This window comes from Dendrobates tinctorius, unplaced genomic scaffold (assembly GCF_039654945.1).
Source record: "Dendrobates tinctorius isolate UK_male_01 unplaced genomic scaffold, ASM3965494v1 ptg000145l, whole genome shotgun sequence".
Taxonomy (NCBI): Eukaryota; Metazoa; Chordata; class Amphibia; order Anura; family Dendrobatidae; genus Dendrobates; species Dendrobates tinctorius.
This window is the reverse complement of record NW_027361812.1, coordinates 12,982,553-13,126,731: the sequence shown is the minus strand read 5'-3', so window position 1 is coordinate 13,126,731 and position 144,179 is coordinate 12,982,553. Positions and strand designations below refer to the sequence as shown.

Here is a 144,179-nt window from a genome sequence, read left to right as displayed (position 1 = left end):
GGACATGGCAACCGCTAAATATTCTAGCATATTTTCCATTCAAAAAGTCAAATGGCGCTCCTTCCCTTCTGAGCCCTGTCATGCGCCCAAACAGTGGTTTATGACCACATATGAGGTATCGGTGTACTCAGGAGAAATTGCCCAGCAAATTTTAGGATCCATTTTATCCTGTTGCCCATGTGAAAATGAAAAAATTGATGCTAAAAGAAAATTTTTGTTGGAAAAATTAAAATGTCCATTTTTTCTTTCCACGTTGCTTTAGTTCCTGTGAAACACCTGAAGGGTTAATAATCTTCTTAAATGTAGTTTTGAGTAGCTTGAGGGGTTCAGTTTTTAGAATGGTGTCCCTTTTGGGTATTTTCTGCCATATAGACCCCTCAAAGTGACTTCAAATGTGAGGTGGTCCCTAAAAAAAATGGTTTTGTAAATTTTGTTGTAAAAATGAGAAATCGCTGGTCAACGTTTAACCCTTATAACTTCCTAACAAAAAATATTTTGTTTCCAAAATTGTGCTGATGTAAAGTAGACATGTGGGAAATGTTATTTATTAACTATTTTGTGTCACCTAACTCTCTGGTTTAACAGAATAAAAATTCAAAATTTGAAAATTGCGAAATTTTCTAAATTTTCGCTAAATTTCTGATTTTTTCACAAATAAATGCAAAAATTACCGACCTAAATTTGCCACTCACATGAAGCCCAATATGTCACGAAAAAATAATCTCAGAATCACTAGGATCCGTTGAAGGGTTCCTGAGTTATTACCTCATAAAGGGACACTGGTCAGAATTGCAAAAAATGGCCTGGTCATTAAGGTTAAAATAGGCTGGGTCATGAAGGGGTTAAGGTTGTCTTGGAAAAAAGTTTTTGACTTTTTCTATATTATAGTTAATAGGATTCAAAAAAAGCTCTCTGATTTTTCTTCATTGGTTACATAGTATAATGTGCCCCACACTGCTCTCCACATATTATAATGTGCCCCACACTGCTCTTCACGCAGTATAATGTACTCCACACTGCTCTTCACGCATTATAAAGTGCCCCACACTGCTCTCCACATATTATAATGTTTGATTTATTCAGCATTGAGTTTGAGTGCCACATACAGAAATCCCCACACTTATCTCTCATTGGCTGCTATCGGTGAGTTTAGTAATGGTTGTCTGAGTAATGTTCTGCCACGCTGAATGCACTTGGGCAAACCAAGATCTGCTACTGGGAGCTCCCTTTGCCATTTGTCGACCAAAGGATGTCCCAGATGTGCTCGCTGGAGAACAAGTCCGGAGACGCTGCAGGCCATAGCAGCACACTTAGGGTGTGTGCACACGTTGCGGATTTATTGCGGATCCGCTATAAATTCGCAAGTGTGTATCAAAACCATGTTAACCTATGGAAAAAAAATCGCTGTGCACATGCTGTGGAAAAAAAGCGCAGATTCGCAGCGGGGTTTTTTTCCGCAGCATGTCAATTCTTTGTGAGGATCTGCAGTGTTTCTGCACCCATTGACTTGCATTGAGTCTGGCAAAACTGCAGATGTAAAAAAGATCTGCGGTTTTGCTACGGATTAGGGTGTCAAAAATGCTGCAGAGGGAAGTGATGTCAAGTGTGTGGGCGGAGTGTGTGTGCAGGAAGAGAAGGAAGTCACCATCTTGAAAGGAGCCGAAATGGAGGTCTATCGTCACATGGGGACTGATGTCAGGCGTCTGGTCTGGTATGTATGTGTGGTGTATCTGTCTGTGTGCGTCTGTCTGTCCCCGTGCAACGATAGTGTTACAGGGATTGTACTCAGTCATCGTATGGGACTACTGCTCCCATCCGGCTATTATGATGGGAGAGTAGTCCCATTGTCCGGCGACTTAGTACAATTGTTAAACACAAAACACATAATGACATACAATACACATACAGTACATATAACATACAATACTGACAGTACATACAACATAGAGTACATACCATATACACATAATTGCCCGAAGACCTCGTTCCCCTGGGAAAAAAATCCCCCCTAAAAAAAACAATAATATACTTCCTGGTCCGCTGTAATCCAATAAAACGAGTGGCCCACGCCGATCTGTCACGTCCCTCCGGCAATACACTACCAGGAGCTATGCTCCTGTCAGTGTATTGCTAAGTTTGCCGGAGCTTTGCAGCTCCGTGCTGTCACTTACAGCACTAGAGCTGCATGAGAATTTTCCCACGCAGCTGTGCCATAAAGTGAAAGTACCGGAGTGAATGAACTCCGGTAAACTCTCGCGCATGCACAGTGATACACTGCAGGAGCCTTAGCTCCTGTCAGTGTGTTGCTGGAGCCGTGGAGAGCAGTCAGATCTCCTGATGTGACTGTTCTCCATGGGAAATCATCGTGGGACACTCATTTTTAATGGACTGCGTCGGACCAGGGAGTATACTAATCTTTTTTTTATTTTTTACAGGAGAACGAGGGCTTCGCTTGGATTGCGAGTGAAATAAAATATTGTCAAAAAGTGTGTGTAATTATTTCATTAAAATTCTTTTTTCTAATGTCTCTGTGTTTTATTAACCCTTTCAGACTAGTGGATTAATAATGGATAATTGTCTTATTAACACCTCTCCATTATTTACTGGGCTTAATGTCATCTTATAATGGCAAGGTGACATTAACCCCCTATTACCCCATATGCCACTGCTATAGGGCAGTGGGAAGAGAGAGGATAAGTGCCAGAATTGGCACATCTTATAGATGTGCCTTTTCTGGGGTGGTTGCGGGCTGGTGTTTGTAGCCAGGGGAGGGCCAATATCCATGGCCCCTTCCTAGACTATGAATATCAGCCCACAGCTATCTGCCTAGCCTTTCTGGCTATTAATTACAGGGGGAACCCACATCATTTTTTTGAGGGGTCCCCCTATTTTAATAGCCAGTAAAGGCTATGCAGACAGCTACGGGCTGATATTCATAGCCTAAGAAGGGGCCATGGATATTACCCCCTTACTAGGCTATAAACATTTGCTCCCAGTTGCCAGCTTTCCCTCTCTGGTGCATAAAATTGTGCGTGAGCTCACGCAATTTTTTTCCCCCCTTTTGTTAACGCCATAAAAAAGGAAAAAAAGATATAAAAACCCGCTATAAAATAGTAAATCAAAACCCCCTTTTATCACCCTCTTAGTTATGGCAAAATAATAAAAAAAATAAAATTTATTTCCATTTTCACATTAGGGTTGGGATTAGGGTTAGGGGTGTGTTGGGGTTAGGGTTCTGGTTAGGCCTGGGGTTAGGTCTGTGATTAGGTTTAGGGTTGGGGTTAGGGGTGTGTTGGGGTTAGGGTTTAAGTTAGAATTGGGGGGTTGCCACTGTTTAGGCACATCAGGGGCTCTCCAAACGCGACATGGTGTCTGATGTCAATTCCCGCCAATTTTGCATTTAACATTCAAATCGTGCTCCTTCCCTTCCGAGCTCTGCTGTGCACCCAAACAGTGATTTACCCCCATATATAGGGTATTTGCGTACTCAGGACAAATTGTTAAACAACTTTTGGGGTCCAATTTCTCCTGTTACCCTTGGTAAAATATAACTAGCTGAAGAGCCAGGCGTTGCCTGGGCATAGTAACCAACTGTGGTTAGTTATAACAAATTATAATGATTATATTGCACATAAAAACATTTCACATCATATATTCAACACTACAGATTTGCAACACAAAGCTAGCTATTACTAGAGAAAAGAGAGAGAAGATTCAAAAAGATAGAAATAAACTGGATCAGTGGGCAGCAACTAACAATGGTTTTTAACAGGGAAAAATGCAAAGTACTACATCTGGGCAATAAAAATGAAAAAAGCATATACAGAATGGGAGGAATAGGGCTAAGCAACAGCACATGTGAAAAAGACTTGGGTATACTAATAGATCACAGACTGAATATGAGTCAACAGTGTGATGCAGCAGCAAAAAAGGCAAATGCAATTCTAGGATGTATTAACAGAAGCATACAGTCTAGATCACGTGAAGTCGTTATTGCCCTCTACTCCTCTTTGGTCAGACCTCATCTGGAATACTGTGTCCAGTTTTGGTCGCCACATTTTAAAAAAGACATCAACAAACTAGAGCAAGTTCAGAACCGAGCGACCACAATGGTGACTGGTCTGCAAACCCTGTCTTAGGAAAGGTTGCAGGATTTGGGAATAATAATAATAATCTTTATTTATATAAAGTGGGAAATTCCCACACAGCAATGGCATAAAGTGAGACTAGGGACTTTTTTTTTTTTTAAGTGGCGGAGGAATACAGTGCGGAAGGATACCTACCTTCCGTCATTGGATTCCTGCAGCCCGTAGAGAACGGCAGCATCATCTGATGCTGCAGTTCTCTACCCAAGATCGTCGTGGGACACACTCGTGGACTGCTTCGGATCGTGGGTGAGTATTTTTGTGGTTTGTTATGTTAATATTTATTCCGGAAAAGACAATGGCTTCGGGGAACAATGTGACAAGTATTGGTAAGTATGTTACTCTATGTTATATGTACTGTATGTCTATGTATGTATTGTATGAATGTATTGTATGTATGTAGTATATATGTGGTATGTATGTAGCATGTAGTATGTATGTAGCATGCATGTAGCATGCATGTAGTATGTATGTAGCATGCATGTAGTATGTATGTATGTAGTATGTATGTAGCATGCATGTAGTATGTATGTAGTATGTATGTAGCATGCATGTAGCATGCAGTATGTATGTAGCATGCATGTAGTATATATATAGTATGTATGTAGCATGCATGTAGTATATATGTAGTATGTATGTAGCATGTATGTAGTATGTATGTGGTATGTATGTAGCATGTAGTATGTATGTAGCATGCATGTAGTATATATGTAGTATGTATGTAGCATGTATGTAGTATGTATGTAGTATGTATGTAGCATGTAGTATGTATGTAGCATGCATGTAGTATATATGTAGTATGTATGTAGCATGTAGTATGTATGTAGCATGCATGTAGCATGCATGTAGTATGTATGTAGCATGCATGTAGTATGTATGTATGTAGTATGTATGTAGCATGCATGTAGTATGTATGTAGTATGTATGTAGCATGCATGTAGCATGCAGTATGTATGTAGCATGCATGTAGTATATATGTAGTATGTATGTAGCATGCATGTAGTATATATGTAGTATGTATGTAGCATGTATGTAGTATGTATGTGGTATGTATGTAGCATGTAGTATGTATGTAGCATGCATGTAGTATGTATGTAGCATGTAGCATGTATGTAGTATGTATGTAGTATGTATGTAGCATGTAGTATGTATGTAGCATGCATGTAGTATATATGTAGTATGTATGTAGCATGTAGTATGTATGTAGTATGTATGTAGTATGTATGTGGTATGTATGTAGCATGTAGTATGTATGTAGCATGCATGTAGCATGCATGTAGTATGTATGTAGCATGCATGTAGTATGTATGTAGCATGCATGTACTATGTATGTAGCATGTAGTATGTATGTAGCATGCATGTAGTATGTATGTAGTATGTATGTAGTATTTTTTTTTTTTTTTTTAACATTTAACACATTAGCCGGATGATGGGACTACTACTGTCCCATCATTGGCTAATGTGTCAATCACTGTCATGGTAGCAGGCATCGCCCGATGGGACTTGTAGTCCCATCGGACGATGCCTGCACAGACCCCCGAAGCCTGCACAGACCACCGGCAGGCCGGCACAGCCCCCCGGCAGGCCGGCACAGCCCCCCGGAGCCTGCACAGACCACCGGCAGGCCGGCACAGCCCCCCGGCAGGCCGGCACAGCCCACCGGAGCCTGCACAGACCACCGGCAGGCCGGCACAGCCCCCCGGCAGGCCGGCACAGACCACCGGAGCCTGCACAGACCCCCTGGCAGGCCGGCACAGCCCCCCGAAAGGCCCGTACAGACCCCAGAGAGGCTGTACAAGGCAAAAACAGGGTTTTTCTTATTCCGATACCGGAAGTCCCATAGACTTGAATGGGACTTCCGGTATCGGAATCGGCGATACCAATACTTTTTTTAAAGATCGGCCGATCCATTCCGATCCGATACTTTGAAGTATCGGACGGTATCGCTCAACTCTAACGGGGAGGCCAATTAATAGAGCATTGCAGTAATCCAGGCGGGAGTGGATCAATGCAACAGTGAGGGTTTTTGTTTCCATAGTGAGAAAAGGGCGGATTCTAGAGATGTTCTTTAGGTGTAAGGCCATGTGCACACGATGCAGATTTGCAGCGTTTCCGCAGCGGATTTTACCGCGCAGAAACGTTGCATATCCGCATTGTGATGTACAGTACCTTTAAAATGAATGAAAAAAAAAAAACGCTGTGCAGACGCTGCGGATTTTTCCGCGCGGTTTTCCTGCGGTACAAAATCCGCAGCATGTTACTTCTTTTGTGCGGTTTTCTATCTCCCCTGTCACCAAATCCGCAGGGGGAAGACCGCAATGGAAAACCGCACAAAAACCGCATGAAAACCGCGTGAAAAATGGAAGAAATCCGCAGGAAAAATGCAGGTCATTTGACCTGCGGTTTTCTTCCATTCTGCACGGAAAAATCCGCAGGGCTCAAAACTCCGTCTGCACTCAGCCTAAGCGGCAAGAGCGGGCCAGAGATTGTATATGGGATGTGAAGGAGAGATTGGTGTCAAACAAAACACCCAGACAGCGTGCCTGTATACTATGATTTATTTTTAATGGTTTCAACACTCCAATTAATTAATACCAACTATTGATATAGTTTCAATCAGTTATACTATATTCAGCTCTTTGAACCTTCCTAGAAGGTCATTGAAACTTGTTTCAACCAGATGGTCAAATTGTCCAAGCAGAACACATAACTGGCTTACACTTATCTACCAACAAAGGACCTTCATTGCCATAATTAGATTGGGTGTGTTAACTTTGCCCATGGATTGTCAACTGGTGAAATCTCATTTTTGGCCTCAGGGGGTCATCTCACTGGCATCCAAGGATAGATACTGTTTAAGTCTCACATTTACTTTGGGACATCAAAGGCTTTAGAGAAGTTTTTACATAGTCATATGTGAAAGTTTGGGCACCCCTATTAATGTTAACCTTTTTTCTTTATAACAATTTTGGTTTTTGCAACAGCTATTTCAGTTTCATAAATCTAATAACTGATGGACTCAGTTATATTTCTGGATTCAAATGAGGTTTATTGTACTAACAGAAAATGTGCAATCTGCATTTAAACAAAATTTGACCGGTGCAAAAGTATGGGCACCCTTATCATTTTCTTGATTTGAACACTCCTAACTACATTTTACTGACTTCCTGAAGCACTAAATTGGTTTTGTAACCTCATTGAGCTTTGAACTTCATAGCCAGGTGTATCAAATCATGAGAAAAGGTATTTAAGGTGGCCACTTGCAAGTAGTTCTCCTAATTGATTATCCTATGAAGAGTGGCATCATGGGCTCCTCAAAACAACTCTCAAATGATCTGAAAACAAAGATTATTCAACATAACTTTTCAGGGGAAGGATAAAAAAAGTTGTCTCAGAGATTTAACCTGTCAGTTTCCACTGTGAGGAACATAGTAAGGAAATGGAAGAACCCAGGTACAGTTCTTGTTAAGCCCAGAAGTGGCAGGCCAAGAAAATTATCAGAAAGGCAGAGAAGAATGGTGAGAACAGTCATGGACAATCCACAGACCACCTCCAAAGACCTGCAGCATCATCTTGCTGCAGATGGTGTCACTGTGCATCGGTCAACAATACAGCGCACTTTGCACAAGGAGAAGCTGTATGGGAGAGTGATGCGAAAGAAGCCGTTTCTGCAAGCTCGCCACAAACAGAGTGGCCTGAGGTATGCAAAAGCACATTTGGACAAGCCAGTTACATTTTGGAAGAAGGTCCTGTGGACTGATGAAACAAAGATTGACTTGTTTGGTCATACAAAAAGGCGTTATGCATGGAGGCTAAAAAAACAGCATTCCAAGAAAAACACTTGCTACCCACAGTAAAATTTGGTGGAGGTTCCATCATGCTTTGGGGCTGTGTGGCCAATGCCGGCATCGGGAATCTTGTTAAAGTTGAGGGTCACATGGAATCAACTCAGTATCAGCAGATTCTTGACAATAATGTGCAAGAATCAGTGACGAAGTTGAAGTTACGCAGGGGATGGATATTTCAGCAAGACAATGATCCAAAACACCGCTCCAAATCTACTCAGGCATTCATGCAGAGGAACAATTACAATGTTCTGGAATGGCTATCCCAGTCCCCAGACCTGAATATCATTGAACATCTGTGGGATGATTTGAAGCGGGCTGTCCATGCTCGGCGACCATCAAACTTAACTGAACTGGAATTGTTTTGTAAACAGGAATGGTCACAAATACCTTCATCCAGGATCCAGGAACTCATTAATAGCTACAGGAAGCGACTGAGGTTGTTATTTTTGCAAAAGGAGGATCTACAAAATATTAATGTCACTTTTATGTTGAGGTGCCCATACTTTTGCACCAGTCAAATTTTGTTAAAATGCAGATTGCACATTTTCTGTTAGTACAATAAACCTCATTTGAATCCAGAAACATAACTGAGTCCATCAGTTATTAGATATATGAAACTGAAATAGCTGTTGCAAAAACCAAAATTGTTATAAAGAAAAAAGGTTAACATTAATAGGGGTGCCCAAATTTTAACATATGACTGTATAAAAGGAGGGTACTGATTAGCAGAAGGGGAGAGACACAGAAGAAGGAGATGTGACAGACCAGAGAGGAGACGAGGACATGGAGATGAGACTGAATAATGTAATGTATGAATAATGCCTGTTTCTGATTAATGCATATATATTTATAGTTTTATATTTTAATCTTATAATTTATATAGTAAATCAATTTAGTAAATTCAATTCTTGTGTGAGCATTTTCTTATTCATCACAATCCATTGGAACCCTTACAATACAAATTGGTGTCAGAAGTGGGATTGTTTTGAATAAAAATGTTTGCAAAATTGAATAAGTTTGTGAAGAGTAGGAAAGCAGTTGAGAGTAGTGTCAGATCTTTGCCAGAATGGGTGTTACCAGGAAATTGGACTGAAATGGCACAGGAATGTAACAAGTATATGGAGGGACAGCGGTTATCAAATCCCCAGGAAGTGGCTGCAAAATTTGATCTCTCAAGGTATGATGCAAAAGAGCAGAAAGCTGCAGCAGCCGTTGGATGGATTTTTGTGCAAGTGTCTCAAAGCTTACAGATGGAGATAGATCATGTGCGTTTAGAGCTGCATACAGCTATAGAGCAAAGGATTAGCTTGCAATCAGCCTTGAGAGACCAAATGAAACAGCATGGCAATATGCAAAGGAATTTTGAAGCTTATGTAATGAAAAATGTGAATAAGAATAGTCGCAGGAGGAGACAGCGGCCAGTGTCAGATATTTGTACTGCACAGATTAGAACCATGATTGCACATGAGAAATGGTCAGATTTGCTAGAATGTGATTTCTGTAACAGTGAGACAGATGAGGAAGAAAAGCAAGCCAGACCGATTGTGACTACTAAAACTAGGAGAGAAGTCACACAGCGTAGTGGAGATAGGATGGATGCAGGAAACGCAGCTACAGGAGCAGAAGCTTCAATGACCGAAGTAACTAGGAATTATACAGCTGGAGAATTAACAGAATTAGCTACGAGGTACAGGCAGCAAGCAGGAGAACCTTTGTTAGCATGGATTCTCAGATTATGGGATCAGGGAGCCGATACTATAGAATCATAGAATCGTAGAGTTGGAAGGGACCTCCTGGGCCATCTGGTCCAACCCCCTGCTCAAAGCAGGATTCGCTAAATCATCCCAGTTAGATGTCTGTCCAGCCTCTGTTTGAAGACTTCCATTGAAGGAGAACTCACCACTTCTCGTGGCAGCCTGTTCCACTCATTGATCACTCTAACTGTCAAAAAGTTTTTTCTAATATCTAATCTGTGTCTCCTCCCATTCAGCTTCATCCCATTGCTTCTAGTCTTTCCTTGTGCAAATGAGAATAAAGTTGATCCTTCTACAATGTGACAGCCCTTTATAATTTTGAACCGTCTTGAGGCAATAGGACTTTGTAGTATTTGTACTGATCCTATGGTACGTCTAAAAATGAGACGTGCAAGGGACACTACAGAGACTATCTCTTTGCTGCATTTGGTGAGGGATTCTGTGGCACAAGTGTATGACTCTCCCATGGAATTAATACCACAGACACGATGGGAGTCTCTTGCAGATGGAGTTCAGAGATTGAGGGAAATTGCATGCATAGGAGGTATAACTCGCAATCCTTTGCCTGATCTGAATGATCACTTTGCTGTTGTTGAGGATTGGAAGGGACCAGATGCTGCAATATTGACAGTATTGATGAAGAATAAGTTCATAGAAGGTGCCGCAGCTGCTTACAAAGCCCCATTATTCACTATGTTCAGTGCACTTATGGGAAATTCCACTACTGTCTACACAGCATGCAATTTAATCTCCCAGCTATCTGCTCTAGAGAGAGCAAAAGTATTAAAAAATAGTACAGGAAAGAGAGTAGATCAATAAAGGAGAAAAGAGGATGATACTCAAATTAGAAAAAGCAGGACAGAGTTGTTTTGTGACCTGATAGCTAGTGGAGTTCCATTCCAGGAGATGGATGGGATCTCTACAAGTGACCTGTTGAAGAGATGGCAAGATCTGAGGAGGAGAAGTAAATTGCAACTCGCCAGACCCAAGAGGGTGGCGACAAATGAGATAGGGGGTTGGAAAGATAGAGGTGGGACACCTGATGGAGGCATGCAAAGCCCCCACTGTAACCACCCCTTGCACTCTTCCAATACCATGGCATACATTTGATCAAGGGGTGGAAAACAAGCCACCAGGACTGAGTTATTTTGGACTGTTGCTTTGGACTGAGTTAGCTCTGTGTATTGTAAGGGTTCCAATGGATTGTGATGAATAAGAAAATGCTCACACAAGAATTGAATTTACTAAATTGATTTACTATATAAAGTGATAAGATCAAATAATAAACAATATAAAACTATAAATACATATGCATTAATCAGAAACAAGCATTATTCATACATTACATTACTCAGATAGACGTCGACCAGTCATCCTCCATGAGCCAAGAGAGTCCGAGAACAATGTGTCCTAGTTCTTTTAAAATGTCCAACTAAAAGGTGTGTCCCGCCCCACCATATGGGGAATGATGTCACAAGTCTATTGTCCATTGGCTATAAACACATCCCCTCAATACCTGTTTTAACCAGTATATAATACAAGAAGCTAGAGGAGGGGAGATCCTGTGTGCCACATAGACAGCAAACTGGAGGAGGGGCTTCGGAGCAGAAGATAACCTAATTATGGCAATGAAGGTCCTTTGTTGGTAGATAAGTGTAAGCCAGTTATTCTCTGCTTGGACAATTTGACCATCTGGTTGAAACAAGCTTCAATGACCTTCTTGGAAGGTTCAAAGAGCTGATTGAAACTATATCAATAGTTGGTATTAATTAATTGGAGTGTTGAAACCATTAAAAATAAATCATAGTATACATTCCACCCCTTGGTTTCAATCACTTTAATTAATTAACCTGTCACTAAACTATACCATTTTTCATTATTTGCATTGCTCATTTATATATATATTTTATTTATTTGCTACCAATAGAAAACCGCTTTGGTAAAAAATAACATCCTGGGCTTAAAACGGAAAAAATCAAAACAAAAACAACATTGGACCAACAGGTAATGAAATATCAAATGTCTGTAGAAATCTTCTTTCTTCGGATCTTCTTGACCGCAATTTTTAAATGGGTCTCTGTTGCAGGGAAAGCACGGGGATTATTATGCCCTCATCACTTTGGGGTGACTTCACTACTTTCCCTGGTTAGCAAAAGAACAGACTCGAAAGAGCAATCTGTCCCTGCCCTTCATGACATTAACCCATCGTTTCTCCAAAGCAATGGGTGAGGGAAGTGCAGGTGTCCATGGCTGAGCATAAGAGTACCTTTCATCTTCTATTGCTGCAGCTGTTCAGGGCCTCACTTTATATGCCATTTGCATCAGCTGGCAGTCATGAGGATTCACCCTGGTTGACGGTTCAGCATCATCTGGGCTCAGTCTCAGCACTCAATTGGACATCTTCAGTCTACACACAAGACACAGCCTGCACTGAGGGAAAGTGAGGTTCACAACAATCATACTTGAAAGTTCCAAAGTCTTGGCAGAGCTAACTCAGTCCAAAGCAACAGTCCAAAATAACTCAGTCCTGGTGGCTTGTTTTCCACCCCTCGATCAAATGAATCAAACAAAATTACCGTAGGTTTGTTGGTCCAAATTGTGCCCAGAATGACCTTTGAAATTTTCTACTGTAGCAAATATTTCTACTCTAGATAATACTACATAAAATATATATATCATATGTGTATGGACTTATACACTGATCAAACACATCAAATTCATGTCAATCACATTTGCATAAGAACGATGATCATAATTAGCAGTACAATCATGTTCATGGAGATCACAAAATAATGTTACTACTAATCAGAATCAGTACAATTACATGTTAAGGAAAACCGAACCAAAACCAATTTGTGATTAACCCAATTCTAGCAAATTATTATTTTTACATAATATACACATTACATCAACACACACTCTGGCTTAACCTAATGTATTCATTCAGTAAGCAGGAGAGATTCTCATTTATATATAGACACACACACACTTTGGGTGCCCACACATTTGCATTGCATGACTCAGGTGTAGGTGAACAAAGCTACCGTATTTTTCGCTTTATAAGACGCTCCGGATTATAAGACGCACCCCAAATTTTGAGGAGAAAAATAGGAAAAAAACTTTATTTTTAATAAAATGGTGGTGCATCTTATAATCCATGCGTCTTATTGCTTTCCAGGGGTGGTGATGGAGGAGGCCGGAGTGGAACATTGCTGCTGGGATGAGGGGGTGTTTTGATGTGCAGCGTGCCGCTGCCGGTGTCTGTTACTGCCGCCGCCCTCTGTCCCCTGATGCTTGCCACCACCGCCACGCTCTGTCCCCCGGTGCCTGCTTGCCACCACCGCCGCACTCTGTCCCCCAGTGCTTGCCACCACCGCCACGCTGTCCCCCGGTGCCTGCTTGCCACCACTGCCGCGCTCTCCCCCGGTTCTTACCGCCACCACCATGCTCTGTCCCCCGGTTCTTACCGCCACGCTCCTATCCCCCGGTGTTTGCCGCCATCGCCGCGCTCTGTCCCGTTCTGAGGGTACTTGCCGCGGCACTCTGTGCCCTGATGCTGCCGCTGCGCTGTCCGCCACCGCCGCGCTCCAGTACCCCGGTGGTTTCTTCCGCCCCACCGCCGCCGCCGCGCTCTGTCCCGTTCAGCGTGGGGGGTCTCTGTCGCTCCATGCCTGCTTTCTTCCTGGAAAATGGCCGCCGCGCATGCGCAGACGGACATCTCGGCACTGAAATCTCGCCTCAATTTTGGGGGAAAAAAAGTGCGTCTTACAAAGCGGAAAATACGGTATATCAAGACATTAACAAACTAGCATTCATTGAAATCATTTAACATATATATATTCTTCAAAACCCAATTTGCACGGGAGCTCCCAAAAAATAAAAAATGTTAAAACTCAAAAATAAGTCATAAAATATAATCTTATATTAAATGGACTCCTTTTTCACTACTGCAGGAATGAACTATTTACTGTGCACTGTATTTACATGTTAATTAAATGGCCAAGGTTTCTTCTTTCACTCCTGCAAACAAAAGGTTAATTACACACCCCACCCCCCAATCCAACATGTATGGACTGAAAAGAGAAAAAACAATTCCTTTAAAAACCAAGAATGCTAAACACAGTACAATTAAAATTCAGAAAATGAGCTCATAAAAAATACAAATATACCAAATAAAAAGTAAAACTAAAAATACCACGTGGATTTTTTTCTTTGGCTGTGAACCAATTTTAATCAAGGGATATCCATGACAAATACACAAAGCACATACAATGACAAAGACAAACACTTAGTTCAAATAAGTCATCTATTTATCTTGTCAACCCCCCAGTATATTATCAGTCATCTAACTTTAGGTCAGTCTTAAATTCATTGTCTGTACGGTCACTCCCTCTTTGCCTTGTATATTTCTCTCACAATGGCTCCCACATACAGAATCATCTTATATCTGCTGTGGTCTTTTGCCTTTTAAAACATCAAGGTCTATTACAAACCCTCAGGTGAGGAATGCACATTTATGCATCACCAAGACCAAACCCAATTCATAGATCAGCCAGCGCATACGTCACAGTATGCTCACAGGAGTATTTCTCTAAGAAACTCTAGAATGAAAACAAACATCATTAGACATCAAAAAAATGGCAAAACTGTTCAAACAACAATTTTCAGGGATATTCAAGAACTTTTATAATTAGTCCATGAGGGAATCTTGGCAGGGGGTGTAGTATGCCATGGTATTGGAAGAGTGCAAGGGGCGGTTACAGTGGGGGCTTTGCATGCCTCAATCAGGTGTCCCACCTCTATCTTTCCAACCCCCGATCTCATTTGTCGCCACCCTCTTGGGTCTGGCAAGTTGCAATTTACCTTTTCTCCTCAGATCTTGCCATCTCCTCAACAGGTCACTTGTAGAGATCCCATCTATCTCCTGGAATGGAACTCCACTAGCTATCAGGTCACAAAACAACTCCTTCCTGCTCTTTCTAATTTGAGTATCATCCTCTTTTCTCCTTTCTTGATCTACTCTCTTTACTGTACTATTTTTTGATACTTTTGCTCTCTCTAGAGCAGATAGCTGGGAGATCAGATTGCATGCTGTGTAGACAGTAGTGGAATTTCCCATAAGTGCACTGAACATAGTGAATAATGGGGCTTTGTAAGCAGCTGGGGCACCTTCTATGAACTTATTCTTCATCAATACTGTCAATATTGCAGCATCTGGTCCCTTTCAATCCTCAACAACAGCAAAGTGATCATTCAGATCAGGCAAAGGATTGCGAGTTATACCTCCTATGCATGCAATTTCTCTCAATCTCTGAACTCCATCTGCAAGAGAATCCCATCGTGTCTGTGGTATTATTTCCATGGGAGAGTCATACACTTGTGCCACAGAATCCCTCACCAAATGCAGCAAAGAGAAAGTCTCTGTAGTGTCCCTTGCACGTCTCATTTTTAGACGTACCATAGGATCAGTACAAATACTACAAAGTCCTATTGCCTCAAGACGGTTCAAAATTATAGTATCGGCTCCCTGATCCCATAATCTGAGAATCCATGCTAACAAAGGTTCTCCTGCTTGCTGCCTGTACCTGGTAGCTAATTCTGTTAATTCTACAGCTGTATAATTCCTAGTTACTTCGGTCATTGAAGCTTCTGCTCCTGTAGCTGTATTTCCTGCATCCATCCTATCTCCACTACGCTGTGTGACTTCTCTCCTAGTTTTAGTAGTCACAATCGGTCTGGCTTGCTTTTCTTCCTCATCTGTCTCACTGTTACAGAAATCACATTCTAGCAAATCTGACCATTTCTCATGTGCAATCATGGTTCTAATCTGTGCAGTACAAATATCTGACACTGGCCGCTGTCTCCTCCTGCGCCTATTCTTATTCACATTTTTCATTACAAAAGCTTCAAAATTCCTTTGCATATTGTCATGCTGTTTCAATTGGTCTCTCAAGGCTGATTGCAAGCTAATCCTTTGCTCTATAGCTGTATGCAGCTCTAAACGCAATTCATCTATCTCCATCTGTAAGCTTTGACACACTTGCACAAAAATCCATCCAACAGCTGCTGCAGCTTTCTGCTCTTTTGCATCATACCTTGAGAGATCAAATTTTGCAGCCACTTCCTGGGGATTTGATAACTGCTGTCCCTCCATATACTTGTTACATTCCTGTGCCATTGGGGTCCACTTTCCTGGTATCACCCATTCTGGCAAAGATCTGACACTACTCTCAACTGCTTTCCTACTCTTCACAAACTTATTCAATTTTGCAAACATTTTTATTCAAAACAATCCCGCTTCTGACACCAATTTGTATTGTAAGGGTTCCAATGGATTGTGATGAATAAGAAAATGCTCACACAAGAAGTGAAATTACTAAATTGATTTACTATATAAAGTGATAAGATCAAATAATAAACAATATAAAACTATAAATACATATGCATTAATCAGAAACAAGCATTATTCATACATTACATTACTCAGATAGACGTCGACCAGTCATCCTCCATGAGCCAAGAGAGTCCGAGAACAATGTGTCCTAGTTCTTTTAAAATGTCCAACTAAAAGGTGTGTCCCGCCCCACCATATGGGGAATGATGTCACAAGTCTATTGTCCATTGGCTATAAACACATCCCCTCAATACCTGTTTTAACCAGTATATAATACAAGAAGCTAGAGGAGGGGGCATCCTGTGTGCCACATAGACAGCAAGCTGGAGGAGGGGCTTCGGAGCAGAAGATAACCTAATTATGGCAATGAAGGTCCTTTGTTGGTAGATAAGTGTAAGCCAGTTATTCTCTGCTTGGACAATTTGACCATCTGGTTGAAACAAGCTTCAATGACCTTCTTGGAAGGTTCAAAGAGCTGATTGAAACTATATCAATAGTTGGTATTAATTAATTGGAGTGTTGAAACCATTAAAAATAAATCATAGTATACATTCTGCCAAGACTTTGGAACTTTCAAGTATGATGTGAACTTCACTTTCCCTCAGTGCAGGCTGTGTCTTGTGTGTAGACTGAAGATGTCCAATTGAGCGCTGAGACTGAGCCCAGATGATGCTGAACCGTCAACCAGGGTGAATCCTCATGACTGCCAGCTGATGCAAATGGCATATAAAGTGAGGCCCTGAACAGCTGCAGCAATAGAAGATGAAAGGTACTCTTATGCTCAGCCATGGACACCTGCACTTCCCTCACCCATTGCTTTGGAGAAACGATGGATTAATGTCATGAAGGGCAGGGACAGATTGCTCTTTCGAGTCTGTTCTTTTGCTAACCAGGGAAAGTAGTGAAGTCACCCCAAAGTGATGAGGGCATAATAATCCCCGTGCTTTCCCTGCAACAGAGACCCATTTAAAAATTGCAGTCAAGAAGATCCGAAGAAAGAAGATTTCTACAGACATTTGATATTTCATTACATGTTGGTCCAATGTTGTTTTTGTTCCGTTTTAAGCCCAGGATGTTATTTTTTACCAAAGCGGTTTTCTATTGGTAGCAAATATATACACTCACTGGCCACTTTATTAGGTACACCATGCTAGTAAGGGGTTGGACCCCCTTTTGCCTTCAGAACTGCCTCAATTCTTCGTGGCAGAGATTCAACAAGGTGCTGGAAGCATTCCTCAGAGATTTTGGACCATATTGACATGATGGCATCACACAGTTGGCGCAGATTTGTCGGCTGCACATCCCTGATGCGAATCTCCCGTTCCACCACATCCCAAAGATGCTCTATTGGATTGAGATCTGGTGACTGAGGAGGCCATTTGAGTACAGTGAACTCATTGTCATGTTCAAGAAACCAATCTGAGATGATTCGAGCTTTATGACATGGCGCATTATCCTGCTGAAAGTAGCCATCAGATGTTGGGTACATTGTGGTCATAAAGGGATGGACATGGTCAGCAACAATACTCAGGTAGGCTGTGGCGCTGCAACGATGCTCAATTGGTACCAAGGGGCCCAAAGAGTGCCCAGAAAAAATTCCCCACACCATGACACCACCACCACCAGCCTGAACCGTTGATACAAGGCAGGATGGATCCATGCTTTCATGTTGTTTACGCCAAATTCTGACCCTACCATCCGAATGTCGCAGCAGAAATCGAGACTCATCAGACCAGGCAACGTTTTTCCAATCTTCTACTGTCCAATTTCGATGAGCTTGTGCAAATTGTAGCCTCAGTTTCCTGTTCTTAGCTGAGAGGAGTGGTACCCAGTGTGGTCTTCTGCTGCTGTAGCCCATCTGCCTCAAAGTTCGACGCACTGTGCGTTCAGAGATGCTCTTCTGCCTACCTTGGTTGTAACGGGTGGCAATTTGAGTCACTGTTGCCTTTCTATCAGCTCGAACCAGTCTGCCCATTCTCCTCTGACCTCTGGCATCAACATGGCATTTCCGGCCACAGAACTGCCGCTCACTGGATTTTTTTTCTTTTTCGGACCATTCTCTGTAAACCCTAGAGATGGTTGTGCGTGAAAATCCCAGTAGATCAGCAGTTTCTGAAATTCTCAGACCAGCCCTTCTGGCACCAACAATCATGCCACGTTCAAAGGCACTCAAATCACCTTTCTTCCCCATACTGATGCTCGGTTTGAACTGCAGGAGATTGTCTTGACCATGTCTACATGCCTAAATGCACTGAGTTGCCGCCATGTGATTGGCTGATTAGAAATTAAGTCTTAACACACAGTTGGACAGGTGTACCTAATAAAGTGGCCAGTGAGTGTATATGAGCAATGCAAATAATGATAAATGGTATAGTTTAGTGACAGGTTAATTAATTAAAGTGATTGAAACCAAGGGGTGGAATGTATACTATGATTTATTTTTAATGGTTTCAACACTCCAATTAATTAATACCAACTATTGATATAGTTTCAATCAGTTATACTATATTCAGCTCTTTGAACCTTCCTAGAAGGTCATTGAAACTTGTTTCAACCAGATGGTCAAATTGTCCAAGCAGAACAAATAACTGGCTTACACTTATCTACCAACAAAGGACCTTCATTGCCATAATTAGATTGGGTGTGTTAACTTTGCCCATGGATTGTCAACTGGTGAAATCTCATTTTTGGCCTCAGGGGGTCGTCTCACTGGCATCCAAGAATAGATACTGTTTAAGTCTCACATTTACTTTGGGACATCAAAGGCTTTAGAGAAGTTTTTACATATAAAAGGAGGGTACTGATTAGCAGAGGGGGAGAGACACAGAAGGAGATGTGACAGACCAGAGAGGACACGAGGACATGGAGATGAGACTATCTGAATAATGTAATGTATGAATAATGCCTGTTTCTGATTAATGCATATGTATTTATAGTTTTATATTTTAATCTTATAATTTATATAGTAAATCAATTTAGTAAATTCAATTCTTGTGTGAGCATTTTCTTATTCATTACAATCCATTGGAACCCTTACAATACATCCACGGAGAGGGAAATGTCAGATTTAGGGAGGTTAGTAGACGGCGGGAGCAGAAGAAGTTCAGTTTTAGAGAGGTTGAGTTTCTGATAGAGAGTGGACATGATATTGGAGACTGCGGACAGACAGTCACTGGCGTTCTGTAGTACAGCGGGGGTGAGGTCGGGGGAAGATGTGTATAGTTGTGCGTCATCAGCATAAAGATGGTACTGAAAGCCAAATCTGCTGATGGTCTGTCCAATTGGGGCCGTGTAGAGAGAGAAAAGAAGGGGACCAAGGACTGAGCCCTGAGGTACCCCAACAGCAAGAGGAAGAGGAGATGACGTGGAGCCAGAGAACAAAACACTGATGGAGCGTTCAGAGAGATAGGAAGAGAACCAGGAGAGAGCAGTGTACTTAATGCCTAGTGACTGGAGCCTAGAGAGTAGGAGATGGTGGTCAACAGTATCGAAAGCTGCAGATAGGTCAAGAAGAATGAGCAGAGTGGTCACCGTTACGTTTTGCTGTCAGAAGGTCATTGGTCACTTTGATGAGTGCAGTTTCCGTCGAATGTAAGGGGCGGAAGCCAGACTGTGAAGGGTCTAGAAGGGAGTGAGTGGAGAGGTAACAGGTAAGGCGGGAGTAAACTAGGCGTTCCAAAAGTTTAGAGATGAAGGGGAGATTGGAGACTGGTCTGTAGTTGTTTGTGCAGGATGGGTCGAGAGCAGGTTTCTTTAGTAATGGAGTAACAATGGCGTTTTTGAAGGAGGATGGGAAAATGCCCGAGGAGAGGGAGAGATTAAAGATTGTAGTTAGGTGGGTTGTGACGACTGGAGAGAGAGACTGGAGAAGATGTGAGGGCATGGGGTCGGTAGTGCATGTAGTCGGACGAGAAGAAGAGAGGAGTCTGGAGACTTCTTTTTCTGTGATGGGATCAAATGTGGAAAGTGAGCCAGGGGAGATGCAGGAAGGGATGGGAGTCACAGCACTTGGTGGTTGGGAGCAGATTTCATAACGGATATTATCTATTTTTTCTGTAAAGTGGGAGGCCAGGTCATCAGCACAAATGTCTGTGATAGGGGCTTGTGCTTTTGGCCTGAGAAGGGAGTGAAAAGTGTCAAAAAGTTTCTTGGGGTTGTTGACTAGTGAGGAGATCAGGGTGGTGAAGTAGGTCTGTTTGGCGAGGTGAAGGGCAGCGTTATAGGTTCTTAACATAAATTTGAAGTGGATGAAGTCTTCTGGTGTGCGGGTTTTTCTCCATAGGCGTTCAGCACTCCTGGAGCATCGCTGGAGAAGTTGAGTTTGCGATGTGAGCCGAGGCTGTTTTACTCTGTGTTTGGAGGTTCTGAGGGTGAGGGGAGCTACTTGGTCAAGGGTGCTTCTAAGAGTATCATTGTAGTGATGAACAGCCAGATTAGGACAGGAAAGAGAGGAGATTGGGGACAGTGATGAGTGTAGGGAATCTGAAAGTGTCTGAGGGTTAATGGCTTGTAGATTTCTGAATGTGTGATAGGTAGGTTTGTGCTGGGGTGGGTGAGGATTTGTGAGCGTGAAGGAGAGAATGTTGTGGTCAGAGAGTGGAAGCGGTGAGTTATTTAGGTGGGAGATTGAACAGAGCCGGCAGAAGACCAGATCAAGGGTGTTACCGTCCTTATGTGTCTCAGAGATTGAGAGCTGTGAGAGGCCTAGAGAGGTGGTTAGTGATAGAAGCTGGGATGCATGTTATGAAAGAGTCACCATAGGAGGCAAAAGCAGAAATACAAGCTAAGTCCAGAAAACCAGAGAAGTTGGCAACTATCTGATTGCAGACCCCTGAACCTATCAACACAACTAGCAGTAGCCGTGGGGGGTTCCTACGATGCCCTAGACCCCTCGATCACAGCCGGAGAAATACATAGGCCTAAAGAAAGAAAGGGGAAATCTAAACTGCCCCAGAGCAGACCCCAAAGCAATAGGCAGCCCCCAACATATAATGACGGTGAAGCAAGATGAAAATACTTACACAGACAGAAAGATAGACTGAGCAAAGACGGGGCTCCAAAACTACCTAGATAGGAAAGGACAGGAAGGCTGCTGTCTGCAATCTGCCAAAACCCTATCAAAGACATAAGCCAACCAGCTGATATGAAAAAGGCCCTGAAGCAGCTAGGCTTCAAAAACTGAATCAGCACTCAGGTATTTTCAGAAGACAGAGCTAAATGAATTCAGCACACCCCAGCAGGGAATGGCAGAAATCCAGAAAAACAAAGCAAAAACAAAGTCAAAGCACAAAAGCAAAAGGCCGAGCAGAAAACTTAGCTTTGGAGGAGCAGGAATTCAGACTGGTCTCCAAGGATCCCACAGAGAAATCACCCGCAGGGCAGAAGGGCGTGGGCAGCATTATATCCAGTCCGTAACTCCACTCAGCCAGTCACAATCATCAGCCTCAGGTGTTTGACAATCAGGCTCACTACCTTTCTTTACCAGAAGAGGGAGTTCCTCGGGCCTCAGCAATGAAGGGGAAAATGAACTCACAACAGATGCAGATGTGGAAGTAGGGCTGTTAATGGGGATGTTGAAGTCTCCCAGGATGAGGGTTGGTAGTTCTGAGGACATGAAGTGCGGCAGCCAGGCTGAAAAGTGGTCAAGGAAGTGGGTGGGTGAGCCTAGGGGCCGGTATATGACCGCTACCCTGAGTGAGAGGGGACGGAAGAGCTTGATGGAGTGGACCTCAAAAGAAGGGAATAAGAGTGATGGAACTGGGGGATGACCTGGAAAGTGCATTGTGGGGACAGGAGTATGCCGACTCCACCACCATGTCTGTTTGTGGGTCTCGGGGAGAGAATTGTAAGCCACCGTAGGAAATGGCAGCAGGAGAGACAGTGTCAGAATCCTGAATCCAGGTTTCAGTGAGGGCCAACAGATTAAGAGAGTTGTTCAGAAAGTAGTTGTGTAGGAAAGGAAGCTTGTTACAAGCAGACCGTGGATTCCAGAGGGCACAATTAAAAGATGGAGATGAGGGAGTGCAAGTAATATTAATAAGATTATTATGGTTTCGATATGAGGTAGGGTAGGGGTTGAGGTTGGGGGATGGTGGACCAGGGTTGGGGGAAATGTCCCCTGAAATCAGTAGGAGTAGGAAGATAAAGAGCAAATAGTTGTTGGAATTGTAAGTAGTTTTTTTCTGTGATGTGTTTGGGCAAGATGGGCTGAGGTTTCTCAGGAAGGTGAGGAGTGCGTGGGAGCTGTACATGGGAAAGGGAAGTATAGAGGGGCTGATGTGTATGAGTCGTGATGGAGGGGGGATGGGGTGGTGAATGTGGAGGGCAAGGGAACACAGGAGGATAAAAATAAAGCACATGGTTAAAGGGGAGAGCAAAGTGTTGGTTACCTGACTCTTGCCCTGACTAACTGCCATGTATAACTGCCGTTTTGCTGGACGCTTAGCTTCTGTGATGCTTTGCTTATGGGATGCCTGCGTGCACCCCACACTGCGTGCTTCCCCTTATGAACTACTACATATATAGGCCACACTACAGGGTCAGGAGAGAGGGATTGTGGGAGCTGGTTGGGTATAATTTGGCAGCTGGGGCCAGCACACCAGGGGATGGTTAGATGATCAAAGGCACTAAACCAACCACTAAACCAAAAATGTTTAGCTTGCAAAAGAGAAGACTGAGAGGAGACTTAATAACGGTCTACAAATATCTCAAGGGCTGTCACATTGCAGAAGGATCATCTTTATTCTCATTTGCACAAGGAAAGACTAGAAGCAATGGGATGAAACTGAATGGGAGGAGACACAGTTTAAATATTAGAAAAAACTTTTTGACAGAGTGATCAATGAGTGGAACAGGCTGCCATGAGAAGTGGTGAGTTCTCCTTCAATGGAATCCTTCAAACAGAGGCTGGACAGATATCTGTCTGGGATGATTTAGCGAATCCTGCTTTGAGCAGGGGGTTGGACCAGATGGCCCAGGAGGTCCCTTCCAACTCTACGATTCTATGAATCTAAACAATTACCCAAGTATTGATAGTATTTTATTTTCAACTCATTCAAGAGCCTTTTGATAAACAACATGTGTATCTGTGTATCTAACCCTATCCTGTGTGATAATGTCTGCTGAGCTGTGTACCTAATCCTCTCCTGTGTGATACTTTCTGCTGAGCTGTGTATCTAATCCTATCGTGTGTTACTGACTGCTCAGCCGTATATCTAATCCTATCCTGTGTGATACTGACTGCTGAGCAGTGTATCTAATCCTATCCAGTGTGATACCATCTGCTGAGCCGTGTATCTAACCCTATCCTGTGTGATACTGACTGCTGAGCCGTGTACCTAATCCTTTCATGTGTGTTACTGACTGCTCAGCCTTGTATCTAATCCTATCCTGTGTGATACTGACTGCTGAGCCGTGTATCTAATCCTATCCTGTGTGATACTGACTGCAGAGCCGTGTATCTAATCCTGTTCTGTGTGATACTGTCTGCTGAGCCGTGTATCTAATACTATTCTGTGTGCTGAGCTGTGTATCTAATCCTATCCTGTGTGATACTGTCTGCTGAGCCGTGTAGCTATTCCTATCCTGTGTGATACTGACTGCTGAGCTGTGTATCTAATCCTATCCTGTGTCATATTGACTGCTGATCTGTGTATCTAATCCTATCCTGTTTGATACTGATTGCTGAGCCATGTGTCTAATCCTCTCCTGTGTGATATGGACTGCTGAGCTGTGTATCTAATCCTATCCTATGTGATACTGACTGCTGAGCCGTGTATCTAATCTTATCCTGTGTGATACTGGGCTCCCCTGCAGTCTGTGTCAGAGGGTGGTCTGTGTTGGCACGGTAATAAATTGTGTTATTTCCAGCTTTACAGAAGGTCAATAACACCATAGAAATGATAAGAATAATAGGCAGAATTGTTTGGTGAATTGGAACGTGCGGGGTTAAAATTTCGCCTCACAACATAGCCTATGACGCTCTCGAGGTCCAGACGTGTGACTGTGCAAAATTTTGTGGCTGTAGCTGCGACGGTGCAGATGCCAATCCCGGACATACACACATACATACACACACACATTCAGCTTTATATACTAGATTGGATATGATGTGTTTTTTTGTCTAAAAAGTTAAATGTTCATTTTTTTAAACATTCCAAAAATTCCTGTGAAGCACCTGAAGGGTTAATAAACTTCTTAAATGTGGTTTTGAGCGCCTTGAGGAGTGCAGTTTTTATAATGGTGTCACTTTTGGCTATTTTCTGTCATATAGACCCCTCAAAGTGACTTCAAATTTGATGTGGTCCCTTAAAAAAATGATGTTGTAAAAATGAGAAATCGCTGGTCAATTTTAACCCTAGAACTACATAATAAAAAAAAACATGTGGGCAACGTAACTTATTAAGTATTTTGTGCGACATATCTCTGTGTTAGATAGGTATATATATTTTTTTCCTTTTTTTTATATTATTTGTGTCTTGAATATCGTATCTAATGACATTATTGTATACATTGTAGGTACAGGATTTTCCAGCTATCTGGGACCAGGACATTTGTTGGACCAAAATTTACAGGAACCTATATCATGAATGGGATGCATGCCCAAATTCAAAGCAGTTGCAAATTGGTAATTATAACCGTTATTTAATAATATTATATTATTTTAAAAATGGACTGAGACTGATAATAGTGGGGTTTTTTTTTTTTTTAGCAAAAGATATTAAACAGAGGTTGGGGTCCGTCAGGGACAGGTTCCACAAATTCATCACCAGTTGCAGCAAGAGTGGCTCCTCGCCAACGAAGAAACATTTCCCTTTGTTTGAAGAAATGCAATTTCTTTTGACAAGCAGGACATTGTGGAGGTAAGTTTTTAAAAATAGTGAGAGATTAGTAATTAAAGATATATATAGTCTTAAGGGTTTTCCACGTGGCGTAATACATCAGGATTTGCTGCGGATTGGACGCTGCTTACAGCCGCAGCGTTCAATCCACAGCATTCAGATGTTACAGCATAGTGGAGGGGATTTTATGAAATCCCGACTCCACTATGCGTGCCAGATCGCGGGTGACACACCTGAAATTACGGACATGCGGCCCGTCTTTATAGACCGCAGCATGTCTATTTATCTTGCGGAGACGCGAGCTTTCCACTGCGTCCAAAGCGCTGCTCCTACGCAGCGTGGAAACATATCCTAATAATGAAGACTTGTTTTCTTTTATTTATATATATAAAAAAAGGTACAAGACCTTAGCCAGCTCACCAAATCGACCCGCAGGTGCACGTAACTCCATCTTGACTAGATGTCATGTTTCCAATAGAGAAGGAAAAAAAAAATGTTCCAGCTCCTTAAAAAATCTAGAAATGTTATTGGTGCTTTTCAAAAAATATTTCAGTGCGGTAAAAACTCCATTAACAGTGTGAATGCAATGGTACAAGCGACGCGTTTCGATCTAATACAGATCTTTTCAAAGAAAAAGATCTGTATAAAATCAAAATGCGTCGCTTGTACCATTGCATGCATACTGTTAATGGAGTTTTTACCGCACTAAAATACTTTTTGAAAAGCACCAATAACATTTCTAAATTTTTTTAAGGAGCTGGAACATTTTCTTTCCTTTTCTTTTATTTACACAGAACTGAAGGGAACATCTCTCCTTCTGGGAATGAAGAAAACAAGGCAGCAGGAACATCCTTTTCTGCATCTGGTGCCACATGTCCTGAGCTGCTGGAACATCCACTGTTGCTGCTGGCACATCTACTTCTACAACTGCTGTTACATCAGTTTCAGCAGAAGCAGATGTAGGAGCGAGCAGAGAAAGAGCTGCTTCTCCGGTGGCAGTAGAGCCCACCAAAAAGTAAAAAAAAATGATGCTACAGCAAAGATGGTAAATGATACTCTTTAGCTGATTAAAGAATCAACTACACAGGATCATTTTGATTTTTTTCGCCTTGACAATTGCCAGCAAGGCTCGATCAATCCCACCAGATAGGCAGTCGATCTTTATGAGCACTGTCCATACAACATTAGCATGTTTTGAGGACCCTGCTCCAATTGCCCCTATGAATAAGATTTTAATCGGGGTAATTAACAGTGTACACCTGAAAAAAGAACCCGACTACAGATACTCCAAACAACCAAGCAGGTATCCACAATATTCAGAGTCAAGCAGCGCCCAAAGGCCGGGCCCCTCACCGACTTCAAGTTTCACTACTGATTCATATAATAGTTATGGGTATTGCCCAGAATACCAATTTTTAAAATTTAAAATGGGTGCAAACCATCGTTATCATGCACAATACATTCACATGTTGAACGTTCAGTTGATTCCTGCCAAGTATCGCAGACCATCAAGCAGTTCCAAGATGTTTAAGTCTGCCACATCGACTTGTACGTTGCCATCACAAGACCAGCTTCACCACCAAGAGACCAATCAACTTCTTGGAAGCAAGGCAACATTCTTGTTCTGTGGTCAAAGAATTTACTTATTTGGCCAAAAGTTAAAAAAAAAAAAGTTTTCATATTGAAAAAAATATGACAATGTTTGTCATGATGGTTTTATTGGTTTTAAAATAAAGTTATCTTTGAAAATTTTTGGTTCTATTTTATCAACTTTAACATAAGGGGTATATACAAGGGCTCTTTTACTGAATATGCAGCTGAACGCTCCGGTCCGAGTGCCAGCGGCAGTGCCAGGTATTGAGATGCGAGACTCGTGCGAGTTTCTTGCAAATGTGAGCCCGGCATAACGCAGATTTTTTTCTACCTATCTATCGATATATCTATCTATATAGATAGATATATCTATAGATAGATTTATCTATCAGGGCTGTGGAGTCGGATTCGGAGTCAGTGTCATGGAAATTGAGGAGTCAGAGTTGGAGTCGGAGGTTTGGCTTACTGAATCCACAGCCCTGTTTTTTATACATAGATAGATATATCTATAGGTGGATAGATATGGGATAGATAGGTCTATAGAGATCTAGATCTATAGATAGATAGATGGATAGATATATCCATAGATATATCTATCCATCTATCTATAGGTATGTCTATCCATCTACCTATCTTTAGATAGATATATCTATAGATAGATGGATAGATCTATAGATAGATAAATGGATAGATCTATAGATAGATGGATAGATATATCCATCTATCTATAGATCTATCATTTATCTATCTATCTATCCATCCATCCATCTATCCCATATCTATCTATGTATCCCATATCTATCCATCTATTCTATACCATATCTATCTATCATTATTCTTCAATGGAGTATGCAAGAGGTTGGACAAGGAAATGACATCACAATCCTTTTTTTTGTTGTTGTTAATAATAGATCTTTATTTAGCTTTAAAAAACGCATACAAATCATACAAATCCGCAAGAAAAAAAGCATCAAATCCACATAAAAAACACACCTGCGTTTTCTGCAAAGAGGTGCGGATTCTGTGCGGAAAATTCTGCAGCCTAATCCGTAACGTGTGCACATACCCATAGGCTGATCACAGTATATTGAACAACATATGGCCTGGCATTGTCATGTTGAAAAACATCTCCTAGGACACTTAAGAGAAATGACCGTACCGCTGGTTCTACAGCCAAATCAATGATAACACCAAGTTGACAGTGTACCTGGAATGAAGACTAGAGGGGTCCAGCTACCATACATTATGCCACCCCACGTCATAATCTCTGGTGTTTTATTGGTGTTACTTTGCCTTATGTAGACCTCTTCATGGTGTTGCCCACATCATTTTGCCCAAGATATAAGCGGGCCTCCATTACTGAAGAGGATAGACCTCTCTACCAGCCTGCATTGCCGTAGTGTCTTGGATGTTTATTTGTGGATTTTGATTTTTGCGTATTATGCTTTTGTGCCCAGGAAGGAAGACCTGCAGCTGTTCTGAAGATTATGCTCCGTATTTGAACTATGATACACAAGATGTCTGAATTCAACCTTTGGGAATACATGCTGCTGTGGGGCTGTAATGTGAAATTTCCACAATTAATTTTTTTGAATTGAGAGTCCTCAGTGGTTGATACCTTTTAATGGCTAACTTTTAGATGGTAACAAATTGCAAGCTTTCGAGACTACTCAGGTACTACTCGAAAGCTTGCAATTTGTTATCAACTTTTCAGTTAGCCATCGAGGGATCAACCACTGAGGACTCTCAATTCAAAAAAAAAAAATTCATTCTACTGGCTAACACAGTACAAAGATATATATCTTTCCTGTTTCCAAAATCAGTGATGGTTTGGTGAGCTATGTCATTTGCTGGTATAGGTACACTGTATTTTATGCAGTAATTGATGCCAAGGGAGCCACAACCAAGAATTGAGTGCATTTACTGAACACACATTTCAGTAGGCCAACATTTCAGATTTTAAAAACATTTTTCAAACTGGCGTTATAAAGTATTCTATTTTACTGAAATAATGACTTTTGGGTTTTCATTGGCTGTAAGCCATAATCATCAACACTAACAGAAATAAACACTTGAAATAGATCACTCTGTGTGTAATAACTATCTGAGTTTTACTTTTTGTATTGAAGAACTGAAATACATTAACTTTTTTGATGAAATTCTAATTTTGTGAGGTGCACCTGTATCTTGGAACAAGGTACTAATCGGCACTACTCAGGGTAAAGAAGGTCATGTGAAAAAAAGGAGAGGACAAACAAAAAACAGTAACAGTCCAGAGTGTGGCCAGGTACAGCCACATAGACAAGTATGATAGAATGATCCACCAATGTTGTATGTTTATGGTTGCCTGGACTTGTAGTCTGCATATAATTAAGAAGGCTGTGAATTAATGGAACTTACCATTCGGAACAAGCTCTAGTGCAGGTGCGTTTCCTTTTAACTGGTCAATTACAACTGGTGTGGTTAACTGCACCAGAAATGACCAACAAAGCATTTTATTGGTGCCGTAGATGTGGTGCTTGACTCCATTGAACAACTGTACATTTATTTATGCCCAACTTGCTGTTAAGAGTTCGTCACCCATATGCAATCACTGATCACATGCTTAGCAATTTCAATAGCAGTTGACGAGGTCTGAATTGGATATATTATAATACCGAGACAGTACAGACCTGCATTCATATTCTCTATGTTCTTCACCCTGTGGTGGCTGATACACTGCCCAGTATAAATGAGTACCCTCCAGTTGAAAAGTAAGATTTTAATCAATATCTCACTTAACACTAGAACAATTTCCAAAATTTTGACAAGGCCAAGTTTCAGCTAACATTTTTTTAAGAAGAATCACCTCAGGACATAGTGTAGGGAAATTATACCTGTACCCTTGTCTGCCTTTTTTGGACCTCCCTAATTTTTAAATCACAATATTTTTTGTGGTTTTTCTTTCCCTATAAGTTTAATATTTAACAAATACATATTTTATAGGGTCTTTTCTAGTTGTTTGGTAACTCCATCTCCACCATTCTCGTGATGCCGGAAGACCAAGCGCTCTCCCAGGGCCGATGTTGGGGGAAGGCAGACCAGGCAGCGGCCTAGGGCAACCGCTCCTCCAGGGGTCCCCAGCCAGTGGCGTGCCGCTAATAGTGGCACACCACACAGCTGCTATGGGGCCCTTGAGTAAGAGGGGCCCGGCGCTGCGCCCCCCCCCCACAATTGAGCATTCAACTTATCAGGATGATAGATGCCGATACAGTTGAAAGCAGTGATGGAGGAGAGAGCATCATGTGACGCTCCCTCTCCCATCACTCTGCCTCTGACTCAGCATGTGCCAGGAGTGGAACTGATGAGAGGCTGAGATGCTCTGCAGAAGTCAGAGCAGCGGGGGAACGATGAGGAGAGGTAACTATTGTGTGTGTCTGTCTGCTGCACGATACTGTGGGGGGGACTGCACTATACTGTGTTGTGTGTGTGTCTGCAGCACTATACTGTGTGTAGGGGGGCTGCATTATGCTGTGTGTGGGGGCTGCACTATGCTGTGTGTGTGTGTGGGGACTGCACTATACTGTGTGTGGGGGCTCTGCATTATACTGTGAGTGTTTGTGGGGGCTGATTTATACTGTGTGTGAGGGGGCTGATTTATACTGTGTGTGAGGGGGCTGCATTATACTGTGAGGGGGCAGCATTGTACTGTGTATGGGTGTAACGAATGGAAGCGGAGGCAGAGATGGGGAAGTTTACATTTGTTTTTATTTTTAAAGTGGAACCTCGGGACCACGGTTTGGGGGGCTCCGAAGGGGGCGTGACTAGTGAGCCCCGGGCACCCGTAGTAAAGCCCCTCAGACAGGGCCAGAATGGAATACCCGGGGGACACAGGTTCTACCTCCAGTTAGACCCCGAACACGTGGCAGCTGTCCCAGCGGAACCAAAAGGGATAACAGTAGTTACAGCAGAGCCCGTAATGAACCGGGTCCTGGATCCGGGTAGATGGTAAGGAGTCTGTTCCAATGACCTTCTCACAGTCCTCAGACACGGATGGCTGTTGGCGGAACAGGATGGCTTTCGCCCAGATGGATGCAGATATAACCAGGAAGCACAGGATACAGATATGCTGTGCAGACAGAGAGCATTAGGAAATGCACAGAGACTGCTGATGTAGCGCAGACAGGTTAGCATGAGAACCGGATGTAGCAATGATAGATACTTGTTGCTTCGGCACTCTCCCTATGGAGGAGAGGCCAGAAATAGCAGCCAGTGCGCTGCCATTGGTTAATTGCATTTTTTGAATAATGCACGCCGTCCCTTTAAGAAGGCAGGAGAGCCTTCGGGCGTGCCCTAATAGCCTTAGCTACAGATTTCCACACAGGACGCCAGGAGGTGGAGGCAGGAGGGAGACCTGAACGCTGAGCAGCAGCATGAGATCCAGAGGAGGCCGGCTGCCGCCCAAGGACAGCATGTAAGGCTCGAGGTGAGTGCCCAGAATGAAGGGCAGCGGCAGATCTGGACGCAGCGCCAGGACGGGGACCAGGTGAAACAGTGGCAGACCTGGGCGCCGCACCAGGACAGGGACCGAGTGTAACAGTATCCCCCTCTTTACACCCCCTCTTCTTCAAGCCTGCGTCGAACCGTATAAGGAGAAGAGGAGCCTGGATGTTCTCCCTAGGCTCCCAAGATCTCTCCTCAGGACCAAAACCCTTCCAGTCCACCAGGTAGTAGGTCTTACCCCTTACTCTTTTTACGGTCAGGATATATTTTACCTCAAAAAATCATCCTCCGAGACAGGGTCAGGAGTGGTACCCGGATCCTTAAAGAAGGGGCTCAAGACTACTGGTTTGAGGAGAGAGACATGAAAGGAGTTAGGCACACGTAGGGAAGTAGGCAACTTCAGCTTGTACGAGACTGGATTGATCTGTCTCAAGATCTCAAATGGTCCTATGAACCAGGGACCCAATTTGTAGGATGGCATCTTTAAACGGATATACTTCGAAGAGAGCCATACCTTGTCTCCGGGGCGAAAGATAGGCGCATCCAAACGTCTCTTGTCCGCATGCCTTTTCATACGCTGGGAGGCTTTCTCCAGAGCAGTTTTGGTGTCCCTCCAGACCTTACAAAAATCTTCGGAGAAAGTATCGGCAGCCGGAACGCCAGATGATCCGGAGATGGGAAGAGGTATTCCGGGTTGCAGTTCGAAGACAATCTGAAAGGGAGACTTTCCAGAAGATTCATTTACTTGGTTGTTGTAGAAAAATTCGGCCCAGGACAATAAGTCTACCCAGTCGTCATGATGCGCGTTGACAAAGTGGCGCAGGGATCCAGCCAGGATTTGATTTGTCCTCTCCACTTGTCCATTGGACTGGGGATGGTATGCTGAGGAAAAATCCAGTTCAATTCTTACCAATTTACAAACTGCTCTCCAGAATCTTGAGGTGAACTGGACTCCTCTGTCGGAAACGATGTGGAGAGGGAAACCATGGAGACCGAAGATGTGACGGATAAACAGATGCGCCAACTCAGGAGCAGTTGGAAGACCGGGTAGCGGAACGAAGTGGGCCATTTTAGAGAAGCGGTCCACCACTACCCACACCACAGAACAGCCAGATGAGATTGGAAGATCTGTGATGAAGTCCATCGCGATATGTTGCCAGGGAGCAGACGGAAATGGTAGGGGCTGGAGCCTACCTGCGGGTAGATGCTTGGCTGTCTTGTTACGGGCACAAGAAGGGCAGGCTGTGACGTACTCCTGAATGTCCTTAGCCATAGCAGGCCACCAATAGTACCGGGAGATGAGTTGCAGAGTCTTTCTCTGACCGGCGTGACCAGCCAACTTGGATGAGTGACCCCACCGAAGGACACGAGTACGTTCAGAAGCTGACACGAAAGTCTTCCCAGGGGGAAGCCGGGTAAGGTCAGAAGAAGCGACAGCGACTAACCTTGAGGGTTCAATGATGTGCTGCAGTTCTTCCTCCTGATCAGGAGGTAGAAAGGCTCTGGAAAGTGTGTCTGTTTTGACATTTTTCTCAGCTGGGCAAAAATGAAGAACAAAATTAAAGCGAGCAAAAAACAAAGCCCAGCGAGCTTGACGAGAATTCAGCCTTTGCGCAGTTTGGAGGTAAGCAAGGTTTTTGTGATCGGTGTATATGACTACCTGATGAAGAGCTCTTTCTAGAAGATGCCTTCACTCCTGCAGAGCCAACTTGATAGCCAACAATTCCCGATCTCCAACGGAATAATTTCTCTCTGCGGAAGAAAAAACCTTGAAAAAAAAAACCACAGGAGAGCATTCGCCCGGTGGACGATTTCTGGGTTAGTACGGCTCCCGCACCTACTGAAGAGGCATCGACCTCAAGAAAAAATTGTTCATTAGAGTCAGGACGATGAAGAACAGATGCGATAGCAAAGGCCTTTTTTTTAGAGAAACAAAAGCCTCCTCCGCATCAGGGGGCCAATCCTTGGGATTTGTAGCTTTCCGGGTCAGAGCCGAGATGGGCGCCACTCGGGTGGGAAGTTAGGAATGAATTGTCTGTAGTAGTTGGCGAAGCCCAGAAATCGCTGTATGACCTTCAGCCCAGACGGACGAGGCCACTTGAGTTCAGCCGATAACTTCTCTGGATCCATTTTTAATCCTGTGGAGGAAACAATGTAACCGAGGAAAGGCAAAGAGGATTGTTCAAAAAGGCACTTTTCAAACTTGGCATACAGTCTGTTCTCCCTGAGCCTCTGTAAGACTAGGCGTACTTGCCTCCGGTGCGAGACCAAGTCAGTGGAAAAAATCAGAATGTCGTCCAGGTAGACAACAACACAGGTGTAAAGCAGATCCCTGAAAATGTCATTGACGAACTCTTGGAAAACAGCGGGTGCATTGCTTAACCAAACGGCATTACCAGGTACTCGTAGTGACCATAACGGGTGTGGAAGGCTGTTTTCCATTCGTCACCATCAATGATTCGGATCAAGTTGTAGGCACCTCTGAGATCCAGATTGGTGAAGGTCTTGGCCCCTCAGAGACAGTCAAACAGTTCTGAAATTAGAGGTAAAGGGTACCTGTTTTTTACCGTGATCTGGTTCAGTCCCTGGTAGTCGATACAGGGCCGCAAGGATCCGTCCTTTTTCTTCACGAAGAAGAAGCCTGCTCCTGCCGGTGATGATGATTTTTGTATAAACCCTCTGGCCAAATTCTCCTGGATGTAGTCCGACATAGCCTGAGTCTCTTCCTGGGAAAGAGGGTAAACTCTCCCACGGGGAGATGTTCCAGGAAGAAGATCTATCGGACAGTCATACGACCTGTGAGGGGGAAATTTTTCAGCTTCCTTTTTTCCAAAACCATCCGAGAAGGACCAGTAAGCGGATGGTAATCCAGGCACGGTAGCAGGTTGGACCGGGGGTGAAACTGGTTCAATCCGCGTTAAGCAACGGTCCGAGCAGGAATCTCCCCAACGTAGAATTTTGCCTGTTCTCCAATTAAGAACTGGTTCGTGTTTCTGAAACCAAGGCAAACCTAGAAGCAAGGGGTGAGACAAACCAGGGTACATATAAAAATGGATTCTTTCAGAATGCATAAGACCTACCCGGAGTTCCAGTGGCACAGTCTGCAACTGGATGGGTTCAGTCAGTGGCTGGCCATCAACAGTGGTCACCCGCAGCGGATTGGGTAGAGCCTGAACTGGTAAGTGGTAGCAGTCCACAAGGGTCTGCTGGATAAAACTCCCGGTGGCTCAGGAATCCAACAGACAGTCCAGAAAATTGTACTGCTCCGCAGGTCGCGGAGACTGAGATCTGCAATGAAGTAGAGGAATGTTCTCTACCTAGGGTGGCCTCTCCTACTGAACCTAGGCACAGGAGTTTCCCAACTTCTTTGGACAGGAGCGGATCAGGTGTTCGGAACTACCACAATATAGACAGTTTCCGTCTTTGCGACGCGCCTCCTGGCGGCTGGCCAGACTTACTCGATCTACCTCCATAGCTTCGGGAGAAGATGAGGTAGCCAATTTGGAAGAACTAGAGTCCAGGTGGTAGAACCTCTTGTCTCGCTTTATCTCCATGGAGCGCTTCTGAAAACGCAGGTCAGTCTGGGTTGCCAAGGAAATCAGGTCATCCAAGATGGTAGACCTGTCCCGTCCCGCCAGCTCATTCTTAATTTTTCCAGATAGGCCCTCCCAGAAGGTAGCCAGCAAGGCCTCATTGTTCCAGAACAGCTCAGACGAGAGGGTGCGGAACGCAACAGCATACTGAGCCACTGTGAGGGTTCCTTGGTGTAAGCGAAGCAGGGCAGAAGTGGTCGACGTAACCCGGCCAGGTTCATCGAAGGTCCTGCGAAAAGTCTCTAGGAAAGATTGAAGATCATTAACCAGCGGGTCTCCTCTCTCCCATAACGGGTTTAGCCAGGTGAGAGCCTCTCCGGCTAGATGTGACATAATGAAGCCCACTTTGGCACGGTCAGAAGCAAACATGTTCCCCAAGATCTCGAAGTGTAGGGTTCACTGATTGAGAAAACCCTTACACTGAGTGGGGTCACCATGGAAGCGGGGAGGAGCAGCCAGGCGAGGACCCTTGCTTGCCGTGACAGCAGGTACCAGGGTGTTGCTAGGTGAATCAGGAGCAGCCGGGTTCAGCAGAGAATCCATGCAGGTGGACAGGTTACGTAGGTAAGACGTGATCTTGTCCTGTTGATCTTTTAAGCAGGTCACCTCTTGGCACAGTTCCATAGTCGAGGCCTCTGGGGTCCAGCGGATTCCATGGCCGGAGCAATCAGTAACGAATGGAAGCGGAGGCAGAGATGGTGAAGTTCACATTCGTTTTTATTTTTAAAGTGGAACCTCGGGACCACGGTTCGGGGGGCTCCGAGGGGGGCGTGACTAGTGAGCCCCAGGCACCCATAGTAAAGCCCCTCAGACAGGGCCAGAATGGAATACCCGGGGGACACAGGTGCTACCTCCAGTTAGACCCCGAACACGTGGCAGCTGTCCCAGCGGGACCAAAAGGGATAACAGTAGTTACAGCAGAGTCCGTAATGAACCGGGTCCTGGATCCGGGTAGATGGTAAGGAGTCGGTTCCAGTGACCTCACAGTCCTCAGACACGGATGGCTGTTGGCGGAATGGGATGGCTTTCGCCCAGATGGTTGCAGATATAACCAGGAAGCACAGGATACAGATATGCTGTGGAGACAAAGATCATTAGGAAATGCACAGAGACTGCTGATGCAGCGCAGACAGGTTAGCATGAAAACCGGATGTAGCAATGATAGATACTCGTTGCTCCGGCGCTCTCCCTATGGAGGAGAGGCCAGAAATAGCAGCCAGTGTGCTGCAATAGGTTAATTGCAGTTTTTGAATAATGCACGCCGTCCCTTTAAGAAGGCAGAAGAGCGGGCGGGCGGTCCCCTAATAGCCTTAGCTACAGATCTCCCCCACAGGACACCAGGAGGTGGAGGCAGGAGGGAGACCTGAACTCTGAGCAGCAGCATGAGATCCAGAGGCCGGCTGCTGCCCAAGGACAGCACGTAAGGCTCGAGGTGAGTGTCCAGAACGAGGGGCAGTGGCAGATCTGGACACAGCGCCAGGACGGGGACCAGGTGTAACAGTGGCAGACCTGGGCGCCGCTCCAGGACAGGGACCGAGTGTAACAATGGGGGGCTGCATTATATTCTTTGGGGGCTGCATTTTACTTTGAGAGTGCTGCATTATACTCGGAGGGTGCTGCATTATACTCGGAGGGTGCTGCATTATACTGTGTGGGGGGCTGCATTATACTGTGTGGGGGGCTGCATTATACTGTGTGTGGAGGGGGGCTGAATTATATTTTGTGTGTGGAGGGGCTGCATTATACTGTGTGTGTTTGTGGGGGGTTGAATTATACTGTGTGGGGACTGCATTATACTGTGCGTGTGGGGCTGCATTATACTGTGAGGGGGGCTGCTTTATACTCTGGGGGGCTGCATTTTTCCTCAGCCGGAGTAAAGGTAGGTGCACACGGTTAGTAAACAATGCGGGTTGGATGCTGCTTACTTGTGCAAAATCCAGATGTTACAGCATAGTGGATGGGATTTCAAGAAATCCCATGCCCACTATTTGTGTGTAAAGAGGAGAGGTCCGTTGGATGCAGTGAATAGCCGGAGACAGAGAAGGGGTTAACAAGGGTTTACTGAACAGGAAATTAACAGGTAATACTCCACGCAGGAAGGCAAGACCAGTAAAGTGCAGAGGAAATCACATACAAACACAATGCTCAGGAATAAGAGATAAAGAAACACGGTAACTTATCGCTTCCAGTTCTTGCAGGGAAAAGGCTAGAAAATCTCCCGTCGGCATTGCAAATCGTGGACAAAGTCTCTGGCTCTGCTACTGAGATATGAGAAGCACTGTCTCCCGACGGTGCTGATGGATGTGGTCCTTTTTGACTAGAGTGCGTCGGAATGTGGAAACAGTCTTTTAGGCGGATTCATCAGCAATGGCGCTGGACACGACACATGGGCACGCTTACAGTCCACAGCAACTGGCGGTCTTTCAGAGTACTCTTTAGGCAGCAGTGGCGTAACTACAAAGTTATGGGCCCCGATGCAAACTTTCAAATGGGGCCCCCCCATGCCAAAATACACTCACATCTCCGCTCCGTACACCTTGTATACACGCAGCTCCGCTCCATCCACCTCGTACACACACGGCTCCGCTCCATCCACCTCGTGCACACGCGGCTCCGCTCCGTACACCTCGTACACACGCGGCTCCGCTCCGTACACCTCGTACACACGCGGCTCCGCTCCGTACAATTCGTACACACGTGGCTCCGCTCTGTACACCTCGTGCACATACAGCTCCTCTCTGCACACCCCATACACACACGGCTCCGCTCCATACACCTCGTGCACACACAGCTCCACTCTGCACACCCCATACACACACGACTCCGCTCCGTACACCTCATACACACACGGCTCTGCTACATCCCTCTGCAAACCCCTCCTGACCCCACACAGAAACTTTATCTCATCCAGCATCATGACAACCAGCACAGCAGAGTCCTGCAGACAACGAGGCTCCTGATCATGTGACCCCTGACTCCTCCCCTCCTGTGACCTTATCACAGGTCCTGTGCGCACAGAAAAGGACTTCATTGCAGGCTGCGGTGGGTCTATCTGCGAGGGCAAGGATGGGGTGCATGAGGGGGCGTGCGGCTCAATGCGGGACGCGGGGGGGGTCAAAAACGGGACTATCCCGCGACAATCGTCACGCTTGGGAGATATCATAGTATGACCTGCCGGGCCCCTGACTCCCCCCGGGTCCAGTCGCAGTGGCGACCGCTGCGACCCTGGTAGTTACGCCCCTGCTAGGCAGTTTATCCTCTATCACAGTCACAAAAGGGATATCCAAAAGCACGGGTCCAGACGGTAAATTAATAGCATCAAAGGAAGTCTTTAGGTCAGAACGCCGAGCAGGGCCGGTTTTAGACAAAGTGGGGCCCTAGGCAAAAGTTTAAAGTGGGGCCCCAAATGGTAACATTGTAAAAACACACATTTAGGTTACAATACATGAGCAGGATGCGGATACAGGTGGCAGAGGGGCCTGGAGCCAGTGCTGGCACTGTGGTCCCCATATTCAGGGGCTTTATATCAGCCAATGGGTCTTCCACTAATAGCATTACACAGGAGCATTGCTAGGGTCAGAAAAGATTGGGGGGCCCAACCCCAAGACAAAGCGTTGTCCCCCAACCCCCTCTTAAAGGGAATCTGCCACCTACTTTTGGCGGGCTATTTAAATGAGGTCGGTCCGGTCCAGTGATTGGTCCGGTCCAATGGGCGGTGTTTCCGATCTTTGCTGCCTCCCCATCCTTTGCCGCCGGCCGCAGTTTTTTCATGAATAGGATTAGGTGTCCGCCATATTTCGCGTGTGCGCTAAGCATTCTTGGCTCGTGCACGCGCAGTAAACTTTGCCCAACTGCGGGCAAAAATGAAAAGCCTGACTGCGCATGCGCCAGTTAACTAAGCCCCAGAAGTATTTTGCTGTGTTCCTGGGCCCAATTTACCGGCACATGCGCAGTCAGGCTTTTCGGCTTTGCCCGCAGTTGGGCAAAGCATACTGCGCATGCGCGAGCCAAGAATGCTTAGCACATGCACGAAAAATGGTGGACACCTACTCCTATTCATGAAAAAACTGCGGACGGCTGCCAAGGATGGGGAGGCGGCAAGATCGGAACACCACCCATCGGACCGGACCGACCTCATTTAAATAGCCCTCCAAAAGTAGGTGACAGATTCCCTTTAATTTGTTTTTTAACACTGCAGATAACACAGCAGGGCTCCCAACTGTCCTGGATCCAGCGGGACAGTCCAATTTTGACACTCCCACCCGCTATCCCGGCCGGGATTGCAGTTTTCCCGCGCTACGAATCAGCCACCATGCCCACCTGTCGTTTCAGAAGGGGCTGTGTACCGATCGCCATATAATTCCCTCTATGCACAACACACTCCAGAACAGAAGCCCTCCCTGGCTCACGTGACCAGTCATATGACTGTGACCTCATCCTATGTAACACCAGAGATAGCAGAGATAACTCTCGGAGAACAGATAATATAGTAGATGTCACCTGTAGTCCTATGTAACACCACAGATAATCTTACTCTGAAACGCTATGGCTAGGTTCACATGCATTTTTTTCAGTAGCCAAAACATGTTCTATTGGCAGTAAAAATGTTGCATTCAAAACACCTGTTTTTCAGCTTGTTTCTGGTGTTCTTTACACTTTTTTCAGCTTTTTTTAAAGTGTGAATGTTTGCTTTGTCTACAGTATGTTAATGGCCACGTTCACACGTTCAGTATATGCAAGTCAAAACCAGGCGGGTGAGAAATCCAGAAGTGGTGACCTGTTTCTGTTATACTTTTCCTCTGATTGCTCCACTGCTGTTTCTGCATTACAAATCCTGATGTGAAATCCTGACCAAATACTGAACGTCTAAATGAGACTTAATAGTTTAATTCACCAAAAACACTTAAAAAATTGCAGCGAAAAATGCCGTTGAAATATCTGCAGTTTTTTTTTTTATTCTTTCATTGCTTTCTACGGGTGAAAACACACTGAATGAAGTGACAAGCTGCAGATTTAAGCGCATGCAGGAGAATTTGGAAATCTCATATGTTTCGCTGGCACTTTATAAAGCAGCTTTTGACCGTGTTCATATGCAGAATTTCTGCAGCTTTTTCTTCTGCAAATAAGAAGTTTACGGCATTTTATAGCACAAGCAAAGACTGAGATTTTCCGAGATCTCCTCACACCCTTTTATTTTCTCCTGACTGAATTTCACAACTGCAGCGTTTTTAAATCCGCAGCGTGTCTCTTCTTTCAGCAATTTTTTTCACCCGTAGAAAGCAATGAAAAAGTTTAAGAAAAGCTGCAAATGTCGCAACGTTGTTTTCGCTGCGTTTTTGATGAATAAAACAAACTTTATTAAACATGTACTGTAGACAAAATGAACATTGTAAAATAAAAAACAGCAAAGCTCTTAGGGTCTGTGTCCACAATCAGTAAACTCTGGATGCTGCGTACATCTGCAGCATCCAACGCGCAGCATCCAGATGTTACAGCATAGTGGGGGGGATTTCTAGAAATTCCATGTCCACTATGCGTGCACATACTCCCGCACCTCACCCGCAGAGACGGACATGCAGCACGACTCTCCAGACCGCAGCATGTCAATTTATCTAACATAGATGCGAGTCTCTGCAAGAGAAATCTCACCCCTACGATGTATTGGGTGCAGTGATTCTGCACGGTTCAGTGACCACTCGTGGAATCACCTGCGTTCAACAGATGGAGCACATGTCCGCTGCGTCCAAAGTGCTGCCATTTCCGGATCGTCTGCAAATACCCTAAAAAATGGGCATTTTGAAAGCAGTGTTTTTACTGCCAAGAGAGCCGGCTTTGGCTGCAAAAAAAATGCACCAAAAACGCTGATTCCTATGCACACCTGTACTATACTGTATATACGTATGGTTTACCCTTATCTCACATGGCAATTCATTTATTTCTATATTATAAATCCCCTGATTCAGCAGACAATATCCCTGTCTTGTGTCATTCGGACAGCAGTGACAGGAGGTCGCCCTGTCACATTACAAGCAGTGATTAGTGACTGTGGTCAGAGCTGATGCTGATCGCTGCTGTATGTGGCTGTGAATCCTGATCCTACAGCGATCAGCACAGAGCTACAGACCACAGTGAGAAAATCACTGCACTCTAATGTGTTATTGCTGCTCTTACCAGGTTCTGCGGCTTCACTTTGGCATATCCATTCTCAGGACAGTGCTAGGAGCAGCCATGATCAGGACTATGGAGGAGACATACAGAGCTGCAGGCATCTCCTGACTGTCATTGTGCTGTAATCGACCCCTCCCCCTCACTCTCAACTTTTAACCTGACTGCAGGGAGAAAGAGACAGGGGGGGGCTCAAGGGGATTTGCGAGAGACGCTCCAAGACTTCAGAGCAATGCACAACATTATTCACTGTTGTACATCCTCTGGGCACTTCATAAATGGGCAGCAGATGCAGGGGGCCCCCTTTGTAGGTGGGGGCCCCAGGCATCTGCCTGGTCTGCCTGGTGGGAACGCCGGCCCTGACACCGAGGGTTGGGTGGTGTGAAGTTATCAGCGCAAGCAGCGGAGGAGTCAACTATCCCCTGTCGTCTTCCTGCCAAGTCTGACCCGTTCCCGCGCTCAGGTCTCCTTATATACCCGGTGCCCCCTGCTGTCTGACAGAAAGGTCTCCCTTCTAGAAGAAACCTCTTCCGCCAACGGTGATGACAGTCCCGATAGTTCCGGTCTTAAAGGGCACCAAACACCTCTGACCCTGTCTCGGCTCCTCTTCTTACATGTGCACAGACGCCTACGGATCACCGGCGGAGACGGACATTTGGAGCTTCTTTCCAGACCGTAGTATGTCTATTTATCGTTCGGAGACGCGAGTCTCCGCAAGATAAATTTCGCCCGTACAATGTATTGGAGGTAGTGATTCCGCACGGTTCAATGAACACATGCAGAATCACCTGTATTCAATAGCTGGCTGCGCTTTGGATGCAGAGGACATGTGCTGCATCCAAAGCGCTGCCAATTACTGAACATGTGCATATACCCTAATGAGGCCGGGAAACAAGAGCCTGAACTCAGCGCAGGTTAATACAACAGAAAAGTTTCTGTGTGATGGTACAATATGCAGGGCTTTTTTTGTAAAAAAATATTTGCCAGTACGCATTTCTGATTAATTTCTCATTATTCAGTAGTATAGTCTGTACGCTAATTTCAATCAAAAACTATATAATTCAGATTGCAAAAGAAAAATAAAAAATGACTAATACTGTATAAACTTTTTTTCACTTGCAAAATATGGTTTTTGTGTTCCTTAACCGATTTACCTAGGCCGTATTCTATAAGAAACGCCAAATTTCAACCAAATTTTCATCAGCCACGACGTCTCGAATTCGTTCTTTACGGTTTCTGTCAATGGCTGATCGCCGACCTCGGAGTATCCAAGAGTCAACGGACTTTGTTGGATCAAACAGCTTCAAAGGTTGCCCAACTAGCCTGACAAAAAGCAGCGAAGAAATAGTCTTTGTCAGCAACGATGCACGGGATGGTGTCGCGATCAGGTTCATTTGCGAAAATCCCCGTTCGCATTCACTGGAGGAAATAGGAATGGTACAGAGTGCGTGTTGCAGTGGCACCATTTTATCAGAGCACTTTCTCTCGATCAGGTATTCACGAAATCCGCAAATGACTTCTCTTTCTGCAAGCTGAAATTTTCTACACAAGTTTCTAGCTTCCTGCTCGCCGAATGTTAATTGTTCCTGGACATCATCTGGCCACTGTCTGGTCAAGCACACGTGCCCATTGTGCCAAATTTGCATCCTCGCAATCAAGCAGACGATTTTCCATCGATTCGTGAAGCTTCGTGTAAAACACTGACGGATTAATTGGAGGATCAGTTGCACACCCTTTCTGGTGGAGGACAGCGTTCCCAAACCGCAAATTTTCAACAGCTTTCTCGGCCTTTTCATAATATGAACCTGGTCTCGTTTGCCTTTCTTTAAACACCTGAACAGTTGTTTTTATCTTTTGGTTGGCAGTGTAGTCCAGCTTACGATCTTGAAGATCCAGACTTAATTCTGATAGTTCCTGCAGCGCTTCGCACATCAAAGCGAGATCCAGAACGAACACTGTGGAGGTTATCTTTCGCCACAAACCCTCATAAGTGCATTTTTCGTTTTGGTCCTTCGACGGACACGAACTCGTCGAAATTTTCCCATTACTGCGGAAACGGAACGGAAACTTGATGCCACCCATCTGGTGCTGAGTTTTCGGCCAATCTTAAGCAGCTGAACGTCTAATAATTTTGCAGACTGTTGTAGCTCTCTGCTGTTCTTCGGTGATGCGTGATACAATACATATAACTTATCGAGGAAAGCCTTAAATCTGTTGATTCCAGATACTTCTTTGACGGTGTCACCAACAGCTAGCTCAAGTTGATGGTTGGCGCAGTGCCAAAAAATTACGGATGGAAACCTGTCTGTTAGTAGCTTCTTCAAACCGCTGTTGCACCCTATCATGACAGCAGCACCATCACATGCAACACAAAGGAGTTTACTCCTCAAATAATCATCTGTCATGCCGTGTGAATGAAGGCAAACCAACAAAGAATCAAGAATTCTTGTTGCATTCACTGAAGGAAGTTCAATTAAGTCTAAAAACAAGTTAACTGCAGAGTTCATTGCAGTGTCATCAGTAACATATGTACAAACAAACAATCAGCGCAGAAATATTGCTTGTAGTAGTGGACTCGTCAATTATTAATGACAGTTTGCGATCTGAATGTACGATTTCTAGACATTGGGGGATACTTCTGAGCGAACCAAGATTAAAGCCTCATATCTCTATCTCACCAAGTCTGGTAGCTAGGAGGGCCAGAAATCTTAAAGACTGTCTGAGCCACAGTCATTTTAGACGCCCTGTCACCAGGCTCAATAGGGGCACGCGGTTAAGGGGTACTTTTCCTTGTGGAAATTGTAACATCTGTCCCTACATGGCTAATGATAACCTTGTGACTCTCCCTTTTTCTCCTTTCCAGATTAGGTCTGCATTTTATTTCAATTGCAAAGCAAGGTTTGTTATCTATGCTCTTGTATGCCCTTTTCCAAAGGTATATGTGGGACAGACCTCTCAGGAACTGAGAAGGCGGATGCAGCAACATTTTTCAAATATCACTACGGCTAAAAAGGACAAAGAAAAGGGCAATACTCTCACGTCAGTCGCCTCACACTATCTTGCGGTACACAACTCACAGTGGCATGGAACAAGGATTTTGGGATTGGAATCCGTGCAACCGGACATCAGGGGAGGTGACATTACATTGGAGCTCCTCAGAAGAGAATCCAAATGGATTTTTAATCTTAACTCTCTAGCCCCTGTTGGTCTGAACGAGGATCTACTATTTACGGGGTTCTACAAACAGAACTGACTTTTTTTCCGACCCTGAAACCTTGAAGACTGCTTCATTATTCAAATATGGGGTAGTACTGCATTATGGGGGTGTATATAAACAGCATACCAGCTTTCTCTATTTCTTGAATGGGTTTATTTTGTGGTTTAGATTTAGCCCTTATGATGCATCCTTTTTGGAAATGCTCAGTGTTTAGGACTATTGAACCATATCTATTGACCAGCCCTCGTTCTAGTATACACCTTCATTGACAAGGGGGCGAAACAATATAATTATAAATGTGCAGTTTGGGACTGCCTTTAAACAACATTGTTACCTTGAATGGAATTCCTGTTCTTTATGACATTCTATATTTACCTAAACATATGTCTTTGAGACTTTGTACATTTTGGTTCCATTGAATGCTGTCATTTTTTGGTTTGTACTTTTGGTGCGCACTTTTCAATTGTATTGGCTTCTTGGTGCATGTGTATTGTGGGGCATTCCAGCCATGCCCGATGGCCTATTTGAGCGTTATACTTATACATATCTGGTCAATGTCTGTTCACAATTATATGCTGTTCGTACAAGATGTTCAAGCATGCGCATAGGTGTCAATTAAATTACGGCAATTTCTGATGCGATTACCCGTTCTCTGCTATGCACAGTGACCCTATGCATGGGTTGACACGATAACTGATGTTCATTTCCTGTTAATATGAGCTGGCGCTATATACATGTGTAGTTATTGTTTTTTTTCAAATAAAGATATTCCTTTCTATTAGCTGCTTATATAGGTGCATAATTGCCAATGTAGATTAATCGAATCTGTTATTCTATATACGCCGCTGTTTGGCCATTTATGCGACTGTATGGCCTGAGACATGCGCAGTGAACCTGTGTATGGGTTGACACGGCAACTGTGATCTGTGACTCACTTCCTGCTATTGTATGCCAGCAATGAACTATTGCTCATTTCCTGTGGGTCTGGATAGGCATTATATATATATGCGCAGTGTCCCTGTGTATGGGTCGACATGGCAACTGGGATCAGTGATTTATTTCCTGTTATCGTACACCGGCGCATGCGCAGTGATCAAACATACCGGCAATGAACTATTGCTCATTTCCTGTGGGTCTGGATAGGCATTATATATACATATAGTTATTGTGTGTTTTTTTCAAATAAAACTATGCTGGTTGTTTATGTATGCGCATAATTGTTAATTTAGATTAATGGAATTTACTATCTCACATCCGCCGCTCTTTGGTTATTGATGCGATTATATGTCTTGAGACATGTGCAGTGTCCCTGTGTATGGGTCGACATGGCAACTGGGATCAGTGATTTACTTCCTGTTATCGTACGCCGGCGCATGCGCAGTGATCAAACATACCGGCTCACATGGCACTCAGGTGTTGTGACGGACTTCCGGTTGCTACATGCTGGCGCTTGTGCAGGGCTTTTTTATTACGGCTGATCACCGACGCCTGTGTCCACAAGATGCCTATCTCCTTCTATGTTAGCCTGGTAAGCGACGCAGCTGTGCGTCACTAATCATTAAACTTCATGTATTTAATGACGTGCTATAGCTGCACTCAGTACCCCTGACGAAGCCACTGCGGGTGGCGACACGCGTCGGGTATCTTCTCTCCCCAGGTCACTCCACATGGGCTGTGTATTTTATGCTATTTGATATATCAACATCCATGGGGCTTTTGTCTCCACCTATCATTGGTGTTGTGCCTTGTCGTCCCCTATATGGGGTTTAGAATATACTTATTCATTTATGGGCATATGCATACATATTTCTTTGATGGGTATTGTGGATTACGGTGATGTGTCATATATATGGAACCTATTTTAGGGAGTACATTGTTATCTGTTTAACGGTGATTTTCTTCTTTTCAGATAGACGGGCAATATTGTAAGCCCACTTATTCCATCTCAAATCACCATATCCATCCACCAACTGGTATGCTGTTTATATATAGACAGGTCTCTTGTGGAGGGTACCTATAGGGTTTGGGTTCTATTGTGAGCCAGTTTGTCTTTGTCAAGTCACATGTGTGACTTTTTTATGTTTTTAACTTATGTGTGGTCTATACATGTTCAATAAAACTGTCTACCTAAAAGCCGAATTATTGTCTGTGGTGATCCCCCGTATATAGCCCATCCCTGTCTCTTTGGTCTTGAATGTACGATTTCCTTAACCAATTTTTTTTCTCATTTTGTCGCTGATATGATTGATAATGTTGATGCACGCGTTAGTTGAGTGAAGAATGCGACCCATATCAACACCATTAAGTTCTTGCAAATCAATTTCAGTTTCGAAATTATGAAAACTTTGATTTTCTTTTGCTACTTTATACGCTGTATGGAAAACTTTATGTCATGATCTGACAGTTTTAAATTGCACTGGGTGAACTTTTTTTACTTTGGAAAGTTCCAAGGTGTCTTGACTGTCCCCGGTGGTGGTTAGTGGTATCGCACTTTAGGTTTTTGTGCACGTAATTATGGATCAGGTGTGACACCCTATAAAGGTGTGCTAGGGGTGTGCAATCACTGCCTGTGATATTGTGAGATTGACTTCATTCTGAGTTTGAGAGCCTGGTGGAAGGATGGAGCTGAGGAGGAGTCCTGCGCAGCTTAGCCAGGGGGGACGTGTGTCAGCTATGGTGTCTGGACGAAGGGCTGGCATGGCGTGGTGGGGTCGCAGTGATGGTGTCGGCAGGAAGTGTCTGCATGGACTGGTGGAGTGGCGACTATGGAGAGTGGCACTCACCATGTGGGACTTGGCTGCTGAGCTGGACTCAAGCATGCTTGTCTTCGTGGCAGAAGCTGAACTCATCCTTGGGACTCTGGTTCTAAGCAGCAGCAACTGGTGGCGGACTCTTCTCCAAGGCTGCACTAAGGTGAAGGATCCTGTTATGGTGATGGATCCAGGTGGAGGAGAAGATGCACGCAGGTGGTGGGCTCTGTTGCTAGGAGCGTACGCAACAGAGCAAAGCTAAGTGGTGTTCCCCCTGTATTGTCTTTTTCCTCATGTGTGTTATTAGTGCAGTGGTGGGATTAGTCTCCGCACCGACCCATTCCCTAATGAGGGTTTAGGGTCAGGGCGAGCAAGGGGTTAAGGTTCGCGTGCGGCGACAGGCGTGGAGCCTGTATAGGGAATGTTAGGAGTGCAGGGACACTGGCTCAGGGGAGCTTAGGTGGTCTCCATCTCCCCATTCCCTATCGCAGGGCCCACCATTGTTAATGTTTCCCAGGTTCCCCCTTATTATTTAAATTCGCCTTACTGGAGGCGGGGTTTCCAGAATTATTATATAACGTGTAATACCTAAATTCGCCAGGTGGAGGCGGCGTATCCACCTGCACGTTTTATTATTTAAATGCGCCCCACTGGAGGCGGTGTTTCCAGGGTCACGTGTGTTATGGGTTCGCCTTGCGGTAACCGCTGTGTGCCCAGAGACACGTGACCATGACACTTTAACTGTTGTTTATTTTTCTTGAGTTTGTGCACTGGAGTGATTCTCTGTCCGCCTCTGCAAGCAGCCTAACTGCAGCTTTGTGGCTGGCAGTGTCTTTGTGATCAAATATTTTCTTTCGCAGAGATGTTAGCTGCTGTTGCCGACTTTCGCCGAAGAATGTTATGCTACAGTTGGCCCAAGCATTTGAAATTTTCATCCCAATGTTTGACTCCACACCCAGATATCCAACTTTCCTGCACGACGAACAACCGAGCTTCTGTTCACAAACTTACAGCCAATTGTACTTACTGCAGAAATTATTCTTCTGGTCTAGAGTCAGCATGTTGGCCAGTCGGGAGCCTTTGAATCACCAGACGACAGCAGCTTTACGTTATCAGGATCATTAACACTAGCTGATGCAGGTTTGATAGTTGAAAAAACGGTGGCCACGTTCTGCTCTATCATCTGATTTGATTCTGTCTCCACGTCTGTTCGGGGTCTTTTGCGTGCCAGAGCCGCACCGCCCGAGAAATAGTGCATTATTTTATCCATCTAAGACAAGTTTCACGAAACAAAACTCAATGAACTCGTACAAAACTTCATAAAACACTAATATAAACGACGATTTAAACGAATCAAACCAAAAAAGACCGGCTCCCCATCAGTGGTATACAGCCCCCCCATCAGTGGTATATAGCCCCCCATCACAGGTTACACCCCCCCCATGCTGCCGCACACCTTATAATAATGAACCATTCATTCTTACCCTCCGCCACCGCTGCCTGTCCCTGCTTCTTCCTGCTTTCGCCGGTGTCATGTGACAGGCGCAGCAGCGATGACGTCATTGCTGCAGCGCCAGTTATAGCCGGGTACAACCAGGAAGAAGCAGGGACTGGAGGACAGCAGCGGTGACAGAGCGACGGAGGGTAAGAATGAATGCTTTATTATTTTAAGGTGTGCGGCAGCACCTTCAGATTTTCCGGTACGCCGTACCGTCGTGTACCGACGCAAAAAAAGCACTGACAATATGTGAGCATTTGGGGCCCCACTTTAAACTTTTGCCCAGGGCCCCACTTTGTCTAAAATCGGCCCCGCCCGCTCCATGGTACGTGACCCGAGCCACAGTCTCTAGACGATGTTGGATTATCCATCAGGGATCTACATTCGGCTGCCCATTGCCCTGAACATTTGGCCCATGCTGCTCCTACCAACCAACCCCACCTGAATTTGAACACACTTCACTGGCTGACACTGAACTCCCTCTAACCTGGACAGGCCCCCCTTCTTATCATCACTAGTGTCTTCCACTGGGCTAATCATAGCCATAACCATTTCCTATCTGAGTGCCAAAAAATAAGTTAAAAACATGTAAAACATACACACATTAAAAATTCACAAAATAGGCAGACACAGTAAGGAATAATATCCTATAAATAGCAGTTAGTAATAACTATAGGTAAACCACAAATCGGATGTGACAAGTAAATAATAATAAAGAGGTCATGCAGGAGGTTATAATACAATAATAGAGCTTTACTCAACCGACTCAAGATTCAAAGCAGCAGCCGCTGCATGTAATAAAGGAGACAAAGTGCATGCGCCATTCGGTGAAACGTACTATACTTATAAGTGGTTCTCACAAAATTAGAATATCATCAAAAAGTTAATTTATTTCTGTTCTTCACTGCAAAAAGTGAAACTCATATATTAGATAGAGTCATTACAAACAGAGTGATCTATTTCACGTGTTTATTTCTGTTAATGTTGAGGATTATGACTTACAGCCAATGAAAACCCAAAAGTCATTATCTCAGTAATTTAGAATACTTTATAACACCAGCTTGAAAAATTATTTTAAAATCCGAAATGTCGGCCTACTGAAATGTATGTTAAGTAAATGCACTCAATACATGGTCGGGGCTCCTTTTGCATCTATTAATGCATCAATGTGGGTGACATGGAGGCAATCAGCCCTTGGCACCGCTGAGGTGTTATGGAAGCCCAGGTTGTTTGATAGCAGCCTTCAGCTTGTCTGCATTGTTGGGTCTGGTGTCTCTCATCTTCCTCTTGACAATACCCCATAGATTCTTTATGGGGTTAAGGTCAGGCGACTTTTCTGGCCAATCAAGCACAGTGATACTGTTGTTTTTAAACCAGGTATTGGTACAACCCCTGGCAAAAATTATGGAATCACCAGCCTTGGAGGATGTTCATTCAGTTGTTTAATTTTGTAGAAAAAAAGCAGATCACAGATATGGCACAAAACTAAAGTAATTTCAAATGGCAACTTTCTGGCTTTAAGAAACACTAAAAGAAATCAAGATAAAAAATGTGGTAGTTAGCAATGGTTAGTCTTTTAGACCATGCAGAGGGGAAAAAATATGGAACCACTCAATTCTGTGGGAAAAAATTATGGAATCACCCTGTAAATTTTCCTCCCCAAAACTAACTCCTGCATCAAATTAGATCTGCTTGTTAGTCTGCACCTAAAAAGGAGTGATCACACCTTGGAGAGCTGTTGCACCAAGTGGACTGACATGAATCATGGCTCCAACATGAGAGATGGCAATTGAAAAAAAGGAAAGGATTATCAAACTCTTAAAAGAAGGTAAATCATCACGCAATGTTGCAAAAGATGTTTGTTGTTTACAGTCAGCTGTATCTAAAATCTGGACCAAATACAAACAACATGGGAAAGTTGTTAAAGGCAAACATACTCGTAGACCAAGGAAGACATCAAAGTGTCAAGACTGTAAACTTAAAGCAATATGTCTACAAAACAGGAAATGCACAACAAAATAAATGAGTAATGAATGGGAGGAAACTGGGGTCAACGTCTGTGACCGAACTGTAAGAAACCGCCTAAAGGAAATGGGATCTTCATACAGAAAAGCTAAACAAAAGCCATCATTAACACCTAAACAGAAAAAAACAAGGTGGCTAAGGAAAAGCAATCATGGACTGTGGATGACTGGATGAAAGTCATATTCAGTGATGAATCGCGAATCTGCATTGGGCAAGGTGATGATGCTGGAACTTTTGTTTAGTGCTGTTCCAATGAGATTTATAAAGATGACTGCCTGAAGAGAACATGCATATTTCCACAGTAATTGGTGATATGGGGCTGCATGTCAGGTAAAGGCATTGGGAAGAGGACTGTCATTACATCTTCAATAAATGCACAAGTTTATGTTGATATTTTGGACACTTTTCTTATCCCATCAATTGAAAAGATGTTTGGGGATGATTAAATTATTTTTCAAGATGATAATGCATCCTGACATAGAGCAAAAACTGTGCAAACATTCCTTGAACAAAGACACATAAGGTCAATGTCATGGCCTGAAAATAGTCCGGATCTCAATCCAACTGAAAATCTTTGGTGGAAGTTGAAGAAAATGGTCCATAACAAGGCTCCAACCTGCAAAGCTGATCTGGCAACAGCGATAAGAGAAAGTTGGAGCCAGATTGATGAAGAGTACTGTTTGACACTCATTCATTAACTCCATGTCTCAGAGACTGCAAGCTGTTATAAAAGCCAGAGGTGGTGCAGCAAAATTCTAGTGTTGTGTAGGAGTGTATTTTTGTTTGTTTGTTTTTCATGCATTCGGCGCACACCGGCGCATCTTCAAAAGTGCATAGCGCATGCAAAAATCCTACTAGCGCACGGCCAGCGCACGGTCTGCGCACCCTATGCTAAAGATAGGGTGCGCAGATCGCATGCAGCCGTGTGCGATAGTAGGAGGAAATGACCGAACGGGGCAGGCAGGGGGCGGAGCTTAGTGGCACCGTGCGCTGCATGTAAAATGCCTTAGTCTGAAACCAGCCTAAATCTGTGAATTAATGATACCATCCATGAAATGTAGCTCCCGGGGGGCGTGGCGATGCAGAGGAGCTGAGAGGACGTGCTTAGGCAGAGCTCCTACGATCCTGACTCAAATCCTGCCTTTATATCACCCGAAAGACCCACCTTGATAATACTGTGGACCCCTTGGGCTCCGGGGAATCTCTGTCTTCCGAGGAGGTGCAGAGTGCGGCTCCGGTCAGGGTAGATCCCTGGAGACCCAGACGGAAAGCAGAGCCTGCAAGGAGGCGGTGGCCATTTTCTACTGCATGCTCTGTAACTGAGACGCAACCTGGAAGACTTCACCTCAGGTGCGGCGGGTTGGACGGAGCGCAGGACTCATAGAGGTACACAGGAGGATACGCATGGTGTGAGCTCTGAGAAATGAGCCCCGTGCTCCCTCATTGAAGTTATATGCTGGCCGCTGGCGCCCGCCATCTTGATTACATTCACAGCTCTCATCACCTCTCGGTTGCTTGGGACTGGGGCTGCGGTCTCCGTGGAAGTTTGCTGACAGCACACTTCATTGGATCGCACGCCGGGGTCTGTTGTAGGACTTTTAAGCTGTGTGCACACGTGCAGAATTGCGGCAAATTTTATGCGTTTTTGCACCACGAAAACACTGCGAAAATGCATAAAATAAGCAACCCAATGAATTCAATGGTATTCCGCACATGCTGTGCTAATGCTGCATATTTTTTCGCATCGGAATCGTGCAAAAATACGCAGCATGTTCATTCTTTTTGCGAATCACGGGGATTCCACACACATAGGAATGCATTTTTCCGCTTACTTTCTGCATGTGGCTATGCCCACCATGAGCAAAGTAAGCGGAAAATGTGCAGATGTTACCCAGGGTCTGGAGGAGAGGAGACTGTTCTCTGGGCCCTGGGTACCATATACCTGTGAAAAAAAAGAATTAAAATAAAAAATAGTGATATTCTCACCTTCCGGCGTCCCCTGCAGCGTTCCCAGGCCTCAGCGATGCTCCTGGAAAGCCCCGTTCCCAGCGATGCCTTGCGACAATGACCTGCGATGGCATAGCGGTCTCGCGTGATGGGGTCATTGTCGCAAGGCATCGCTGGGAGTGGGACTTGCCGGGAGCATCGCAAGGATCGGGAAGGCTGTGGGGGACGTCGGAAGGTGAGAATATCACAATTTTTTATTTTTATATTATTTTTAACAATATATCTTTTTACTACTGATCCTGCATAGGCAGCAACAATAGTAAAAAGTTGGTCACACTTGTCAAACACTATGTTTGACAAGTGTGACCAACCCTGTCTATCAGTTTTCCAAGCAATGCTACAGATCGCTTGGAAAACGCTAGTATGCAAAATGTTAGTTTTTCGCGGGAATACCCCATGCGGATTTCCCGCGGATTTCCCGCTGCAGGGAGTGGTGGAATTGCCGCAGAAGTTTCCGCGGCAATTCTGCACGTGTGCACATAGCCTTATAATATGATCTCACTGCCCTGAAGCTAAGGTCGCATTGGGTATGATACCCTGCTGATAAAACGACATAACAAACTGTGCTGGTATCTCTGTACTTGCACTTTCAGTTCTCCAATTCCCTAAGGCTGGAAGGGTGGATAACGCAGTGACTTGCTGACAGAGCAGCATATTATCATATTATAGCTGGAAAAGAGTTGCACAACTGACCAGATAAGTTTGGTTGTTCTGTCTCACTATAGTAAATTCAGGCAAATTAAGCTCCTGCACTACAAGAGAGCTGCTATAAATTAGGGGCAAAGGAAAGGGACAATTTACTTTACCAACTTGCTATACCACATAAATCTTAACCATGAGCCTGCCGAAGAGTTCAGGGGCAATTGAAAAATTAAAAGAATTTGCAAGGCCTGACCTCTCTGATAATTCAAGATCCAGCAGAAATACTCCATTAAACCTTAGAGCTGCGGACCAGTGTAAAAATCACAATTTTGACGGCGGAGAGGGAGGGGCTCAAGAAGACTTGATTCTAAAGGGCCTGTCACACTAAGCGATATCGCTAGCAATATCGCTATAACTTGTGACGTTATAGCGATATTGCTAGCGACATCGCTGTGTCTGATACTTACCTACGACCCGCTCCCCCGCTGGTAATCGCTGATCGCGCGAGAACAGGCTGGACTGTTTCTCGTCGTCAGCTTCCTGTGGCGCTTCCTGCTGTGACGACGAGCGACGCGTGGAGCCGGGCGGGAGGATGCAGGATCGCCTAGTGTGACAGGTAAGTAGCGACCCCCGTCCCCAGCGATGTCGCTAGTGAGATCTGCCTGTGTGGCAGCTTACTAGCGACCACTTAGCGATGTACCAGCGATCCTGACCGCGTCATATCGCTGGTCGGAATCGCTGGTACATCGCTAAGTGTAACAGTACCTTAAGGCAAGCTTCTGAACAATTAATGCAAGCCATATCTTCTAACTAGAACATCTCTGACTGGGAAAATAGAGGAGGTACATTCGGAAGTGGGGCGTCTTCGGCAGGATATGCAAGCCATGAGAGGGCGCATTACGGAAATTGAAATGAGAGTCTCCAACCTGGAAGATATCCTTACGCCCTTGGAAACTAAACTGACAAAAGTAGCTGGCTCCAAGAATGCCTGGAGGCAGAAGGCGGACGAACTCGAAAGCAGTTTGTGCCAGAATAATATCTGAATCATTGGATTACCAGAACGCTCTGAAGTTCAACGGCGGGAGCAATTTTTGGAAAATTGGCTTAAAGACACTCTGGGAGATGAGTTATCTTCAACCTTTTCTGTAGAAAGGGCCCATAGGGTCCCAACAAAATCGCTACTCCCCAGGCAGTCCACCACATCATTTTTTAGCACGTCTCCTAAACTGCAGGGACTGAGACGCTATCCTCTGCATGGCAAGGCAAAAAAAGCCCCATTAAATTCTATAATGCCACAATATCAATTTTTCCAGATTTTTCCATGGAGCTACAGAAGCAGCGGGCTCAATTTATGGAGATCGTTATGTGCAGAAACCATGGGTACAATGGTCTATACATGCATTCCACACCAGTTACTTTAGAGGGGTTTCTTTGTTAATGCATAAGGACACTAGATGGGAGGTCAAGGAGGCTCGGAAAGACCCTGAGGGACGCTTTGTTTTTGTGCATGTGTCAATAGACTTGAAAGACTACGTCTTAATGTGTGTCTAGAACCCAAGCCCGGCCAATATATCTGTCGTTAAAAAGACAGTAAGCTTTGCCTTAAATTATCCAGATGCATTAGTTATGTGCATGGGAGATTTTAACCTTGTCATGGATAACGGTCTTGATAGACTTAGACTAGATGACGGAGTATCCAGGACGGCCTGCTCACCATCTCCGCTATCATTGCTCATCGAGGTTAGATTTGTGAAGGATATGACATCCTGATGTGAGAGAATATACCTGTCACTCGTCCAATAGACGTTCTCTATCTCGTATAGATTATATATTTGGTTCCCGCAGCCTGGCAATGTGGGTGGAGGATGTGGAACATGGGAACAGGGGCATCTCAGATCATAGTCCGATAATACTTACACTTAGATTTGGCCAAAGGAGTCAATCTATTTTGGAAGTTGAACCCATTTGGCTGAAATTAATAGGCCCCAGTGACAGAACTCTAGACCAAGTAGACTGCTTCTTTTCTTCCCACCCTGAACCCCAGAATGTTAACTTGTTTTGGGATGCCCTTAAAGCGTATCTAAGGGGATGTTTGTCTTCCACAATTTCCTATATTAAACAGGTGACATCTAGGGAAGATGATGAGATGGAGAAGTGATTGAGGGATTTGGAAGCAAATTATATAGCTAATCAAACATTATATATTCAATATATGGATACCAAATCTAAACCTAAATTATTTTTTACTCTTCAGCCATATTTTGAACTTGGAAATCAGTCCAGCAAGTTATTGGCATTTATAGTGCGCCAACACAACACATCTAATACTTCAAATTCGAAAACTAGATAACTCAATAGTAACCTCAACGGGTGATATACTCCAGAGTTTCCATGACTATTATAAAACGTTATGTAGTTCCAGAGGGAATTTTAGCACTGAGGACAGCCTTGAGTATTTATCAGACGTAAAGTTTCCCACACTGAGTCCCGCTCAATAAGCCTTTCTGGATGCAGACTTCAAGATAGAGGAAATAAATGAAGCCATAGCGGATATGGCCTCTGGGAAGGCACCTGGGCCGGATGGATTGCTCATAGAAATGTACAGGAAATATCGGGATGTTTTGGCACCACACCTTCTGAGGGTGTTTCAGAGGACCTGGGAGGAAGGTTCTTCACCAGATTCCTTTTATGAGGCAAATTTAATAGTGCTTAGGAAGGAGGAGAAGGAGCCTCTTGAATGTAGATCATATCACCCCATATCGTTGGTGAATGTGGACTATAAGATCTTCACTAAAATCCTGGCCACTAGATTAAATTCGGTGATACTAGAAATATCCAGACCAGACCGGTTTCATGCCTGGGAAAAATACATCTATTAATATTAGGAGAGTTCAGTCAGTGGTCCAGTACAGTTCCCTAGTGCCAGATAATTAAAGGCCTTGGCTTCGCTGGATGCGGCTAAGGCCTTCGATTCTCTTGAGTGGTCATTTTTATCTGCATGTTTAAAAAAATATGAATTCGGTTCCAAATTTAGGAAGTGGATATGCGCGATGTACATGAAACCAAAAGCCCGAATAATAATAGATAACTCTATATCTGAATCTTACTTTTTGGCAAGAGGAACACGCCAGGGGTGTCCCCTTTCCCTGGCCCTTTTCGTGCTTGCAATCGAAGCATAGGCGATCCACATAAGATCCACTCCAGTCATTAAAGGTATAGAAATAGCAGGCCGTTTATATACCATTGGGTTATATGCTGATGATATGGTGATATTTATGGATAAAACAGAAGAAACACTACCCCTTGCGATTGCTACTAGACAAATTTAGTAATTATTCGGGATTATACATAAATTGGGATAAATCCGCCTTGATGCCTCTCTCCCTTGGTCCAATGGATCACCTCGAAACGTTATCCCCATTACCTGTAGTAACTAACTTTAAGTACCTGGGAATAAATATTTCAAAATATAGTAGACTCGACTTAAAAATGAATATTCTACTGTTGTTAGATCTTGTTAAACTTAAATTTGCTATCTAGAGAAAATTGCCATTTTATCTGTCTCCGGACGTATTAACTTGATTAAAATGATTCTACTCCCCAAACTCAGTTACTCCCTTCAACATATGCAAATTGCCTCTTCAGAGAGGAAGAGGACTTGAACTCTACAGCGCCACCTGTTGGTAGTAGCGATCCTACAAGTCACAATCAACCCTTTAACGAGTCTTGTAATATGACTTAAGGGCATGTCACACTAAGAGATATCGCTAGCAATATCGCTATAACTAGTGACGTTATAGCGATATTGCTAGCGATATCGCTGTGTCTGATACTTACCAGCGACCGGCTCCCCCGCTGCTTATCGCTGATCGCGCGAGAACGTTCAGGACTGTTTCTCGTCGTCAGCTTCCTGTGGCGCTTCCTGCTGTGAGGACGAGCGACGCGTGGAGCCGGGCGGGAGGACGCAGGATCGCCTGGTGTGACAGGTAAGTAGCGATCCCCGTCCCCAGCGATGTCGCTAGTGAGATCTGCCTATGTGGCAGCTCACTAGCGACCACTTAGCGATGTACCAGCGATCCTGACCGCGTCATATCGCTGGTCGGGATCGCTGGTACATCGCTTAGTGTGACAGTACCTTTAGGATAAAAGCCAAATCAGAATCTCAATTTGCAGACACGGTGTTTCGGGCTATTGGCCCTCGTCAGTGCAAAGTATGAGAACTGAGTTGGCTAGGTGAGAGGCTCTGGACTGCGGTCTAAGGGGTAAGGTTTCTCAAAAGATTTTTTTAAGCCGCCACCATAACAGGGTATACACTTTTGGCCAGGCCCTACTCTACTGTAACCTATTAAATATTTGTTAAAATATGCAATACGATTTAGGTATATTTTTATTTAGTTTTCAATTTTTAAAATGACCAATGATATCACATACAAGGAACAAATACCGTTACACCATGTCCAGACCACATATTATCACCACATAGTGACCTATAATACCACATACAAGGAACAAATACCGCCACACCATGACCAGACCACATATTACTATCACAGTGACCGAATAATATCAAATACAAGGAACAAATACCACCGCACCATGACCAGACCACATATTACCACCAAAAAGTGACCAAATAATAGCATATACAAGGGACAAATACCACCGCACCATGCCCAGACCACATATTACCACCACATGGTGACTAAATACTACAATACTGATCATTAATAAAAAAAACATAATACTATCACCATAAGTGGCATTATACACAGGAGATCTGTACTTAGTATGCAGTGTCTGTGTTCAAGTAATATAGTGATCAATGACATTATACACAGGAGCTCTGTATATAATGTATAGGTAATACAGTGATCACTGGTGACGTTATACACAGGACCTCTGTATATAGTATACAGTGTATAGTGTCAGTGCATAGGTAACACACTAACTCACTAGTGATGTCTCTAGGTGAAGTCCTTCATCCTTGCTTTTCTTCTTTCATCCAGCACAGATCACGTCTTCCAGCCAGGGCTCGTCTCTGCAGGAAATAACACAGTTATCTAGAGCTCCGCTTGCAGAACACATTACTTATTTTTTACCAACTTCTACATTACACCACATGAAGAAAAAAAGGCGACATAGTGTCGCTCTGCACAGTAACAGGACCGCCCGCCCCCAATTTAAAACAGTATAGTCAAAAAATTAAATACATCACTGCAGTAATAATATCCCTTATTTAGCCCCTATGGTAATAATATCCCCCATCCTGACCCTCGTGTATCTCATTCCTGGCTTCAGCCATATGTTCTCCCATCCTGCCCTCATGAGTATCCATTCTGCCCCATATGATCTCCCCATCCTGTCCCATGATCCTGTGTGATCTGTCTCCAACCCTGCCCCATTTGTCTCCAATCATGCCCCGTATCTCCAATAATGCCCCGTGTCTCGCATTCTGCCCCCTCCTGTCTTACTGTCACATTCTGCCCCCTCCTGTGTCTTACTGTCACATTCTGCCCCTCCTGTGTCTCACTGTCACATTCTGCCCCTCCTGTGTCTCACTGTCACATTCTGCCCCCATATCCTGCATTCTGCCCCCGTGTCCGGCATTCTACCCCAGCGTCCAGCATTCTGCCCCAGCGTCCAGAATTCTACCCCCGTGTCTGCATTCTGCCCCAGTGTCCAGCATTCTGCCCCAGTGTCCAGCATTCCGCCCCAGCGTCCAGCATTCTGCCCCAGCGTCCAGCATTCTGCACCAGCGTCCAGCATTCTGCCCACATGTCTGCATTCTGCCCCAGTGTCCAGAAATCTGCCCCTATGTCTTGCATTCTGCCCCAGTGTCCAGCATTCTGCCCTTGTCTCACTGTCTGCCCCGGGTCCCCCCGGATCGTCGCTCTCAAAAATTAAAAAAAAAAAAATAAATCCCAAGTTCTTCTTACCTGGCCGCACTCCAGCGGCGAGGCTCCGTCCCTCCACGCTGCTGACGCGCGCACTCGCCGGTAACTGACAGTGACGTCAGATGCCGGCGATGTGCGCGCTGTGACTGATGTCAGCTGCCAGCCTCCAATTGGCTGGCGGCGTGTAGCTGCCGCAGCGTCGCACTATGGGCCTGGTTTACCTGCCGGTAGGGGCCCAGTGAGCAGAGGATACCAGGACCGATGCAGGCCCCCTCTGCCCACCGGGCCCCATACGCCAGTCAGGGCAGTAATGCCCTGATGACGGCCCTGCAAGCAATATCGTCCTTTCCTTTGATAGGGATTCTCAAATCACAAGGCCCCCAGGGTCTTATTTCTACCTTATATACTTATATGTTGTCCGTGGGCTCTGACTATGCTTTATCGTCAGTAAGGGAGTGGTGAAGTTCTCTAGTTCCAGATATCCAAAATGAAGATTGGGAGGAGATCCTTGGTTCTCCAACCGGGGTGTCTCCATCAGCCAATAATAAAATGACTCAAATGTAGTGCACCAGACATATCTGACCCCACTACGGCTATTTAGGATGGGGTGGTCCCAATCCTTAGGATGTTTAAGATGTCACACTGGATGCGGATTTTATACATATGGTGTGGGGATGCCCAACTATTCTATCTTTTAGAGCGAGGTGACCTCGTTGTTAACCTCCCTCATAGGTACTCCTGTTCCTCTCACTCCATTGGCATATCTGTTTGGTTTGCTGGAGGAAGAAATATGGGGACACCATGTCAGAATTTTCCTGCGGGAGACACTTTTTTTTAGCCAGGAAAATATTGGCCTGACGCTGGATGGCTAATCAACATCCTTCTCTTAGAGCTTGGATTGAACTAGTAAATTCAATTATACCTTACGAGCGGACACTGTACCAGAATAGAGGTTGCTTGGGGAAGTTTAATAAAATTTGGGATGTATATGGAATACATCTCACCTTGCTTTAACAACGCATAGATAGTGGTCTGTTATTAGCATAATAGCTGTAGTGAAAAATATATTGACTTATACTTTATAGGTTTATAATGTCATCAGTGCTATGGAGGTTGTTTTGGCAGCAGGGTAGTTTTTGTATTATGTTAGATATGTTGGTTGTAATGTATCATTCTGGGTTATGCATAGCCAAACATTCGTATAGATGAATAACGGGTTCTTGTAACTACTCCTAGATTATCCATAGGCCTCGCAAGAGATTGAGGACATGTGAAATTGAGATATGTACAAATAACTCAATATGCAAACTTGTTGGTATTCTCCCTTTACAGATATTATGATGATCGTGTATACATTGCATTGGTTATTTACAAAATGTGTACATCTGTTTGTTGCTGTTTAATAAACGAATTTAAAAAAAAAAAAATGCAGCCCCACGTAAGGACACTGCCACCACCATATTTCACTGTAGAGACCATTTATATTTCTTAAAGGGAACCTGTCACCCCCCAGGGTGTTTTTAAGTAAAAGATCCACCTTCAGCAGCACTAAGGCTGCATTCTGTGAAGGTGGCTCTTATGTTTCTGGCCCCTAGTAACGCAGAAATATCGACTGTTATAAATAGCTCCTCATACCTGTAATGCGTCCCATAGGTATGGTGTGTCCCCCTGTATCAACTGCCTCCCAGCAGTCCATCATGCCCCTGTCTAACGTCTGGGCGCCGCCTCCCAGCAATCCATCATGCCCCTGTGCATCGCAACCTTCTCCTGTGTAGTATGCCCACGCTGTGACAACTCTAGCTGTGCCTGCCCCCATCCCCTTCCTCCTCTTTTTCCTCCCTCAGCTCGCAGTGTCACTCTGATGAGCTGAGCTCCACACAAGCAGGTCACTGGCAGGTCAGCTCATTAGCTATGGTGTGTCACTGTAAAAACCCCTTTTATTTCAATAAATTTGCAGTATTGTATATATTATAAAGTCCTCTATTGGCTTAATATTTCACTATCCTTTCTCTAACTATTTTTCTATCTATCCAACAGAGAGGAGCCAGAAGATGGCAGCAAATGATTTCTCCTACTCCTGCACTGTTTAGAAGCACTTCACCTTCATATTAAATTAAGCAGGTTTGTTTTAGCAGTGCAGGGGTTAATCTGCTCAGTTGAGAGCTCTTGGAAGCTTTCCTGCATTAAGGCTCTTAGCTGTTCACTGTTAGCCACTCCCCTCTCCTATATATTCTGGGCCCAAGCTAGCACTCATTGCCAGAGAAAGCTTATGCTGCATGGTTAGGAGATGGTGGTTTGTGGTTGTTGTTTGAGAATACATTTGGTGGATTTGGTTTTATCCCATCCTCCACTCCCTGGTGTTTACCTCGGTTGTTTGTGCAAGTATATTTGTATTATTGGTATTTTCTTTTATCCCTGTGTGTATTACCTTTTTAGTCTGGTTGGTATATTATGGTACACTACTATTTCCCTCTTCCCTGGATGGAGGAAGGGTACAGACTGAGGGCGGACTGAGGAGCTAAGGCAAGGTACATGGTCCCGGCGTCTTTACCATCAGAAGTAATCCGGGGATCAGGGTGAGCTATAGCGCACCTAGCGTTAGGGACAGGGATGGAGTCCTGATAGCAGGCTTTTTTGTGCATGGGCTTCAGGAAAGGCTTCCTTTACGGATGACACCCATGTATGCCATTCTGCTGCCGTGCATGCTATTTTGTGTCAGGGGAAACACTCACCCCAATTTAGCTTTATACTTCGTTAGTTAACTGCAGTGAACTTGCATATCTATTTTCTGCAACCCTTCTCACCAGAAGATGGTCTAGTTTAGGTGTTAACCTCCATGGTTGGCCTGGAAGTCTCTGGAAGATGGTTGAAGTCTGCAGTCCTGTCTGCTGGACACCTATTCAATGAATTAAATTCCTATTTTGCATCTGTTTTCTCTCAGAAAGGAAATGTAACATCAACTATTCTTCACTGTCCTATTAAGGGAATAGAAGAATCCAGGATATCTATAAACAGAAAGATAGTGAGGAAACACTTAGCTAACCTAAATGAATTCAAGTCTCCAGGTCCAGATGAATTACACCCCAGAGTACTGAAGGAGATAGCAGAAGAAATTTTTAAACCCCTCTCCATAATCTTTGAAAATTCGTGGAGAACAGGAGAAGTCCCAGTAGACTGGAGAAGAGCAAATGTTGTTTCTATCTTCAAAAAGGGGAAGAACATTGACCCAGGCAACTATAGGTTGGTGAATCTGACTTCTATACCAGGAAAGATCTTTGAACAAATTATTAAACAACATGTATGTCAGTACCTGGATAAGAATGAAGTGATTAAACAGAGTCAGCATGGGTTTGTAACTAGTAAGTCATGTCAGACTAACTTAATTTCCTTCTATGACAGAATCACTGATTGGGTAGATCAGGGAAATGCTGTAGATATAGTATATCTTGACTTCAGCAAAGCATTTGACAAAGTATCTCACACAATCCTTATTGAAAAAATGTATAGAATGGACAAGGCAACTGTTAGGTGGATTCATAACTGGCTTAGTGTTCAGACCCAAAGAGTGGTCATAAATGGCTGCACATCCAGTTGGAAGAATGTCTCAAGTGGGGTACCACAGGGCTCTATCCTGGGCCCTGTATTGTTCAACATCTTTATCAATGATTTAAATGAAGGAATTGAGGGTAAACTGATTAAATTTGCTGATGACACAAAGCTAGGAGGGATAGCAAATACTAGAGAAGAGAGAGAGGATTCAAAAAAATATAAATAAACTGGAGCAGTGGGCAGCAACTAACAGAATGGTTTTTAACAGGGAAAAATGCAAAGTACTACATCTGGGCAATAAAAATGAAAAAAGCATATACAGAATGGGAGGAATAGGGCTAAGCAACAGCACATGTGAAAAAGATTTGGGTATACTAATAGATCACAGACTGAATATGAGTCAACAGTGTGATGCAGCAGCAAAAGAGGCAAATGCATTTCTAGGATGTATTAACAGAAGCATACAGTCTACATCACGTGAAGTCATTATTGCCCTCTACTCCTCTTTGGTCAGACCTCATCTGGAATACTGTGTCCAGTTTTGGCCACCACATTGTAAAAAAGACATAAAAAAACTGGAGCAAGTTCAGAAAAGAGCAACCAGAATGGTGACCGGTCTGCAAACCCTGTCTTATGAGGAAAGGTTGCAGGATTTGGGAATGTTTAGCTTGCAAAAGAGAAGACTGAGAGGAGACTTAATAGCTGTCTACAAATATCTCAAGGGCTGTCACATTGCAGAAGGATCATCTTTATTCTCATAGAAGCAATGGAATGAAACTGAATGGAGACACAGATTAGATATTAGAAAAAACTTTTTGACAGTTAGGGTGATCAATGAGTGGAACAGGCTGCCACGAGAGGTGGTGAATTCTTCTTCAATAGAAGTCTTCAAACAGAGGCTGGACAGACATCTGTCTGGGATGATTTAGCGAATCCTGCTATGAGCAGGGAGTTGGACCAGATGGCCCAGGAGGTCCCTTCCAACTCTACGATTCTCTGATTCTATGAATAATTACCTACCTGTGGTTAAATTCTTATTAATTACAATTTGATAGCCTGAACTTTAACTTAGCATCAACTGCAGCTATTTTTTTTTATTCCTTACGTCCATGGTCTTATAGCGATTTCGAGTTAATGGTCACAATGAAATGTCCCCAGTCCACTAGATCCCATCCTGGTGCCGATAGTTCCAATGCCTCCATACCAGGCAATATCCACTGTCTCCCAGCTTTTGATTTGCCCACTGCCTATGTATCTCCCCCAGATATAGTCTGCAGTCACAGCCCATGCTCCCCCATACGACGGATATCACAACTGTAGCACGTATATCCAACTGCAGTCAGCAACAACCCCATTTCCTCATTAGTGTCCTAAACACGCCAAGCTGCCCCCAGGAATTGAGCCCGGCCCTAGGGAAACACCCCTTGCCAAAGCTAACTATGCACTAGTGGAGGTATTTTCCTCAGGCCGAGCCCTATCACCTGATACTGCATGTGAGACCCCCTATGGTGATAGCTGCACACTGTGTCTACTATCCCCATCCACAAAATGGGACTAGTGACTGGGAGAATAGTGGTTTGAGGCCCGTGATACTCTAATGAGAGTAATGAAATGATTGGTAATCAGGTAAAACAATCTTGTGTCTGGACTTATGCATGCATAAGATCTATCCCGCACTTCTTCCTCTCCTTAAGGGCATGTCACACTAAGAGATATCGCTAGCAATATCGCTATAACTAGTGACGTTATAGCGATATTGCTAGCGATATCTCTGTGTCTGATACTTACCAGCGACCGGCTCCCCTGCTGCTTATCGCTGATCGCGCGAGAACGTTCAGGACTGTTTCTCGTCGTCAGCTTCCTGTGGCGCTTCCTGCTGTGAGGACGAGCGACGCGTGGAGCCGGGCGGGAGGACGCAGGATCGCCTGGTGTGACAGGTAAGTAGCGATCCCCGTCCCCAGCGATGTCGCTAGTGAGATCTGCCTGTGTGGCAGCTCACTAGCGACCACTTAGCGATGTACCAGCGATCCTGACCGCGTCATATCGCTGGTCGGGATCGCTGGTACATCGCTAAGTGTGACAGTACCTTTACTGTCACTGAATGGAAACATTGATTCCTGATAACAAAAACTTGATTCCAGCTCACCCAGTTGCTCTTTGCTTATCCACCTGGGGCTCAGACACCGGCCTCGCCCTGGCCTCCCATCAAGGACAATAGAAAAAATTGGAGTCCGGCTCAACAGGACTGGATTTTTCTTTTCTTTTTCAAAAGAAAATATAGTGTGTACAAAAGAAAATTTTCATGGTGGACATGAGTAAGACTGCTTAGTGCAGTCGAAATGCATCGACTGGATCATGTCGACCATGAAAATTTTCTTTTGTACGCACTATATTTTCTTTTGAAAAATAAGAAAAATCCAGTCCTGTTGAGCCGGACTCCAATTTTCTATTGTCATTAATTTATGATGCTGAACTGATGAGCAAGTAAAAATCTCTAATAAAACACAACGATAAGATCAAAATAAGCGGTGCTTTGTGCTGGAATAGATCTGCATCCTTTAGGGCCATGGATTTCTCTCTACGTGCATTGGTCCAATAGGCTTTAGAACAATGCCAGCTGCTCACACTATCTGTCAGAGGTGCTTAAAGCTGGACACCACAATGTGTTGGGAGTGCTTTATGGGATAATACTTAACGGAGGTATTGTGGGAACCACTGGATCTTGGTAAACTGCTTCAGGGTGATTTCTGTGGAAAAGTTTTGATTATCTAGGGCTTAACTAGGGTTTTGGTTCAGGGTGGGTGAAACTTTTGAGTGGGCCCCTAACCAAGTAACCTTGATTACCACTAATAGTGGATGTAGGAGAACCTCAGCAGTTGACCGCGCTGTTACTGAAAATAATCTCTATATAAAGACCAACATTGATATTACCGCCATATGGTCAGTGGTAGATACCAGTCCTACGGAACATATAAGTGATAACAGCACAGTTATTGATGGTGATACAGCTGACGTTCTTTCTGATGGAGTCGTTCACTTTTCACATCTTTTCCATCTGGCCCAGACTGACATGACAACTTCTTCCAGCCAGGACTCGGCTGCAGAGATTACAACAAATACACATTTCACGTCTCATATTTTCAGCACTGTGCCCAATGGGACTATTCCCAATCTGTACAAACTCCTCATCCTGCTGATACCCCAATACTGAGCAGCTGCTGCCGTATGTGTCCCTATTACTGCATCTGCTGTGTGGTTCAGTGTGACCTCTAGCTGGTAAAACAAACCCCCTAGATAGCCTCCATATAGTATAATGCACCAGATAGTCCTCCATATAGTATAATGTATACCCCATAGGCCTCCATATAGTATAATGTACTCCCCATAGGAAGACTCTATATACTATAACGTACTCCCCATAGGCAAACTTTACATAGTATAATGCACTCCAAATAGGCAGATTCTATATTGTATAATACACCCCCCATAGACAGACTCTATATAGTATAATGCACTCCCCATAGGCAGACTCTAGAGTGTAATGAGGCCCCCCATAGGCAGACTCTATAGTGTAATGCACCCCCATAAAAACAATAAATACAATACTCACCTCTCCTCCTGTTTCCTCCACTGCTCTGAGTGCCCACACATCTCTGGACCACAGGTGCAGAGTAGTGACGTCATCACAACTCGTCAGTGTCTGCGTCAGGGACGTGAGACGCTGACTGGGGGAATGATGTGAGCTAGCCGATACAGTTGAATTTGCGATAATGGGCGGGGGCACCATAGCAGCCTCGTGGCGGAGCAGGGAGATTGATTCTCCCTGCTCTGCCTCAGAATGTAACTAACAGCGCAATGTGCACGCCGATACAATTACAGTGACAAAGCTCCGGGTGGGCTCTCTCAGAGCACGAGGCCATCACCCACTCTGCCCCCCTCCCCGATAGCTATGCTACTGATTATCATTATACTCGGAATGGAGGCTTTAGTTGCCACTACTGTGAGGGGGATGGGAGCTTATTGTGGCTCGCGACCCTCTCTCAGAGCTGAATATAGCTCTCAAGTTCAGAAAGGTTGGGAACCAGTGCTCCAGGAGATAAGCCGGTGGCAGAGATATCTGTTGGCGGCTTTCTCATAGTATTCAGTTAAATGCGTAAGAGTTAGCTGCTAGTCGAAGCAACGTTCAGCTGACAGCCATGTAATGTGTATTGTATTGGGGTCTTAAGAGTTGCCAACCAGCAATCTAATTTGTAGTGGAAAGTGCAGTTATCTACTATATAATTGTCTAATTCTGTCTGTCTGTCTGTCACGGAAATCCCGCCTCGCTGATTGGTCGCTTAGTTGTCGCGGCAACACGGCCGCATCGCTTATTGTACAGGCACATTACAGCAGTTATAGGCATCACTGCTGTGTCGCTCATTACACAGGCACAGTCCTGTACATATTCTAGAATACCCTATGCGTTAGAATCGGGCCACCATCTAGTGTAATAATAATGCAACAGCCCTGGTATGGGGCCATTCCATTCACTGCTATCCACTCCCACGCAGTGTCCATAGCCAATAGAATAACGACAGACAACAGGTCTCGGGGATAACAGCTGCTTTACTTCAGCAGAACGGGGAGAAATAACATGGAGTTATGGTAACAGTTCACATGGGGAATCCACGGCCAATGCAGTTCAGGATTGGATTCTGACACAGAATTGAGGTTCTAGAGCTTTAAGAACCTGTATTAGTTAGGAGCAGTACATGCAGGTAATTATAAGAGAGTTCAAAGTCTCTTGGTGGCATAAAGGCAGAAGAGGGAATATATGGCAATATGTACAGACCTGAAATCCCGTATTCATTTTCTCAGCTGGTCACGGTACTTGCAGAAACATACTTGAAGTAAATAACGTATAATTTGCGGTGAGGCGGGGGACCCTCAATTTCCTCAACATGCAGAGCAATAGGTTCTTCTGTACACATTTAGTGCGACCTAATGCTGGAGAAGCACGCCTTAAACCGGACAGCAGGGACTCAGGGTTAAAATAAAGGTTAAAAGTCTTCAGTCATCTTGGCTGTAGAAGTCAGAGGAAGATCCAAGGCATTAGGCCTGGCTGTAAAGCCCCCGTCACACACAGCAATCTCACTAGCGAGATTGCTGCTGAGTCACAAGTTTTGTGACGCAACAGCGATCTCACCAGCGAGATCGCTGTGTGTGACACTTATCAGCGACCGGCCCCCCCGCCGGGTATCGCTGATCATTCTGGAAAGCCCTGGACATTTTTTTGATCGTTGGTCTCCTGCTGGCCAGCACGCATCGCTGCGTGTGGCAGGCGGGAGACCAGCGATCAGCAAGCTGGAGCTGGTAACCAAGGTAAACATCGGGTTTCTAAGCGCGGCACGGCGCTTAGAAACCCGATGTGTACGTTAGATACCAGTGTGCTGGTGCAGGGAGCTGGTAAACATCGGGTTTCTAAGCGCCGCGCGGTGCTTAGAAAACCGATGTTTACCTTGGTTACCAGCTCCCTGCACCAGCGCGCTGGTATCTTAACGTACACTGTGGGTAACTAAGCGACGTGCGTCGCTTGTTACCCACGTGTCGCTGACCTGATCGCTGCTGAGATCTGCCTGTTTGGCAGCTCACCAGCGATCATGTAGCGACACACCAGCGATCCTGACAAGTTCATATCGTTGTCGGGATCGCTGGTGAGTCGCTATGTGTGACGGGGCCCTTAGTCTTGAGATGAAGAGAAGGATGAACCTCCAGGCTTGGAGCCTGGAGGGGGTCGGGAGATCCCTCACATGAGGTCTGCTCTGGGTCACATCTTGAACCAGACTCCTCAGGGAACCATCCAGAACCCTGTCTTGTCTCCACAGAGACTGGAGGTAGCTCCTCCCATTGAACCTTGGTGACAGGGTCACTGACCAATAGGATAAAGGGCATGTCACACTAAGAAATATCGCTAGTAATATCGCTATAACTTGTGACGTTATAGCGATATTGCTAGCGATATCGCTGTGTCTGATACTTGCCTACAACCCGCTCCCCCGCTGGTTATCACTGATCGCGCGAGAACAGGCTGGACTGTTTCTCGTCGTCAGCTTCCTGCGGCGCTTCCTGCTGTGACGACGAGCGACGCGTGGAGCTGGGCGGGAGGACACAGGATCGCCTAGTGTGACAGGTAAGTAGCGACCCCTGACCCCAGCGATGTCGCTGGTGAGATCTGCCTGTGTGGCAGCTCACTAGCGACCACTTAGCGATGCACCAGCGATCCTGACAGCGTCATATCGCTGGTCGGGATCGCTGGTGCATTGCTAAGTGTACCCTAACTCTCAATTCTTGTGTCAGACTTCTCATTTTGAGATTAATTTATAAATAATGAATATAGGAGATTAGTGAGTAATGGATTCATCTAAACCATATAGCAGTATAGGGATAACTTTGGGGTGAGTTGAGGTGTACAAAAGCTACTCACGGTCCAGGGTTACTTAAAGGGACATACCCAGTCTGGACCAGGTCACTACAATAATAATGTATGTATCATGTAATCTAATGAAGGGTTTTGTGCATTGTCAAGAACTATATACCAGTGACGTAAGGACAGGGCCAGCAGGGGCTTAACGACTGGGCGACGCTGCGATTACCCTTGCCCGCTGGGTGAGCGGCCCATTGACGCCAGCAAATACTTCAGCTGGATGTGCGTCTGCATGCACATGACTGGGGACGCATGGCAGTGACGTCATGTGTTCTCGTCACTTGGACGCTTAAGTCAGCTGCCCGATTCAGACGCGCGGTGGTTGAACGGATGCTAGTTTTTTGTTTTTTTTTTAAATCAATGAATACATACTACATGTATGACTATGGGCTGTGCATTATACTACATAGATGACTACAGGCTGTGCATTATATATGGAGGTGCATTATACTATATGGAGGAATATGTGCTGTGTATTATTCTATATGGAGGACTATGGGCTGTGCAGTGTACTACATGGATGACTATGGGGAGTGCAATATACAATATGTAGAATTATGGGCTGTGCATTATATTATATGAAGGATATGGACTGTGTATTATACTAGTATGGAGGACTATGGACTGTGCATGACATATGAAGGTGCATTACACTATATGGAGTACTATGGGGTGTGCATTATATTATATGGAGGACTATGGGCTGTGTATTGCATGATAGATATGGAGGACTATGGGCTGAGAATTATACATGTAGGTGCAGTATGCTATGTGGAGGACTATGGGGGGTGCATTATACTATATGGAGGACTATGCAATGCATTCTACTATATGTATGGTATTGTACAATAGATATCACCCATGTAATGTAACAAGTGAAATCTTAGGCATTGTACTATACCTCTATTTCTCTGCCGTATCTGTGCATCATGAATCGTGGTACGTGTTAAAGGGGCCCAATAAAACTCTTTGCCTGGGGCCCACGAAAACCTGGAGCAAGCCCTACATAAAGACAATGACAAGCTTATTGACTCATATATAAGGGTGTACATTTATAGATATTATACGTGAGCTCTGTCAGTAGCTTCTACGAGTCTGAAATACTGTATTGTAGCTTTGCTTTAATTTCAGATTTGTCTTCACTTCTTATTGTTCACCACTACTCAGCATAATAGGATCAGTGGCTAATGGCTTAGCTAATGGGAAAGGATTAAGTATCTCAGGCACCAATAAGGATAAATGGGGAGGTATGTGCAGCGTATCGGATTTCAGAAATTGGTCTTGATAGGTGGCAGACATGCAGTATTAATCAGGAGAGTATGTTTGTTTCAAGAAGCCGGCTCAATTTACAGTATGCAAAATAATAATTGTCTGCAACTGCTCTGTTCATCTGATGGCTCCATAAATTATATATATATTTATATACATATATAAAAGATAGTTGTGAACTGCACAATCAGTATGATGAAAGGTATCGCGTCCATTTTCCTCATAATTATAGGCAGATACGCTACCATCAGACACTTCTTATACCAGCTTAAATCCAAGCACAAAAAAAGAAAGATTAGAAGTTGTCTAATATTACAGGGTTTTTTTTGTTAATCATGGTTTATTATAAAATAACAAATGGAGGCATACTCATTTATTGTCACCTCCATAGACCCAGCAGAGGCAACCAGATTGGCTGCACGGTTCATGTGATTGGAGCAGCCCATCATTCAAAAAGAATAAAATAATGTGGTTGATTACATTTATTTAAGTATTTATTCAATCCTTTCCCAACATTGTTTTTTACGTGCTGTGGTTAACTGTCGTTTTGGGAGCTAGCTCTGATCATGGCAGTATAACCCTTAGAAACTGTGATTGATAGTGATCGCTGCAGTTAAGTGGTTAGACCAGGGATCCCCAACTTGTAGTTCAGGAGCCACATGTAGCTCGCGGTCCCATGAATTGTGGTTCGGGGCTGTCTGCTAGCTCCAGGTCTAGTAAACAGGTATGAAGAGCAGGTCTTAAAATGGTTAATTTAGTGAGTGGCCCTGCACAGAAGAGCAGATCTGGATGCACATATACTAATCTTAGGGGTTTACAGATAATTTAAGTATGGTAAGCTGAACACAGAATTATACCACCTGTGAAGAAATGAGGTTGTGGGTTGTCATAATCACCTAGGCAAGTTAACAATGCAACCAGGGGCGGGAATACTGCGGTCACAGCTGCGACAGGGCCCGGAGTGCTTAGGGGCCCGATCGCGGAGCTGCAGGTGCTTATTGACTGTGCAGCTCCTTGCTTTGAGTGGCTGCCAGGCTGCAATTGGTCTGATGCGATGGCTGCTCTGTGCACACAGGACCTGTGATGAGGTCACAGGAGGGGAGGAGTCAGGGGTAACATGATCAGGAGCCTCAGTGTGTGCAGGACTCTGCTGTGCTGGTTGTCATCGTGCTGGATGAGGGTAAGTTTATGTGTGGGGTCAGGAGGGGTTTACAGGGTGGATGCAGCAGAGCCATGTGTGTATGAAGTGTGGGGAGCCGTGTGTGTACAAAGTGTATGGAGCTCAGCCATGTATGTATGGGGTGTACGGAGCCGCGCGTGTACGAGATGTACGGAGCGAGGATGTGTGTGTATTTTGGCATGGGGGGGCCATATGAAATTTCGCACCGGGGCCCATAACTTTGTAGTTACACCACTGAATGCAACTATTTTTATTCCTTACATCCAAGGACTTACAGCAATTTCTTGTAGATGGTCACAATGCAATGTCCCCAGTCCACAAGATCCCATCCTGGGGCCAATAGTTCCACTGCCCCCATACCAGGCAATATCCACAGTCTCCCAAGTATCCTAAATAAATCAAGCCCCCCATAACTGAGCCCGGCGGCCGTCCTTGTGGTACTGATGCGGCACACAGTTGCCACACGTATTACACACATGGCCACGGATATCTCCACTACCGGTTTTTCCGGTACTGGAAATATCAGGATGTGTGAAACCAACCTAATGCCACATTCACACGATCAGTAATAGGTCATTATTTTACATCAGTATTTGAAAGGTCAAATCAGGAGTGGGTGAGAAATCCAGAAGTGGTGACGTGTTTCTATTATACTTTTCCAATGATTGTTCCACTCCTGGTTTTGGCTTACAAATACTGAGGTCAAATACTGAACGTGTGAACGTGGCCTGATGGAGGGTTTCTGCTACTTCTGACTTCCCGCAGACAGAAGTTGCAGTCACAAGATAGCGCCGATAAAAGGTGGAGACGATGACATTATACACAGGAGCTCTGTATATAGTGTATAGGTGATAAGGTAATACAGTGATCATCAGTGACATACACAGGAGCTCTGTATATAGTGTCAGTGTACAGGTAATACAGTGATCACAGGTGACATTATACACAGGAGCTCTGAATATAGTTTCAGTGCACAGGTAATACAATGATCACTGGTGACATTATACACAGGATCTCTGTATACAATGTCAGTGTACAGGTAATACAGTGATCACCGGTGACTTTATAAACAGGAGCTCAGTATATTATGTATAGGTAATAGTGATCACCGGTGACATTATACACCGGACCGCTGTATATAGTAAGCAGTGTATAGTGTCAGTATACAGGTAAAACACTAACTCACCAGTGACGTCTCTAGGTGAAGTCCTTCATCTTTGGTTTTCATGTTTCATCCAGCACAGACCGCCGTCACTTCTTCCAGCCAGAGCTCATCGCTGCAGGAAATAACACAGTTATCTAGAGTACCATTCCAGAGCACAATAGTTAATTTTATCCCAAATTCTAAACTCCAACATATGAAGAAAAAAAGCGACAGTGTAGTTCTGCACATTAACAGGACCGCCCACCCATTTAAAACAGTATCCTCAAAAAATAAAATAAATACATCACTGCAGTAATAATATCCCTTAATTAGCTTGTAAAGCAGGAATAGAACAATCCACAAAATAGATTATCTGTGTAGCAAGGTGGATATTAAAACTTAACCTTTATTATGTAAAATTGTAAAAAGCCAAATTAGTCAAACAAAAACAAAGGGGTACCACAGTGAAGGAAGTGCCCTATAACCAGCGAACAGAAAAAGGGGGGGTTGTTAAAAAGGTACTACTGGCCTCTCAGATCCTCAATATTAATCTGACCTGATATCCTATGGGCAACTATAGTCATTTTGCTATGTCCTCCACTTGCCCAAGTAAGTCACAATAACATGTATGGGTATAACATCCTTTTCTTATGAGCACCACTTATTTATACCATATGAATGAGATCATGTATATACTATTCATCCTATGGGCAACTATAGTCACTTTGCTATCAGGTCAGATTAACATTGAGGATCTGAGAGGCCAGTAGTACCTTTTTAACAACCCCCCCCTACTGGCCTCTCAGATCCTCAATATTAATCTGACCTGATATCCTGTGGGCAACTATAGTCATTTTGCTATGTCCTCCACTTGCCCAAGTAAGTCACAATAACATGTATGGGTATAACATCCTTTTCTTATAAGCACCACTTATTTGTACCATATGAATGAGATCATGTATATACTATTCATCCTATGGGCAACTATAGTCACTTTGCTATCAGGTCAGATTAATATTGAGGATCTGAGAGGCCAGTTGTACCTTTTTAACACCCCCCCCCATTTTCAGTTCATTGGATATAGGGCACTTCCTTCACTGTGGTACTCCTTTGTTTTTGTTGTTTGACTAATTTTGCTTTTTACAATTTTACCTAATAAAGGTTAAGTTTTAATATCCTCCTTGCTACACAGATAATCCCTTAATTAGCCCCTATGGTATATCCTGGCCCCTGTGTGTCAAACTCCTGGCTCCAGCCGTATGTTCTCCCATCCTACCCTCATGAGTATCCATTCTGCCCCATGTGATGCCCCATCTGTCTCCATCCTGCCCCATGATCCTGCTCCAATCTGCCCCCCGGCAAATTTTAGACCATGCCCCTGACCAAACCCATTTCACAACTAGTCACACCCATTTCTACGCCCCAATTGCACCCATTTAGCACTGCTAATCACACTGACTGGTAATGAGGGCACAGTGGCTGGTACTATGGGCACACTGACTGGTACTGAGGAAAAGAAAGAAAGAAACAGAGAGAAAAAAACAAAAGAACATAGAGAGAGAGAGAGAAAGGAGAGAAAAAAGAAACAGAGAGAGAAAGAAAGAACAGAGAGAGAAAGAAAAAGAAGAGCGGAAGGAAGAACAGAGAGAGAAAGAAAGAGGAAAGAAAGAACAGAGAGCAAAAGAAAAGAAAGGAAGAACAGAGAGAGAAAGGAAGGGGAAAGAAAGAACAGAGAAAGAAAGAGGGGAAAGAAAGAACAGAGACCAAAAGAAAGAACAGAGAAAGAAAGGGAGGAAAGAAAGAACAGAGGGAAAGAAACAGAGAGAGAAAAAAGAAAGGAGAGAAAGGAAGAAAGAACAGAGAGAGAAAGAACAGAGAGATAAAGAAAGAGGGAAAGAAAGAGAGAAACAGAGACAGAAAGAAAAATTCTGTAAAGATACTATAGCAGCCCGGCTCCCATTGTAATGCCCACCTGAGCTTCCCGGTGCAGAACATATCATGATCCGCTCACATGGCCGGAATCCCCGATTCCAAAGCGATCACGCTGTCGGTGCTGTCGGAGAACACTGTGATGGATCTGAAACATTCCATGAAGTGCCTCCATGGTTCCGTCACAATCTCCTCCCGAAATTACCTCATTTCCAGTCAGCTTTCAGCACGTCACTTCCGGTGGAATGTCAAGTGTGAGTTTTAAAGTGCTCCTCGGGTCTCCGCCGTGTACTCCTGTGCCCACGTGAAAAGTAAGCTCCCGGCCGGGACAGACTCTCAAAATCGGGACTGTCCCGCTGGATCTGGGATGGTTGTCAGGTATGAATGCTCCCCACCATACACCGACCTCGTACACGCATGGCTCCGCAGACTTCATACACACACGGTTCGGCTTTATATGCCACGTACACACACGGCTCCGCTCCGTACACCTCGCGCACACACAAGGCTCCACTGCGTAAACCTCGTACACAAGCGGCCTTGCTCCGCCCACCTTACACACGCGTTTTGTGAATGAGTCACCGAGGAGGAAAAGACCAAAAGCAAGCTAAGCCCAGAAAACCGGAGAGGTTGGTAACTAGCGGATTGCAGACCCCTGATCCTATCCACTACAACTAGCAGTAGCCTTGGAGCGTGCCTACGGTGGTCCTAGACGCCTTGTCACGGCCGGAGAACTAAATAAGCCTAAAGAAAGAAATGGAAAATCTAAACTTCCCCAGGTAGCAGACCCCAAAGCAATAGACAGCCCCCAACATGTATTGTCGGTGAAACAAGATGAAAACACAGACACAGGTAGAAAGATAGGCTGAGCAAACTATCGGGCCCTCGCTAACTGGAAAGGACAGGAAAGAAAAGCTGCTGTCTGCAATCGCGCAAAAAACCCTGCCAAAAAGAATGTCCAACACATCTGATAGAAAAAGGCCCTGAAGTCGCTAGACTTCAAATCACTGTATCAGCACTCAGGTATATTCTGAAGACAGAGCGAAAGAGATCAACTGATCAGAGACAAAATGGGAATTCAGCCCAGTCCCAGCCAGGGCTGGCTGAACACAAAAACTAAGTAAACCAGACAAAAACTCATATGAACAATAGAAGAGAAAACTTAGCTTTAGAAAGGCAGGAACCAAACTGGAAACCAGGAGCCACAGTCAGGAAAAATCACCAGCAAGCCAGCAAGAAACTAGGGAGTCGGCTGCCTTAAATCCAATCAGAAACTCCTGATGTCCAATCGCAGTCCTCTTCCTCAGGTGGCCGGTCTCTGCCATTTAGATCAGCTTCATTACCTCCCTTCACCAACAGAGGGAGTCCAGATAGAGAACTCACTACTCCTCTGTCAGCACAGCCAGCTCCATAACCCTCACCAGAAGCCAGAGGCAAACCCGAAAATGAGCTCACAACACACGCGGCTATGCTGCGCCCACCTTGTACACAAGCAGCTACGCTCTGCACACCTTGTACACATGCGACTCTGCTCCATCCAAAATCGTACACGCACAGCTCTGCTCCGTCCACCTTGTACACAAATGGCTCTGCTACAGCCACACTGTAAACCCCTCCTGACCCATAAACTTCCCCTCATCCAGCACCAAGACCTGTATACACCAAGGCACCTGATCATGTGACGCTTGACTCCTCCCCTCCAGTGACCTCATCACAGGTCCTGTGCACACAGAGCAGCCATGTATGAGCAGATGCAGGAGAGAATCTGCCGCCCCCTATCTTCAGGAATCACCTGCCACCTGAGGCAGAATGCTCAACTTGCCTCATGGTAGGTGCGCCCCTGATTGTGGAAAGCCCTGGATCTTGGTATACTGCTTCGGAGTGATTTATATGGAAAAGCTTTGATTATCTTTATACTCGTAATGGGGGCTTTGGTTGCCATTTCTGTGAGGAGGGCAGGAGCTGGATGTGGCTTACGACCCTCTCTCAGAACTGAATGTGACTCCCAAGGTCAGAAAGGTTGATGACCACTGAATTAGGCTGGTTTCACATTTGCATCTGTGCGCGCAGCGTTTGATCCACATGCGTCATGCGTACATATATTTAACATGGTGTATGCAGGGACATGCGGATGCATGCGTAATTTCGCGGCAAACGCAACATGTTGCATTTTTTGAGGCTTCAAAAATCCATCAAATATGCACAGGCATGCACATGAGTGTGTAAAAGAAGCGGATTACTGTCTATGGGAACGCATGCGTTCTTCAAAATACATACAGAAATCCCATGAGACATGCCTGTTTTTGTCTGATGTCATATCAAACGCATGCGCATAAACAACGCAAACAAATGCATGCACACGCAGCGTTTTTCCGTCATGTGTATAAAAAATGTTACGTAAACATGCATTTTTGCATGCGGATACGCTGCGGACTCAAACGCTAATGTGAACCAAGCCTTAGACAAAGGAAGGGCCTCTGTTACACTATTGATTCTCCACGTTCACTAAGGCCTGTTTCACATTTCCGTTATTTTGACGGGAGGCAAATCCGCCAGAGCGGTTAAAAACGTATCCGCCTCCGTCATGGGCTAAACAAATGCTACAAGATCTGTGTTGTGTACGGATCCACTGGAGGGGAAATTTAAAGAAACCGCGGCCTGGAAAGGATAGATATATATAGAGATATATATATGTCATGATCCCAGTGCAGCTTTTTGAGCTGCACGTCAGGGGTTAATGTCTGGAGCTCAGTGCAGGTTTTGATCTGCACACCTCGGGTTAATGATTGTGGCCTCTTTTTGGTTCTGGGAGAGCTTCTTAAACCCCTGGGAAGCTCCAATCCCTGTCAGTTATACTTTTGCCTTTGGCCAAGTGTGGTGACCTCCATGTGCCTGTTCATTGTTATAGCTTGTTTATATGGTTCTGACCCGGATCTGTTCCCCGTTGTGAGTTTGCCTGTTGATTCTGTACAGCGCTACCCTCTCTGTGTATGACTCGTTGCCTGTTATCTGACTACTCTCTGCTCGCCCCTCTTGTACCTTGCAGCTATCTCTGTGTATGACTCATTGGCTACGTCCTGACTATCCTCCCTGTCTATGCCCCTTGGTAACTTTGTCTCGCAGTTACCCTGCTAGGAGTTCTCTTTCAGCTCCTTGCTCTCTGGAGTTTAGGCCACGCCCCCAGCAGTCACGTGCTTCAGGTCCTGCTGTTCTGAAGTACGCACCTATTCGGCTGCTGCCCGCTCCACAGGTATCTTTGAACACAGTTCGCTTTACTCAGGACACACGCACTGGCTCAGTGAGCAAGCTCAGTGCGGTGTTCCTGACAATATATAGATAGATAGAGAAAGAAAGAGATTTTTTTTTCTTTGCACGGCTGTTCCGGAACGCCATTCAGGGGTTAAAAGCCCTGCTCCAGCGAATCTGCGGGGCATGCGCAATAGAAATTAGCGGACCGTCGCTCGGAAAAAACGTTGCAGAGTCCGTCCCATCCGCCCGGGAGACGCTAACATTTTGACGGATCTGCCAAAAAAACGAGTGGGACGGATGACCGTCAGTCAAGATCTGCCACTAATGTAAGTCTATGGGGGAAAAAACGGATCTGCCCCTTTTTTGGCGGATCCGTTTTTTTTCGAAAATTGGCAGATTTTGACTGACGTCAAAAAATAGAATTAGACTTACCGGTAATTCGGTTTCTAGGAACCTTCCACGACAGCCACCTTGAAGGTTGTCTCCCCGCCCTAATAGGGGACAGGAACACAAAGACGTTAAATAACCCTCCCCTTCCTGCTACCTCAGTGTTTTTTCTGACATACTATCATGAATAGTTACCGCCAGTAGAGCAGGAATCATCAGGCAAACATATTATATAGGGAGGGAAATTAGTGCTGTCGTGGAAGGTTCCTAGAAACCGAATTACCGGTAAGTCTAATTCTATTTTCTCTAGTCACCTTCCACGACAGCCACCTTGGAGTTATGCCAATGTTAATTTTTCTAGGGAGGGACTACGGCTTGCAAGACGCGTCTGCCGAACGTCAGATCCCTATTGAAATCCAGTCTATAGTGCCTAGTAAAGGTGTGCACAGAGGACCAGGTGGCAGCTCTGCATATCTGCTCCGAAGACGTATTTCCCCTCGCTGCCCAGGACGTAGCGACTGATCGAGTGGAGTGGGCTGTTAACGACTCAGGGGGAGAGAGATGTCTTGCAGAATATGCCAGAGAGATGGACTGCTTGATCCAGCCCGCTATCGTGTTCTTTGCCGCTTTCTTCCCTTTGTTTCTTCCCGAATACAGGAGGAATAGGTTCTGATCGATTCTCCAATCCCTGGTTGCCTCGAGGTAGCGGAGAACTACCCTGCGAACGTCCAGGGTATGAAACCTTCCCTCCTTCGGATTAGAAGGATTTGGGCAAAATGAGGGCAACACGATATCCTGGCTTCTATGAAAGTCTGACACCACCTTGGGCAAAAAGGAGGGGTCTAAACATAGTATTATACTGTCTGGATTGAGTAGGAGGTAAGGTTCCTGTACTGATAGGGCCTGTAGCTCCCCCACCCGTCTATCCGATGTGATTGCCACCAGAAACACTGTTTTGAGTGTAAGAATCTTTAATGAGATTTCTGACAGGGGCTCAAACGGGGCCTGTATCAGGCTGTTGAGTACTAAATTAAGATCCCAGGGGGGAACCCGATTAGGGAGTGAAGGGCGAATCCTGCCTGCTGCTACCATGAATCGCTTGACCCAGCAGTGTCCGGCTAGGTCTTGGTCAAAAAAAGAAGGGCAGATACCTGTACTTTCAACGTACTTGGAGTGAGGCCTAGATCTAACCCTTTCTGCAGGAAGTCAAGTATCTGGGCAATATTTGGATGGGAGGGGTCAGGGGCCCCAGGAGCAAAATTTTTTCCATATTTTGCCATAAATTGCATTCGTCACCGGCTTTCTGCTATTTTGAAGGGTCCGAATACCTCGTCCGACAACCCTTTAGCCTTCAGAATATTGGCTTCAATAACGAAGCTGCTAGACGTAGCCTGGTCGGGTTTGGGTGTAGTAAGGGACCCTGAAACAGTAGGTCGGTCCTTTGGGGTAGAAGCAAGGGACCCTCTTGGGTCATGTCCAACAGAGCGCTGTAACAGCTCTGCCCTGGCTACATGGGAGCCACTAGGATCATTGTGACTCCGTCTGCTCTTATTTTTTGTAACGTTCTTGCCAGCATCGGGATTGGGGGAAAAAAAGAGGCCAGTCTGAAGACCCATGGATGGGCAAATGCATCCGTCCCCTTGGCTCCATACGTGGGACTGAGGGAGAAATAAGTCGCTACTTTTGCATTCTGCGCATTCGCGAACAGGTCGACTTCTGGGTCTCCCCATTTTGAGGCTAGGGTCTGGAAGACCTCCTCGTTCAGACACCATTCTCCTGGATGGAAGTCCTTCCTGCTCAAGAAGTCTGCTTTGCTGTTTTCCGACCCCTTCAGGTGTACTGCGGAAATGGATAACAGGTGCTTCTCTGCCCAGAGGAAGATTCTTGTTGCTACTTTCTTTAGACTGGCATACTTTGTGCCCCCTTGGTGTCAGAGATATGCCACCGTGGTCATGTTGTCGGAGTATATCCGAACATGATGGTTCTTGACCAGGGCTGATGTGGCTTTCAGTGACTCTTCCACCGCCGTCAACTCTTTTAGGTTTGACGATACGGATCTTATGTTCTGGGGCCACTGCCCCTGAAAGTACGAATCCTCGACCACAGCCTCCCAGCCCCTCAGGCTGGCATCGGTACATAGTACCTTTAGAGGAAGTTGATCCCAACTTACTCCTCGTCTCAGGTTTCGGTAACTCAGCCACCACCAAAGAGCCGCTTTTACATGTCCTGGAAGCAGAATCTTTTTTGATAGGTTGTTCGGATACTTCCTCACGTTCATCAGGACATATGATTGGAGGACTCGTGTATGAGCTTGTGCCCAGGATACCGCCTGAATGCACGCCGTCAGGGAACCCAGAATGGACATGGCGTTCCTCAATGTTGGCGCCCTTTGGTCTCTGAACCTGATTATTTTTTGCCGAAGGTCTTTTTGCCGATCTTCGGGGAGAAAGGAGGTTCTTTTCTCCGAATCCAAGAGGATCCCCAGGAATTTCCTCCTCGGGGAAGGATAGAGGGCCGACTTCTGGAGATTCGGTATCAAACCTAGGCCTTCGAGTATCTGTAGGGTTCTTGATACGTCCCGATTCAGCCGGGTTACCGATGGTGCGACGATCAGCAGATCGTCTAGATACGGCACAATACATATCCCCTGAAGCCGGATAGAGATGACTGCTTCTCTCATGATCTTTGTGAATACCCTTGTTGCTGGGGATACCCCAAACAGCAGGGCAATGAACTGGAGGTGGCTGATTCCTCGGTCGTGGGAGACCGCGAACCTCAGAAACTTCTGGTGATCTGGATGAATGGGCACGTGGTAATACGCGTCCCTTAGATCTATCGTAGCCGTTTGCCAGTTTTGTCCAATGAGCGGGATCGCTGACTTCACCGATTCCATCTTGAACCTTCGGTACTTGATGAAGTGGTTCAGGGGCTTTAGGTTTATTATGAGCCTGTGTTTTCCTGAGATTTTTTTTTTTATCAGGAACAGGCGAGAATGTCCCCTGCCCTCCTCTTGCGGAGGTACATATGAGACCACTTCTTCCCGTAGTAGTTCTTCTATCTGACGGAACAATATTTTCTGCAGACTTGGGGACTGTGCCGGGGTAATTCTTAGGGCGTTGGGGGGGGGGTGCTCGAACTCCAGCTTCACCCCATATTGTAGAGTGTGCAGGACCCACTGGTTCGAGGTCGTGGCCTGCCGTTGGGCGAGAAACTGTGTGAGTCGACCCCCTACCCGGGAGTCACTGCTTCTCCGGGGGCTGCTGCTGTTGGGGCACAAGGATATTTCTTCCTTTACCCCCTTTCGGGTAGCTCCATCGACCCGTCTTGCCCTTTCCCCTGAATGGCCTCTGGGAGGTCTGCTCTCTTGAGGGACGAAAAAACCGCCTTTTGGTGGATTTCTGTTCCGGCAGTGATTTATTCTTGTCTGAGGCCTTCTCCAGGATATCATCTAGGACCGGCCCAAACACATGGTGTCCCTGGAAGGTGATAGCACAGTTTCATCTTGGAGGTGATATCACCCCCCCATGACTTCAGCCACAAGGCTCTCCTGGCCGAGTTTGAAAGGACAAGGGACCTTGCTGCTACCTGTACCGTTTCTCCTGAGGCATCAGCCAAATACCTCGTTGCCTTCTGGAGGATTGATAGGGAGTCTAGGATTTCCTCTCTTGGAGTGCCCCCCGATAGGTGATCTTCCAGCGTGCGTAGCCAGAAAAACAAAGATCTGGCTACGCAGGTGGATGCAATATTTGCTTTCAGCAGGTTCGTAGAGGCCTCCCAGGACTTTTTAAGATGGCTCTCTATTTTGCGATCCATTGGATCCTTCAATTGGGAGGCATCCTCAAAGGGTAAGGACGTCTTCTTAGAGACCCTAGATACTTGGACGTCTATTTTAGGGATCTCCCAAACAGAACTATCACCCTCTAGGGGAAAACGGTTTTTCAGCTCAGAGGGCACAGTAAGTGCCTTCTCGGGGGAGGACCACTCCTGAGAGCTATTAAATCCTTTATAATCTCATGAACTGGGAAACCCTTTCTACCTATGGGTTTCAACCCTCCGAACATCTCATCCTGGACTGAGAGCTTGATCTCCTCCTCCTCTAATCCCATGGTATTTCTCACCATGGATACTAACTCCTCCATATCCTCCGAGAAATATTTTTTCGCATCATGACTGGAGATGGACGTGGAGCCCTTTTTCCCAAACATCCTCCGATCCGGACCTCTCCCGAGTCTGAGTCAGCCTCCACGGGTGCCCTTTTCCTCTTTTTTGAGGCTGGGCCCTGGGGGGTCTGGGCTGCTATGGAGGCCTGAACCTCCTGCCTAATGAGAGTCTTTATGCTGTCAAACAGGGAGGGTTGTTCGGTACGCAGGATATTTTGCGTACAGGGTTGGCATAACTTCTTTCTGTAGTCAGAAGGAAACCTGGCACCACAAATACCACACTTGCGGGGGTTTTTAGGGGTAGAGGCATTGTCTTCCTGCAAGAAGAGGCTTACTCAGACCTGTGCCACCGTATTTTGACAGCCAAGGGACCTGGCCCTGCTACTCACTGTAGGAGGGGGAACACTGGGCTCCGCAGATGCTGCAGCTGAGGGCTTCTCACCATCCATGTCCGTACACACCAGAGACACACTGCGCTTACCTGGAGCTGCTGCACCCTTTTTAAGGGTGTTGCTGGCGTTCGTGCTCTGGTGCTCCTCCCTCCTCCTCTGTCCCTGGGGAGGACGTTGGTCGACCCTCGCCGCTGTTGGAGCCATTTCCCGGGTCCCCCGGGCGCGCGTTTCCCCATTGCAGGACGCCGGAGGCCGCAAACCGGAAGTGCGTGTCATCGCCACTTCCGGTCTACTGCACGCCCCCTCTGGAGCGCACGCCGACTTCCCCATGCAGCGCTGGAAGGAGGAAGGACGCCGGGGAGCTGTGCAGGACCCCGGCAGGCACCATACCGCCCCGCTTTACCCCGGAGGGCGCGGGAGGGGTGGTCATGTCCCGAGTCACACCGGTGGTGGAGACGAGAGCAGCACATGGAGGAGAGGAGAACCCCCCGACCTCGGCTGCCCAGCTTCTGGTAAGTATCTAGGGTTCCGCTCGCTGGCCACGGCAGCCCCTTGTGACCTCTTCATGCCCCGATAGGGGACAGGAAAAACACTGAGGTAGCAGGAAGGGGAGGGTTATTTAACCTCTTTGTGTTCCTGTCCCCTATTAGGGCGGGGAGACAACCTCCAAGGTGGCTGTCGTGGAAGGTGACTATAGAAAATGGAGGTGTGAAATAGGCCTAATCTAAGTCATTTTATGTTTAAGTATATTATTGTAAGCACACACCTGTACTCTATCTCCCCCACCTCACGGTAGATTGTAAGCTCTCACGAGCAGGGTCGTCTTATTTCGCTTTATGACTTGTGTTTTGAAACTGTTAAACTGTAAAGCGCTGCAGAATATGTTGGCGCTATATAAATAATTATTATTACACATGATTGCAACGAAGAGCACACTGCTCACTATACAGCGATTGTGGCTGTAATAACGCCCCAGCACACTGTTTGGCAACCTTCAGAGCACACACACTGCAGAGCTGTCAATCATTGTGCCAGGGAGTGATTACAATGCTCTCTCTGTACAGTGAGCGGTGACTGTATAATTCCCTGCACTATCCCAATGACCAGAATCGAGCAGAGGCAGGGAGAATAAAACTTCCATTTTCTTCCCACAGCCGCTGCTCAAGTAAGCCAAATAAATAGGATTTGGAACCTATTTAGCTGAAGATTATAATTTTATCTGCAGGTAAATAGCTTTACTGGATGCGACAGGTTCTCTTCAATCCTGTTCTGTCCGGTACTTCGGATAGGTTAATATACTGTAGGTTGGTGAGATTCAAACACCCGTCACCCATATGATCCACTGTGAAAAGATCCAACGGCGGCTGACTGTGAACATTAAACAGAGGTGTACGGCGCAGCTCTGTCCAATGTGTTGCAGTCGCTGACGAGTCCTGCACATCAGCTGCTATTCAAGAGTATATAAACTGATCCAGAGTACGCGGCCTACAGAGGCAATAACGAAGAATAAAATCTTTGTATCCTTCGTTAGATTAGAAATAGAGATGAGCGAATAGCTTCGGGTAACTCCTTATCCGAATAGCTATAGCGCTTACTGAATAGCTGCATCGGGAACCCGGATACCTGGAGCGCTCCCGATATCCGGGTTCCCGATGTAGGTATTCGGTAAGCGGTATAGCTATTCGGATAAGGAGTTATCCGAAGCTATTCGCTCAACCCTAATTAGAAAGCTCTAGCAGCATTGGGGACATATATGGGCAATAAAAAGTAATGTACACACATTTTCATGCAATTTAGAAGGGAAAATATTCTCACACAAAGAGAATGAGTCGGATATTTTGTGACTTGCTTGTATTGGTCATAGTACCTTGCATGTCGTGATGCATCCCCAACCACCTGCATTATACCACAATGTAGAAGAGGAGACAAAGATGCCAGTAACATAAGTTGGCAAGTTAATTAACATAAAAGTTAGTTCAATATTTCATCTTATCCTTGCATCCCCGGAAGGCGAAGAACAGACAGCAGTAAGCAAATACGATGTACCGTTACTAACAGGTGCCAATTTGTGGCAGTAGATCAGTATGAAAGCATTACATGCATATTTCAGAAATGGTGACTATGCTGAAGTGCCTTGCTATGTGATAAACGGTAAAACTGTAAGAGTTGGTCAGGTTGCACTTGCCCAGCTTGTTGCGGTACCTTGCAGGTCGATATGGCACGTCATTACTTGTATTATGCGAAGATGTGGTAACAGCATAGGGAAATCTTTGGCCATGGAAAGTGTAGCACCCAAGTCGCAATGTAGCTTCAGACTAAGGCCATGGTCACACTTGCGAGTCTCTCACCTCAATATCTGGCACTCTGGACCGGAGTGTGTGACTGCATGTATTTCTTTGCGGCTGAGCACGCTAGTCCCAAGTGCCGGCAGCAGTGCCGGGTATTGATGCACGTGTTTCTCACATTGCAGTTGCAAGTATGACCCTGGCCTGATGTGTGAATGAGCCCTAAATCTAATAAGAGTCTCAGGTGGCACATCTGATTTTACTGTTGCCTTGAAAACTATGATGCCCCAGTCCTATGCTGCATAAGGCTAGGTTCACATTGCGTTAGGGCAGTCCGATCAACGCATGCGTTAAACGGACTGCGCTAATGCAACTGCCTTTTTTATCGCGTTATGCGATCGCGCAGATGCTCTATCTACGCTAGCAGTGACAGACCCTCGAACGCTGCAGACCGCGTCCGAGGGTCCTTCACAGCATGATGGCACATTGCTAACGCATGCAGATTATGACATGCGTTAATGATGCGCTACGTTATGGCTGTCTATGGGTTCGTTAACGGATGCGTTACATCCCGTTAATGCCGTGTTGTAACGCAATCCGGTAGACGGACTGCCATAACAGAATGTGAACCCAGCCTTAAACTTCTGCCTCATCTGACAACTATGTAACTATGTCTACGTTTTCCACCAATGCCCTTTTCTTAGCCATCTGATCACCAAGGACAAGAATGATAGACTTTTATCCCCTAATTTATCTTTTCATAGAAATGTTCTTCTCTGTCATCTTCAGAATTATAATCAAAGGCACTCAAGATAATGATCTACCAAGTGACGCATGTCCAGAGCCCCAAAGGCTGTATATCAAGTGTCACCATCCATGCTTTAGTCACACATAACACTGAGTGAAATGAGCACCTGACTTTAAAAAGAAAAAAAAAAAAAAAAAGTGACTCTCGTGGGTTTTGGATTATTAATGAAGGTTAATCATATAGCAAATTAAAACTTTATTTTTAGAAGCAAGTTTTGGAATCAAGTCTCTCACAACGATGATATATATATGCTCATATATAAATATATATCACAGCAGGAATGTCTTTTATCGCTCTTGCAGAGAACACGTCAGGAATAATTACAATCATCCAGGATAATAACATAAGACACTTGGGTCTGCAGCAGGCTCCTCTTCCATGACAATGTGTGCATGCTACACTTTGGTGCAGGGGATTAATCCTGAGGACTTTTTCATTTATTGGGAAAGGGATTTAGTCGCTGCTGGAGGAAGATGAGGATGAATATCCCTGGAGAAAAAGACAGGAAAAAAGCGTCAGCGTTAGGCTGGGTGCAGACAGCCGTATTGAAAAACAGGCTAGTAGCATCCGCAAATTGTGATCGTGACTGGCTCCAAGTGCAACATTGTGTGCTCGTCTGCAGTACAGACTGGTGCCAAAGCCGCCTTTACTTTGCATGCATTATAATAGTCTACAAATCCGACCAGGATAGTGCAGCCTCCACTTATATCTGACCCATGTGCAGTCCGAGGCGCTCGCACACTGAAGATACTGATCCTTATTCATGGAAAAAGAACCCTAATATTCTTGGGGTTTCCAGCAGTTGGACCCTCACAAAATCAGTCCCTTATGACATCAAATATATACCATACACCAATAATTCACTAATTTATTGATCCATTGTGGCTCAGTGGCTGCATTTCTTATTAACCTCTTCGCGACCGCCCACAGTAGATAAACGTTGGCGCTTGCTGGGCTTTGTGCAGCGCCGACGTTTATCTACTGTCGGCGGTTTTGTGCCCCCCGGGACCCCCTCATACCTTATAACGCGGGGATCCCGGTGCACAATGCATGCTGGGACCCCCGACGTCATCGAGACCTGATTGGTTCAGGTCCTGATGACGTCGCGTCACAGCAGCCAATGAGAGGGCTCGCTGGGAAAGCTGCTTGTTTCCCGGCGATCTCCCTCATTATAACGCGACTTCTCCTCTGAGCTCATGCTGACAGATGAGCAGAGGTGAAGCAGCGTTACAGTGTGACTAGATCGCTGCCTGGCACAGCTGATCGCTGCCTGGCACAGCTGTGCCAGGCAGCAATCTTGTCACACAGTAACGCTGCTTCACCTCTGCTCATCTGTCAGTGTGAGATCAGAGGAGAAGTGGCGTTACTATGTGCCGGGCAGCGATCTTATCACATAGTAATGCTGCTTCTCCTCTGATCATCTGCCAGTGTGAGATCAGAGGAGAAGTGGCGTTACTATGAGTCAAAAATACAAAAAATAAAAAACACAAAAATAAAAAAAAAAGTAAAGAAAAAAAAAGCAGGTAGGCAGGCTAGGGTTAGGGTTAGGGCTAGGGCTTAGGGTTGGAATTCGAATTGGGGGTTTCCACTGTTTAGGTACATCAGGGGCTCTGTAAACGCAACATGACGCCTGCAGACCATTCCATCAAAGTCTGCATTCCAGAACGTCACTACTTCCCTTCCGAGCCCCACCGTGTGCCCAAACAGTGGTCCCCCCACCACATGTGGGGTACCAGCGTACTCAGGACAAATTGGACAACAACTCTTAGGGTCCAATTTCTCCTGTCACCCTTGTGAAAATAAAAATTGGGAGCTAAAAGATCATTTTTGTGGAAAAAAAATGATTTTTTTATTTTCACGGCTCTACATTATAAACTTTAGTGAAACACTTGGGGGTTCAAAGTGCTCACCACACATCTAGATAAGTTCCTTGGGGGGGTCTAGTTTCCAAAAAGGGGTCACTTGTGGAGGATTTCCACTGTTTAGGCACATCAGGGGCTCTGCAAACGCGACATGACACCCGCAGCAGACCATTCCATCAAAGTCTGCATTCCAAAACGTCACTACTTCCCTTCCGATCCCCACCGTGTGCCCAAACAGTAGTTTTCTTCCACATATGGGGTACCAGTGTACTCAGGACAAATTGGACAACAACTTTTGGGGTCCAATTTCTCCTGTTACCCTTGTGAAAATAAAAAATTGGGGGCTAAAAGATCATGTTTGTGGAACAAAAATGATTTTTTATTTTCATGGCTCTACGTTATAAACTTCTGTGAAGCACTTGGGGGTTCAAAGTGCTCACGACACATCTAGATAAGTTCTTTAAGGGGTCTAGTTTCCAAAATGGGGTCACTTGTGGGGGTTTCCACTGTTTAGGCACATTAGGGGCTCTCCAAATGCGACATGGCGTCCTATCTCAATTCCAGCCAATTCTGCATTGAAAAAGTCAAACGGCACTCCTTCCTTTCTGAGCTCTGCCGTGTGCTCAAACAGTGGTTTAGCCCCACATACGGGGTATCGGCGTATTTGGGAGAAATTGCACAAAAAATTTTGTGGTTCATTTTCTGTTTTTACACTTGTGAAAATAAAAAAAATGGTTCTGAAGTAAAATGTTTGTGAAAAAAAGTTAAGTTTATTTTTTCCTTCCACATTCCATTCATTCATGTGAAGCACCTGAAGGGTTAATAAACTTCTTGAATGTGGTTTTGAGTACATTGAGAGGTGCAGTTTTTAGAATGGTGTCACTTTTGGGTATTTTCTGTCATATTGACCCCCCAAACTCACTTCAAATGTGAGGTGGTCCCTAAAAAAAAATGGTGTTGTAAATTTTGTTGTAAAAATGAGAAATCGCTGGTCAACTTTTAACCCTTATAACTTCCTAAAAAAAAAAAAATTATGTTTCCAAAATTGTGCAGATGTAAAGTAGAGATGTGGGAAATGTTATTTATTAACTATTTTGTGCGATATCACACTCTAATTTAAGGGCATAAAAATTAAAAGTTTGAAAATTGCAAAATGTTCAAAATTTTTGCCAAATTTCGATTTTTTTTAACATATAAGCGCAGTTCATATCTAAGAAATTTTACCACTATCCTGAAGTACAATATGTCATGAGAAAACAATGTCAGAAACAGCAGGATCCGTTGAAGCGTTCTAGAGTTATGGCCTCATAAAGTGACACTGGTCAGAATTGAAAAAATTGGCCTGGTCACGAAGGCAAAAACAGGCTCAGGCGCGAAAGGGTTAAAGCTTTGGCGAAAAATAGAGATATTCAGTTTTTGGATGGGGAAAAAAAAAAAGAAATTATCAAAAATGTTTTATTGTAGAACTGAGTAAAACAGAACATTCCCGATACTATTGAAAAAAAAAAAAAATAATAATAAGGTGTGAGCTTTTCCTAAATATTTCTAACTGAATCTCAGTCCTTACTCATGGATAAGTAAGGGCTGAGATTCAGTACGAAACACTTTATAAATGTGAGCTTTTCCCATCTGTTTCTATAGTATTAGGAATTTTCTGTTTTATTCAAAGAAAATTTTGCAATTTTTTATAACCAAAAACAACATTACAGTTCCCTATAGCTACCACCGAGCAGGAATGGTTCTTCATCTGAGCTGAGGATTTGCTGACTACTTCAATGTGGGTTAGCTGGATCACACTTTTATTCTTTGTAGTCCCCTTGTGCCTGCCAGGGTTTCTCTCAGATGCTAAATTTTGCTGAAAATGACTCAAGTGTGTGTCCAGGAGAGATAGGCAAATTAGCCTCAAGTGGAACAGACCTTGATGCCAGTTGTCAGATTTGATGCACATAACTACAGAATACATTGATGCTATAACAATACATCTATAACAATAGCTACCTTTTACCAATATGTGGTTCCTCTAGACTCCCAAAGGGCTGAGTTGGCAGGCAAAGGAGTATTAAAGCGAACTTGTCATCATGATTTACTAAGTAAAGTACAGTGTCAGGTTGGCACTGATATACTGATTAAAATGATAATTGCGTTGAAGAAATCCATCTTGTGTTTTTTTGTGTAATCAGTGTTAGAAGTTTTGAGTTTATGAGATTATCGAGCTCCGGGGCGGCCTGTGGGTGGATCTGTTTTTTCGTGCTCTGGCCTCATCATCCTCATTCTGGCTTAAATGACAGGTCACTGAACCTTCAGTGACCTACCCCCTATTTTGTAAAAAAAAAAAAAAAAGATGATGTAACTGATGTATTGATGTATGGTAAGTGAAATGATGTAACTGACGTATTTTGCAAAAAAAAAAACAAACAAACAAACAAAAAAAAACGGTCCATAGCTGCTACTGCGCATACGCCGCCATGTTGCTGGACCAAATTTTTTCCTCCTTAAACGGCAACACGTGTAGTAGCATCTATCGGAAAGCAATGCTCTTATTCTGCCCAAGCCCCGCTCACTGGTGGGCGACGCTTGCGCAGACTGAAATTACTGCTTGCCGTGAGATCCTGCGCATGCGCCGACATTTTGTTAAAGCCAAAAATCATGGCTTTCAAATAGCTGGCAGGTCATTGAAGGTTCTGTGACCTGTCATTTAAGACACAATGATGACCATGAGGCCTGAGCATGAAAAAAAAATAAATGAGAAGATCCACGCACAGTCCTGCCCCGAAGCATGAGAATCTCATCAACACAAAACTTCTAACACTGATTACACAAGAACAACATGGATTTCTTCACCCCAGGTATCATTTTAATCAGTGTAACAATGCCAACATGAAAATGCCTAAAGTTTACTTAGCCAAATCCTGATGATAGGTTTTCTTTAATGGGAGCAAATAAAGGATTAAAGCATAGCAGGTCACAATTATCTTCTGACAGGTCGCACAGGGGTTGTAATAGCTACTATTTCCTTTTATCAATTTGGAAACAAAAATGTAGAGAGCATTATTACCAATGACTTGGCTTATATTGACTGACAATTCATTCAATGCTTTTTTACCTAATAATCCCTAAATGCACTTACAGAAAAAGGGACCAAACCTATAATGTTTAAAAGGATTATCTGGGAATTTAGCAATTTTTTCATATGGGCCTAAGAACATACTAGTACATAGTTGCTAACTACAGTACCTGCCTGTTCTGCCCAGCGATGATCTCTGCAAGCCCACAGCGGTCAAGGACCAGGGATTCTCCTGCTTCGTCTGACCCTATGTCAACAGAGCAGCTTTTTCTTTCCAGTCTGCTCTGTTGACACAATGTCAGTGCTGAGATCATGCTGATTTGCAGCCAGCTCCCAGCAGTTTGGTAGCGGGGAGCCAGCTGTCAATAAGCATGACATCAACAGAGCAGAGCGTAAAAAAAAAAAGCTGCTTTGTCGATAAGGTATTGGTAGGCTACGTGACAGGCAATAAAGAGCTGTGATTATCCGGCCCCATCTCGTGCTGGTGCTTATTGCACTTGGTGCTTCAAAAGTGTAAATTTATCCAATTCTCAATACAAGGATTGTGAAAGTTTCCAGTGTTATCACTAGCTACCGGCACCTCCAAGTACGCTTGTTGAACTGGAATGGTCTTATAGTCGGAGCAGAAAACTCTGCCCGACCCGGCTATGGATGCTGGACTGGTCCATCGAGTGCACATCTTTGCACCAGTAGTATCTGTCTCAGGATTGAAAACAATCGGTCAAACTCGGTGAGGTAAAAAAAAAAAAAAAAAAAAAAAAAAAAAGCATCTCGTACGTGTATCCAATACTCACCCTTGCATGCTTGTGTGCCTTCTTCATCTTTTTTCTCATCTTTTTATCCATACGATACCCAAGCATGCCTGGTAGGAAAGGTCCAGAATGTGGAGGAGGGTAACCAGGTTGCACAGGATAACATGGGTGTCCTATAGGATATCCAGGCTGACCAGGAGGATACGCAGGCTGACCTGGGGGGTATACTGGTTGTCCTGATGGATAATCAGGCTGCAGGTAAATTAAACAATAACTGAGAAGTTTTTCTATTGATTACGGCTGAACGCTGATGGACCTAGCATGGAAGGGGGGGGGGGGGGGGACATTTTGCGATCTGCTTACTGGCAACAGACCCTTAACAAGGTTGTATTATACTGCAAATACCATAGAACAGACAAACACCAGTGTAAAAGCACAAAACATGTAGAAACTGTCACTGACCACTGGGATATACTACAGCCTGAATAAGATGCAGTATATATCACAGTGCAAAATAATTCTGATACTCACCTTCCCGTACCCATGCCCATGCTTGTTTGCCTTGTGTGCCTTCTTCATCTTCTTTCTCATCTTTTTATCCATAGGATAACCAGGCATCATTGGGTTCACTGGATACCCAGGTACCCCTGGTGGGTAAGGACCAGAATGTGCAGGAGGGTAACCGGGTTGCCCAGGATAAGATGGGTGTCCTGCAGGATATCCGGGCCCACCAGGAGGGTACGCAGGCTGACCTGGGGGATAGACTGGTTGTCCTGCTGGATAACCAGGCTGTAGGGGTGGAACTGGAGGGTGTGCAGGATTAGTGGAAGGTGGATATGCTGGATTTGGTGGGTAAGCAGGTTGTCCTGTTTAGGAATTGAAAAAAAAAAAATTAAATTAGACAAAATGAATTACAAGAAGATGGTGGCCTAGAGGAGAATCTTCTACTAATTCATCATTCACCTCTTGTTAGAGAGGAAATCAGGGTTACATGTTCGTAAATCGGCCTCTATTAACTAGTTTAGCTCTCCATTTAGATGTATTGGTCATAGGGAAGTATAGGAAAGTCCTAGGATGTCCTATGGGCATCTTTTCCACTCAAGAAAGCATCACATAGACATGATGTGCATCTGCCCTGCACACTGCAGCTTTTCTCCTTTCGGAGCGTCGTTTTCTCCTGACTGGTTGGATGGCATCTAATACAGAGGCTCACACCAGATTGGCGTCACAAAACAAACGCTCAAATCACTCTATGACAGGTGTAATTTCTCAGACCCAGATATGGGGAATGGAGGGTCATAGTGGTGGAGGAGGCCCCGGTGGTAGGGGTTCAGGATACAGGTATTGTCCTTGGGTTCAGGATCATAGGGCTTCTAGAAAGAAGCCTCTGGGTAAGTGGGTATGGATTTTTTAAGAAAAAAAAGGGGTATTTTATAGTGTAGTGTATAGAGAAATACTGTACAAAGTCATTCCCAATTATTAATCTTTGACAGGACTTTTCCTTTTAAACTGGTTGACCATGAATACATTATTAATCTCATGGGCTTTGTATACATAAAAATAAAATTAGCTATAATACCCCAGTTTCACCGCTGTTTCGGTCTTTGGTAACAGGTTACAGTGACGATAATAGTGCATGTGACAGATACCGACAATCAGGGCGTATAGCTTATTTTATTACTTTTATGTACAGCAAGCAGATGGATTTCTCAATAATACATTTTAACTCTTAACTCCATTTTAGGAGTAGTCATGAAGATAATAATCTTTATTTTTATATAGCGCTAACATATTCCGCAGCGCTTTACAGTTTGCACACATTATCATCACTATCCCTGATGGGGCTCACAATCTAAATTCCCTATCAGTATGTCTTTGGAATGTGGGAGGAAACCGGAGTACCCAGATGAAACCCACGCACACACGGGGAGAACGTACAAACTCCATGCAGATGTTGTCCTTGGTGGAATTCAAAGTCAGGACTCCAGCGCTGCAAGGCTGCAGTGCTAGCCACTGAGCCACCGTGCTTGATGGCTTATAGTAAGCCATCAATATGATTATTATATTGCCCGGATCCAGACACAAACCAATCTAATACTGATAACCTATCCCAAGGATATGCTGTGACAAAAACTTTGAAGGGGTTTTCCCATCAATACCATTTTAATCCCATCTGCATGCACTTCATAAAGTAATAAAATCAGCTATACTCATTGACCGGTGCTTAAATGACGGATCTCTACTTCTTCAGCATTAACGTGATGACTACAGCAAAAATCACTTATCCCAGTGCTGATGCTAATGTAGATGGAACAAGCTACTGAGCCCAGTGATTGGCTGCAGGGGTCACTTGAGCTGTAATCTTAATGTTGTCCCTGTGGCCTGTCAAAGACCAGGAGCAGCAATTGAGAGCCGGCACTGAAGTACTGGTCCATGAGTATAGCTCATTTTATTAATTTTATGTAGAACGAGCCAATGGGGGTCACAAAAATATATTCATGGGAAAACTCCTTGGTAGGAAATCCATATTAGCCAAATTCCTTTCAATTAAATAGTACTGAGCTGAAGTGCTAGGGACATCCCACCACCAAAAGTGCAGAGCTGTTCCTGAATGGGATACGGTGCTTGATGGACCGGCGCAGCCCTCAGTCACTGGATCGGTGAAAAGTGCTAGGAATCAGTTGAAGGATATTACAGTAATTTACTGTCACGGGCAACACCCATATAAATAAACTAGTAAATGCTATTCAACCTCCATTTCCCTGGAGTCCAGAGAGCTATAAACTCTTCACCAAGAAAGTTTCTGAAGTTGCTCCTAGTAAGTTTAGTGGAGAGTAGCTGATGGAAAATTACATTGTACGTACGACCCAGAAGGGAAGGACGTTTTAGGTACACTGTATAGTGATACAAGAGCAACGCAATGGGGGTGAAATTATAATTTATAATATAACCGGGGGAGCGTCACTCTGTCTGAAGCCTTTATAGACTGCGCAAGCGCGACGCACCTGTGCAGTCTGGACTCAGAGTGACGCACCCCCTCCCCCACGGAGATCGCGGTATGCGTAAGCACTGAACGTATACCGCGATCTCTGCAACACCTTACCGAACCCGGTGTTGCTGTTGCCGGCGGGGTCTTGCGTCTTCAGGTGTTGTCTGGAGTGGGTGTGTTGCAGCGCCAGAATCGGCGCCTGCGCAGTCCGCGTTTACCACCGTCATTTTCTTGAAGACACACTGCAGTGTGTCTTCAAGAACATGGCGGAAAGCGAGGACTGCGCAGGCACCGAGTCTGGTACCACAACACGCCCAGAACAGGACAGCGCTGGACACAGGGAAGAAAGGTGAGTATAATATTTTTTTTTTTTGTGCTCAGTTTAATAGTGGTGAGGGGGGATCATTCATACCAGGATTGGGTGGCGAAGGGGACCATGCATACCAGGATTGGGAGGGGTGAGGGGACCATGCATACCAGGATTGGGGGGGGGGTGAGGGGACCATGCATACCAGGATTGGGAAGGGGGTGAGGGGACCATGCATACCAGTATAGGTGGGGGGGGGGGGTAAGCGGACCATGCATACCAGGATAGGGGGGTGAGGGGACCATGCATCCCAGGATTGGGGGGCGTGAGAGGGCCATGCATACCAGAATAGGTGGGTGAGGGGACCATGCGTACCAGGATTGGGGGGGGGGGGGGGGGGAGAAGACCATGCATACCAGGATTGGGGGGTGAGAGGGCTATGCATACCAGGATAGGTGGGTGAGGGGACCATGCATACCAGGATTGGGGGGTGAGGGCACCATGCATACCACGATGGGGATGAGGGGGTGCCATGCATACCACAACTGGGGGGGGGGGGTGAAGGAACCATGAATACCAGTATATGGATAAGGGGGTACCATGTATGCCAGGATTGGGGGGGGGGGGTGACGGTACCATACATACCAGGATAGGGATGAGAGGTGCAGCACATACCAGGATGGAATACCAATAAAAATGCCCGCTACCCGGGCGTAGAACGGGTTCATAGCTAGTGTATTATATTACAGACGAGATCAAGAAAAATAAAAAGTCTATACCAAGAGATCTGTCGATTATTACATACGGACAACAGGCTACGTACCGGGAGTGTTAGGATTCCACATGGTTTTTCTTGCAGATGATTCTTACTAGACAAACAAGGAAACAAAACTGAGATAATTATAGCAGAAATACTTTATGTTCAGTCACGTAGCTTGCAAAATGCTGAAAGCCCTATCAGGTTACAACAGCCATGCCTAGTGTGTCACCAGGCTATCCTTTACCCCAATAATTTAAGCAATGGCTAAAAGAAAGATTAGGGTCTTTAATATGATACAATATATGGTCAATATAAGAATAAAGGGGATAGATGACCGCCTGCTGAGCACATTATTGGCCTGATAAATGTACCCGCTATATTACTTCAGTTAAGCTGCATTTATACGCAAAGATTGTGAACGAGCGTCTATAGGAATGCCCATTTCATGATAATATTGAGGGGTAAAAAGACTGCCAATCATCCAAAGAACAAGGAAAAAGCTCACTCATCAGCAAAAGTAATCTTGTGTGTGTCACAAAAGAATCACTCGGCAGCACATCGTCCTGTATAAACAGGACTTGCGCTGCCGAGCATAATGGTCTGCCTGTGTAAACAGGTTATTAAGCAACTGCTAAGCGGTAATTATTCACCGGTCATTTAATGCCCCACCCCCACCACAAAAAAAACAAAAAAAAAAAAAAAACACACCTTTACTTAGGGGTGATTCACACTGCGTTAGGGGCCATGCGTTGAGCACATCCATTACATAGCGGCACTAACGCTATGTAACGGATGCGTTAACACACCCATTGGCCGCAATTATAGTAACGCTTCCCAACTCCCATTAGTGATGATGTGTTACTTTATGACGCTCCCTCGAACGCGGTCTGCAGTGTTTTCGGGTGTGTCGGGTCTACCGCACAGAGAATGGACACGTTCGCTGTGCATAGACCAGTATGGCTAAAGGCCCCGTCACACATAGCGGTCTCGCTAGCGAGATCGCTGCTGAGTCGCAAGTTTTGTGACACAACAGCGATCTCACCAGCCCCCCTGCTGGTATCGCTGATTGCTCTGAGAAACCTCTGGACTTTTCTTTGGTCGCTGGTCTCCCGCTGGCCAGCACGCATCGCTGCGTGTGACAGGCGGGAGACCAGCGATCTGCTGGTAACTAATGTACACATCGGGTATCCAAGGGACGGGCATTAGATACCCGATGTGTACGTTGGTTACCAGAGCACTGATGCAGGGAGCCGGTAACTAACGTACACATTGGATATCTAAGTGACGCACGTCCCTTGGATACCCGATGTGTACGTTAGTTACCAGCTCCCTGCATCAGCGCGCTGGTAACTAACGAACACAGTGATGCCGGGCGCTCGGCGTCGCTTTGCTGATTGCTGGTGAAGCTGCCTGTTTGACAGCTCACCAGCGATCATGTAGCGACTCACCAGCGATCCTGACACGTTGATATCATTGTCGGGATCGCTGGTGAGTCGCTATGTATGACGGGGCCTTAAGGCATTGTAGCAAAATGCTACCATGCATTGGCGCATACCTTTAGCGCTAGGGCACAAAAGATGTCAAAAATGACATCAGCGTTAGCGCATCCATTTAACGGATCCGTTAAACAGATGCCCCTAACGCAATGTGTACCTAGCCTAATGTAACAAATACATGTACATTTTTGCAAAGGTAGCACTTGTTTTGGTTTGCCTTTATTTAACTTGTTAATTTTGAAGATCATGTTAGATTTTTTTATTATTATTTGTCTTTATTGGACATTTTATAATTCTCAAAACAAAAATGAATATCAGTTAAGAAAATGATGAGGAGGATTATGCTCCAGTCTCTAGGTTGGTGAATATGGCTTTACTAACAGAATACCTCTGTATCTAATTGTAAAGCAAAAAAAAAAAATAAATAAAATAAAAAACAAAAACAAAGGCGCGTCCCCAACCATCATAATTTGAGTCTTCCTATTCCTCTTGTAAACGTTCTTCAGTCCTGAAAAGTGCAGACCCCCGAGCCACCCACCTCCATCTGTCAATCACATCAGATCTCTTTTTAGCCAGAGGTTAACATGGACTAAAACACATGGTGGGTGAGGGGGTTAAAGATGACACAAGCCGATCAAGCAGATCCAACGCTAACAGTCCACTAAACACTTCCCTGCATCGTTACAAAGGAGGTTCTCTAGTTATCAAGCCCACCGGAAATCGAATTTTGGAGGCGAAGCACTGCCTAATATGCTTGGCAGAAGTAGCATTAAAAAAGTAGGGAAAGTTTTATATGTGAGGTCTCAACCCAATCCATGCTCATCAAAAAGGATCACTTCTCTAAAATATAATTTAAACGGAGGAGGCCGAGTTTACAACCAGATCTGAAGACAGAATCGTTGCGACTGCCACCATAACTATAAAATGTAAGTTTTTTGGCCCCTTTCGTACTGTACCAGTTTTTATATAAATATATAATTTACCTACAGTTTGTAAGTTAACTGTACAACCTATCCTGTACAGATCCTGAGTTAATATGTGCTATACTCCAGAGCTGCACTCCCTATTCTGCTGGGGGAGTCACTGTACATAAATTACATTGCTTATCCTGTACGGATCTCGAGTTACATCACATATTATACTCCAGAGCTGCAATCGCTATAAACTTATCTACTTTACAAATTACAAATAAAAAACAAACCTTTATTACTGGATTATATTACAGGCTTTGTTCACACCAGTATTGTGTCCATTTTCCAGTGTTTTTGACGGCAAGAACAGTTAAATCTGTAGTGAAGAAATCAAGGAAGTGTGATCGTGCAGACTAGCCCAGAATCACAATTATGGCTTCCTCACTTGGGACTTCTTTAGGTGTAATGGCGTTTTCCAAGTTCCGAGCAATGACGTTCAGTGATGGCAGCTGCCCATTACTGGCCGGTATATGGCACTGGACAGCTGATGCCTGTGATTGCCTGTGTGGTCAGTTGGGTTATACGGAAAGCCATCACTGCAGCCACATAAAAATAGGATCAGCAGGAGGACCCAGAGACACCTCGCTGGACTGCGGGGGAATAAGTTAGCAATTCCAGCTTGCTTTTGTTATTTTATTACCATTCTGGCTATCATATTTTGGAAATCCCCTAGAACGGCAACTGACACATAGGAACAAAGAAAGTATATTTATTTGTCACACCAACAAATGAAAAGTAACTAGAAACGTATCGCTTCTCAGGGCTGTCTAGATAAACAGATTTATGGTAGAAAGGCAGAACTGTAAACATGGGATGTTATCTGGGCAAAGTCCAGAAAAATGACACCTCATCAAATAACTAAGAAAGCACAAGGGACGAATTATCAAATACATGTGCACTGTGTATTATCGAGCACTTTTATAAGCATTGTCTGGTTTTGGCTCTTTGGGCAGGACTGCTGTCTTGCAGCGCCGGGGTGCAGAGCTCAGCTCCAACCAAGGAACTGGGGTTGGTGTGCTCTCCCACAATCCAAATACATACTGATAGGAGGATTGGTGTCCCATAGGACTGGCTCCAGTGTGTGTCTAAGATGAGGGGTATTAGATTGTGAGCTCTGCAGGGCATGGGCAAGCATGGTGGCTCAGTGGTTAGCACTGTTGCTTTTGCAGTGCTGGGGTCCTGGGTTCAAATCCCACCAAGGACAACATCTTCATGGAGTTTGTATGTTCTTCCTGTGTTTGTGTGGGTTTCTTCTCTCACACTCCAAATACATACTGATAGGGAACTTAGATTGTGAGCCCCAATGGGGACCGTGCTCATAATGTCTGTTAAGCGCTGCCGAATATCACAGCGCTATATAAGCAAAGCATAATAAATAAATAAGGGGCTGATGTGAAAGGTTGACAGTCTCTGTACATCGGCGTGCAATGTGTTAGTGCTTGATAAACACCTGGAAATGAAATCAGTTTTGTATCCAATTCTGGATTTTCTAATGTGCGTCATTTCCTCTCAAGCTTTTAAAATCTATACTTGTGGTCAGTAAATTCAACATTCTCGTCTACATCCAGGGAATGAAAATCCATCCTGGTCGTGTATAAATCGCCAGACTCGATAGCTACAGTAAGAGACCCAGCGCCTGCGGACTCAGGGCAGAGAAGTACGCCTGCGCAGGAGCGCGATGCTGGGGAGCGATGAAGCAAGCAGAAGGGCGGCACTGGAACCAGACCTGCAACACCCATCGGACCAGACCAAACCCCCCCCCCCCCCCCCCCCCCCGGTGAGTATAATAAAACTTATTTTTCTTATCTTTCAGGTCGGATCGGGGCTTATCTACAGCATTATAGAATGCTGTAGATAAGCCCTGAAAGGCAGCGGCCGCATCTTATAGCGGCCAAAACAGCTGACAGGTTCCCTTTAAATTAAGAGAAAAAATGTATACGAGATATCCCCATAATAGTACTGACCTGGGGGGGCAAAAAGTAAAAAAAAAAAGAAAGGTAATTCAACGTCATCCAAACCATACTGACCTGAAGCATCATGTTGCCACATCATTTTTGCCGCACATAAAAATTCTGTTTTTCCAGTGCACGATATGGTAAAACAAAAAGTGTGTTTAACCCCTTAGTGACAGCCAGTTTGCAGCTTAATGACCAGGCCAATTTTTACAATTCTGACCACTGTCACTTTATGAGGTTATAACTCTGGAACGCTTTGACGGATCCCACTGATTCTGAGATTTTTTTTTTTATGACATATTGTACTTCATGTTAGTGGTAAAATTTCTTCGATATGACTTGTGTTTATGAAAAAGACGGAAATATGGTGAAAATTTTGCAATTTTAAAACTTTTTTATGCCCTTAAATCAGAGAGATGTGTCACACAAATTTCTTAATAAATAACATTTCCCACATGTCTACTTTAACCCCTTCACCCCCAAGGGTGGTTTGCACGTTCATGGCAGGGCCAATTTTTACAATTCTGACCACTGTACCTTTATGAGGTCATAACTCTGGAACGCTTCCATGGATCCCGGTGATTCTGACACTGTTTTCTCGTGACATATTGTACTTCATGTTAGTGGTAAAATTTCATTCAAATAACTTGCGTTTATTTGTGAGAAAAACGGAAATTTGGCGAAAATTTTGAAAATTTCGCAATTTTCCAACTTTGAATTTTTATGCCCTTAAATCACAGAGATACGGCACAAAAAAAACTTGATAACTAACATTTCTCACATGTTTACTTTACATCAGCACAATTTTGGAACCAAAATTTTTTTTTGTTAGGAAGTTATAAGGGTTAAAAGTTGCCCAGTGATTTCTCATTTTTACAACATCATTTTATTTTTAGGACCACATCACATTTGAGGTCACTTTGGAGGGGTCTATATGATAGAAAAGTGACACCATTCTAAAAACTGCACCCCTTAAGGTGCTCAAAACCACATTCAAGAAGTTTATTAACCCTTTAGGTGCGTCACAGGAATTTTTTTGAATATTTAAAAAAAAAAAATGAACATCTAACTTTTTTTCACAAAAAAAATACTTCAGGGTCAATTTTTTTATTTTACCAAGGGTAACAGGAGAAATTGGACTGCAAAAGTTATTGTGCAATTTGTCCTGAGTACGCTGATACCTGATATGTGGGGGGGAACGACTGTTTCGGCGCATGGCAGAGCTCAGAATGGAAGGAGCACCGTTTGACTTTTTCAATGCAAAATTGGCTGGAATTCAGATCGGACGCCATGTCACGTTTGGAGAGTCCCTGATGTACCTAAACAGTGGAAACCCCCTACAAGTGACACCATTTTGGAAACTAGACCCCCCAAGGAACTTATCGAGATATGTGGTGAGAACTTTGAACCCACAAGGGCTTTACAGAAGTTTATAACGTACAGTGGTACAATTAAAAAATCATATTTTTTCCACAAAAATGATCTTTTCACCCCAATTTTTATTTTCCCAAGGGTAACAGGACCCTAAAAGTTATTGTGCAATTTGTCCTGAGCACGCTGATACCCCACATGTGGGGGTAAACCACTATTTGGGCGCATGGCAGAGCTCGGAAGGGAAGCAGCGCCATTTGACGTTTTTGGCTGGAATTGAGATCGGACATCATGTCGCGATTGGAAAACCCCTGATGTACCAAAACAGTGGAAACCCCCCACAAATGACACCATTTTGGAAACTAGACCCCCTAAGGAACTTATCTAGATGTGTGGTGAGCACCTTGAACCCCCCCAGTGCTTCACAGAAGTTTATAACCGCCGGGCGTGAAAATAAAAAATTCGTATTTTTTCCACAAACATGATCTTTTAGTCACCATTTTTTTATTTTCCCAAGGGTACCAGGAGAAATTGGACCCCAAAAGTTGTTGTCCAATTTGTCCTGAGTATGCTGATACCCCATATGTGGGAGAAAACTACTGTATGGGCACACGTCGGGGCTCGGAAGGGAAGTAGTGACGTTTTGGAATGCAGACTTTGATGGAATGGTCTGCGGGTGTCATGTTGCCTTTGGAGAGCCCCTAATGTACCTAAACAGTGGAAACCCCCCACAAATGACCCCATTTTGAAAACTAGACCCCCTAAGGAACTTATCTAGATGTGAGGTGAGCACTTTGAACCCCCAAAGGCTTCACTGAAGTTTATAATGCCAGGGCATGAAAATAAAAAAATCGTATTTTTTCCACTAACATGATCAATTAGTCCCCAATTTTTTTATTTTCCCAAGGGTACCAGGAGAAATTGGACCCAAAAAGTTGTTGTCCAGTTTGTCCTGAGTACGCTGACACCCCATATGTGGGAGAAAACTACTGTATGGACACACGTCGGGGCTCGGAAGGGAAGCAGTGACATTTTGGAATGCAGACTTTGATGGAATGGTCTGCGGGTGTCATGTGCGTTTGGAGAGCCCCTGGTGTACCTAAACTATTGAAACTCCCCACAAGTGACCCCATTTTGGACACTAGGCCCCCCACGGAACTTATCTAGATGTGTGGTGAGCACTTTGAACCCCCAAGTGCTTCACAGAAGTTTATAACGCTCGGACGTGAAAATAAAAAAATCATTTTTTTCCACAAAAATGATATTTTTGCCCCCCCATTTTTTATTTTCCTAAGGGTAACAGGAGAAATTGGACCCCAAAAATTGTTTTGCAATTTGACCTGAGTAGGCTGATATGTGGGGGTAAAACACTGTTTGGGCGCATGGCAGAGCTTGGAAGGGAAGGAGCACCATTTGAGTTTTTCAACTCAGAATTGGCTGGAATTGAGATCAGACGCCATGTTGCATTTGGAGAGCCCCTGATGTGCCCAAACAGTGGAAACCCCCAATTCTAACTCCAACCCGAACCCCAACACATCCCTAACCCTAATCTCAGCCCTAACCCTAGCCCTAACGGAAAAATGGAAATACATTTTTTTTATTTTATTATTTTTCCCTAACTAAGGGGGTGATAACGGGGGGTTTGATTTACTATTTATGGCAGTTTTTATGTTTGGCAGCTGTCGCACGCTAAAAGACGCTTTTTATTGTAAAAATAGTTTTTGCATCACCACATATTGAGAGCTATAATTTTTACGTATTTTGACCCACCGAGTCATATGAGGTCTTATTTTTTGCGGGACGAGTTGACGTTTTTATTGGTACCATTTTCGGGCACCTGACATTTTTTGATCGCTTTTTATTCCGATTTTTGGGACGCAGAATGAACAAAAACCAGCGTTTCATGAATTTCTTTTGGGGGGGTGCGTTTACACCGTTCCGCGTGCGATAAAATTGATAAAGCGGTTTTATTCTTCGGGTCAGTACGGTTACAGCGATACCTTATTTAGGTCGTTTTTTTATGTTTTGTCGGTTTTATGCAATGAAAACTATTTTATATAAAAAATAATTATTTTTGCATCGCTTTATTCTGCGAGTTATAACTTTTTTATTTTTTCGCTGATGATGCTGTGTGGCGGCTCGTTTTTTTGCGGGACAAGATGACGTTTTCAGTGGTACCATGGATATTTATATGCGTCTTTTTGATTGCGCGTTATTACACTTTTTGTTTGGCGGTATGATAATAAATCATTATTTTTTACTTCGTTTTTTATTTTTATTTTTTAAGGGGTTCGCTAAAGGGGTTAACTAATGGGACAGTTTTATAGGGCAGGTCGTTACGGACGCGGCGATACCTAATATGTGTACTTTTATTGTTTTGTTTTTTTTATTTCGAAAATATGGATTTATTTGGGGGAATATTTTTTTTTTTTCTAATTTATTTGGCGATTTTTTTTTTAACACTTTTTATTTTTTTTTTTACTTTATTAAATAGTCCCAGGTGGGACATCACTGTCCTGTGACAGATCGCTGATCTGTCACATCACAGGCACTGCAGAAGGCTTCCTCATGCCTGCGCTTTGCAGGCAATGAGGAAGCCAGCTTCCTGCAGGCCCCCCGAAGGCCCCCGTCACCATCTTGGATTCGGGGGCCTGCAGGAAAGGAGCCCCCCGCAGCAGCGCTGCACATTGCGCTGCCGTGGGGGGCTCAGGGAAGCACGGAGGGAGCCCCCTCCCTGCCGATGCTTCCCTTTAACCCTCGGTACACCGCGATCATGTTTGATCGCGGTGTGCAAGGGGTTAACGTGTCGGGGGCGGTCCGTGAGCGCCCCTGACACATTGTGCCGGGTGTCAGCTGTGATAATCAGCTGACACCCGGCCGCGATCAGCGGCGCTCACCACGTGGGTGCCGCTGATCGCGGTAGACATACTATCCCGTCCATGGGCATAGGGGCCCGGGTCCCATGGATGGGATAGTACGTCTGATGTCAGGAAGGGGTTAAATCAGCACAATTTTGGAAACAATTTTTTTTTTTTGTTAGGAAGTTATAAGGGTTAAAGTCGACTAGTGATTTCTCATTTTCACAACAAAATTTACAAAACCCTTTTTTTTTTAGGGACCACATCATATTTAAAGTTATTTTGAGGGGTGTACATGACAGAAAATAGCCAAAAGTGACACCATTCTAAAAACTAGACCCCTCAAGGTGCTCAAAACCACATTCAAGAAGTTTACTAACCCTTCACGTGCTTCACAGGAACTAAAGCAATGTGGAAGGAAAAAATTAACATTTAACTTTTTTTTGCAAAAAATTAACTTCAGAACCAATTTTTTTTATTTTCACAAGTGTTAAAAGAGAAAATGAACCACAAAATTTTTTGTGCAATTTCTCCTGAATACGCCGATACCAAAAAATGTGGGGGTAAACCACTTTCAGCACATGGCAGAGCTCGCAAGGGAAGGAGCGCCGTTTGACTTTTTCAACGCAGAATTGGCTGGAATTGAGATAGGATGCCATATTGCATTCGGAGAGCCCCTGATGTTCCTAAACAGTGGAAACCCCCAACAAGTGACCCCATTTTGGAAACTAGACCCATTAAGGAACTTTTCTAGATGTGTGGTGAGCACTTTGAACCTTCAAGTGCTTCACAGAAGTTTATAACATAGAGCCGTGAAAATAAAAAATTATTTTTTTTCCACAAAAATGATCTTTTCGCCTCTAAATTTTTATTTTTACAAGGGTAACAGGAGAAATCATACCCCCACAGTTGTTGTGCGATTTGTCCTGAGTACGCCGATACCCCATATGTGGGGGGGGGGGGGGGGGGGACCACTGTTTGTGCGCACAGCAGAGCTCAGAAGGGAAGGAGTACCGTTTGATTTTTTTCAATGCAGAATTGGCTGGAATGGAGATTGGACGCCATGTCGCTTTTGGAGAGCCCCTGGTGTGCCTAAACAATATAAACCCCCCACAAGTGACCCCATTTTGGAAACTAGACCCCTGAAGGAGCTTATCTAGATATGTGGTGAGGACTTTGATCCCCCAAGTGCTTCACAGAAGTTTATAGACGCAGAGCCGTGAAAATTAAAAAAAATTTTTCCCTCAAAAATGATTTTTTAGCCCGTTATTTTTTATTTTCCTAAGGGTAACAAGAGAAATTGGACCACAAGCTGTTGTGCAATTTGCCCTGAGTACGCTGATACCCCATATGTGGGGGGGAACCACTGTTTGGGCGCATGGGAGAGCTTGGAAGTGAAGGAGTGCCATTTTGGCATTCAGACTTTGATGGAATGGTCTGCGGGTGTCAGGTTGCGTTTGCAGAGCCCTTGATGTGCCTAAACAGTATAAATCCCCCACAAGCGACCCCATCTTGGAAACTAGACCCCCGAAGGAGCTTATCTAGATATGTGGTGAGCACTTTGAACCCCCAAGTGCTTCACAGAAGTTTATAACGCAGAGCCATGAAAATAAAAAAGTCTTTGTTTTCCACAAAAGTGATTTTTTTTAGCCCCCAATTTTTTTTTTCCCCCAAGTGTAACAGGAGAAATTAGACCCCCAAAGTTGGAAAATAGTGGAAACCCCTCAATTCTTGCTCCAACCCTAATCCCAACACACCCCTATCTCTAATCCCAACCCTAATCCTAATTCTAACTAATCCAAATTCGCCTTAATCCTAATGGAAAAATGAAAAAAAAAAAAAAATGTTTCTTTATTTCATTATGTTTGCCTAACTAAAGGGGTGATAAACGGGGGGGTTATTTACTATTTTATTTTTTTATTTTGATCACCGGAGGATGCCGGCGGGACAGAGGACCACCGGGAGGGAGGGGGGAAATCAGGGATCCTATTTCTCTCTCCTCTGATGTGCGATCACATCAGAGGAAAGAGAAATTAAATGCAAAATCACGGCTTTTTTTTTTTGCGATCGCTGTTATAGGGTTAATAACGGCCGACCCGATTCATGTTCGCTGGGGTCTCGGCTACCCCCGGCAGCCGAGACCCCGGAAAAAATCAGACACTGGGGGGCACTATTTACTTATTCCACAGCGCCGTGGATTAACGGCGCTGTGGTTTAAGTACCCTTAATTACCGCCGTTAAAAGGTGTATCGGCGGTCATTAAGGGGTTAAAATATATAAAGTTGTGTTGGAAAAAAACAAAACCTATGTATGGCTAGGTTGATGGAAAAATTAAGTGATTGCTCTTAAAAAAGGGGTAAAAAAATAGCAAAAAAACTGGATGAAGGGTTTAGGAGTTTCAGCTCCTTAACATGTGCCACCCTGTTTTTAAAGGGACCAAAAGTAATTGGACAAATTAAATAATTGTAAATAAAATGTTCATTTCTAGTACTTGGTTGAAAACCCTTTGTTGGCAATGACTGCCTGAAGTCTTGAACTCATGGATATCACCAGATGCTGTGCTTCCTCATTTTTGATGCTCTGCCAGGCCTTCACTGCGGTGGTTTTCAGTTGCTGTTTGTTTGTGGGCCTGTCTGTCTGAAGTTTAGTCTTTAACAAGTGAAATGCATGCTGAATTGGGTTGAGATCAGGTGACTGACTTGGCTATTCAAGAATATTCCACTTCTTTGCTTTAATAAACTCCTGGGTTGCTTTGGCTTTATGTTTTGGGTCATTGTCCATCTGTAGTATGAAACGACGACCAATCAGTTTGGCTGCATTTTGCTGGATCTGAGCACACAGTATGGCTCTGAATACCTCAGAATTCATTCGGCTGCTTCTGTCCTTTGTCACATCATCAATAAACACTAGAGACCCAGTGCCACTGGCAGCCATGTATGCCCAAGCCATCACACTGCCTCCGCCGTGTTTTACAGATGATGTTGTATGCTTTGGATCATGAGCTGTACCACGCCTTCGCCATACTTTTCTCTTTCCATCATTCTGGTAGAGGTTGATCTTGGTTTCATCTGTCCAAAGAATGTTCTTCCAAAACTGTGCTGGCTTTTTTAGATGTTTTTTAGCAAAGTCCAGTCTAGCCTTTTGATTCTTGATGCTTATGAGTGGCTTGCACCGTGCAGTGAACCCTCTGTATTTACTTTCATGCAGTCTTCTCTTTATGGTAGATTTGGATATTGATACGCCTACCTCCTGGAGAGTGTTGTTCACTTGGTTGGCTGTTGTGAAGGGGTTTCTCTTCACCATGGAGATTATTCTGCGATCATCCACCACTGTTGTCTTCCTTGGGCACCCAGGTCTTTTTGCATTGATGAGTTCACCAGTACTTACTTTCTTTCTTTCTTTCTCTCTCAGGATGTACCAAACTGTAGATTTTGCCACTCCTAATGTTGTAGCAATTTCTCGGATGTTTTTTTTCTGTTTTTTGCAGTTTAAGTATGGCTTGTTTCACCTGAATGGAGAGCTCCTTTGACCGCTTGTTTCCTTCACAGCAAAACCTTCCAAATGCAAGCACCACACCTCAAATCAACTCCAGGCCTTTTATCTGCTTAATTGAGAATGACATAACGAAGGGATTGCCCACACCTGTCCATGAAATAGCCTTGGAGTCAACTGTCCAATTACTTTTGGTCCCTTTAAAAACAGGGTGGCACATGTTAAGGAGCTGAAACTCCTAAACCCTTCATCCAATTTTAATGTGGATACTCTCAAATGAAAGCTGAAAGTCTGAACTTCAACTGCATCTGAATTGTTTTGTTTAAAATTCATTGTGGTAATGTCTAAAACCAAAATTAGAAAAATGTCTGTCCAAATATATATGGACCTAACTGTACATCTAGATCAGAGCTTTAAGGCTATGTGCCCAAATTACAGAAATGCCGCGGAAACGTCCGCAGCATTTCCAAAACTCCCTGCCGCAGGTAAAACGCATGCGGAATTTGCATGCGTTTTCCCGCAAAACACAAGCGTTTTGCAAGCGTTTTTAGCTTGCGCTTTTCCAACCGATTTGAAGCATCGCTTGGAAAAGTGATTGACGGGTTGGTCACACTTGTCAAGCATAGTGCTTGACAAGTGTGACCAACTTTTTACTATTGATGCTGCCTATGCAGCATCAATAGTAAAAGATAGAATGTTAAAAATAGTAAAAAAAAAAAAAATTTAAAAAAAAATTAAAAAAATATGGCTATACTTACCCTCCGTTGGCACCCGGAGTCGTCCCGCCCCTCATTGGCGCTGCCTTGCAACTTCCGTTCCCAGGGATGCCTTGCGACAATGACCTCTGATGACATAGCATCACTGAGACCGCTACGTCATCAGAGGTCATTCATGTAATGCATCCCTGGGAACGGAAGATGCCGGCAGCGTGGCTGAGAGGCGGGTTAGCTCCGGGGGGGGGCTGACAGAAGGTGAGTATATCCCTTTTATTTTAATTCTATTTTTTACAGGGATATGGTACCCAGGGCATGGAGCAGAGTCTCCTCTCCTCCAGACCCTTGGTACCATCCGCACATGAAGCACTTACTTTACGCATGGTGGGCATAGCCACATGCGTAAAGTGAGCATTTCAATGCAATCCTATGGTGGCGATTCCGCAGAAATAATGGACATGCTGCGGATTTTACCGCTATGCGATTCCATAGTGGTAAAGTCCGCAGCATTGACACAGCAACTGCGGAATCCCATAGGATTGCATGGGAATGCGTTTTATTAGCGTTTAAGCGTTTCCGCTGCGGTAAAACACAGTGGAAACGCCTAAAAAAAAAAACGCAACATGGGAACACAGCCTAAAGAATATGTGATAACTTATGGATCGTGAGGATCACACCGGTGGAGCCCGTATAGAATGGTAGATCAGGCTACTTTTATGTCAGTTGTAAAATGGCACGACGGGTCTGCCACCCCCTCCATTCAGTCTCAATGGGGCAGAGTGAGGGTATGTACACATTTATTTGCAGCAGAAAAATCTGTTGCAAATATTGATGTATTTGTAGGAAAAACGCAGCATAAAATACGTTCATTTTTAAAGTGGGTTTTTTTTACGTTTTCTCCCCATTAGAATAGGTGAAAAATGCTGCCAAAACCTTGAAACATGCTGCGTAGTTGACACTGCTTCAAATCTGCAAGGAAAAAATAAGCAGCATATGCATGAGATTTCAGGAAGCTCATTCACTTTTCTGGCACTAGGAAATCCTTCAATTTTTGTGAAAAATCTGAGCAGAAAAAAACCTGACAAAAACGCAGCAAATACTTAATACATGCACATAACTTAAAAGTGTTCTGTTCTACCAGTCAGTTTGCGTCCAAGCGGTCACCAAGTTATCACCTATCTAGAGGATAGGTGACGTGTTTTCACCGGACTAAAAAAAAGATTCTTTGGATCAACAGCGCCAGTCTTGCACTCTTCTCTATGGCTGTGTCAGATATTGTAGCTTGTCTTCATGCATGATAATAGAGATCAACCCTCGGACAGGTTTGGGACAGTTCCTGGAATAACAGACACTTTTTTCTAACCCTCGCCAACCCTTGTTCTTTGTTGAGGGTGCCATTGAGAATCTGGTGAAGAGAGCAGTGGATCCCTTAGGGCACGGCTTTATCAGGATGATGCATAGCACGGCTGAGGATGGCACGGGGCCAGTACTATCATCACTGTCCCCTGGCTGGACATGCTTTGCATAATGCATCAAGCTCAGCAGTATGTGCAACCTGCACCTGCTTTTAAAGGGCAGGAAGCGGTCAGAGGCTGGCAATAATCAGATCTATTATTATACTATAATACATCAATCTACAGGCTCGAGAGACATTAATAGTTAACCAACATGGTCACGTGATGTAAAGAGGCACACAGTGAGTATACATACAGTATATGTACAGCTGTCCGGTATGCACCTAGCAACAAACAGGCATGACTTCTGTATAACAAACCCCCATCCACAAACAAGCCATGAAATGAAATGGGTATTCCAGTTATTGTAAGTCCTTGCATACCAATATGATAGGAATTACCTGCCAGATCGGTCGGGGTCGGTCGATTGGCATCTCCAGAACAGGGGACCCCTCTGAATGGAGCAGGGGTTTCTACATGTGAGCTGATGCTCTATTCAATCTCTATGGGATGGCCAGAGATGGCTGAGCACAGTCACATGTATCCCAAAGGCTCCATTCACCTAATGAAGGACACAGGTATGTCCTTGTCACCTCCGTTGGACCTTTATATATTGGTGTACCTTTTTTGACATAGGATATAGCATAAAATACTATGCTATTGAATACAGAGTTGTATGAACAGTCTTTGCTAGGACGTATGGAAAAATGATAATTACTTACCGGTAATTTGATTTTCCAGAGCCATGACAGCACCGCAGACATGAGAGATGGTATCCGCCCCCAGGAAACAGGAAACCTGTAGCAGAGACATAAGGGGGCGGCACCTCTCTTCCTCAGTTTGTTTCAGAGTATGCAAAGGTAACCGCCTTATTAGTTTTCATACATGTTATATAACAGTGTCACTAATATTCACCTTCTTTTTCCCTTTATTTTTTTTTTAATATTTTTTCACATAGATTTACACTTCCAGATACAACTTTAAATTTTCTGGTGCACCACACAACCATCACCAAGGTAGGGCGGGAACAATGCGGTGCTGTCATGGCTCTGGAAAATCAAATTACCGGTAAGTAATTATAATTTTTTCCCTTCCCCATAACAGCACCGCAGACATGAGAGGAAAGACAGAATAGACTCCTAGGGTGGGACAACAGCAGACAACACTCTCCCAAAGGCCAGATTTGAGGGCCCTAGGTCTAGTCTATAGTGTTGGAAGAAAGTGGATGCTGAGGACCATACTGCTGCTTAACAGATCTGCTCAACAGAAGCATTTGCCCTTTCAGCCCAGGTCGTGGCTATGGCTCTCGTAGAGTGAGCTGTTACACCCAGTGGGGGAGTCTGATCTAAAGAAGAAAAAGCCAGTGCAATACCCATACGTAGCCATCGTGCAATTGTTGATTTTGAAGCTGAAAGGAGACAAAAAAGGGCTGATGACTGTCGCAATGATTTTGAGGCTTCTATATATTGAAGCAGGAAACGTCTGACATCTAGACAATGGAAGGTTCTCTCTCCCTGGGATTTGGGGTTTGGACAAAACGAGGGCAAAATTATCTCCTGCTCCCTGTGGAATTTGAAATTTACCTTCGGTAGGAAGGCTGGATCAGTTTTTATGATCACTCAAATTCAAAGACGCTTTATTGGCAGGACTAAATACACATTAGTTTTGCCAAAGCAAGTGTACAAAAGGGAATAGGGATAGGGACTGTAGGGATGTTGGCAGATCCAGGATGGGGCTATAGAAGTCCATGGCATAGGGAAGGTGAATGGGGGGCATGGGGCAGATCCAGGGTGGGGGCCATAGAAGTCCATGGCATATCATAGTTCTCTTAGTCTATGACATTCGCTCACATATTGCGCTGCTATCTCCACTGCTCTCTCTTCTTCCCCCAGCAGGATATATGGTTTCTCTTCCTCCTTCATGGTGATGAAATCCGGGAAGAGATGTGAGAGTCTCCTGAAGTGAGTGTCCCTCACTGCTGAGTATTTGGGGCAGTGTAGCAGGAAGTGGGTCTCATCCTCCAGGGCCTCCTGGTCACAGTGTTGGCAGTGTCTTTCCTCCCTGGGCTTGTAGCTCTGCCTGTGTCGGACGGATTCGATGGCCAGACTGTGGGCACTAAGTCTATCCCGGCCCAGGATCTTGCGGTCTCTGGGGTCCGGGAGTTTCTCCAGGTATGGGGCCAGTCTGTAGTCTCTCTGTAGACTCTGGCACATGGTCAGTTTCTGTGAGCTGATGTCATTCTTCCAGTCACTTACGTACCTCTCCTGGCCTTCGTTTACCATCTTCTATCATCCAAAAAGGTGGTATATGGTGGATTTACAGATATTGCCTGCAGCTCGCATACACGACGAGCTGAGGTTAGGGCCACCAGGAGTACTGTTTTTAGCGTTAGCGCCTTTATTGAGATGGAAGGAATAGGCTCAAATGGAGACGCTGTCAGTGCCCTTAAAACTAAATTTAGATCCCAGGGAGCTACTTTAGATGTTAATTTTGTGGGCCTGGATGCAAAGGAGGCCCGAATGAATCTATAGATCCATGGGTGATCAGCCAGTTTTTGATCAAACAACGCACCCAGGGCCGATACCTGCACTTTAAGGGTGCTTGTGGACAGTCCTTTTTCCAGTCCTTTCTGGAGGAACTCTAGGATCTCTTTTATTGGTATTTTCCGGGCTGTCTCAGCCCATTGTCGGCCCGTGAACTGCAAGAATTTTTCCCAAATTTTTTGGTATTTACGCAAAGTTACCTCCTTTCTGCTAGCGAGCAGGGTGGTTACTAACGGCACTGAGAACCCTTTTGCTAGAAGGAGTCCCCTCTCAAGTTCCACGCAGTGAGGTGCAGCCTGTGAACCCTGGGGTGTTCTACTGGGCCCTGGCATAGCAGATTCGGGGTATCTGGGAGGATCCATGGGTCCGAGATAGACATGCGTCTGAGCCATGTGAACCATGCCCTTTTCGGCCAGAAGGGCGCAACCAGGTTTATTCGAGCTTTGTCCTGTCGGATTGTTTTCAAGACTACTGGAATCAATGGAAACGGAGGGGGGGGGGACACGCATAGGCCAGACGAAATTTCCACCGGTGTAGTAGCAAATCCACCCCCTCTGGTTGCTCTCTTGGATTTAGGGAGTAGAACCTGTCCACTTTTCGATTTTCCCTGGTAGCAAACAGGTCTACTTCTGGTGTGGCCCAGGCAGCGCAGATTTCCCCAAATATTTTTTGACTTGGGGACCATTCTCCCTGGTGTAGTACATGACGGCTTAAATAATCAGCCCGATAATTGTCTGCCCCCTTTAAATGTGTACCCGATAAGGACAGAAGATTGTTTTTCGCCCATGCGAATAATTCCCTGGCCTCTGCCATAAGGGTTGCCGACCTTGTACCCCCTTGTCTATGTATGCTATGACCGTGTTGTTGTCAGATAATATGGTGACATGTCTCCCTTGCACTTCTCATTTTACTAGGGGGAAGGGCTCGCCTCACAGCCGCCAGTTCTTTTAGATTTGAGGATGCATCCCTCATTCCGGGTTCCCACTGGCCCTGTAGGGTTCGTTTCTCTATGTGTGCCCCCCAACCACTTGGACTTGCATCCGTGGTCAGTACCACCGAGTTTTGAGTAGTCCAGGGCACTGATTCTGTTTAAGTTTTCGGTGCTCAGCCACCATTTTACTGACTCCTGCACTTGAGGTGAGAGAATGATCTCCTGATTTAAATTGGAAGGACCCTTCTCCTGTTCGGATAGGATCTGCCACTGTAGTTCTCTCGTATGGGCTTGTGACCACTGGACCGCTGGGATTGTTGCTGTTAACGTGCCCAGGAGCAACATTGCCTTTCTTACTGATATGGCTCGACCGGATTATATCCGTTGTATTTTTTGTTGGATAGCCCCAACTTTCCTTTCTGGAAGAATGCACTGCTGTTTTAATGAGTCCAATTGAATTCCAAGGAATTTTTGTGACTGCACTGGAGTTAATTTGGATTTTTTTTAGATTGATCATCCAGCCTAACCTGGTTAATATTTCCAGGACCTTTGTAACTGCATTTTCACAATTTTGCTTGTCGTTTGCTATGACGAGGAAATCGTCTAGATAGGGTACCAACAGGATATTTTCCCTTCTTATAAAGGACGCTACTTTCCCGATGATTTTAGTAAATATACGAGGGGCCACTGGTACCCCGAAGGGTAGGCACAGGTACTGTAGATGAGTGGGGACTTGAGCAATTTCTACTACCAATCTTAGATATTGTTGGTGTTCCCCCCATATTGGGACATGGTAATAGGCGTCGGTAAGATCTATTACTGCCATGTAGCAACCCGGGTCGAGTACCTTCACTGCTGACCCCAAGGTCTCCATTTTGAATTTCTCTGTTCTGATGTATTGGTTCAGGGCTCTGAGATTGAATATTCTTCTTAGTACCCATCTGGTTTTGGCGTGAGGAACAGAGTGCTGTAAAATCCTTTCCCTACTTGATGACACGGTACTTTTATTAGTACCTCCTTTTGCATGAGGAGTTGAATCTCCTTTTCTAGCGTGGCCTGATTCTTTTCGGCTACCCGGGTCACTCTTACTTTTTGAGGTAGAAGGCTTAGAAACCTTAGTCGTAGGCCCTCGGCTAACAGGTCGGTTACCCACTTTTAGGCGGGCAATGCTACCCATTGATGGACAAAGAACCGAAACCTTCCCCCAACCGCCCTGGCGTCATTGCTTAGTATCGGGTCTCGGGGTGGTTTTACTAAAGAGGAATCCTTTCTCTTTTCCCCTCCAGGGTCTGCCCCGCGTGGTTCTATCGTCTGGCCGCCCTCGGCTCCCTCTGTTCCCTGCTCCACGAAAGGACGAGCGAGCTTCAGTCCACCGACGCCTAGGGAAGGGGGGGTTGGTGGAAACCGTTTTTATCTGACGCTTTTTCTAAAATTTCGTCCAATGCTTTCCCAAACAGGTATTGACCCTCACACGGGACGGCGCAGAGTTTAACCTTTGACTGGAAGTCTGCCGACCAGTTTTTTTAACCAAAGTGCTCTGCGGCCTAAATTTGAAAGGGCGCATGCACGGGCGGCACCTTGGACGGAATCTACTGCGCCGTCAGCCAGGAATCCTGCTGCCTTCTGTAGGGAAGGTATTGCCTCCAGCAGTGTCTCCCTTGGGCATTTATTCTTAATTTGGTCACTTAATTCATCTAACCACTTGACCATAGCACGCGCTGTACAAGTGGCGGCCACCGCCGGCTTAAATGACCAAGCCGATGCTTCCCAAGCAGATTTTAGAAAAGCGTCTGCTTTCTTGTCAAGGGGATCTTTTAAGGCGCCCATGTCCTCAAATGGCAATGCTATTCCCCTGGATGTACTAACAATGGCGGCATCTAGTCTGGGAGCTTTTTCCCATTTATCGCATACCTCCTCATCAAATGGGATTTTCGTTTGAGCGCCTGCGGTATGGACATTTTTTTGTTGGGTTTCTTCCATTCCCTCTTGATCAAATTTAACAGATTATCATGGAAGGGAAAAACCCTTCGTTTTTTCCCCCTCAAGATTGCTAAACATAGCATCTTGAATTGACTTTGGCTCTTTTGGTGTTTCAAGTCCCATTGTGGACCTTACAAGCTTTACTAATTTCCCAATGTCCTCAGATAGAAAATATGGACGACCCTTTTCCTCGTCCGAGGAGTCCAGGTCCGAGTCCCCTATCTCCCCTTGTTCTTCCCCAGACTCTGTCAGTAGTTATTTCTGTGGGAGGGAGAGGAGGAGGTGGGGGGCGGGGGTGAAGGAGTTATATCGGAGCCAAGTGTAGTCTGCTCCTGTAATTCATCTTTTACTGTCGACTTTACTTGATCCCGGATCATAGTTTTAATGCTCTGGAGCAGGGATGGTGACTCTTCGGCCACTGTTTTTTTAATGCACGAGCGACAAAGTCGCTTCTCATAAGATTTAGCTAGGGCCTTTTTGCATAGTGCACATTCCTTGTTCTTTTGCTTTGATGTGGCCTTTCCCTACAGAAGACATACATAGGGCAGTTGTTAATATATTGTGCTGCCTTACAAAGGCACTCACCCGGCCCTCTGGGTACCCCGGTAGCCGGTGGCTCTTCCTCCTGCGCGCGCATCTCGCCTTCAGGATCCATCTGCGCTTGGCTGCTGATCTGGCTCTACAACTCCGGAGCCTGTGTGCAGCCTCTCAGGGACCAGTGGCACCTGCCTTGCCTCCCTTTTTTATGGAGGAGCGGTGCGCGCTTCTGGGACCGCTCCCGCCCGGAAGTGCCCAGTACACCGCTCCCCCGGCGTGTGACGTCACTTCCGGTGCGACCCCGGAAGCAGTCGCCAGCGTCGTGGTGGCCACGCCTCCCCCGGCCCAGCCTCCCACTGGAGCGGCCGCCGGGGAGTCTCACAAGGAGGACACCGCTCACAGCGCCCACCGAGCTGGGCTGACAGGCGCGCGCCACCACACCTCGCTGCCATCCTCTCCCCGCGGACCTCGGCCTCCTGACCGGATGACATGAGAGGGGGATCCCTCCGGAGGTACGGACTCTGCCCCAGGCATCCGCCTGCAGGAAACCGGAAACAAAACTTAGAGAGGTGCCGCCCCTTTCTTATGTCTCTGCTACAGGTTTCCTGTTTCCTGGGGGCGGATACCATCTCATATCTGCGGTGCTGTCATGGGGAAGGGAAAACTAAGATCTCGAATGGATAAACCGAGGGTGGATATAACATCATGGTCTTCTCTAAGAAGGGTGTAACTACAAGAGAAGCTGCCTCTATTTGACCCAGAGGTTAAACCTGGCCATATACATGAGATGGTTGTTCTTTAAACTCCCCCATAGATACAAATGATTTGCTGGCTTTCATCAGCGATAGAGGAAAAAAGTCGCTGCCAGATATATCTGGCATCAGCTTATCTTCTCTGAAAACAAAAGGATCAGGCATTTAAATTGCAACATTAACTCTTGAGGAGAATCAGGAGGACGCCATATTCACATCAGATGGACGGATGATCTCCACTGGAACCAGCATGTTCCGCCAAATTTCATTTAATGTGTATTGTGGCCCAATCAGGCGCAATAAATATGTGAGAAAAAAATTCAGTGGTGACTTTCTATCATCAAATTGTGGGCTCCAATTTGTGCAGAACAACTGACCAAATTTTGCATGGTAGTAATGTTGGTTTTGGGGGATTCCCTCCTCTCAACATTTGTTCATATGCATTGGAAACAGAGCGGGTCCTGAGTATTTTCTATGAGTGGAAACCCAAGTGGAAGAGTGGCTCCCATAAGTCAGTCTTGACTCATCATAATGATTGACATGTAGCACTACATTTCACCGCCAGCTACCTAGAATAGGATGCCATCCAATGACGTCACGGTCCAGTCTTGCTGCTGCCAAAAACTGCACTTATGGGTCACTGCAGAATGGGACGCCATCACTTATAGTTAAGGCAAGGACTACTGGAGAAGTCTGTACTGGAGCAACAAGGGATTGAAGCAGTCGTCAGCAGTAATAGTTAAACAGCTGAACATATAACAATGCCGAAGCCCCACTGACAGGCTGCAGGCTGAAACCTAAAAAGCAGGAGGAATGTATCATACTAATCTATCCCTTCATAAATAATATATTTGGCATCATGTCCAGGAAACGTCTGATTTATCAAAATCTAAAATCACATGCCGAAAAAAAAATAAAAATTGTAATGCCAGAATTGCCTTTTTTTGGGAAGGGGGGGGGCATCATACTTTCCATAACAAATTAAGTAAAAGTCTCATACTGTATGTATCCCAAAATGGTATCAATAAAAACAAAAAAACAAGCCCAAACTTTTCTTCTTTTGTTTTAAAAAAGGGAAAGTTACAAATTTCAGGAAATGACAAGAATTTTTTTTTTAGTTTACAAATTAATAAAAAAATGAATGGCTAGGACTAGTATTATAATTGTGCGGTCCTGGAGAATCATGCTTCCAGATCACTTTTACCACACAATTGATGACCTAAAAACAAAACTTCAAAAACAATACCAAAGTTATGTTTTGTTTTTTTTTGCAATTTCTACCAACTTGGAATTTCACCCCGTTTTCCAATATACTGTATGTAGTGAATGATGTTACTTAAAACTACAACTCGTCCCGCAATAAACAAGCTTTCAGATAATGGCATATTGGCACTATAGAAATAAAAATTACAAATTACCTACAGAGCCCCTGCAGCTCGCCGGACCACTACCCATGTTCCCCTGGTGTTCTCACTTTCTCTTATCAATTGCATGTCACATGATCGCTGAGGTTAATCTGTGGCCCCATCAGTGACAAAATCTTCACACTGCGGCCACTGACTGGCTGTAAACCCCGTCATCGTCCTCCTCTTCAGTTCTGGGAACGCAAAGCATTCACTGACCCCTGTATACCTTCAGGTCTTGCTGGGAGATGCAGTTTCCCTCACCGCCTGCACTGTCACATTCTGTTGCTTTACCCTATAATAACTGTTCAACCATTCAGATGCCAGTCTATTTAGGACATGATACCTTGACGTAATATAGAGGATATGCGAATGCACACGCATCAAAATTGTTTTGAATTAATCATTTTTTTTTCCCCTAATCCTTCCCTCTCAACCTAAAAAAAAAAAAACAAAAACAAAAAAAAAAAAACACAAAAATAAATATTTACAGCATCTGCACCAAAAAATGTGCTAACTAGAGATAGGAGACTTCAATTTGACTAAAATTAAAAAAAAAAAAAATCTGCATTCTCCTCAATCCGGATTTTTTTGTAATTTGCTCCATCTGAATTCAGCTAAAATGGAGACCACTTGGCGGCTATTTTGCTGAACCATAGAGGCCCAACAAAAGTTAAAAAAAAAATAAATTAAAACCTAATACTCATCTCACTGCTCCCCTGCTGCTCGCTGTCCACCCCTAAGTGGCTTTTTCCCCCCACTGTCACCCGCTGCATGTCCAGGCTCTTCACTCTAGTCTAGGATTTCCGGGAGCGACCAGGCCTCGGAGGTCACGGACGTCACGACGTGTAACGTGTCAGCAAAGCGCACAGGGATTTTCAAGGCCTGGTGGCGCCAGTAGTCCTGGCCTAAAGTGAAGAAGCTGGCAAGCCACAGCGGAAATGAGAACTGCGGAGAACCAGACGAGTGGTCAGCAGCCGGCAATGCGAGCTGCGATAATAAGGAAGGAAGGCATAAATACATTGAATACCTTCTCTGCAAATCAAATTTCCCAGTAAAATCTGAATCATTAAGCAAATGTGAATTTTGCCAGATCTGCACATCTCCAGTGCTAACATACTATTAGATGAAGCTGATCGTGAAAATACTGCTATTATGTTGACAGACACAACAGCAGCAGGAGGAGAATAATGGTTGTAGTAAACAGCTTCAGGCTATGTGCCCACGTAGCGTTTTAAAACGCTCACTAAAAACCGGACTCCTTCCCAGAAATCGCGCAGTTTTTTCCGCACGATTTCACCACGATTTTGCCGCGATTTTCGCGTGCGATATTCAAGCACTTTCCAAGCGATTTGAAGCATCGCTTGGAAAGTGATTGACAGGTTGGTCACACTCGTCAAACATAGTGTTTGACAAGTGTGACCAGGTTTTTACTATTGAGGCCGCCTATGCGGCATCAATAGTAAAAGATAGGATGTTAAAATGCTAAAAAAAAAAAATAGGGGTATATTTACCTTCCGGCATCCCGCGCTGCATTCCCGGGCCTCAGCGTTCCCAGTAATGCCTTGCGAAACCTGCGATGACAGTCTCACGTTGCTATAGCGATCTCGCGAGACCGCTAGAGTCACGCGAGACTACGTCATTACAGGGCCTTGCCGCAAGGCATTACTGGGAACGCTAGGCCGGGAATGCAGCGCGGGACATCGGAAGGTAAATATACCCCGATTTTTTATTCTTTTTTTTTTTTACAGGGGTATGGTACCCAGGGCCTGGAGGACAGTCTCCTCTCCTCCACACCATGGGTACCAACCGCACATGAGACGCTTAACTTCCCGCATGGTGGGCATAGCCACATGCAAGAAGTAAGCGATTCTCATGCATTCCTATGGGTGCGGAATCGCGGCAATTCTTTGCGATTCCGCACAAAAGAATGATCATGCTGCGATTTTTTCCGCCGCAGAAAAAAGCGCAGCATGTGCGGAATGCCATAGGAATGCATGGGGGGCGTTCTGTACACGATTTTTAAGCGTTTTTGCGCCGAAAATCGCAGCAAAAACGCTTAAAAATCGCTCCTGCCAAAAAACTGCCCAGATCAGATCCACTAGTGATCACCAGCCTCAGCAGCATCACCGGGACTGGGGTCACTATGCGGATAGCACAATACAGGGCTCTGGCCTGCCCCTTAAAAAAGCCTTTCAGGTCATACCAGTGATGTATGTATGCACACACTGCTTACTTTTTTCCTCAAAGTACAAGTTGAAGGGACCTTAACAGCAGGATCAGCTCCTATAATCTCGTAACACGGCTGCATTTGTCTTTACAAGTTGATTACAGACAACCCCATTACGTGGGACAGGCTTACCTATATAGTGATATTTGCTTCTTTTGCTGCATATTGAGATGTCCAGACTGGTCAGAAAGGAATTCACTACACGCTGACCAGTCTGCTGATGGTCACGTCCTGGGGGGGCATGCTGAGATCTCTCAGCCGTCCTCACATTCTCCTCCCGAGACTTTGAATCCAACGGCTGCTTGTGAATACCGCGACTTTGGGCATGTGAAGTGTCTCCGCAATCCTGTGGCAAAGATCCACTGCGCATGCGGGAAGTGACGATATTCACAAGCAGCGAGGAGGAGGCAGAGTATAGGGAAGGCTCAGCGATCTCAGAAGCGCCTCAGTGGGCAGACTGGCAGAACTGGTCTGCAGGTAGTGAACGCCTTTCTGACTAGGGTGAACATTTGACAGAATTTCCAAAAAGTGAGAAACATTATATAATGTAAACTTTTCCCAGATAATGGAGTTGTATGTAATCATCTTTAAGGCCACGTGCACACATTGTTTGGTGTGTTTTTTACCTCAGTATTTGTAAGCCAAAACATGCAGAAGTGTTGATGTGTTTCTATTATACTTTTCCACTGATTGTCTCACTTCTGGTTTTGCCTCAAAAATACTGAAGTAAAAAAAAAAAACCTTGCCAAATACTCAACGTGTGAACAAGGCCTTAAAAATACATGCAACCATGTGATTAGATTCCAGGTGTCGATCCTAGAACTTGTCTGGTGACTCCTGCTGCTCCAACCAGGGACAGTATGAATCAGAGATTGGCTCCATTATTACAGATATCTTTATTTTACTGTGAAACCCAGTGGCCTTTTAGAGAAAACTTTGTACAGGGAACAGGAGACGGAGCTGCCTAGTCATGGAGGCTGGCCCTCGCCGACTTCTCCCCACTAACGAGAGAGAATGCGAAAAAAATCTGGTTGAATATGCAAATGGCACTCGGCTCAAAGTCTGTCAGAGTCTGATCCGTATGTCAGTGCTCTGATCCTCTCACACAAGTCAGGTGCAGAATAGACAAAGTAATTTCTCTATCTTCTCCACTACCAGCATCTGCGGTAATCACACACTGCACACGCACCCACAGACTTGTATGGGTGCGCATGGTCCAATTCTCCCCGACTGTAGGACATTTCTTGTGGCGGCCTATGTAAGCTGAAAAATGTGTCAAACTACTAAGAAGCACCCACTGTTTTACTCACTGTACTGCGTCATGTGAGTGAGGCTGGAGTAATGACTGGTAACATTTCCGTGTAAAGTTGCACAAGGGTGGGACCAAAAGAATCAATTCCACCCCAGTCCAACACTGCTGTGGCTGTCATCAGTATGGCTACAGCTGCCATTTCAGGCCTCCACACACATTAGATAAGTCAGCGTGATTGGCCTACCATCTCCCGTGTTTGTCTGTGGGAGGAGAGCCCGGGAGACCCCCCAATGTCTGGGGAGAGAAAGGTCTGACCATTGGAACTTCTTTTGTTCAGCAAAGAGATGAGATGCTGCAATACTCACACAGAGAACACAGGAGGTTTCTCGTGAAAGGGAGGGTCCGGGAGAGAAAGAAAGTTGCCAACTAAACGATCAGGCGATCAACAGCTTTCTCTATGGGGGCCTTTAAAGTCGTTGCCCCTCTACCACCTCACAGGAAAGACTGTGCTGTAATCTCGTACAAGATGGCATCACAAGCGATATATGACGCCTTTGTGCCTCAGTGTTCAGATTCTTGTGAATCCTTGCTGATTATACTGGAAACGATCTCTGTGTATCTAAGCCGTTCCCTGAGCAGAACACTGGCCGTATGGTCAGTACAAGAGAAGGGTGGGGTCCTAACAACGCTGGTAGAAGAGTAATTATACTATGTACATTAACCAGAGCCTCGGTAGCCCAAGATACGGCTATGAGTCACTTTGTAATGTGTAACCTTAAACCTTGGGAGGGAAAAATCCTAACATCGTTGTACAAGATTAGAAAGAAAGTTCTGAGTTTTCTTACATCACAGCAACACTTGTCTATGGGCTGTGCGGGTATTACAGCTCAGTCGAGTGACTATGCCCACACACAGAGGTGGGACACTTGTAGGGTCCGACCTCATACAAGTAGTATAACCAAAGCCATACTTACGCATTATTTGGTAACCTTTTAGCAAACCCCCCCCCCCCGACACATTTTTCCTAAAAGTAAATGAGGGCGTATCAGGAAATGACAGGCTGGATTTACAACAACTTATGCCATAAAATGACGTAAATTATACAGTTAACCATTCTCTTCTATGGGCTTGGCAGTTTCTATGACCCCAATACAAGCAAAGCCAGGGTCACACGAACGTCCATTCTCTCATGTGAAAGAATCGGATTATGTAAACAACACTGGCTCAAACTCTGAAGGTCAGCTTAGTGTCATCTGACTTTCTTTGATAAGCGAATCGAAGCACAAGTGAGGAGACTGAGAACAAGACTTCTCCAACTTCTTCATTCTGTACATTCGCAGAAATTATACTGTCCACATAGATATATCAGTGGAGAACTTTGGGCCAATTCCACGTTCGTGTGATACAGGAGTAAATCCAAGTCTAGGCCCAATGCCCACAACTGATGGCATTGTAGCAATATATACTATTACAGTGTGTCCGTAAAGACATGGTGCACTTTTGACCAGTCACAGGAAAGCAACAAAAGACAACAGAAACGTGAAATCTGCACCAAATAAAAAGGAAAACTCTCCCAGTTTCCGTGACCAAAGTGCTACGTGAACATCGGCGCGTTTATAACGAAGAGCCACCCCATAGGAATAATATTACTCGGTGGGATAAGCAGTTGAAGGAAACCGGCAGTTTGGTGGAGAAACCCCGTTCTGGTAGGCCATCAGTCAGTGACGAGTCTGTAGAGGCTATACGGGATAGCTACCTAAGGAGCACATTTCTGTCGGCTTTTGTTGCTTTCCAGTGACTGGTCAAAAGTGCACCATGACTTTACAGACACACTGTAGATAGGCCAATAAACCCACGGTCAGGCTGGGGTTTGCACTGGCAACATATAACAGTGTTTTGGTTTTTAAGCTATATACATTTATGGCATAACTGAATATCATATGATGTGCCGATTGGTGAGGTCCCACTACTGAGACCCCCACCGATCACTAAAACAAAGATCTCTATTTCCACTAGATCACACCATTTCTCTCATGGGGACCAGCTGGTGGATCTAGCGAGCCACATTACCCCTGAGGTGCTCAGAGGAGCCGTCCCTTCAATTTAGCAATTTTTAAGGCTCCCAGTAGTTGTGTCTCTGATAAAGAGAATCAAGACTGACCCTATAAACTGCTGCAACCACCATATGTGACCTGGGAAGACCTCCCTAAAGTTACATCCATTAGTCAGATTTATCACTGCAGATCTTGGGGTACCGTTACACATAGCGATGTACCAGCGATCCCGACAACGATATGGATCGCTGGTGCATCGCTAAGTGGTCGCTAGTGAGCTGCCACACAGGCAGATCTCACCAGCGACATAGCAGTGGTCGGGGGTCGCTACTTACCTGTCAGACAAGGCGATCCTGACGTCCTCGCGTCGCTTGTCGTCAGCTTCCTGCGGCGCTTCCTGCTGTGACGACGAGTGGTCCTGGACGTTCTCACGCGACTAGCGATAACCGGTCGGAGGTAAGTATCACATGTAGCGATATCGCTAGCAATATTGCTGCTACGTCACAAAATCAGTGACTTTACAGTGATATTGCTAGTGATATCGCAGTGTGTAACGGGGGCTTAATAAAGAGAACCAGAGAAGTCCTGCCCCAAATAAAGGCTGAAGTGTCTGCTGGGCGTATCTGAACCCTTCACGTGTCCTGGTCAGTCTTTGCTAAGCCTTGCCCGGCTGGGGCGGACACAGATAAGAGGCGCCCCTGCGCAAGAACAGAACGTGGGCCCTTTCCAGTCCGATATCGTGTCTATGGCAGAAGCGGATTGCTGGTTTGGAGGCGGTAGTGGCCCCACCAACAGTATGTGCGGTACTAGTGATAAGTACAACATGACTCTACGGCCTGTGTGGCAGAACTGGACGCCAACACATGCACACCGTGACTGCGCCACCGAGTATGGAGCTCTGTGCTGGTTCTGACGGCCCACAACCACGCTCAGGGTCAGCGCATGCACACCAGGGCGTGGACCACTGTGGAGGTGCCAGCACTTAGCGCTTCCTCAATCAGTAGACCAGTGGCAGCCTGACAGGACACTCAGAAGGGGCACACCCCAGAGACACCTCACCGCCTCTGGGGTCACTGCTGCTGATGGGACATTTATAGGGACACAGTCATTTACAAACCGTGGATTTATCCACGATCACCAGTGATCATCATTATCTGGGAGAAAAAGGTCCTGACCTCTCTATCAGCACCATCATGTGAGAGGTGCAGATATCAGGAGGAGGGACGCACTGCATGATGGAGCAGCAGGTACATGTGAGTGGAGGAAAGGCCATCTCTACGGTCAGCGGTATAGCGCGGTCATGTGACCCACCCGCGGTGCCACACGGCACGGGAGCGCAGGGATACGCACCTGTCAGGTAGACGCTTCTCTCGCTCGTCGTTTATTTCGTCTTCTTCCGGGAGACTTGGACTATTTTTTTATTTACGGCCACGCCCACTTAGCTGCTCTGACCGTGATTGGACTCTGTGCCCCGTCACTCCCTGAGAAGCCCCGCCCCAGCAGTAGGTGCCGCCCCCCGACCCCGGACTCACCCAGGTTATCTGCACCGCAGTGTGAGTGCGCAGCATCTCCCTTCCCGTGGCTGGAGAGGTAGTCGTCACCCAGCAGCGTGGTTCTGGCTCACAGGGCCGGGCTGTCGGGTGATGACACAGCAGTAACTGCGCTCAGGCTCGCGTTGTACCTGTCGTGTCATTACAGAGGCTTTTCTATTATTTCCTGCTGTTTTTCTCTGTATTGTCACTTCGGTCAGTGTAAGGTCATGTCATGGGTTTGCTGTTATGGATTTTGGTAGACATTTTCTTGCGTATTTCTCCTGGCAGATTGGCAAAAATATAAATGACTACCTTGGTGCCTTCCCCAAAATAATGTCGCTCCCAGGCCTCAATTTTGAAATCGGACCACTGTCCCTTTATGAGGTAATAACTCTGGAACGCGTCAATGGATCCCGCTGATTCTGACATTGTTTTTTCGTGACATATTGTACTTCATGTTAGTGGTAAAAGTTCTTCGATATGACGCGTTTATTTATGACAAAACCAGAACTATGTTGAAAATTTCTGATATTTTGCAATTTTCAAACAATTTTTATGCCGTTAAATCAGAGAGATACGTCACCAAAATACTTAATAAATGACATTTCCCATATGTCTGCTTTACATCAGCACAATTTTGGAAACAATTTATTTTTTGTTAGGAAGTTATTAGGGGTAAAAGTTGACCAGCGATTTCTCATTTTTTCAACAAAATTTACAAAAACCATTTTTTTAGGCACAACATCACATTTGGAGTCACTTTGGAGTCACTTTGAGGGGTCAATATGACAAACAATACCCAAAAGTGACACCATTCTAAAAACTGCACCCCTCAAGGTGCTCAAAACCACATTCAAAAAATTTATTAACCCTTCAGGTGCTTCACAAGCAGCGTCGGACTGGAGTACCTTGGGCCCACCAGAGAAAAATCATTCTTGGGGCCCACCATGCAGTTATATAGAAATAATACAATATATGCTACAGCCATTACTTAAAAAACCATCCCTCGACCAAAACTGTGCTGCTAATTATAGACCTGTCCCTAATCTTCCCTTCATCTCTAAACTCCTGGAACGCCTGGCCCACGCCCATCTTATCCACTACCTCTCAGATAACTCTCTCCTCGACTCTCGACAATCCGGTTTCCGCTTTCTACACTTTACTGAAACTGCCCTCACTAAAGTCTCTAATGATCTTCTAACAGCTAAATCTAATGGTCACTACTCCATGCAAATTCTCTTGGATCCCTCCGCAGCATTCGACACTGTGGATCATCAGCTCCTCCTCACTATGCTCCGCTCCATTGGCCTCAAGGACACCGTTCTCTCCTGGTTCTCCTCCTATCTCTCTGACCGCTCCTTTACTGTATCTTTTGCTGGTTCCTCCTCCTCTCATCTTCCCCTTACTGTTGGGGTTCCTCAAGGATCGGTTCTAGGCCCCCTCCTCTTCTCTTTGCTTGACCAATAGGGGCAGTATACAATCAGTAGATTTGGGTTCCAGTACCATCTCTATGCTGATGACACTCAATTATACACTTCTCCTGATATCAGGCCTGAGTTTTTGGAAAACACCAGTGATTGTCTTACCGCTGTCTCTAACATTATGTCCTCCCTCTATCTGAAACTGAACCTGTCAAAAACTGAACTCCTCGTGTTTCCTTCCTCTACTAACCTACCTATGCCCGACATTGCCATTTCCGTGTGTGGTTCCACCATTACTCCCCAGCAACATGCCCGCTGTCTTGGGGTCATACTTGATTCTGAGTTTTCATTCACCCCCCACATTCGATCACTGGCTCGCTCTTGTTATCTGCACCTCAAAAACATTTCTAGAATTCGACCTTTTCTTACTTCTGACTCTGCAAAAATTCTTACTGTTTCTCTTATTCATTCTCGTCTGAACTATTGTAACTCTCTACTAAACGGTCTCCCTCTTACCAAACTCTCCCCTCTCCAATCCGTCCTGAATGCTGCAGCCAGGATCATATTCCTCACCAATCGCTATACCGATGCCTCTACATTGTGCCAGTCCTTACACTGGCTACCCACCCACTCCAGAATTCAGTATAAACTTATTACCCTCAACCACAAAGCACTCCATGGCTCAGCACCACCCTACATCTCCTCCCTAGTCTCAGCCTACCACCCTATCCGTGCCCTCCGTTCTGCTAATGACCTGAGGTTAACATCCTCATTAATCAGAACCTCCAACTCCCGTCTCCAAGACTTTTCATGTGCCGCGCCAATTCTTTGGAATGCACTACCCAGGCTAATACGATTAATCCCCACAGTTTTAAGCGTGCCTTAAAAACGCAATTGTTCAGCCTGGCCTATCGCCTCAACGCACTAACCTAAATATTCCTGTGTGGCTCATTTCAAAATTTTTTACCATATCCAGGTTCCTCGCATCATGTTCTCACATGCTTTTTGTTAATAGCCCTCTGTGTCTGTACTGTTACACATTTAGACTGTTAACTGGTTCATGCAGCAACAGGAACACCCGATTCTTACACTATGGCAGGAACAAACAATAAAAGCAATTGTTACTATCCACCTTTCGTGTCTCCCCTTTTACCTTATAGATTGTAAGCTTGCGAGCAGGACCCTCATCCCTATTGGTATCTGTTTTGATCTATGTGTTTATTGCTATGCTATAATGTCTATTTTCTGTAAAAGTCCCCTCTATAATGTAAAGTGGTGCGGAATATGTTGGCGCTATGGAAATAAAATTATTATTACTACTACTACACCACACAGGAAACACTCTCTATATACTTCACCACACAGGAAACACCCTCTATATACTACACGGGACACACCCTCTATATACTACACCACACAGGGACACACCCTCTATATACTACCACATGGGACCCACCCTCTATATACCACACCACACGGGACACACCCTCTATATACCACACCACACGGGACACACCCTCTATATACCACACAACACGGGACACACCCTCTATAAACTACACCACACGGGACACATCCTGTTATGCATGGGTCACTGAGGAGAAAAAAGCAAAACAAGCTAAGTCACAGAAAACTAGAGAGATTGGTAACTATGCAGATTGCAGATCCCTGATTCTACCACACAACTAGCAGCAGCCGTGGGGCGTACCTACGATGTTCCTAGACGCTTCGTCACAGCCGGAGGACTAAATAAGCCTGAAGCATGAAAAGGGGAAAACTAACTGCCCCAGAGCAGACCCCAAAGGAATAGATAGCCCCCACACATGTATTGACGGTGAAACAAGATGAAGGCACAAACACAGGCAAACACAGACCAAACTAGTAAGAGACAAAAAGCAAATTGGCAAAATACTGATAAATAAGAGTGGAAATTCAGCCCAGCCCCCAGCCGGGGCTGGCTGACCACACAAAAAACTGAATAGACCAACAAAATCAAGTGTGAACATTAGCAGAAAAACTTAGCTTTAGATGACTGGAACAGAGCTGAAAACCAAGAGCTGACAAGCCAGAAGGAATCACCAGCAACTGAATAGGGCGTCGGCTGTCTTAAATCCAATCTGAGACTCCTGAGGTCCAATCGTCATCCTCATTCTCAGGTGGCAGATCTCCACCGATCAAATCAGCCTCACTACCTCCTGTTACCACCAGAGGGAGTCTGGAAGGAGAACTCACAACTGGTGAACCAGAGAATGAACTCTCAACATCCTCTATATACTGCACCACACGGGACACATCTCCTATATACTGCACCACACGGGACACACCCTCTATATACCACACCACATGGGACACATCCTCTATAAACTACACCACACGTTTTAGGGCCTGCGGAACGCAACAAATAATATAACAGGAGATATGAGGTGTGTTCGCAGCCTGGGGTCCACCGATGGAACCTGCTGCTGAGTAATGGCGGAACTAGATGGTGAATGAACGCTTACTCACGCGTGGGTTCACTTCACCCAGTGTGAATGGAAGCGAACTCTGTTGCTCCACAGAGCCGCTAAAACAAACGCCGGAGCCTGTTGAACTCACAGAGCTCGGCTGAGTGAGCGCTAATTACAGGTCACAGAGCTCTGTTTTAAAGGCACAGGACTAGAGCTCCTCTAGACCATCAGCGCTCGGCACCACGACTGTGGTGCCAGCAAAAGGAAGTAATCTATATGATCGCACCAAGTGCGCACAGTACCGCTTCAGCGGATGCTACTAACCACCCAGGGTGGGGAGGAAAGCGCTAGAGGTGCGCATGGCGTCGCACTGATGGTTACTGCTTCCTGGTGCGGTACGACAGTGCCCTGAGCAAGGAGGCACAGTGGGACGCTAGCTAGTCCAGAGGACTAGGATGCACTGTGGCGTATAGCTAGCCACTGACAGGTGCTGACTCTAACCTCTAAGCCCTATCAACAGTCACAAGCATGGGTAGGGGTTTCATAATGAGTCATTCGCAGTCACAAACATCCGTCATCATACACACCATAAGCCAAAAGAGTCTATACTAGCGCATGGCCGTGCGGCCATGCAAACCTTTTATAGCAGCATCCTTCCGGGACCTTCCTGGTGGTCCAATCCAAGCTGGAGCAGGACCTGAGCGTGTGACCTCCGATCTCCAATGGGAGATCGTCCCACGGGCATGCTCAGTGGACCAAAACGGAGGACTTAGTCCCTGCAGTTGTTTGCTGCAGGCTAACATGCGTTGCTATAGCTGGACCAGAGGTGACAGCAGCAACCAAACCCACAAAGCTGGTCTGAGCAGAGCGCCAGGATAGCCGAGTCAGCTGAGCAGGCTCCTCTGCGGCCGGAGAGGAATGGGAGACCGCCGAATGTAAGGCTCAGGATCTCTGCTGTGCAGCTACAGAAACCTGATGCCTAACAACACAGGACACATCCTCTATATACTGCACCACATGGGACAAATCCTCTATATACTACACCACATGGGAAACATCCTCTATATACTGCCCCACATGGGACACATCATCTATATACTACAGGACGCAACCTGATGGGCCCCATATAATGCTCCAGTATATGATGGACCCCATATATTGCTCTCTCTATATATATAATGGGCCCCATATAATGCTCAATACAGTATATGATGAGCTGCATGTAATGGGCCCAATATATGATGAGCTCCATATATAATGGGCCCCATATACTGTATGATGCTCCAGTGCATAACGGGCCCCATAGATTATGCGCCAGTATATGATGGACACCATATATGATGCTCCAGTGTACTGTATAATGGGCCCCATATATTGCTCCAAACATTAAAAAAAAACAAATTCTCCCCTCTAATGACATTAGGCTTCCTTTAGTTACTGCACTCACATAGTGTACTTTAAAAAGTGAAACAAATTCCAAGTGCAGTGAAACTGGGGAAAAAAAATAAAATTCTGACATTGTTTTTATGGTGAGCATTTTGTGGTAAAAATGACTGTGCAATAGGATTCAGTTCATTACTACAATTACGGCGATACCAAACATGTACAGTTTTTTTTATTATTTTAGTAGTGAAAAAAATAGAATTTGGGGAAAAAAAATGTTTTTGAGGTTGTGTCACTATCTTCTGAGACAAGTAATGTTTTTATTTTTCGGTCGATGGAGCTGTGTGACTGGAACCTAGGTGACACAGTGACACAGTGGGGGAAGGGGCCCACAGGAACTTAGGTGACACAGTGAAACATTGGGGGTGGGGGCCCACAGGAACTTAGGTGACACGGCAGGGGAGGGGGCCCACAGGAACTTAGGTGACACAGTGGGGGAGGGGGCCTACAGGAACTTAAGTGACACAGTGACAGTGGGGGAGGGGGCCCACAGGAACTTAGGTGACACAGTGAAACAGTGGGGGTGGGGGCCCACAGGAACTTAGGTGACACAGTGAAACAGTGGGGGTGGGGGCCCACAGGAACTTAGATGACACGGCGGGGGAGGGGGCCCACAGGAACTTAGGTGACACAGTGACACAGTGGGGGAGGGGGCCCACAGGAACTTAGGTGACACAGTGACACAGTGGGGGAGGGGGCCAACAGGAACTTAGGTGACAGTGAAACAGTGGGGGTGGGGGCCCACAGGAACTTAGGTGACACATTGGGGGAGGGGGCCCACAGGAACTTAGGTGACACAGTGGGGGAGGGGGCCCACAGGAACTTAAGTGATACAGTGAAACTGGGGGTGGGGGACCACAGGAACTTAGGTGACACGGCGGGGGTGGGGGCCCACAGGAACTTAGGTGACACATTGGGGGAGGGGGCCCACAGGAACTTAGGTGACACAGTGACACAGTGGGGGAGGGGGCCAACAGGAACTTAGGTGACAGTGAAACAGTGGGGGTGGGGGCCCACAGGAACTTAGGTGACACGGCGGGGGAGGGGGCCCACAGGAACTTAGGTGACACATTGGGGGAGGGGGCCCACAGGAACTTAAGTGACACAGTGAAACTGGGGGTGGAGGCCCACAGGAACATAGGTGACACGGCGGGGGTGGGGGCCCACAGGAACTTAGGTGACACGGCGGGGGAGAGGGCCCACAGGAACTTAGGTGACACAGTGGAGGAGGGGACCCACAGGAATTTAGAAATTTACTGTGTGGCTCCCACACTCCATGTCACCTTTAGACTGCATGGGGGCCCCCTCCCCTAACTGCCTCCTGGCTGGAAAACTAGAAATTCTGCTGGCCTCATATATTTTACTTACTTTCACAAGTCACACTGCTGCAGTCATATATGTTCCTCTGTTTCTCTATCTGTCCTGCCTGCTGCTTGGTCAGAACAGCCAACCAATCACAGTACAGTTCCTTGCCTGAGCTGTGCTGTGAGGTCACACCAAGAAAACTAATGCTGATTGGCTGAATTTCAGCCAGTCAGCATTAGGCCACCTCTGTCCTCGGTTTTGAGGATGAAGAGGCTGAGACGCAGCCAGCACAGGAGGAAACAGGTGACCGCAGTGCAGCATGTGCTTGTTGTGTCACCACAGACTCCGCCTCACACAGTCAGCTGTTCCTCTGACAGTGCTGGATGAAGTGAGGTCGGCACTAGGCACATCACACATGCATGCTGCGCACGGTTCTTAGCTCAAAGCCGGCAGCAGGTGATGTGAACGAGCTGCCGTGGGGCTGCACTTCACATCACTTGTGCAGCCTGCTCACCGCTGCTGGCTATAGAAAAAAGCATGCACCTCTTGGTGCGCACTATTCTCGTGCAGGGCAAGGACAATTGAAGGATGCAGAGGCTGGGGGCAGGGCCCACCGGAGAATTCTCCGGTGTCCCGGTGCCTCAGTCCGACGCTGTTCACAAGAATTGAAGCAATGTGGAAGGAAAAAATGAACATTTAACTTTTTTCACAAAAATGTTACTTCAGACACAATTTTTTTAATTTTGTCAAGGGTATCAGGAGAAAATGAATCACAATATTTGTTGTGCAATTTCTCCCGAGTACACCGATACCCCATGTGTGGAGGAAGACCAATCTTTAGGCACATGGCAGGGCTCGGAAGAGAAAGAGCGCAGTTTGAGGTTTTGAACGTAAAATTGGATGGAATCGAGAGCGGAAGCCATGTAGCATTTGGAGAGCCCCTGATGTACCTAAACAGTGGAAACCCCATAAGTGACCCCATTTTGGAAACCAGACCCCCTAAGGAACTTATCTGGATGTGTGGTGAGCACTTTGAACCCCCAAGTGCTTCACAGAAGTTAATAATGTAGAGCCGTGAAAATAAAATCATTTTTTCCACAAAATTTATCTTTTTGCCCCCAATTTTTTATTTTCCCAAAGGTAACAGGAAAAATTGGACCCCTAAAGTTGTTGTGCAATTTGTCCTGAGTATGCCGATACCCCATATGTGGGGGGGAACCACTGGCGCATGGCAGAAATCGGAAGGGAAGGAGCACCGTTTTGACTTTTTCAACACAAAATTGGCTGGAACTGAGATCGGACGCCATGTTGCGTTTGGAAAGCCCCTGATGTGCCTAAACAGTGGAAACCCCCCACAAGTGACATCATTTAGGAAACTAGACTCCCCGAGGCACTTATCTAGATGTGTGGTGAGCACTTTGAACAACAAAATGCCTCACAGAAGTTTATTTTCTTATGGAACAGATTCATGGACTTTTAGTGCGCTGAAGTGCACAGAAGTTTATAGCGTAGAGCCTTGAAAATAATCATTTTTTCCACAAAAATGATCTTTTTGCTCCCAAATTTTTATCCTCTCAAGGGTCACAGGAGAAATATGACCCCAAAAGTTGGTGTGCAATTTGTCCTTAGTATGCTGATACCCCACATGTGGGGGTAAACCACTGTTTGGACGCACAGGACAAAGCTCGGAAGGGAAGGAGCACCATTCGACTTTTCAATGCAAAATTGGCTGGAATTGAGATCAGATGCCATGTCGCATTTGGAGAGCCCCTTATGTGCCTAAATAGTGGAAACCCCCCCAATTCTAACTTCAACCCTAATCCCAACACACCCCTAACCCTAATCATAACCCTAAACCACAAACCTAATCCTAACACACATCTAACTCTATTCCCAAACCTAACCTTAACTTTGGCCCCAGCCCTAACTCTAGCCCTAACCCTAATGAGAAAATGGAAATAAATACTTTTTTTATTTTATTATTTTTCCGTAACTAAGAGGGTGATAAAGGGGGGTTTGATTTACTATGTATAGCGGGTTTTTTGTTTGGCAGCTGCCACACACTAAAAGACGCTTTTTTTTGTAAGAAGTTTTTGATCGCCGTACTTTGAGAGCTATAATTTTTCCATATTTCAGGCCGGTTTCACATTAGCGCTTTTTAAGCGCACGCACGGCCGGGGGTAGCTCCGCCCCCGAGCTGGCTCTCTGCCCGGCGTGCCCGCCCCTTGCTTGTAGCGCCGCCTACTAGCGGACAGCGGCGCCTGCGATCGGCGCACCCTATCTTTAGCATAGGGTGCGCAGATCGTGCGCAGGCCGTGCGCTAGTTGCGCTTTGACCTGCGCTGCGCACTTTTGACGGTGCGCCGTGCGCGCCAAAATCAAACTTTTCGGATTTTGGCGCGCACGGCGCACCGTCAAAAGTGCGCAGCGCAAGGTCAAAGCGCAACTAGCGCACGGCCTGCTCACGATCTGCGCACCCTATGCTAAAGATAGGGTGCGCCGATCGCAGGCGCCGCTGTCCGCTAGTAGGCGGCGCTACAAGCAAGGGGCGGGCACGCCGGGCAGAGAGCCGGCTCGGGTGCGGAGCTACCCCCGGCCGTGCGTGCGCTTAAAAAGCGCTAATGTGAAACCGGCCTTAGTCGACAAAAAAGGCGCATCTAGATGTGCCTATTCTGGAGCTTTGTCGGGTTCTTCCCACTTGCCCTGTAGTGGTGGCAAGTGGGGTTAATAAGGGGTTAATGTCACCTTGCTTATTGTAAGGTGACATTAAGCCCAGCTTAGTAATGGAGAGACAATAAGACACCTATCCATTACTAATCCTAGAGTTAGTCAAGGGTTAAATAAACACAATAAGAACAAAGTATTTTAATGAAAGAATACACTAAAAAGGCTGGGAGGGCAAGATCAATGGCCCCTTACCAGCCTGAGAATAGCAGCCCCCAGCTGAGAGTTTTGCCAGGTTGGTTCACAAACAGAGGGGAACCCCAGGTCGGGTTTTCATTCATTCTCCTTCTCGCTGTTATTTGGACATGTGAGACTGCCCTAAAAAATGAAATGTTAGGGTTCAATTTAAAAAGTTTCATGCAGCAGTGTAATTGGGTTATAAGGGTACATTTTGCTGATAATAATGTATAAAATTTGTATTATGAGATCCAGTGACAGATCCACATTAATTTGACAGCTATATAAAGGGATTAATCAAATTTTTTTTAAATAGGACCATGGTGCTCCTACCATAAAAAAATACCCGTCAGAACTAAACTAATCCTCCGCACTGCTACTAGTGGACCCCACCGGTCTCTTCTTCTCTTAGCTGACCAGTGCAGCCAATCAGTGGCCACTGATTGGGCCAGATGTAACTTGACCACTGCAGTCAGAGAAACCTATCTTCTTCCAGCTCAAACAAAATGTGACTATTGGAACTGATTAGTGGTTGCTGACTTGCTGCAGCGGTCATATATTGCCACCACCGGAGACCAACAAGGGATACTAGCAGCAGTACAGAGGCACAGCGTGTGTCCTACAGTTGATTCTGTAGGGTTTGTTATGTTAGGACCACCATGGGAATATTTTATTTTAACTACATGTAGTAAACAGCCCCTTTAAGGTAACAGCTGCCGTCAATCATTTTTCACCTTACTTTCTTGTAAGTCACTATCTTGCTGCTGGTCACACAAGTCAATCTCTACACTGTTTTCTGACAGTGACTTTCCATTCAATCCGTGTTTCTTCCAGAACCTTTGGATTCGGAAGGATCGTCACTGATATATCGCACACTCTGCTCCTCATGGGGCAATGCTTCACCCTGTGGGTTACCTCTGATCTACCACAGACACATTTTGTTAATCATCTTGAGGGTGTTTCTCATCCATATGCATCTTTGTTTTAGGTCTTTAGATCTGTACTATATCTGTTTTTCGATTCCTACTACATGCATACTGCATGAATTGTTATCATTCATTGTGATATTTTAATACCTGGTTTGTCAAATGGATCTATTTTTTTATCCAGTTAACAAATTCAATTTTTTTTTCTCTTCATTGCTTTCAATTGGCAATTGTTATCCAGTAATCCAGGGCACCAACCGGCCAAGATCAGTGTATATCAAGGAGACGCTGTAGAAGGAAAAGTGCACGCAATAGGGTGACCCTACTGTAGAGAGAAAAAAAGCTCACCTAGGAGATTCTGGGGTAACCACCATAAAAACACAGTTGCTGCTTAAATGAAATTGGTCAAAAATGGAAATACATCATTAAAATACTGCAATAAGTGATTAGATTAAAATGACCCAAATCCTGAAAATATAGTGTTTGTCTGTGCTCTGTTTATGAATGAAGCATCTTCTGCACAATTGTTTAACTGACCTTAGATGTCTGGGTTATGACACCCCATACAGCGCACACTGTGTGTGGGCATACTGTTGGGGAATGCTAGTGAGGACTAACATTTGGAATCTGTGGCTTTGAAGCTATTTAGTAGTTTGGGGTTGCCTTACATGGCTAAGACATTTTCTTAAATAATAATGGAAAACATAGACAAGTTTGACATCTTTATATTCAAAACAATAATTTTCATTAATGTATTAGGTCACTTACAGTAAACCTCACTAAAAATGCAGAAATGTTTTTCATACCTTTTGTCATAAAAAAAAAATATAGAACACCAACTTGTCAAGGGTTTACTGTCACAGAAGAGCACAGTGTCTGATTTTTCCTATTCCTGCACTGATTAGAAGCACTTCATCTTCATATTAAATGGTGCAGGTGTCTTTTAGCAGTGCAGGGGTTAATCTGCTCAGTTGAGAGATCCTGGAAGGTTTCCTTCATTAAGGCTCAGCTGTTCACTGTTAGCCACTCTTATCTCCTATATATTCTGGGCCTTGGCTAGCACTCATTGTCAGAGAGATAGATTTTGCGGCATGGCAGGTGGTTGTTATTGGAGAAGGCTTTTGGTGGATTTATCTATGACTGTTGCTGGGTTTTGAATGTGTGATTATTCCTTTTCTTCTACTTTGGTTTAACCCCATTCTCCACTCCCTGATGCATTCCACTGTTGACTTTGTGAGTATATTTGTATATTTTGTATTTTTAGTTATCCCTGCTCGTATTAAATTGCTTGTCTGGTCGGTGTATTATGGTACACTACTACTCCCCTCTTCGCTGGGTGGGGGAAGGGTACAGACTGAGGGTGGATTCAGGAGCTAAGGTCCTGGCATCTCAACCATCAGAAGTAATCCGGCGAACAGGACGAGCTAGGGCGCCCCTAGCATTAGGAGCAGGGAAGTAGCCCTGAGAATCTTGACAACAGAGTCGTGACACAACTATAGTTGGACGAAACCAACAACATCAGCAGGATCCAATGACAGAGTATTGTGTATGGGGAGCTTCCCAACTCTCCACATGTTGAATTTTAATAGGCAATCCTTTGTTTGGACATCTGCCTTCATAAAGAACACAGGAGCGCTCTGCAAAGTATTTGTCTGTATGATTGAGTCAGAGATAGCATTCATTTAGACGATCATTTGACCGGTATCGAATGTTTAAAAAAAAATTGAAACCAAAAATAGGCTAGTAAAAAAAAAAGCTATAATGAGATGCATACACCTAGATACTATAAAGTACCCACAAAACAAGCAAGGAAAAGAGTCAGCTCACCACTCCAGAAGTCCGGTGCATGGATGCCTGCAGTGCCGGAGGAAGGAGTCAAGAAAGACAAATATCCAGCATCCGAATCTTCAGTAAAATAAAGCCTTTATTCAAATATATAAAAGTTGCAGCCATGTGCTTGGCACTAGACACGTGGGCAATTGCATGCCCACATGTCTATTCCCATGACTTTTAGATCTATGGAAATTTTATATTTTTGAATAAAGACTTTATTTTACTGAAGATTTCGATGCTAGATATAGTATTTATCTCTTTCTACACACAAAACAAGCGTAAAAGAGGAGGTGTGATAAATTCACCCAATAATAAAAAGAATGATGCACTACACAGAAAAAAATATTTTATTGTTATTAATTTTTATTAACCATGTATGGACATCTCAATATGGAAGAGGCCAGGAGCCATTTGGTGAGCTGCATTTCTTGCTACATGTTCACAGACTTACCAGTGGAAAAGCCAAACTTCACATGCCACAAATGCAAGCTTGTGTCCCTTTGGAGGAAAAGTTGCAAAATCTCGAAGAGAGGTTAGCTAAGTTGAAGATCATTAAGGAAGGTAAAGAGTTCTTAGACAGAGCAGAATTATCTCTTCAGGTTACAGAAAGAGAAGAAATTCGAAGTGCATCTGAAGAAACAGAGGAATGGAAGCATGTGACCCAGAGAAGCAGGAGGATCGGGAGGCAGTCAGCACCCATACTGCTCAGGAACCAGTACCAGGCTCTCACGCAGGAAAACAATGAAGAAATACATCAGAATAAGACTTTGCCCACAAACAGCAACCTTGTACGCCTTCAGAGTCCTGCTGGATGGAGAAAGAAAAATGTTGTGAAGAAGAAACAGAGTGGTGCTATCTGCAGACGGGATATAACCTCGAGAGAAATGTGCTGTCTTCCAGGAGCAAAAATTAAAGATGTGTCTGACAGGATATCAGGACTCTTCAGACCTACAGATGACTACCCATTCCTGCTACTACATGTGGGGACAAATGACACCGCAAGAAACGACCTGGAAACCATCTGCAGTGACTTTGAAAACTTAGGCAAGAAAGTGAAAGAACTGGGAGCGCCAGGTAGTCTTCTCTTCCATCCTCCCAGTGGATGGCCATGGAACAAGGAGGTGGAATAAGATTCTGCAGGTGAACAACTGGCTACGTCGATGGTGCCGTCAGCAAGGATTTGGATTTCTGTATCATGGAGTGAATTACCTATATGATGGACTACTTGCTAGAGATGGGGTGCACCTTACGAAGACTGGAAAACATGTATTTGGAAGTCGCCTTGCTACACTCATCAGGAGAGCTTTAAACTAGAACAAGGTGGGAAGGGAAGCAAAAGGTCAGAAAAAGCCATACACCTGACAAATGCTATCGAGAACTCTGGTATTAGAAGTGGGAGGAAAGAACAAAGACAAACAAATCTAGATAATAAAAATATTGGAGAAAGAGAAACCAATCACAAACTAAAATGTTTCTATACTAATGCACAAAGCATGGGCAACAAACAAGGAGAACTGGAACTACTAACAGAGGAAAAGAAATATGATGTCATTGGAATCACTGAAACTTGATGGGACAATACACATGATTGGAATACAAGACTAGAAGGATACCACTTATTTGCAAGAAACAAACTTGATAAACGAGGAGGAGGTGTCGCACTGTATGTTAGAAACGCGAATATCTGCACAGAGATTGAAGCTTCAGAGACTGGGAGTTCTGTGGAAACTGTTTGGGTAAGAATACAAGGACAGAACAATGGAAAGGACACCATTGTAGGCATTTACTACAGGCCGCCTGTGCAAGCTGAAGATATGGATGAACTCTTTATGTATCAAATGGCCAAGTTCTTCAAAAAATATGACACAGTTGTCATGGGAGATTTCAACTATCCAGACATTTGTTGGGAATCTCTCTCAGGCAAAACTAACAGGTCAAGGAAATTCTTATCCTCTCTTGCTCACAACTTTATCTTCCAAAAGGTAGGGGAGAAAACAAGGGGATCTGCTACCTTGGATCTAATCCTTATAAACAGGGAGGAAATGGTTGAGGAGGTAAAAGTGGCTGGGACCCTAGGAGGTAGCAACCATGCTATCTTAGAATTTTGGATAACTAGAGGAGGAAGACCTGTGAAGACTCAGACGTCAAGGTTAGATTTCAGAAAGGCAGCTTTTAAGGGATTCAGAAAGAGAATTGGAGGGATCCAATGGCTGGATATCCTTAAAGACAAAAATGTCCAGGAAGGATGGGAAATCTTGAAAAATGAAATTCTCAAAGCACAATTGTTAACAATTTCGAAAAGGGAAGAATAGGAAGCATTTATGGAAACCAGGATGGATGAACACAGAACTTAAGCACATGCTAAAAAGGAAGAAAGAAATGTTTATAAAATGGAAAAAGGGAGGCATATCTAAAGAAGAATATAATGCTGTCTGCAGAACTTGCAGGGCACAAATCAGATTAACTAAATGAATTGAGGCTTGCAAGAGACGTCAAAAGCAATAATAAAGGATTTTAGGGATATGTCAAAAGTAAAAGAAAATTCAAAGATGCTATAGGATTTTTACAGGATGAAAATGATGAAATGGTAAGACAGGATGTTGAGAAGGCCAAACTTTTAAATTCCTATTTTGCATCTGTTTTCTCTCAGAAAGGAAATGTAACATCAACTGTTCTCCACTGTCCTATTAAGGGAATAGAAGAATCCAGGATATCTATAAACAGAAATATAGTGAGGAAACACTTAGCTAACCTAAATGAGTTCAAGTCTCCAGGTCCAGATTAATTACACCCCAGAGTACTGAAGGAGATAGCAGAAGAAATTTTTGAACCCCTCTCCATAATCTTTGAAAATTCTTGGAGAACAGGAGAAGTGCCAGAAGACTGGAGAAGAGAAAATGTTGTTCCTATCTTCAAAAAGGGGAAGAAGGTAGACCCAGGCAACTATAGGCTGGTGAGTCTGACTTCTATACCAGGAAAGATCTTTGAACAAATTATTAAACAACATGTATGTCAGTACCTGGATAAGAATGAAGTGATTAACCAGAGTCAGCATGGGTTTGTAACTAATAAGTCATGTCAGACTAACTTAATTTCCTTTTATGATGGGATCACTGATTGGGTGGATCAGGGAAATGCTGTAGATATAGTATATCTTGACTTCAGCAAAGCATTTGACAAAGTATCTCACACAATCCTTATTGAAAAAAAATGACTAAGTATGGAATGGACAAGGTAACTGTTAGGTGGATTCATAACTGGCTTAGTGATCGGACCCAAAGAGTGGTCATAAATGGCTGCACATCCAGTTGGAAGAATGTCTCAAGTGGGGTACCACAGAGCTCTGTCCTGGGCCCTGTATTGTTCAATATCTTTTTCAACGATTTAGATGAAGGAATTGAGGGTAAACTGATTAAATTTGCTGATGACACAAAGCTAGGAGGGATAGCTAATACTAGAGAAGAGAGAGAGAGGATTCAAAAATATATAAATAAACTGGAGCAGTGGGCAGCAACTAACAGAATGGTTTTTAACAGGGAAAAATGCAAAGTACTACATCTGGGCAATAAAAATGAAAAAAACATATACAGAATGGGAGGAATAGGGTTAAGCAACAGCACATGTGAAAAAGACTTGGGTATACTAATAGATCACAGACTGAATATGAGTCAACAGTGTGATGCAGCAGCAAAAAAGGCAAATGCAATTCTAGGATGTATTAACAGAAGCATACAGTCTAGATCACTTGAAGTCATTATTGCCCTCTACTCCTCTTTGGTCAGACCTCATCTGGAATACTGTGTCCAGTTTTGGGCGCCACATTTTAAAATAGACATCAACAAACTGGAGCAAGTTCAGAAAAGAGCGACCAGAATGGTGACCGGTCTGCAAACCCTGTCTTATGAGGAAAGGTTGCATGATTTGGGAATGTTTAGCTTGCAGAAGAGAAGACTGTGAGGAGACTTAATAACTGTCTACAAATATCTCAAGGGCTGTCACATTGTAGAAGGATCATCTTTATTCTCATTTGCACAAGGAAAGACTAGAAGCAATGGGATGAAACTGAATGGGAGGAGACACAGATTAGATATTAGTAAAAACTTTTTGACAGAATGATCAAAAGAGTGGAACAGGCTGCCACGAGAAGTGGTGAGTTCTCCTTCAATGGAAGTCTTCAAACAGAGGCTGGACAGACATCTGTCTGGGATGATTTAGCGAATCCTGCTTTGAGCAGGAAGTTGGACCAGATGGCCCAGGAGGTCCCTTCCAACTCTACGATTCTATGATTACATTTAAAGAGAACCTTTCACCAAATTATTCATGTTGAAATGGACACACAATGTAATAGAGACTGCAGAGCAGAATAAAATGGTTTTCTTTTTTTTTTGGGGGGGGGTTGTTGTTTTTTTTTTATAATTTTGTCTCTTTGTTGCAGAGATACTAGTGATCAAAGTATTCAGCAACTAAACAGTTAATTGTCTAAGTGGGCATTACCATAGAGATTTTACTGGGGGTGTTCCTGTTTTTGACGTTGACCAATCTTAAGCAGCTCTGTGAGGAAAGATGATGCCCCCACAATAGCTTAGAACAGCCTCAGTGTGAGGCATGTAATGACAAGCAGTCAGCTCTCCTCACTGCAGAGTGATAACATGTGCCGGAGCACAGCATACTTAAGGGTAATTAACTGACAGCTTTCAGCTCTCATTTCTGGCAGTCAGTGTGGGGGGGGGCAATGCTGCAGAGCTGGCAGCACTACACTTGCTTTGGCAATGCTAATGTGTGTATTTGGTCCTCCAAATAAAGCAAATTTGAAAGGAAAGCTACTAGAAGAGTTTGTAATGAGACTTAAAGTCTGCAATACTGCCAATCACCCCACACTGACTGCCAGAGATGAGAGGTGTAAGCTGTCAACTAATCCTGCTCAGGTCTGTTATGCTTCAGCACGCCATTAGGCTATGTGCACACGTGTGGAATTCCATTCCGCAGGAAATATGCGAGAAAACTGCATTTTAAATTCCCGCCTATTTCCCGCGGAAAAACTAGCAATTTGCAAGCGTAATTAGGTTGCAGAATGCTAGCGTTTTCCAAGCGATCTGTAGCATCGCTTGGAAAACTGATTGACAGGTTGGTCACACTTGTCAAACATAGTGTTTGACAAGTGTGACCAACTTTTTACTATTGAGGCTGCCTATGCAGCATCAGTAGTAAAAAGATCTAATGTTAAAAATAATTAAAAAAAATAAAAAATCGTGATATTCTCACCTTCCGGCGTCCCGCGCAGCGTTCCTGAGCATTGCAATGCTCCCGGCAAGTCCGCGACGTCATCAAAGGTCATTGTCGCAAGGCATCCCTGGGAACGGGACTTGCCAGGAGCATCGCTGAGGCCTGGTGACGCTGCGAGGGACATCGGAAGGTGAGAATGACGATTTTTTTATTTTAATTCTATTTTTCACAGGGATATGGTACCCAGAGCCTGGAGGAGAATCTCCTCTCCTCTGGACCGTGGGTACCATCCGCAAATGTTCTGCTTACTTTTCGCATGGTGGGCACAGCCACATGCAATGTAAGCGGAACAATGCATTCCTATATGTGCAGATTTTCCCGCGATTCCGCACAAAGAATGAACATGCTGCGTATTTTTCCGCGATGCAATTCCACATGGGATGCTTTTTTTTTGCGTTTCCGCGGCAAAATCGCACGTTTAAAATCAGCGAGAAACTGCAAAAAAAACCGCTACGTGTGAACACAACCTTACTCTGCAGTGAAGAGAGCACACTGTTATTACTTGTCTGGACAGTTGAACCTGTTTTAGGGCAGTTTCACACGTCCAGATAATTCCGGTACCGGAAAAACCGGTACCGGAGCTATCCGTGTCCGTGTGTCTGTGTGCATACGGAGGTCATCTGTGTGACATCCGTGTGCTATCCGTATGTCCGTGTGTACCAACCGTGTGCTGTCCGTGTGTCCGTGTCTTTGAAAAATTATTTTTAATGTTAACCCTTTGACTTTTAAAAATGCGCACGGATCGCACACGGACAGCATCCGTGTGCGGTATGTGTTTACACGGACCCATTGACTTGTATGGGTCCGTGTGATCCGTGCTGTTGCACAAAAACGGACATGTCAGCATGTTTTGCACACGGACACACGGTCCATGAAAACACGCTGACATCTGCATAGACACATTTCTGAGAATGTGTCTGTGTGTCAGTGTCTCCGGTACGTGAGAAAACTGTCACTACACGTACCGGAGACACTGACGTGTGAAACTGCCCTTAAGCTATTGTTGGGGTGTGGTCATCTTTCTCCAGTGTGTTGCTGCAAATTTATGACTGGTCAACATTGTAAAGAAGAAGAAGTGCATGCCCCCCGTGAAATCTCTCTGGCAATGCCCATAGGGCTTAAAAAAAAAAATTGTCTGTTTAGGTGCAGAATATTTTATTTGCTAATATCTATACAATTAAAGTCGAAATGAAACAGAGAAAAAAAATATTCTGCCTTGCAGTGTCTGTTACATTATGTCTTCAGTTCAACAGGAAAAATTTGGTGGAACGTCTTTCCTCTTTAAAAACAATTTATAAGCACAGTGGTGCTATGAATAGCCAAGAGGCGGCACCATGATAAGTGTGCCTGCCCAAATCACCCTTCCCCCGAACATAGAAAGAGCCCTGACTCCATTAGAGCCTTGAATCACACGTAGAACATGCCCAATATGAGTTTTAGTGAGTTTTTGACCATGTGTCAAAAACGCAGTGACTTACCGTTCCATCAATGTGGATGGAATTTATAGAAGTCTCATGCCAACTGTGTTTTTTTTACTTAGCATAAACTGGCCTGTGGTTCGGGTTTCAAATTCGCAATGTTAATTTCTCTTTTGGGTACGCTGAGTTTTCGGTGCTGATTTTTCCCTTAGGCCGGGGTCACACTACTGTGAGATACGGCCGAGTCTTGCAGGTTAAAACCAAGCTCTGGCACCGGCACTCC

General features: G+C 44.8%; 1 protein-coding gene across 7 annotated transcripts; it reads right to left on the bottom strand.

Moving 5' to 3' along the window:
• Positions 1–85,840: 85,840 nt before the first annotated feature.
• On the bottom strand, positions 85,841–124,882 carry PRR13 (proline rich 13). Of its 7 annotated transcripts, none has more exons than XM_073546206.1 (5): positions 124,739–124,882; positions 95,460–95,505; positions 91,872–92,206; positions 91,383–91,592; positions 85,841–86,151 (listed from the first exon to the last, which is right to left on the bottom strand). In XM_073546206.1, exons 2-5 carry the CDS (start codon positions 95,479–95,481, stop codon positions 86,116–86,118), a joined length of 603 nt encoding a protein of 200 aa, XP_073402307.1. In that variant the 5' UTR covers positions 95,482–95,505; positions 124,739–124,882; the 3' UTR covers positions 85,841–86,115. The 7 variants fall into 7 exon arrangements, with proteins under 7 accessions (XP_073402307.1, XP_073402308.1, XP_073402309.1 ...); XM_073546207.1 differs by having other exon boundaries at positions 95,460–95,527; positions 124,739–124,818; XM_073546208.1 differs by lacking the exon at positions 124,739–124,882 and adding an exon at positions 124,700–124,728.
• Between the last annotated feature and the right edge of the window lie 19,297 nt (positions 124,883–144,179).

What these genes read in the sequence shown, in the direction of transcription:
- PRR13 (XM_073546206.1), bottom strand. Translation starts at nt 95,481, where the DNA reads ATGTGGAATCCTAACACTCCCG. An exon ending in GTGGAATCCTAACACTCCCG is followed by an intron (nt 92,207 to 95,459) that starts GTACGTAGCCTG and finishes ATTCCTAAACAG; the next exon opens with GACAACCTGCTTACCCACCA. An exon ending in AGGCACACAAGCATGCAAGG is followed by an intron (nt 86,152 to 91,382) that starts GTGAGTATTGGA and finishes CTTTTTCTCCAG; the next exon opens with GGATATTCATCCTCATCTTC.